This window comes from Jaculus jaculus, chromosome 17 (genome assembly GCF_020740685.1).
Source record: "Jaculus jaculus isolate mJacJac1 chromosome 17, mJacJac1.mat.Y.cur, whole genome shotgun sequence".
Taxonomy (NCBI): Eukaryota; Metazoa; Chordata; class Mammalia; order Rodentia; family Dipodidae; genus Jaculus; species Jaculus jaculus.
The window spans coordinates 69,559,042-69,703,220 of record NC_059118.1 but is presented as its reverse complement, the minus strand read 5'-3'; the positions used below and the strand labels follow the sequence as shown (position 1 = coordinate 69,703,220).

At 40.1% G+C, this 144,179-nt stretch overlaps 2 protein-coding genes across 6 annotated transcripts in view; both read left to right on the top strand.

Moving 5' to 3' along the window:
• Positions 1 to 29,541: 29,541 nt before the first annotated feature.
• Positions 29,542 to 98,952, top strand: Dusp22 (dual specificity phosphatase 22). Of its 4 annotated transcripts, none has more exons than XM_045136700.1 (8): positions 29,766 to 29,862; positions 43,044 to 43,077; positions 47,556 to 47,638; positions 81,239 to 81,288; positions 92,650 to 92,724; positions 94,519 to 94,690; positions 95,494 to 95,566; positions 98,425 to 98,952. In XM_045136700.1, exons 1-8 carry the CDS (start codon positions 29,773 to 29,775, stop codon positions 98,469 to 98,471), a joined length of 624 nt encoding a protein of 207 aa, XP_044992635.1. In that variant the 5' UTR covers positions 29,766 to 29,772; the 3' UTR covers positions 98,472 to 98,952. The 4 variants fall into 4 exon arrangements, with proteins under 4 accessions (XP_004666235.1, XP_044992635.1, XP_044992636.1 ...); XM_045136701.1 differs by lacking the exon at positions 98,425 to 98,952 and adding an exon at positions 95,655 to 97,063; XM_004666178.3 differs by lacking the exons at positions 29,766 to 29,862; positions 98,425 to 98,952 and adding an exon at positions 29,542 to 29,616 and having other exon boundaries at positions 95,494 to 97,063.
• Positions 98,953 to 141,271: 42,319 nt separating this feature from the next.
• Positions 141,272 to 144,179, top strand: part of Irf4 (interferon regulatory factor 4) — a 15,259-nt gene continuing 12,351 nt past the window's right edge. For both annotated transcript variants that reach the window (XM_004666177.2, XM_004666176.2), the window contains exons 1-3: positions 141,272 to 141,487; positions 142,691 to 142,877; positions 143,682 to 143,770. In XM_004666177.2, the coding sequence (XP_004666234.1) occupies positions 141,272 to 141,487; positions 142,691 to 142,877; positions 143,682 to 143,770 (492 nt within the window). The remainder of the gene's footprint in view (positions 141,488 to 142,690; positions 142,878 to 143,681; positions 143,771 to 144,179) is intronic.

Genomic DNA, 144,179 nt, shown 5'->3' with positions numbered 1-144,179 from the left:
GAAAAATGGAGTCCCATTATAATATGCTATGAGGTCACTCCAATGTTAAACATTTAACTGTTGACCTATAGTTCTGAATATTTCTTTCTACGCATATTTTGATGTCCTGTTCACCATGGAGGAAATATTTTCAAGTCATATATTTGAAAAGAAGTTGAATATGAAATATATAAAGAGCTCTCAAAGCCCAACAATGAGAATAAATAAAGAATTAAAATGGTGACTTTTTACAGCTATTTCAATGAAGATTATAAGTATAGCAAATAATCATGGAAAATATAGCTATGATTTGTTATTAGAGAATAAATACTTCATACCTATTAGATATTATAAAATTATAAAGATTGACCATGCAAATTATTGATGGGATATGAAACATCTAGAAATCTCACATATTAATTTTTTTTATTTATTTGAGAGCGACAGACACAGAGAGAAAGACAGATAGAGGGAGAGAGAGAGAATGGGCGCGCCAGGGCTTCCAGCCTCTGCAAATGAACTCCAGACGCGTGCGCCCCCTTGTGCATCTGGCTAACGTGGGACCTGGGGAACCGAGCCTCGAACCAGGGTCCTTAGGCTTCACAGGCAAGCGCTTAACCACTAAGCCATCTCTCCAGCCTGAAATCTCACATATTGATCCAGCCATAAACTCTGGATTGGTTTGGGTTTCCCCCAAAATTTAACTATTGGAAATTTACTGTAGCTACCTTCTCATTGGTGGAACAAAGAACCTAACCAAAAGCAGCTTATGGGAGGAAAGAATTTATTTTTGTGTTACAGTCTCTAGAGAAAGCTCCATGATGGCAATGAAAGGATAAAACAAGCAGAGGCTGGACATCTCCTCTGCTACAGAAAGTGACAAACAACAGCAGTATAGTAAGCCGACTAACACTGGTGAACTAGGAGCTAATTAGGCTCAAGGTCCATCCCCAGAAACACACTTCTTCCAGCAAGGCTCCACCTCCCAAATTTCTACCAGCTCAGGAATCAAGCATTTAGAACACATGGGTTTATGGGGACATCTATTCAAACCACCACATTCCACTCTGGCTGTCATAAACTGATATCCACCTGTGATGTAAAATACAATATATTCAGTCCAACTTTAAAAGTTCCCTTAGTTTTTATCAATCCCAGCACTGGTTCATCATCCCCAAGTCCTAGGTCTCTTAACTGTGAGCTGTGAAACCAGAAAGCATGGCACAGAGTAAACATTCAACTGCGAAAAGATCGCATTGAGCAAAGCAAGGAAAGATTGAACCAATGAAGGTCTAAAAAAAACTCCAAGCCCAATATCTGTAACAAGTGATGGAGTCTCTGGAGTTCCATTTCTTCCCCTCTAGCTGGGCTGATCATAGCCCCAGGAAATAATCTATCCTTAGGTAGCAGTTCTCCTTTAACAGCCATCCCATAGTCCTGGTAGCTCCAAAATATCCCCGGTTCTACACTGCAAACCAGAGGTTTTTCCATGCCATGGTTCCATCAGGTCTCCATGCAGGGAATCCTACAAGCATGTTTCATATTTCCCTGTGACCATTTCCAAAAAAAAAAAAAAAAAAAAAAAAACTATGTTGAAAATCTAACAACCATTTCTTTTTTGCATTTGTTATACTCCCATAGTACCAGACTTGTTAAAGCAGGGAAGATAATGCTGACTCTGAAGAGCAGGATACTCTTTTAGCATTCACACCCCCTACTTTCAAAACAATCATCATTCTTCCTGCTGTCCCAATGCAGAGCAGCTGGCCCAATCTCAATGGTATAATCTTCCAAACAATTGCAGCTGAAAGACACTTTCTCCAGCCTGAGATTTTCATTTTTTTCTGTACCATATCTTTCTGCTCACACCAGTCCATTTCCAGGCAGCACAACCCTGCACAAAGTTCTCATGACAGGCAGAATGCAGCAAGCCTCTCATATAAACTGCATCTGAGTCTGGACCATGTATTTCTGCCCCTCATAAACCAAAGCTCATAATGACAGGAATATAACAAAGGAACTTAGGCAATTTGAAAGAGATTCCAATGGCTAAAGAAGAGATAATACAATTTTAAAAAGTAATGTAATGCTAGATTATAATCTAAACTGTAAAATCAATATCTATGAGCTCACACTAATATAGAACTGAATAAACAAATGAGAGGAGGAAGGAATGAAGGGAAGGAGGGAGTGACAGAGGAAGGAAGAAAATGACACAGTTTTCATATTAAAGGATAATAAATAATTCACATAGATCACAGATGTCCTCCAGGATAGATGCTTATTCTTCCCTTTCTCCTGTTGAGTATGGGCTTTGTTCCATTATCTGCTTTCAAAGACTATAATATGGAGAGTGGAAGAGTAATATTTCCATATTACTTAGGATACACTACTTTTGTCAGGTGGCCAAGTTCCACATCATCAGTGATGAGTCATATTGGAAGCAAGTTCTCTGAGCATGGTATAATGAGAATGATACTTTACATCTGTGATCTGCCTCCCCAAACTCTGTAAACCCAGTATAACCACAACTAAATATGAGACAAGCCAAAATTAAAGAGCATTCTACAAAATACCTGACCAGTATGGCTCAAAATTGTCAAAGTTGTCAAAAACAAAAATAGTCTGAAAAACTCTCACAGATCAAAAAAGGAAGCTAAATGTGATGATGGTATTGTTCATGTGTTTCTGGGACAAATAAAGGGAAAACACAATGAAATTTTAAATAAAGTATAAAGTTCAATAACCATTAATAGATCAATGTTATATTTTAAGTTTTGACACAGTACTATTGTGTTATTTTTCTCATTGATATAACCAAATACCTGATAATAAGCAACAATTTGAGGTTACACTTCATCACAGATGGTGATAGCTACAGTTTTCCAAAATGGTGGCAAGAAAATGAGGCTGCTTGCTCACATCTGAACAAATCAGGAGGCAGATATCAGAAAGGAAACAGGGTGGGGCTACCAGCCTCAAGGCATAGCCCCAGTAACTCACTTCTTCCAGCACCCAGGTTTCCTTTTTTTTTTTTTAATTTTTTATTTATTTATTTGAGAGCAACAGACACAGAAAGACAGATAGAGGGAGAGAGAGAATGGGCGCACCAGGGCTTCCAGCCTCTGCAAACGAACTCCAGACGTGTGTGCCCCCTTGTGCATCTGGCTAACGTGGGACCTGGGGAACCGAGCCTCGAACTGGGGTCCGTAGGCTTCACAGGCAAGTGCTTAACCGCTAAGCTATCTCTCCAGCCCCCAGGTTTCCTTTTTTAAATGTTTCACAAACTCTCAAAATCTAGTGCAAACATGGGGGACATTTTACATTCAAATCATAACAATCATGTAAGTGGTTAGCAATGGAAAAAATGGCATGACTGCATACTGAAACTCTATCTTTGCATGCTTTCTATAATTCTAACCCTATTCTAAAATAAAACATTAGCTGCATAAGAAGCTGGACAATGTGGCTCATGTTTATAATTCTGGTACCAGAGAGACTGAGGCAGAAATATTGTTGTGTTCAAGGCCAACCTAGGTTACAGTGACATTCTATCTCAAAAAAAAAAAAGAGAGAGAGAGAAAGTTCATTAGAAACAATATTCATTTATATTGGTATCTGTGCATCTCAAGTGATTTATCATGGGAAAAGAAGAAAAGAAAAAGCCCTCCTCATAAATAAGCCTCAGCTATTAGTGTTACTGGTCTTGATCCTCAAGTTGTATAGCTGAAACCTGAGGTCATGGTGTTCCCAATTTGACAAAATTCCACAGAGGGAATTATGAAAGAACCAACAAGGCCCTAATGAACCTTTCTGGTAAATATAGAAATGAAAATACATTGATGATTTCTTCCACTTGGCAAGTAGAACCTGGAAATGTACTGGAAGGTTTTATCTAAGGACAGAATGAGTGTACTAGCTTTACCATCAGTGTCAAAAGCTCATGGCAAAATCCTTGGAGTTTCCTGTCATCTTGGAGTCTCCCTGAGAGGTCATTAATTCCTGTACTCTCTATCTTGGTTCAGTATTCTGCATTCAAAGGGCCCAAACTATCCCATCATTTGATGTTTTGAGCCTTGGGTAAGGTAACACATCATAGTGAGAAGCATATGACAGGGGATTCCATTACTCCAGTTATTATTACTAAGCATTTATTTTCCTAACCAGACTATAAATTCTATATCAGTCATGATCCTGTCTGCACTCTACTCCTCATTTCATCTTAGCTTATTGCCTTGCACTCAAACAATATTTTCTTTCAGTTTTCAATTATTTTCTATCTTAATAAATTGTCATAAATCAATGGCTTAAAATAACACAAATACAGTACCTTATAGTTCCATTTGTTCAGAAGTCAGTCATGAATCTCACTGGGCTAAAATAAAGGTATTAGCTAGATTCATTTCTGTATAAATATTATAGGAAAAAATCCATTTTATTCTCACTTGATTTATTGGAAGAATTCAGTTCCTTGTGGTTATAAGGTACAATCCCACAATTTTTTTGCTTGCTGTAAGAATTAGGGTGTGATGATTAATCTCTGTTTATCAACTGACAGGACTTAGAATCATCATGGTAACAAATCTCTGGCCATGCCTATGAAGCATTTTCTAGATTGGGTTAGTTGAGCTGGGAGGATCTATCCTGTGAACAGCATTATCCCATAGGCTGAAAGCTAGATGAGCATGAAGTATTCATCATTTTTTTCAGCTTCCTCACTGTTGAACTGAATGTGACCATCTCCTGCCACCATGCCTTCCCTACTATGATAGAATGTAAACTGGAACTTTAAATTGAAATAAGCCTTTCTTCCCCAAAAATGGTTTTTGTCAGGTATTTTGTCTCAGCAATGAGAAGTTAACTGGAGCTTCTATTGCAATTTATGACTCATCTTCGTAGGTTCATGTGGTAGCCTCTTATGGCCTCTATGAGGCACTCCTACCCTTCCTCACATTACTTATCTTCATTGGCTTTCTGGAATGGTGATGAAATATTCTATGACCTCCTATGTCTTGTATTTTGCTGTTAAAGTCTCAGAGCTCTTTACCTATCTTCCTCTTTCCCCTCCCAAACAGCCATGTTCTAACTAGGTCTGGACTTCTGAAGCTACCTCCTATTATGATAACTGAGATTTCAAAAAGAGAGATGTCTTTCCCCATTTCCCTGTATGCTCAGACTAAGTCTGTGGTCTTAGAATCACTACCTACTACTATGCTAACTGACTAAGCCCCTAAACTGAGGGGAACAACTTCCAAACTGAGGGGAACAACTTCCAAATATCACATGTTGACTCAAAGTGTCACTTCCCCAAATAAAGCCCAGCAAGGTCAGCCTGGCGACTACAGGCTCCAGGCAATCCTCCGCTGTCACACTCCACATAGTCCAATACAGACTCTTCTTCCTTTCCTTTCTTCCCCTTCAAAGGCTTAACCTTTAACTCTTTCTTTCTCTTTCTATTAGGCCATTTGGAGTCCACTTCCTCTTTACTCCTGACTTGTTCAGTGTCCCCTTTTGCTTTTCTCTTTGCCTCCTTCTCTCTTGCTCCATGTAGCCCATCACTCTGTCACTGGCATTAAGTAAAACCTTGGGGCCAAGAAACTGTCTCAAAGTTCTCATTTATGAACCCCAAACATGAATTCTTCTAAAACCAGTATCACATGGGTAACACTGCCAAATTCTGTCAGATTGGGATGATGGAAGTCAGCTATAGCAGCCTTTGCATCCTGACCATGGGGAGTAGAGACCAATTTCAGCATTCTTCCTTGCATTCTTCCTATCTTGAATCTTCAGTGGGTTAGGTCTTGTCCTCAGGCAATCTTTCCTATTGTCCCAGGGCAAAGCAGTAGATTTTCCTTGAATGATGTTAATCCCTTTAACAATTACAACCAAAGGGCCTATTGCAGTCTGTGCACCTGGGTCTTTAAATCTGCATACATTTCTTCCCAAGTCAAACTTTGTACCTTTTTTTTTTTTTTTGACATAGGGTATAGCTCTAGCCCAGGCTGATCTGGAATTCATTACATCTCAGGCTGACATCAAACTCACAGTGATCCTCTTACCTCTGCCTCCCAAGTGCTGGGATTAAAGAGCATTCCTGGCACAAACTTTATATTTAAAAAAAAAAAAATCAATAGATTTCAGTACATTCGCAGAGCTGTGCCATTATCACAATCAGTTTTGGAAACTTTTCATTACTTAAAAAGAAACCTTGTACCAATTAGCAGTCATTTTCCATTCTTATTCCAGATCACACCCAACACTGAGTGCTGGGGATGATTGATCTTGGGTTTGCTGGCTTTGCAAGAAAATGTTTTTAACTGTTGAGCTATCTCTTCAGTTCCATAATCTGGCTATTTCATTGAGAATGCTATGTTCAAAATTCATCAGGTTGTAATATGAACTACAATTGCATTTCATTTTAAGGCTAATAATATTCCATTGTATAAAGAATACCACATTGTGTTTTCTCATTCATCTTGTTGCAGAAATTTCATCAAGAAAGCTAAGTGCTACTCAGAGAGGATTGGAGAACTCAAGAATTTATTATTATGCAGGTGGACCAGAGAAGCTTGTGCTTCAAAAATATCTCTAGCACCCTGAGTCTGGGCCACCCCATTTTTATACTCAATAAACAGAGGACAACAAGGTCAAAAAGAGTGGAGAGGAAGATGTACAACCTTGGGTAATAGTAACTATATGCAATTTCATTGGAAAGAAGTCCCAGTTATATTTAGTATGTATTGACACAATCATAGACTGATACAAGTCAGGTTATATCTTCAGGGGAGAAGAAAAGTACAAACAGGATCAGTCAGGTTTCTAACTTGACAATGTACACTTGATTTTTTAATCTTTTTGTCATTTTCCATCATATTCCTCCCTTCTGATATCTGTTTAATAGATATTAGAAAGAGCTATTAATATTTCACTCTTTTCATAGAAGTTGACCCTCTGGTACCCCTGGAGGGATATTTTGAATTTATAGAGTTGAGGAATCAAAGTTGATTATCATATTGAGAACATAAGAACCAAACCGAAGGACCATGAAGAGTATCAGGAAGGTCCAGCTAATGGGATAAGAGGTTTCTTCTGACTATTTCTGGCTTGTAGAGCTTAATAGGGCACAAGCTATTATAAGGAGATAATTCTTCCTACCAGGCACCGAAACACATGAGAAACCTGGTTAAAGATTTTTTTTTTTTTTCAGTTTCAGTGGGACCAGGAGACATACTGACCATTTTCCCAGATATCTTACTTTGAATTTCTCAGTCTTCTGCCATGCATTGGTCAGTCAGCTTCCAGCACTGTGATTAGAGTAGGGATGTAGATTCCTTAAGGTTCTGCCGTGAATAGACTAGGCAGCTTCTGGGGTGACTAGAGTAGAGTCATATCCTCCTCAGTAAAGGTAAGTGTTCTCTGGAGCTTGATATTGAGGGAGCCTCTGGGTCTCTGGTAATCTGTGAACCATCACAATCAGTTGAGGATGCTGTACTTTTGACTCTGGGGTGATGACTCTATATCTCTGACTGATGGGGATGGGCCCAGTTTTCTAAGGGTATGTGGATCTCGTATTACAAATTTTAAGGGCACACTATCAATGGAAGAAGAAACTGGCTTACTTCTATAAAATGAAATAACAAGACACCATCAAATAGTCAACAAGCACACACAGTCAGAGCTCAAAATTGTTTTCTCCACACCTCAGGGCTGGACTTGTGATTTGCTCTGAGTGGTATACCTCTTCTCTAGTAAGGGTCTATCCATTGGAGACTTAAGAATTAATTTTATTGGCCCATACATTTAAATTATAGTATTTTTGACCCCCATAGACTTATGACCATCTCATAATATAAGCTATATTCAGTCTAACTTTAAATGTCCTCGTGATTTTTACCAACTGTAAGACAGCTTGCAGCCTCAAGTCTCATCCAAGGTTTAGGATTGTTTGATAATTGTGAATTCTGTAAAATTGAAGGACATTACATATTTCCAACATATGATGACACAGAGTAAACATTTCCATTGTAATAAGGCATAGCATGGAGAGACTGGACCAATACAAATTGATAACTATCAGGTAAACAGTGATGACAATCTCTGGATTAGGATTCTGGATGTTTGCCACAGCCCAGGGAAACATCTTGCCCTGAGTCATCAGTTCTCCATGATAGCTATAATGTAGCAAGGAGATAAACTTGGACTTTGAAAAGCAGGTTACTTTTTAGATTTTTTTTCTTTATGTTATCTCCTTTTAAATTAATTTGTTTCTATTCACTGAGCCTTTTCTGGGTAGATTTTACCTTTAGGCATCTTTTTCATTATGTTAATGTAGAGTGATTGGCCCTTATTTAAATTATTACATCTTGGCCTGGTCAGAAACAAATTATTGGGCTGGAGAGATGGCATTTGCCTCCAAAGCCAAAGGATCTAGGTTCCATTCTCCAGGACCCATGTAAGCCAGATTCACAAAGTGGCACATTCATCTGGAGTTTGTTTGCAGTAGCTGAAGGCCCTGGAATGCCCATTCTCTCTCTTTCTCTCTCTTTCTTCTTCTCTCTCTCTCTAAAATAAATAAATATAAATATAAATAAATTATTTGGGCTCTTTCTCTCTTTGTTTTTTTTTTTTTACCAGATCTTTTATTTTAATGAACAGTGGATGATTGATCAAGGACAGATAAAGGCAAAAGAAGGCATATGTTAACATATGAGCCTAGAATTATAAGCCAACATCAGACAGGGAGCTTATCAGTAGGAATCTCTCTTTATATTGTAATATTATGTGGTTATATTCTTTTTTATTGTTAAGGTAGGGTCTCACTCTAGCCAAGGCTGACCTGAAATAGACCTGTGTAGTCTCAGGATGGTGTAGAACTCACGGCAATCCTCCCAAGTGCTGGGATTGAAGGGGTGTGCCACCACACCCAGCTATGTCTATATTCTCTACTGGGTGTTTTAAGACAATGTATTGTATTTTTAGATGTCAGTCATGGCTCTGTAGGAGATACTCTTAGGGACCTGTGAAGAGCTCAATGACTCTCAACATTGTGTCATCTGCTAGGATAAGTCAAAGGTGTATTCACCATGTGGTTTTCTTTGGAAGCATTTGTTGTGACTTTCCTTTTGCAGATACAGAGATACAGTGACTTGGGGTCCATCTACAAGTCTCTATGTCCTCCCAGATCAAGAAAACAGTTAACTTACCAGAAGCTAGAAGCTAGAATTGTCCCATCGTCTGCATGACCTTTTGTCCTGGGACAGGAACCAAAATATTAGACATCCTTTTATTTCCAATTGATTTTGGCTTTTATATATGGTTATTAATCACTCAGAGAGACTATGGACACCTGACTAGACTATACACATCTGGTTAGAGAAGGGCAGAACATATCTGGTTAGCAAATCAGATCTGGTTAGAGAATGACACAAAAGCTTAAAATCATTCAGATTAATATTTAAATTTAGTTGTCAGGTGACAGAGTAAGCCATATGTGGAAGACAGAAAGCAGTCATATTTTTAAGTATCTGTCATTTATAAGTACATGCAGAACATGTTGGCACTAGAAACAATATTAACAAGCATTGAACTTGATATACCAGAAATCAATTACTCAAGTAAAAACTTGACTGAGACTGTTTGACTACATACAGCTTAAAAATAAAGCAAAACCTGGTCATGGTTGAACTAAGCAATTTAATTTTACACACATTAGCGACATTTTGACAGACATAAAGTAATTTTATGAGCAAACACCTATAATCATTGAGCCATTTTTGTAACAACATTAAACAAGATCTATGACTGTTAGAATATATGAGGCAAGTTTAGATAAACTATAGCCATATTGTTTGTACACAGTAAGTTTTCTTAGAATATGGGAAATTTCCATAGCTTCTCTGAGAACAAAAGTTACAATGAATAGGCAATTTTTACAAGATGATAACCTCAATGATGACCATGCCAGAGAACCAGAATGAACAAGATAGGAACCACCTTATAGTAACAGTGTCTTTAGACATAATAATCTTATAGTAGAAAATTAGATACTAATGGCTAAACCTTGATCTCAAGACTCAGTTTTCTAGTAGTTCAAAGATTGACAGATAGAGGAACATACCTAACTTGGATGACTACTCTAAAGTCATGTATTTTTTAAATAATTTTTTTTGTTTTATTTACTTATTACAGAGAGAGAGAGAGAGAGAGAGAGAGAGAGAGAGAGAGAGAGAGAGAGAGAGAGAGAATGGGTATGCCAGGACCTCCAGCTACTGCAAATGAACTCCAGATGCATGTGCCATCTTGTGCATCTTGCTTACATGGGTATTAGGGAATCAAACCTGGGTCCTTAGGCTTTGCAAGCAAGTGCCTTAAGTACTAAGCCATTTCTCCAACCCTAAAGTTAGTTTTTTTTTTTTTTTACATGTGTCACTAGTTTAAAGTGTCACAGATTAAAATCAGTGAGCTGAAGTCTTAACCTTGACATCTTGAGGCATGGCAACATAATTTATAACTTGTATAACATGACATAACTGATTAACAAATATGTTTTTAGACAGAAACATCAAGGTGTTATCTTTTTAAAATTATCTTAATTAACAACCTTTTCAGTATCTGCTATCCCTTTATTAAAAATGATTAATTATAAATGTCTCTGAATCTTATTAAAACTATTTTTAATTATAGTTGACTTTCTTTTATTCTTGCCCAAGGCGTCTCTAATAAAATTAAAGATTTTATAACACCTTTCCATCCACTTCCATTGTAAAGAAGCCAGATTGAGTTACATACATTTTCCAACTTATTTTGGGTCTTAAGAGGGGACTATACAGAGATACCAGTTAGTCTCAAAGGTCAATAAAGACTCACCCATCTTTATTAATATTAAAGTGAATCACTTTCTTTTAACCACAGAACTGGTCCTAGATATGTGTACTTCTAAGTTAAAAGTGGAGTATATTATTAAAGAATATTGAACTGGTTAAAATTATATTATTGGAGGGTATTGTTATTAGGAAACATTAAGCTCCCATAACTAAAAATTTAAGTCTTATTAAACATAATCTTACTCTTAAGATAGTGCTATACTTCCATTGATGTTTACAAAGATGTTTACAAACAGAACTTTAAACTTATGTTTTTCATTAAATGGATCCCTGATTGTATGTCCTTTTGTCTATAACAATAGAATTCCTTTTTAAAATATTGCATTTTTTATCAACTGAAGCCTCTAATAATCTCTACTTAAAGGTATATCTAAATGTTAAACTTGTATGTTTTCACAATGGACAAATTGGTTGTTTGTTTTGATATAACAAATGAATTTATCTCTTTATTTACCTTTTATTCTTTGCCTTACAATCTCTGTAATCACTCTGTAACAATCTCTTTTCATCAACCATTTATCATTCACCATTTAAAGTTTTCTTGTAGTTTATCCTTTAACCATTTTATTTCATTATAACTATCAACAAAATCTTTCACTTAAAAAACATTTTTACTGTATAAATAACTTACATGTTGGCCTCATTCCATTATGTCATAATTTTATCACCATCCCACTGAGGGTCCTCCTCAGTGGGATTATGAATGTATTAGCTAGTCTCTGTGGGGGAACAATGTCTCAGAATACTCCTTACCACCTTACCATAAGACTTTTAACATAACTATTTTATAAACTTTATAAACTTTATAAAATAATAAACCAGGCAATTTATAATGTTTGCCCAGCATACATATATAGATTTTATAATTTGCTCCTTTTGGAAACTCTTTCCTTTTAAAGTTCTCTGATACACATTTTTAAAGTATGCAAGCATGTTAGCACAACATTAGAAAATTTTTACAAACTTAGTATTGAGTACTTTTGGGTCTAAGTACTTTTAAGTTGTTCCCTGTTAACAGTTTCACAGGACTAGGGAGACAAAAAAAAACTGAAACAGCTATAGCAAATTCTTACATATTTTTTATAAGAAGTTCCCCTTGGGTCTGCAAGGAAACTTGTAGTAGATTGGGACCCTCCCCAGCATCCAATTTTTCCATTGCTGTGGACACAGCAGCAACAAGGGGCCCAGGGGCACAGTAGCCTGGGCACAAACTGCACAAAAACCAGTCTCCCCTCCTGCCCCTTGCCCAAGAGAGCTCTCCCTCTGTGGCTCATAAGCTCACATATGTCCATATCTAATAATAAAAAATAAAATAGAATAAAGCCAAGTGCCACTCAGAGAGGTTTGGAGAACTCAAGAATTTATTCTTATGCAGGCTGGAAGGAGGGAAGTTTGTGCTTCAAAAATATCTCCAGTATTCTGAGTCTGGGTCACTCTACTTTTATAGTAAGTTTTAGAGAACTACCTACCTACAGACATACATGGAACAAAAGACAATACGGTCATAAAAAGTGGGGAGGGGCTGGACAAATTGCTTAGTGGTTAAAAGGCACTTGCCTGAAAAGCTAAAAGACCCAGGTTCAATTCCCCAGGACCCACATCATAAGCCATATGCCCAAAGGTGCAGCATGTGTCTGGAGTTCCTTTGCAGTGGCTAGAGGCTCTGGCACACCTATTCTTTTTTCTCTCTCTCTCTCTTAAATAAATAAATAGATAAATAGATAATTTTTTTAAAGTAGAGAGGGAGCTGTGAGAACTTTTGTAATGTATTAACTATACACAAGTCCTAGAGTTATAGTTATTTCTACTATGGTTTGCTATAGTAGCAGACTGATACAAGTCAGGATACATCTCCTGTTAACTCCTTTATCACACTCAAAGCTGGTCTCAGCAGCGTGGGAGTGAGAAGGAGCAGCAACATCTTTCTTATCATTCTTAACTCACAGCATCCAGTGGGGAAGAAAAGTGTACACAGGATCAGAGTCAAATTTCTAACTTGAAAATGTGCACTTAATTTTTTAATCTTTTTATTAATTTTTCATCAGTCTAGCAATAGGCATTTGGATTTTCTCCTCTGTTGTTAATTTTGAATAATTCTGCTATGAATATAAATATACAAATATTTGTTTGATACCCTTCATTTGATTGTTTTGTGAAAATGCTGGATCATATAATTTCATGTTTACTTACTCTCTTTTACCTTTTTATGGAGAATTTTCATACATGAACAAACTGTAATTTGATCAAAATCATCTCTCCCATTATTTTCTTTTGTGCCCCTCTTCTGCTCCCATTCCACCGACACCCCCTCCCCTTTGCAACTAGTGCCTCTTCTACTTTGATTTTTTTTTCTTTTTTTTTTTTTTGGTTTTTCGAGGTAGGGTCTCACTCTGGTCCAGGCTGACATGGAATTAACTCTGTAGTCTCAGGGTGGCCTTGAATTTACGGCGATCCTCCTACCTTTGCCTCCCGAGTGCTAGGATTAAAGGCATGCGCCACCACGCCTGGCCCTTTGATGTTTATTTATATCTCTTTTACCCCTTCTCCATCATCCATGTCAAAATGTTTCTGGGTTCAACATTGTGCAGGCCTTATGAAGATAAACACAGCTGACAGATCATGAATACAATGACCACTTCATGTCTGGAGGATTCTGTCTCAAACTACTCTTCCCTCTTATGTTCTTTCTGCCTCCTTCTTCCACAATGTCCTTGAGCCTTGAGGAGTTTGATAGGGAAGTCTTATTTAGTGCTGATCACTCTAGAGCCACTGATGCCCAGCACTTTGATAAGTTTTAAGTCTCCTAATATATAGTGCCATCTGCAAAAAGAAACTTCTCTAGATAATGGCAAAAACAACACTAATATATGGGCATAAACATAATGTAAATTTTGAGGAGACAAGTTAATGAGTATAGCATATCTATTTAGTCAAACAACAGTAACAACTTTCTACCTAGGGTCTATGATGTTTTGAGCCATAAGATTTTGGCTAAGTTTTCAGTACCAGGTGTAAGTAGTTGTGAAGGGGCCTGAAAAGATGGCTCAATGATAAAGTACACTTCCTGCCCAAGCATGAATGCCTGAGGGGGCAGGAGATTACCCAAATTGAATTCCTTTAGCAACCACATGAACAGCTGGGCATGGTCACACATATCTGTAACTCTCCAGTGGGGGAACAGAGACTAGATAATTGCTGGGGCCTGTGAAAAATGGCAAGCTCCATCATCAGTAAAACAGTACCTCAATTAGGAAACATTAGATCTCCAACATTTTACTTCGTAATTTTTTGAATATCCTGTGACCCTCAAGATTCTGCCTGAGTTTTCAATTTCTGGAAAACAATTATAGCTTTGATAGGGATGGTAGGCAATCTGTGGATCACTTTGTGTAGACTGATATTTATGTTGGTTGACCTATTGTTGAAATAACTGGCAAAAAAATTACTGGCTTTTTACAATGAATTAGAACTGCTCTTCAATTTTCTAGTAGAGTTTAAGAGAAGGGGTGGTGTTTCTGCTTTAAATATTTGACAGAATGTATCAATGAAACCATCTGGTCCTAGGATTTACTTTGGTGGGAGGGAAGTTTTTTTTTTTTTTTTTTTTTCTTTTTTCTCCAGGTAGGGTCTCACTCTGGCCCAGGCTGACCTGGGATGATGGGAGGTTTTTGATTACTCATTCAATCTTATAATAAATTATAAGTGTACTATAAGCTTTCTGTTTCTCCATGATTGATTCTTGGAAGGCTTTGTCCATTCATCTAGGTTATCTAATTTGCTGGTGTCCTGTTAGTCATAGTAATCTATTAATTTTCTGCAGAATTGGCAATAATGACCCTACTTTCAGTTTTGGTTTTAATCATCTGAGTTTTTTCTATTTTATTCTTAGTCAATCTAGCTAAAGTTTTATGATTTTGTTGATCTTTCTGAAGAACCAACTTTTGGCTTCACTGATTTTCTCTATTGTTTTTCTATTCTCTGTTTTCTTTATCTCTATGATCATCTTTATTATTTCCTTCCTTCTACTGGCTTTGGGGTTAGTTTTCTCTTTTTTATCTAGTTCCCTAAAGTGTAAATTTAGGTTGTTGATTTGAGATCCTTTCTCTTTTTCAATGTAAGCATTTGCAGCTATAAAATCCCCTTTGACCAGTATTTTCACTACATCTTATAAATTTTGATATGCTGGGTTTAAATTTCTATTGTATGTTTTTCTCACTCATTTTTTAGTGTATGGTTTAATTTTTATATATTTGTCCATTAGTGAAGTATCTAGCAGTTTTATTACAACTATAAATTTCTCTCACAAAAGTCTATTTTTGGCTTCACATATTCTTTTATTAGGTGTGTAAGTGTTCAAGATCATTACATCTTACTGTACAGAAACTTTGTTAATATGTAATTTCCTTTCAGTCTCATAAGCATTTAAAGTCTATTGTGTGATATTAATATATGTTATCAAATAATCTTTTGGTTATTATTGAGATGAAATATATTTTTTCACTCTTTATTTCTAAACATGCCTTGTCTTTGAATATAAAGTGAATCTCCTGTAGAATGCATCTGATTGGATCTGTTTGAAAAGTCTGCTTCTCTTTCTGTCTTTGTATTTTGAGAGTTTAATCCATTTACGTTAATGGAATTTGTTAATAAGTAGGGGTTCGTAGTTTGGGGAAGTTCTTATCTCTCATTTTCTGCATTATTGTCTTCTTTTGTGCTTAATTTTTTGGTCATAAGATTTTAATTTTAAAAAAAATTTTGTGTTTATGCTACAGCTATTTTCTTTGTGGTTATCATGAAAATTTTATTTAATTGCTGAAACTTAATAGCAGTTGAATTTGAATTTATACTTGCTTAAGCACACTAGCAAACAAAATCTTTGCTCTTGTGCAACTCCGTCTTTACTTTTGTTAATGATGTCACATGGTGCACAGCCTCAAAACAGTAATGCAGAATTACTTTCTATGTATTTGATTCTCCAACAGAAAATCAAAAAATGTATCTATACTCACTCTTGTTGGAGGATCTGTTTTATTTTACAGATGGCAGAGAATACTAAGGGGATCTAAGATCTTCCAATACAATACAAAAAGATAGTCAACTGCCCACCAAAGACATTCCATATCTAATGTATTAGCCAGGGCCTAGGAGACACTGCTGAGGAAGCAACTACACAAGTACTTACCTCTCTGATGGCTAGTCCCATAAACAGCTCCAGGGAGATGGCAACAGATAATGTGGCTAATCAAAACCCATCAAAGCAGAAACTCAGGAGTCACAGAGAACTGAACACTAAATCAGACTGTTAACAGGCCCACCTTAGCTCTGGGAACATTGCAGAGGAGGGTGGGGGAAAGATTGTAAGAGACACAGAGTGAATAGGAATACCCTGAGGCACAGTTACCCCACAGAGAAAGTGGCCTTCATGACCAGTGAATACAAGCAACCCTTAGGAGGGACCTCAGGGAAAGGGGAATGGGAGTGAGAGATATAAATTTTAAACTTTTATTTAAAAAATAGCAAAATTATGTTATACTAGTTTTAAAAAATATTTTTGTCTATTTGCATGTGTGTGTGTGTTTGGAGCTTGAACATATGTGTGTGTGCAAGCTTGTGCCACTTTGTGCATCCAGCTTTACATGGGTGGCTGGGGGAATGGAACCCTGGCTTTGCGAGCAAGCACCTTTAACCATTGATGCATCTTCCCAGCCCCCTATACTTGCTTTTATTATTATCCACGTGAGTGAATTATACTGGAGATTTTAATTTCTTCACATAGCTTTGAGTTCTTTTCTAGCATTCTTTCTTTTCAGTTTAAAGGACTTCATTTATCATTGCCTGCAGTAGCAAATTTCTCAGCTTGCTTATCAGAAATGTCTTAATATCTCTTTAAGTTTTGAAGAAGAATTTTTCTAAATGTAGACGTTTCAGCCAAAAGTTTACTTCTGGGCTGGAGAGATGGCTCAGTAGTTAAGGCACTTGACTACAAAGCCTAATGACTGGGTTCCATTCCCCAGTACCCATGTAAAGCTGGATGCACAAAGTGGCACATGAATCTGGAGTTCATTTTCAGTGGCTAGAGGCCCTGCCATGCTCATTTTCTCTTTTTTTCTCCCCTTCCCACCTAGTAAATGAAAATATTTTTTGAAAGACGTTTACTTCTTGCCAGACATGGTGGCACATGCCTTTAATCCCAGCACTCGGGTGGCAGAGGTAGGAGGATCGCCAAGAGCTCAAGGCCACACTGAAACTACATAGTAAATTCCTGGTCAGCCTGGGCTAGAGTGAGACCCTGCCTCGAAAAACTTAAGAAAAAACAAAAACAAAAAGTTTACTTTTTAGAAGTTTGACTATCATGCCTTCTGCTCTCTGAGATTTTTTTTTGTGGGTAGGAAAAGCTAAATTTTTTACTGATAAATCCTTGTATCATTGCTGTTTGCTCTCAATACTCTGGTATAGATCTATTTGATAAGCTTAGATGCTTTCAAGGTATTAGGGCCACAGACATAAGCCTCTGAATTCATCCCAATTAGATTTTGTTTTGAGATTCTTGGATTTATAGAATCATATCTAAAGTATAATTTGGGACATTTTTAGTCATTATTTCTTTAAATAACTCTCTTCCCTTTTCTCTTCCTCTTCTTTTGGCAGTCCTGTAATAATGATGCTGGTATGTACACTGGTGCTTCACATTCTCCCTGGTTCTGTTCATTTTTCATATGTGTGTGTGTGTGTGTATATATATATATATATATATATTGGTTTTTGAGGTAGGGTCTCACTCTAGCCCAGGCTGACCTGGAATTCACTATGTAGTTTCAGGGTGGCCTCAAACTCACTACCTCTGCTTCCCAAGTGCTGGGATTAAAGGCGTGCACCATCATACCCGGCCAATATTTTTTTCTTTTAGTTTCTGACTCAGTAACTACAACTGTTATATCTTCAAGTCCACTGATTCCTCTGCTTGCCAAAATTTATTTTTGAGCCCCTTTAATGAATCTCTTTAGTTTCCATTTCATTTGTATTTTTTAACTTTGCAATTTACTTTTCTTTCTTTTTTATGCTATAAGCATCTTTACTGTTATTTGCAATTTGTTCACATTTTCCTGAATTTGCTCATGTTCTTCTTTATCTTTAAGACAGTTGCTTTAACATCTTTGTCTTAGTCTTCTTCAGGATTGGTTTCTATCAGTCTATTTTTTTCCCCTTAGTTTACTTAATTATTTTGCTTTATGAGCAGGCCCCATATTCTTTTTTTTCTTTGTTTGTCTAGGATTTGTTGCTGTTATTGTTGAAAACATAGACATTTGATTCTTATACTATTGCAACTCTGGTAATCAGATTCTCTCTTGCCCCAAGTTTGCTAAGTTTTAAAAATTTTTTTTGTTGTTTATTTTTATTTATTTATTTGAGAGTGACAGACAGAGAGAGAAAGGGGCAGAGAGAGCTCCTAGGAGAGTGGGTGCTCCAGGGCTGCTTAGCCACTGCAGAAAAACTCCAGATGCATGTGCCCCCTTGTGCATCTGGCTAATGTGGGTCCTGAGGAATGAGCCTCGAACAGGGGTTCTTAGGCTTCACAGGCAAGCTCTTAACTGCTAAGCCATCTCTCCAACCAGTTTGCTAAGTTTTAAAATTGTCATAGGGCCTTCAGGGATTAGCTTTAGCACTGTGAGTAATGTATTTAGGGGTCTTTTCTGAGCTTGTATCCTTCCTGAATGTGTATAGTGATGTTTCTCAATTCTTCCACATAACCAGTTTCCTTTGAATTTCATAAGCCTTAAATGATAGCCAAACCTTTTCCATGACATTTGAAATCTGAAAATGACCCAAGAGTTTTAAAATCATTACATCAGACTGTTTCTTGAAATGTAGTTGCTTTCCATGTGAAGAATTGGATTCTTGGAGATTCCTACACTGCTATTTTCCTAGGAAGTCCTCTCTTTAAATATTTTTAAAAAATCATACTCAAGAATAACTGGAATGTTTTGCTGGGATCAGCATGTGAATTACAGCACTCAGATACTCTTTAGCTACCCTTCTCTCCACTTCTGGAGTTCCTATAATTTGCCACTAGTGCTGGGAGCAGCATATGAGATCCAGCACTTGGATCCCCTATCATAATTCCACTCCCTCTATTACATTCATACTGAGGCTGGTACCAGTACATAAATTCCAGCACTAGGATTACTTCTAGAAATACCCCTTCCTCCTCTGCAGGGGCACCCATGATTAACCATCTGGACTTAGACTGGTGAGTGAATTCTAGCACTTGGATTGCCTTTAGCAACCCATTTTGTTAACACAGGTATGCCAGAAAGATGCGAACAATGCTCTATCTCCAGATAAATTTCAATCCAAAATTGGAAAAAGTGAAACCAAGCCACTATTTTAGCCTCATGGTAGAGGACCCCCATGATAGCTACTTAGAGAAAACTCTAAACAAAGAGCTCAAGAGTTTGATTATAAGTATACACAAAAAAACTCAAGTAAAAAACAGATAAACACATGAATGAAACTCTCAATAGATACAAAGAGGACTCAAATGCCTAAATAAATTCTAAGAGAGCACAAACAGATCATTAGATGAAATGAGGAAGTCAAATCAAGATATGAAAATGGACTTCCATACAGAGGTATAAATCCTGAAGAAAAACTAAACTGAAATAAAGCTTGACTAAAACATACAATAAGTCAAACAAAAACTCTATGGAAAAATATACCCATATAATTGATCAAGTAAAAGATAGCATCACACTCTAAAGACAAAATAGAGGAACTGGATCAACTAAGTAAAACAAATGGGAAGCTCAAAAAAATTAATGGAACATGAGATATATGTGAGACAAGTGGCACAAGTGCTTTGAGTTCATTTGCAGTGGATAGAGAGGTATGTGGGACACCATGTAAAGACAAAATGTTTGAAAAATGTGCATAGAAGAGAGAAGACCTTCAGGACAATAGCATAGAAAATATTTTTAATAAAATTATAGAAGAAAGTTTCCCAAATCTAGGGAAAAAGATGCCCATTCAGGTACAAGAGGCATACAGAATACCAAGTAGACAGTATAGGAAAAGAAATTTCCCATGTCATATTATATTTATTATATTATATTATTATATTATATTATATTATATTATATTATACTAATGTCAAACACTAAATATATAGGACATAGTAAAACTGTTCTTATTAGCAGATGGTATGATTTTATATATGAGATCCTAAAGACTTCAACAAAAACTCCTAGAACTGATAAACACTTTTAGTAAAGTGGCTGGGTATGTAAAGAGCACATAAAAATAGTAGCTTTCTAATATATCAATGGAAACATACTGAGAAAGAAATAATGTGAAAAAAATCCCATTCCCAATATCCACACACCCAAAAATATCTCTAACCCAGAAATGAAAGACCTCTACAATGTAAACTTTAAATTATGGAAGAAAGAAATTGAGGAAGATACCAAAAGATGGAATGATTCCCTCATGGTCATGGGTTGGAGGAAATAATATCATTAAAATTGCCATACTACCAAAAATAATCCCAATAAAATTTTCAATGCAATTTTTCACAGAAATCATAAAATGTATCTTAAAGCCCAAATGGAAGCACAAAAGACCTTGGATAGTCATAATTATGAATGACTCAGAAAAATGAATATTATAGGAGGTATCACTACACCCGATTTCATGTTATACTACAAAGCCATAGTAATGAAAATAGCATGATACTGAGTAAAAGTAGACATGCATATCAGTGGAACAGAGTAGAAAATCCAGGTATAACTCCATGTAAATACAGTACTTCACTTGAAAAAACATGCCAAAAACTAACACAAGAGAAAAAGTAAGATTTTCAACAAATGGTGCTAGGAAAACTGAACATCTACACTCTCACTATGCATAAAATCCAACTCCAAATGTATCAAGACCTCAACATAAGACCTAAAACCCCAAAACAACTGGAGGAAAAATTAGGGAGAACACTTCAAGATATAGGCACATATAAGTACTTTCTGGATTGGACCCTGGTTACCCAGGAAGTAAGGCAAATAGTGAGAAAATGGGACCTCATGAAACTAAAAATCTATTTTACAACTAAGGAAGCCATGAACCAAATCAAGATGCAATCTCCATAATAGGGAAAAACTGTATACCAGCTCCATATCTGACAGATGATTAATATCTGGAATATACAAGAAACTAAAATAAACTCTAGGCAATAGAAAAACAATGAACCCAATCAAAAATGATCTACGAGACTGAACAGAGAGTTCTCATAAGAGAAAATACAAATATTCAATAAACATTTTAAAATTTTTATTATTTAAAATCATCATTACCCATAAGGAAGATACAAATCAAAACTATTTTGAGATTCTATCTTACCCTAGGCAGAATAGCTATCATGAACAAAAATCAAATGACAATTGCTGGTGAGAGGAAAAAGGAACCCTCATTCATTGTTTGTTGGAGTTTAAACTGGTATAGCCATTGTACAATTAGTGTGGAGATTTCTTAAAAAGCTAAAAATACATCTCTACCTTATGAGCTAGCTATACCACTCCTGGGCATATAGCATAAGAACTCTATACTTTAGTGTAAAAATGTTTATCCATGTTTATTGCTGCTCTATTCACAATAGCTAGGAAAGGAAATCAGCCTAGATTCCCATCAACTGATACATGCATAATGGTAAATATACACAATGGAGATTTATTCAGCAATAAATAAAATTAAGTTGTGAAATTCACAGGAAAATAGTTGTATCTTGAAAATATTACCCTAAGTGTGGCAGCTCAGGTTCAAAAAGACAAATACCACGTGTTCAATTTCATATGCAGACCCTAGTTTTAAATTTTTAGATTTATATTTAACTGGAGTAAGGGTAAGTAGTAAAGACCAGGAATATAGAAAGAAGCCAGGGGTGCTGGAGAGATGGCTTAGTGGTTAAGGCACTTGCCAGGGAAACCAAAGGATCCAGGTTCAATTCTCTAGTACCCATGTAAAACCAGATGCACAAGGTGGCATATACATCTGGAGTTCATTTGCAGTGGCTAGAGGCTCTGGCATGCCCATTGTCTTTCTCTGTCCCTTGCTTTCTCTCTCTTTCAAATAAATAAATAAATAAATAAATAAATAAATAAATAAATAAATAAATAAATAAATAAATAAATTTAGAAAGAAGCCATGAGGAGGTTTGGGGTAGAGAGATTTTGGGTAGAAAGGTTTAAGAGGAAGGAATAATAGATATGTAATCAGAGGAATTGAATTCTGGAGGGTGGAAAAGCTAAAATGGGATTAGTGGAAAGAAATGGAGAAGAGGAGAGGGTAGGGGAGTGTTAAATAAGTTAAAGATGTTATGAAAAACTCCATAGGGTAACCCATTTATTTGCTAGTTAATTAAACATACCACTATATTATGGGTCTTGACAAAACCACATGAGCCAAATTTAGAGCATGGAGGCTCCATGTTGTGCCAGATGTTGACCCACTTAACTGCTGCAGATCAGGAAGGAAGGAGAACTTCAAAGATGGGCTGGTATTGAGATGAGAACCTGGGTTACCAAACATTTTCTAATTCTGATCATTTTGTGTGGCTCTAAAAACTATCACTTCATACTTCAGTAGTCAAGTACTTTAGACTAGATAGAATGTGGTTATCTTTAAGGCCTTTTAGTTCTATCAATAGATTTCTGTTAATGTATGTAAAATTTGGTTTGATGGTTTGGCTCATTACCTATCATGTATCTCTTAAAGATAGGTTTTCCTCCAGAAATATAGAAGAAAACGATTCCTTTCACATGGCTGACCAATCCCCAAGCCTGTAATTATACAATTATGCTGCTTATACTGTCTAAACCTGAGTTCTCACTAAATTACAAAGGCTTTTCTTAAAAACGATACCTCTGGGGGCTGGAGATATGGCTTACCAGTTAAGGTGCTTGCATACAAAGCCTAAGAACCCATGTTTAACTCCCCAGGCCTTGCATAAGCCAGATGTACAAAGTGATGCAAGAAGGAAAGCTGCACATGCACACAAGCGGGGCACACACGTCTGGAGGAAAGCTGCACATGCACACGAGCGGGGCACACACGTCTGGAGTTCAATTTCAGTGGCTGGAGGCCCTGGTACACCAATTCTCTCCCTCCCTCTCCCTTTCTCCTTCTCCCTCTCTCTCTTTCTCTCTCATAAAGAAGTAAAAAAAAATAGGTACCTGTGAGAATCCTACAAAGGAAGAGAAGAATGGGGTAAGAATGAGAATCTACTAAATCACATTAACTTCTAATTTAGATCACTTCCTATGCAACCATCATTCTTTTATTTTTATTTTAATTAATTAAATTTTAGTTTTTGGTTTTTCAAGGTAGATTCCCACTCTAGCTCAGGCTGACCTGGAATTCACCTCAGGCTGGCTTCCCAACTCATAGTGATCCTCTTGCCTCTACCTCCTGAGTGCCCAGCTAATTTTATTTTTGGCAATTTCATACGTGTATTGAACTTATTTTGGTCATATTTACCCTCCACTGCCATCTCTTTTTCTCTCCTCACTAAACCTCTTCTTCTTCCTACCTGATCCCCTTCCTATTTTCATGTCTATTGAAATATATTTATTTACTTAGTTAATAGATATAAAGAAAGAGTGAGTATGGGTGTGCCAAAGCTTCTTGCTGCTACAATTGAACTCCATGGCTTTACATGAGTACTGGGGAATTGGGATTGGGCTAAAATGCTTTGCAAGCAAGCACCTTTAACTGCTGAGCCATATTCATAGGCCTCATGTCTGTTTTGGGGAAACACTAGGTTAAATTAGGTTTGCTTATAGGAGCATGGTTGTCAGAGTGAGGGGGAAGGAGGAGTATTGTTTACTAGATTATGGGCAACTTACAAGTGACTATATTGGCAATACTACTGAATATATAAAATAATACTCCTCCCTTCCCCTGTGTATGCATTAAATATGTGTAAGTCTGTCTTTCTCACGGACTTATAAATAAATGCGTAAGGTATGGAGGCAGTTTTGTTACTATTTCTAAATCTCTACCTTCTGACACAGTGTCCAGTGTATAGAAGATTCTCCATAAATGTTGCTTGGATAAAAACAAGTCTCTTAATGCTTGAGATGGGCACTTTACACAGGATATCTGATACCATATCATCTGGAAAGCAGCAAGCATGCAGTGAACAACAGATAGGTTTCAGAGGAGGCAGAGGCTTCACTGATGCATTTATGCACTGATCCTACATATTGTGACAATCTAGAAGTCTTTAGGAGACTGCTTTCTCCTGCCCAAAATACTCTTTTAAGCACTATGATTTCAATTTTGTATTATAAGCTATTTGATTCTTATAGTTATTTTGTGATGGTTTATATAGAAAATACTTATATAGAACCTGACTCAACTAGAAATACTGACATTGATTTTCCTAAGCATGCCAATATTTCCCTTCTATAAAGCATCCATTGACCATCAGAAAGGAGCAGAAAGGGGCTTTGGCCAGGTATTCAAAGCTGGAACTGCTTGCATTATGTAGAAAGGAGAAGCAGCCATTTTTTCTACACATTTCTCACCTGAGATATGCTTGGAAATGAATAAAGAGGTGCTTAAATAGTTAAAATTTTCCCCCTTAAAAGTAATGTATATTTCTGGGCTGGAGAGATGGCTTGGCAGTTAAATTGCTTGCCTGTAAAGCCAAAGGACTCAGGTTCAGTTCCCTAGGACTCACATAAGCCAGATGCACAAGATGGAGCATGCATCTGGAGTTTGTTTGCAGTAGCTGGAGGCCCTGGTGAGCCCATTTTCTCTCTTTCCCTCTCTCTCTCAAATAAAATAAAAAGTTTTTTTTTAAGTAATATATGTTTCACCAAAATATACAATAGATATAAGGAACCAGCTGTCCTATATTGCTGGGGGCAAAAGGAGTTCCTGGGACACTGGACTTTCAGTTTTAAAATCAGGAAAGTCCTTGGCAAGCTAGAACAAACCAGTCATCCAACATGACAGACACTGTATGCAGATGAAAAAAACAAATTATTCACTCTTTCAGTTGATGCGTAAACATCATAGAAATAAAAAAAATGCTTCAAGAGTTTTAAAAATTAGAAAGTAACTATATATATATATATATATATATATATATATATATATATATATATATATATATTTCCTTTAGGGACTAAGGGACTAGATATCTAACTTCTGTAAAACTATTGTATTTAATAACTAACTAGATGACAACTATTCTGTTTAACAGATTAGCTCTGCAGACAATTTGTCTTTATCCCACTCATTCTACTTAGCCCCCTTCCTTAGGCTGACTTCAAACATTCAAAAAGCAGGAGAGGGAACTGTCACCTCAAAGTTACAAGGTTTTGTTTACGTAGAGACTGACTGATGTCTCATGTCACTTTTGAGAGAAACTGTGCCTTCACTTGAGAAAAAAAAAAATCATCACAGACCTGTTAATGACATGAGGAAAAAGAAATACTGCCTTGTATTTTTAGATGGAGTAGAGGAGGAGTGCAGGCTATTATTAAGCCAAATGTAAATGCTTAAAATTGAGCCACTGCTCTGGTCTGGTTAGTAGCACAAGACACATATTAAACCAACAGGGTGGGTTTGCCTTAAGTATTTTAGACTTATGAAAGATACAAGAGAAATCTTTGTATTATTCAGATATACCTCAAAGGACACTTACTTGGTCTTCTATACAGTGGTTATTCTTGTGCTGGTGGTTGTTTGGAGAAAGGATTTAAAAAGTACAGTAAAGAGCTGGGCGTGGTGGCACACACCTTTAATCCCAGAACTCGGGAGGCAGAGGTAGGAGGATTGTCATAAATTCGAGGCCACCCTGAGACTCCATAGTGAATTCCACGTCAGCCTGGGCTAGAGTGAGACCCTACCTTGGGAAAAAAAATACAGTAAAATGTGAAGGTGGATGGTTTCTTAAAGAAAACACAAGACACTGGTGCTGGGTCATGGCTCTGGGTGAGACTCTTATTTGGGTCCTGTTCTGTATGCATGTGATGCTTCAAGGGAAAAAAAATTGCAAGCAACATGTGGTCAATAAAAGAATCCTCAGTCCATTGTCAACTTGATGAGTTCTCAGTGTGTTGTGATTTTTTCATAACTTATGAGGTTTTAATGATTTATCAAAATAATCATAACTGTTAAATATAAACCCAATGCAGAATGTTTAATAATGACAGTGTGTGACCTGCAAAATGGATTTCCCCTGTCATAGTGAGTGAAGTTTCTCTTGGGACATTCCATTCTCTCAGGAAAACCCCTGTTCACTGTAGTACCCTATCCAGATAGTTTTTAGTGTCTTCAGTTCCAAATCAAGTTTGGTTTCATATAAAAAGTAAATGACAAAAAGACCAACAAAACCAACCCCAAGCCCTACAGCAGACAGGTGCCAGGATGGCTAAGGTGGTTTGTCTGGCCCAGTGCTACTTTGAGCTGGGGCTTCCCTTGCCATGTGCACTTCTGGGCCAGCCCCAGGGCCTCTTAGGCATTAGAAGAAACAAAAGTGGGTCTCAGTGAGGTGGCTGATTATGCAGATGCAATAAGTGTTGAAATGCAGGGTACTCTGAACACTTGGGGGCTATCCCACTATCTCTTAGATTGCAGCCTACATGGTTTACTGAATAGGGTCTGATGAAGATCTGGAGACTCTATCTTGAGTACTGAAAAGAGGCAGAGAGGGCAAGGCTACTACATATGCCTTATGCTCAGATGAGTTGAATGGGAGATAAAGGCCCATGTTGAATCTTTTACCAGTATGCATACAAGATGAAAGTGCATATGCCAGGTAAAATTTCTTAATCATAGCTCAGAGAACAACATGATGTCAAGGGACAGAGCCACTCATTTATGCCCATTAAGGCTTTATTCATCTGTGATATTGGCAGTGCTGAAAGAGGAAACAATGGTAGGAAGAAAGGTGTAAATAGAATCATTACATGAGTGGAAATCATCTAGGCTTCTGTCGAAAAATTTTTATGAATGAGACAAAATATAAATGAACAAACCAATTCTATTTTGGATATGAAACATGCTAACTTTGTTTAGGAGTCTCAACTTTTTCTATAATCAGGAGTTATAAAAAGCAAAAATCATAAAGTTACAAGATTTGGATAACTCATAATTATCATGTTCTGACGGACAGAGGTAGGATTGTATTCTCAGATTAGGGTAGAAGGGGATGCTAAGGAACCCACTACAAAAATAAATAAAACCACTGGACTCTTTCAACTCCTGATGTTAACCATCTACTCTTTCACTCCTGTCTTCAAAAATGAAATTTGAGGATTCGAGATGATCTCTGGGCTTTTGCCCTTTTAGATCCATGCTAAATGCAGGTAAGAATGCTGATTCTGACTGTTGAGAGACAGGTTATGAGGAATTTTGAAGCTAATGGTCTGAGCTAGAGAAATGTGTTTATAAGGAGTGAATGAGTACAAGAAGAAATATTTCAAATGGATGGAAGAAGAAAAACAGGGATTTGATTAGTCATTTATGAATAAGTACCAACTTAAATGTTTGTACTTTGAGAAGTTCAACTGTCTATAGGAAACAACATCCCAAAGAAAATTTAGGGAAATACGTAATTTGTTGATTTCTGGATTGGAAAAATAATAAATTCACACCCCAATGTTCCCATTTTAAAGAGGAATATGCTGGCTGAGAAAGTTGATCATCTTGCCCAAAATCTCTCTGAGAATCAGATAAAGATTGGCTTTGGGATTCCCCTGGTAGTTCACTAACCATACTGTGTGTGCTAAGCAGATCAGGAGTACAAGTAATGACATAATTAAGTGTGGTACAGAGGGGAGGGGGCTGGGTGTCCAGGTCACTGGGAGGTAGGAGAGAAAAGAGGATGTGAAGGTAAGAGAAGACATAGACCCATAGCAAGGGACAGGAAAGGTAGAAAGGGTATTGCCTGGCCTGCCATGCTGACAGGAAACAATTCAAGTGTACATTGAAAAGGGCTTTACTTTACCTGTTAACTTTTATTGCTCAGTATTACATGGTATTATTCCCTAAATGTTAATACTCATTTAGATTATTTACTTATTTATTTAGAGAATGTGAGCACTCCATGGCCTCTTGACACTGCAGATGAACTTCAGCCACATGTGCCAGTTTGTGGGTCTGACTTTACATGGTACTGGGGAATCCAACCCAGACTAGCAGACTTTTTAAAGTTGCCTTTAACCACTGAGCTGTCTCAGCCCTGTAACAAATTTTTTGTATGTGCTCAGTAAATATTCCAAAGGATAACTGACTAAATGTTTTATTGGAGTAGAAATAGTTACATAATGAATAGTAAAGATACTATATATTTACTTATTTGAGAGTGACAGAGAGAGAGGAAGAGAGAGAGAGAAAATGGGCATGCCAGGGCCTTAGGTTTCACAGGCAAACGCTTAACTACTAAACCAACTCTCCAGCCCAAGATAATACGTTTTTAAGACAGGGTCTTATGTTTTAGGCCCAAGGATTTGAACATGCGATCCTAACTGCATCAGTCTCCTAAATGCTGGGATTAGAGAGGTACACCACCAATATTTATAAAATCTTCTGCTTGGTATTTTTCATGTGGTTTTCTGTCTTAAGAGGCAATTTTTGCTAAATATTTGAAGGCAATGTCACAATAGGCTGATTGTTTTTATGACTGATTTGAGCTTACAGAGGTTGGCAGGATATTGCATAGATCCTCCCATGTCCTAGGTCTCAGTCCAAAAGTCGTCCCCTCAAGCAGCCGTGTAGCCCGGTGAGGGCCTCCATTTATTTAAAAAAAAATTTATATCCTGCCAACCTCAGCCCTCACCAGTGGTTTCTTAGCCCGTAAGAATTCATTAATTTATTTCACAAACGTTTGCTAACCTCCCATTTTGGGTTGTTTCCCTAGGCTACACGGCTGCTTGAGGGGATGGTGACTTTTGGACTGAGACCTAGGACATGAGAGGATCTATGCAAAGACTGGGGTTGAGACGTCTGGGTAGAACATACAGTTCAGCACCGTCCCAAGGTTAAAATGAAGCCTGACAGCACAAGCCTTTCAAGCTTTAATTCCAAGGGCAAGGAGGGGCAGAGCAAGCCTAGGAAGTTTCGGAAAACAATTATCTCCACAGTCCTGGGTGCCCTACTAGAACCAGTCCGGAGTGCACTCGGTCATGGGCGGCCTCCATCTGCTCTGCCCAGCAAGGGGCCAGCCCGAGAAGCGAGTCACCGCGCTCCACGAGCCGGCTCCCTCGCGGCCGGGGTGGGTGGGGCAGGGCCGCGGGAATCCCCGCCGAGGTGTCCCGCGCAGACGGCCCCGGTAGGGGCGGCCCGGGAGCCGGGGCTCTGATTAGCGCCTGATTCACCCAGGGAGTCAGGCCGGTCAGACTGCCCGGAACAGGGCCTCGGGGGCCCAGGGGGAAAGCCAGCAGGCACCCACCGCCCGCCCCGGCACGGCCGCCACCCGGCGCCAGCGTCCGCCCTTGCGCGTGCGCGCCGGGCCCCGTGACCGCTGCGCGGCGGGGGCGTCCTTCCCGGCAGGCCGGGCGGCGGCGGGGCGTGATGCCCGCTCCGGGGCGCGCAGGGCCGCGAGCTCGGCCCCGGCCCTCGCTGCCAGCGCGACCGCCCCGGCGCCGCCGCCCGCCGCCCGCCGCCCGCCGCCGCCGCCGCCGCCGCCGCCGCCGCCGCGCGTCTTCTCCTCTCGCGAGCGCGGCGCGGCGCGGCCATGGGGAATGGCATGAGCCAGGTAACGTCCTCGCGCCCCTGCCTGCCCGGCCTTTCCGAGGCCCTCTCGGGTCGAGGGCGGCGGCCTAGCTCCACCCTAGCCTGGGGCTTCTGGGAAAGCAGTCCCTTTTTCCGGCGGGCCCTCGCCGGCTGCCCTTTGAGAGCGGACGCGGGCCGAATGTGGCGTACCTCCCCTCGCCCGAGAGTGTGGGCTCGTGACGCGCCACCGCCCACACCACCGCTGGACTGGGGTGCATGGCTGCCTTGTGTAATTTCCTCTTTTCTCCCCAGATTTGTGTGCGCACACCTCTACACTGTTCTGGTGGAGAAGTTAGCAGAAACCTCAGGAATGAGCTGGCTTTCAGCTGATTGAGTCTAGGTTATGAGACTTCAGTAGGGCAGTTGGCTGGCCGTTATGCTCTCTTTGCCTGCTGGAAAATCTGTGTTGTGGCCCACACTGTCTGTGCTCCTGTGTACTCACACCCCTTTCTCTGTCGGGGGTGGGCTGGTGGTGTAGCCGAGGTGTATTTGTGTCCACCTCAAGGTTAAGGACCTCATTGATTTAAAAGGAACGCTTACAAGGAATTTTAAGGCCTGAACAAAAACAAGGAACTGTACACCTGAAAATGATCCTGGGTTAGGTTAGTCTCTGGCCTTCATTGTGTTCCATGGGTCTACGTGGCCACATACATTCAGGTTATATGTTTATTGAGTATAACTGTGGTTTTCATTTCTCTCCCAGCAGTGGGGAGAGCAATGGATTGGTTCTTTCCACAGGAATGTAGAAGCTGGGATTCTATATAGGGAAGAAAAAGTGGAGTGGATGGAATCCTGCTTGCTACTTTACTCTCCTGACTTTTTCATCATGCTGTTGTGTACTAGAGAACTGTTAAGTGTTTTGCACCTATATCTTTTTGTAGTTGTTGTTTTGTTTTGTTTTGCATGGTAGGGTCTCACTGTAGCCCAGGCTGACATGGAACTCACTCTGTCGTTCCAGGCTGGCCTCAAACTTGTAGTGAAACGCCCACCTGTCTCCCAAGTGCTGGGATTAAAGACATGCACCACCACGCCTGGACAACCTACATCATTTTGTTCACTTCTTTTTAAAAAAAAAAAAAAAAATTTATCTACTTATTTGAGAGAAAAGAGGCAGACAGAGAGAGAATGGGCATTCCAGGGCCTCTAGATGCTGCAAATGAACTCCAGACACACGTGTCCCCTGTGCATCTGGCTTAGATGGGTCCTGAAGAATCAAACCTGGGTCCTTGGCTTCACAGGCAAACGCCCTAACCATTAAGCAATCTCTCCAGCCCTATTCACTTATTTTCTTTTCTTTCAGTTTTCTCTTTTTTGAGGGGGGGGGGCGGGGCGTGAATCAGACTTCTTTCTTGGATAAAACATTATGTTCCCATTAGCACTAGAAATCATCAGTACCAAGAGCTTTCTGCTTTTTAAATTAAAGCAGTGAAGATATTCATCCCAATTTGGGAGCTCAATTTACCTTACCATTAACTGTGGTCATACCTCAGCTTTCCTTTAGTAATTCTATATTTTGTCCCCATTTGAGTTGTTCACTGTCCACCATTTTCTTCATCTAATTTATACTATTTTTTTAATAATTCAAAGAATATACTTAGAAAACACAAGAGATTGGGTAAAGTATCAAAATTAATTTCACACTTTTCAGCAATAACAGGCATATCCATACTCTGCTTTTTACCTTTTAAAGTTATACATTTTTGACTATTACCATAACTATCTTGTAAATGGACACATAATCTCCAAGGTTGACATGAAAAATGGTATGTACAGAGATACATAGATCCTTCATTGGTTCAACACATTACTGACTGTATTTATTTACTGTGTGTCAAATATAGTGTTATTGGGGATAGAGAGGGAAGAAGCAAGTGCAAATGACAGACAGGTCCTTCATGGACTCCCTCAGTCTAGGCAAGTGCTTGTCCAAGAGAGAGAAACAAGGTGGAGGATAGAAGGTTCCAAAGATAATTTCCAGACAGTAGAAAAAGTATCCTAAACGGGGCCTTTGATCCAGGCAAAATATCCCACAAGAGGCCACAGTAAGCAGGTTTCATCTGTGATCAGAAGGTATTTCCCAGGGTAAGGCAGTGGCAAAGTAAATTTCTGGGAGCTGGCAGCTCAGAGCCTAACTAGAGCTTTTCAGTCTATTGCTGTCTAACTTGGAATGAGGCTTCCCATCCCCTCACCCCAAGCTATGCAAAGAAAAAAGAAAATAATCGATTAGTAGAATCACTGGAAGGTGCTAACCATAGAACTGCATTTCTTTTCTTTCTTTTTTTTTAAAGGAAAGGAAAGAAATGCATTTCTAAGAATATAATTAAAATTTATAATGTCTGGCCTGAAGAGATGGCTCAGCAGTTAAGGCTCTTGCCTTGTAAAACCTAAGGACCCAGGTTTGATTCCCCAGTACCCACGTAAGCCAGATACACAAGGTGGTACCTTTCTCTTTCCCTCTCTCTCTTTCTCTCACTCTCTCATAAATATTTTTTAATATGTAATACCCTTGGAATTAAAAACTAAATGTGGAGGATATTTACCTGAGGTGCCTGGAACAGAACTTTTCATACAAATTGGTTATCCTTGGCAAAATAAAATTTATGAACTAAATGATGGAGATTCCATTCTTGATTTGAGGATAACAGTTATTATTTGTATTTCATACCCCTAAAACCAGTCTTTGTTTTAGTCTTCTGTGAGTTATTCAGAGAATGTGAGGGAAGTAGGCTGTGTATTTGTCCAATTAAAGATGAGAGGAAGTAGCAATAGGCAACAAGCAATTTGGTTTGTTCTTTTGTGAACCTCAACTGATGTGCCGGTACTTTATATAATTTAAGCCTCACCTTGAAGCTGTATAGTCAGGCTGTTTTGCTCTTTGTTTAGATTGGGAAATGGAGACTTGGAAAGACTGGGTAGAATGACTAAGTCCTGATGCAAGAAGTGGTAGAACCAGGTTTGAATACAAGCTACTATGGATTTGAGGATACTAGAAGTCTTTCCTTTGAGCCAGGCTGACAGTTCATCCCAAATGAATTTTAAAGTCCCTGAAAACATTCCCCATAGTTTCAGATTAATTATAAAACAGGCAAAGTAATTTTCTCCCTTATTTATGATAAACAGGAGATAAAAGGGAGGCAATTAAAATTGCCTTTTCATTATTTTTTACACACATCCCAATTAGTTGTCCTGAGCTGGTTAGAATTACTGTAGCCAATGAGTCTCTGTGTGGAGTGCCTTATCACCTGATTGATTTAACTGCCCCTTGCTAACTTTAATTCCATGCATGCCTTTCCACATGAGGCAAACAACCTAAGGAATCTGCCAAGGTCACCCAGCTAGTGAGCTGCAGAGCTAGTTGGTCTGGCTCACAAGCATTGGTCAGAGGGCCTATGGTACCACTAAGGGTTCAATCTAGTAAATATTTCTGGTAAGATCAGGGCTATTGCATTTAAGTGTTCCCCCTCCCCCCCCCCATGGAGCCATTGAAAGCTCCTGATTGACTCAGTTTTCTCAAGAGTTTGAACCCCTACATGTTTGGAGGAGGACCTAATACAGAGAGACTCCTATCCTCACTATCATTTTGCTAGTCTTAGATATGACAATGCCTTGTTAAAAACAAAGTAAAAATTCTCTAGCATTCATGTCAGAGAAAGCTGCCCTAAACACTTTTCCTGTATATACCTTTAGCATGACCAATCTGAGATAATGACGTAAGTGGGCAGAAGCTGTGCCATTCTAGGGCAGCAAATGAGGACTCTTCTAGCTCTGATTTCCAGGATTGGTTCAGTTCATGAGCCTCTAGAACTGCACAGTCTTGTCACCTCTTCTCTCTTCCTGTGTCTTCTATAGGCAGCTTGCTTGCTGGGAATGGATATTGGTTGTCCTGGTATTTCATGGGAACTGTGTTCACAGTAATCAGAAGCTAACACTTCAGTTGGTGTGTTCATTTCCCATGAGAAACCCACTGTGGCTAAGAGGGCAAGGCTGTCAAAAAGCCTGTTTTCAGTAGGGTGTGGTTGCACACACCTTTAATCCCAGCACTGAGGAGGCAAAGGTAGGAAGATTGCCCTCAGTTTGATGCCAGTCTGAGACTACATAGTGAATTCCAGGTCAGCCTGGGCTAGAGCAAGACCTTACCTCAAAAAAATAAATGAATAAATAAAAAGAAAAAGTAAAAAGCTGGTTTTCTCTTCCTGGATTTATAAATGCTTAAAGCTAAAAGATCTTCATGATAAGCTTAATCCAGTCTCTGTTTGCTCTAAAATGAGTAGAACAGTTTGTTGCAGTCAATTTCATGCTGCTGGACAAACATCCAGTCAGAAGCAGGTTTTTTTTTTTTGTTTATTTTTTATTTATTTATTTGAGAGCAATAGAAAGAGGTGGGGGGGGGAGAGGGAGGGGGAGGGAGGGAGAGAGGGGGAGAGGGAGGGAGAGAATGGATGTGCTAGGGCCTCCAGCCACTGCAAACAAAACTCCAGATGTGTGTGCCTCTTTGTGCATCTGGCTAATGCGGGTCCTGGGGAATTGAGCTTCGAACCAGGGACCTTAGGCTTCACAGGCAAGCTCTTAACTGCTAAGCCATCTCTCTAGCCCCAGAAGCAGTTTATGGGAAGGAAAGGGTTTATTTTAGACTTACAAATTCTAGGGGAAGACTATTAATGCCAGAAGCTAGTTCACTTCCATAGATTAAAAATCAGAGAGACAACATCAAACAGCCAGCTGGTACCAACACCAGCAAACAAGAACCACCAGAACTCCCACTGCTGTCCATAAACCTTAGGGCTAGACTCAAGATCTGCCCCCAAACATGCCTTGAAGCTGGACTCCAAGATCTAGCCCCAGTTCCGTACTAGAACTGTGCCTGTTGGAAACTCAGTATTCATGCCAATGTCTATGGGGTCATATTTTTAAACCACTACAAGTACCTTACTAATTACTACTCAGGTTCCTGGGAAAAGCAAATGGTAATTTTAGGTATTTTTACAAATTTCAAAGTAGTGTATAGGCTGTTTTTAGTATTTGGAGATTTATCCATCACTGGTTATAGTACTGCATTAATGACATCTGGTAAAGGTAAAGGCATATAATTAGAAAGAATGATAGCTCAAAGGAGATAAGCACCTCCCAGCATGGAGAAGGGTTTCTCAACACTTGCCTAGTTGACATTTTGTGTTGGATAATCATTTGGTGTAGAGGCCCCTGTACATCACAGGTAGCTGAGCAACATCCCAAGCCTCTACCTAGTGATGCCAGTTGCATTCTCCCCACACACTGAGGCAACCAGAACTCTCCAGAATTTGACACATGTTTCCTAGGTACAAACTTGTCCCAAGTTGAGAACCTCTGGTCTAGTGTTCTTGTCTCCTCATGTAACCTGAAACTAGGTAGTTATCAAAGTGTTGTAAGACTAGGGCTGGAGAGATGGCTTAGCGGTTAAGCGCTTACCTGTGAAGCCTAAGGACCCGGGTTTGAGGCTCGGTTCCCCAGGTCCCACGTTAGCCAGATGCACAAGGGGGCGCACGCGTCTGGAGTTCGTTTGCAGAGGCTGGAAGCCCTGGCGCGCCCATTCTCTCTCTCTCCCTCTATCTGTCTTTCTCTCTGTGTCTGTCGCTCTCAAATAAATAAATAAATAAAATTAAAAAAAATATTTTAAAAAAAGTGTTGTAAGACTAACCCAAATATGGCAAAAAACTAGAATAGTCTTGCATCTTTGTGCTATTGAATGCTGCTGTTTCCATAAGGTACTAGGTGCCTTTCCTGCTTTTGTTATTCATTTGTCCATTCACCATTCATTAAATTGTATTACTTAAAACCTGCTGTTGTTAAGGCATGGTGCTAGATCCTTGTGGGAAATCAATACTAAAACACAAAGACTTCTCTAGAGGTATAAGTTCCAGGAAGGTCATTGAGGAACCCATTGCAGGAGGTGAACATTTTAAGGGCTGGTGGATGGACAATGGTACCATATTAGTGGTGTCTGTCTTTCCTTTATATCACCCTCTGAATCTTTTCTTTCCTCCTTAAAATTTGTTTCTCTGTAACACTGGACATTAACTTTAGGGTCTCACCCATGCTACTACATACTAGATAAGCACTCTCCCACTAAGCAACATGTCAAACTCTTTTTAATTTATTATTATAAATTTTATTATTATTACTACTACTATTATTATTATTATTTTGTTTTTCATGGTAGGGTCTCACTTTAACCCAGCTGACCTGGAATTCACTATGTAGTATCTGGCTGGCTTCAAATTAAGGGCAGTCCTATCTCTGCTTCCATAGTGCTGGAATTAAGGCATGCTCCATCATGCCCAACATTTTTCAAATGATTTTGATATAAAATCTTGCTAATGTTTTTAAGGTTAGCCTTAAACATGTTATCTTCCTGTCTCAGCCTTTACTTAGCTGAGATGATAGGCATTCACCACCATTACAGCTCATTTCTTCTTTTGAGTGTTACATTATTATGTCATACTTGATAGATTAGGACAATATTGTAAGGATATATAAAGGCATGCTCAGATTCATTCTTTAAATACAAACTGGGTAAGTCTATAGTCAAGTGACATTGAGAAGTGTGTGAATTTCACCCTTCATTGAATGTACCAAAGTTTTTGCCATCATCCCTAGATTTGAGACTCGGAAAGTCTTCTCTGACTTAGGAAGAGTTAAGATGTTGGCACGTCACATGTATGAGGTGCTTAATCAAATCTGTTTTGGTGTATTCTTACATCCTATCATATCCAAAAGTACTGAGAGAAATATTTAAAAATAAATTCCAATTATTTCCTGCCTCAGATACAGTATTCATTTGGATATAAGTGGTTTTTATGGCTGAGTTTTTTTTTTTTTTTGTTTTGTTTTGTTTTTGCACTTCTGTGTAGCTGGTATTAATACCGGGTAATGTGGCATGAAGACAATTGATCAAGAAGAGCCATAAAACAGGGTTGTTCTCATGTTATTAGAGTGCTTCTGCCTTTAAGGTTTTGTCCTTGTTATCTGTGCCCAGTCTAGTAACAGAAGACAGGCATGTTTGTAACCACCAGTTGCTAAAGAGCCAATTCCTCCATGGTTTGTATTGTTGCCTCATTATTTATTCATTGATTCCATCTTCATGTGCAAAATTCTGCATCCTGCCATGATTTTAATATGGTTTATTCCACCAAAACTCATGCTGGGTCTTAGTCCTCAGTATATTGGTGTAGAGGGGTGGTGGGACCTGTAGGAGGCATGTGGGACATGGAGGCAAAGCCCTCATGGATAGATTGATGTTTTTCTCCCAAGAATGAGTTAGCCATTGTAGTTTAGTCCCTTTCTCTCTTCCACGTGTGTCTTTTGCCAAAAGGCCCCATCAGAAGCTGGGGCTAATGCACCCATGGTTCTAGAACACTGAGCTAAAAACAACCTTTGTCCTTTACAAACCACCCAGTTTCTGGGTGCTCTAGTATAATAACAGATCGGAAGTGATGACTAACATTCTTCAAGAGTAATCAGAAAGTAAATAAAACAATTTCAGGTGGAATTTACAAGGTAAAAGGAGAAAGGGTAGCAGCAGGGAGTTTGTAGACAGGAAAGAACTCTCCAGGAATTGTCAGCTCATAGAATATCTGAATGCCAATGGATAACTACTAGGTGAATGAGGGGGGTAATGTAGACCCCAACAGAGAAAAGAATAATCAATGACTCCAAAGGCTAAAGATGACCAAGACTAATTCTATGCTTATATTCTTTCATATGTAGTAGAACATTCTGCATGCATTTGCAGTTTTCCTGACCTCTGTGTTTTCTACCACTGTCATGGCCTCTGTTCTTGCTCTTTGTTTTCATATTCAGAATCTCTAAGCCTTGACTGTTTACCTGTGTTGTCCCAGATAAATACTATGATCTCCAATCTTCTTTACACACTACTTTTCTGCCAGACAACTCATCTCATTTGATCTGTTTCATTTTCTCTTCCTCTATACCTAGATTATCAACCAGTAAAGATGAGCTTTTTTGTTTCATGTTTAAATTATGAAACTATGAGAAGTTTATCCAAGTGCTTTTATTCTGTTAGAAACTTTCTTAAACTTGTTTTGTAATTCTATACAGAAGAGAACAAGAATCTAACTACAAACATGGAGACAAGCACTTTGCTTTCTATTTTGGCTACCCTTGAAATGCTAGCTCACTGCCTGTCCTGAAAAATATAGTTAAAAATTGACATAAGTCTAGCCTTTTCTCATAATTCCCAGGTGTTTTGTAAGTGCATGTAAAATACCCCTCTAATAGTCTCTTAATCCATATTTTCTCTTTCCTGATATGCTGATCCAGCCCCTTTGTGGTCCCCTGTTCTGTTCCCACACTGTCCCACTACCACTAATGTTGCTGGTGGTTTTCTACATGTGAGCCTACCCAGGGCAGAGAGGGGCAACATTTGATCTCTGTAGTTGAGTTTACATTACACTTTGGCAACCATGTTTCATTTTTTAAATTTGTGATGTAATATATATATATATGTGATGTGACATACGTAGTGTGGTGTAGCACTCATATATTCACCTGAGGCAGGGATGGGGGTGGCACGTACCTGCAATGTCCAGAGTAGAATTTCATGTGTTCATTGCTTTTCTGATTAGTCTCATTTTGAACTAGTCTGTTTTACTGATTCTGGAGCTTATGGGGCTCTGATGGTTCTCTGGTCTCTGCTTACTTGCTGGACTGGAGTTACAAGTATACATGGCTGTTTACATGGAGAGTCAAGCCTTTTATGGTCTTGGGCCCTCAGGGTTTCACAGGAAGTATACTTAACTGAGAGCCATATTTCTGGCCCTATTAGTTTTCAAACACTATTTTATTTACTTAAAGGAGAGAAAGGATGGGGGGAATGGGTGCACCAAGGCCTCCAGCCACTGCAAATGAACTCCACATTCATGCCCCACCTTGTGCATCTGTCTTACATGGATACTGGGAATCAAACCTGTGTCGTTAAGCTTTCCAGTTTCCCATTATGTCTTTTTTATGCCCCTTCTTTCTTGCTTTGCTTCTTCCAACTCTGTTGATAATCTTTGTTACTCTTTGAAGAAACATTTACCTGAGTATCTACTCATGGGAGAACCAATCAAGTTTTGAAAAACTCCATATAATCAGTCCCTGTTATCCATGGGTTTCACATCTATAGATTTAACTAATTGATAAAAAAAGCTTAAATAAACATTTTAGAAAGTTCTAAAAACCACTGACATTTTTATGACCTAATTACTTCACATAGATTTTAGAGTGTGGAATGTAAATTCTGTTCCCTGGCAGTGAGACCTATTGGGATTGAGCTCCCTTTGTCTTAAAGCCTCAGCCTCATTCCAAGCTTTTCCTACATCTGAAGAGGTAATCATGGTATACCAGCTAATATGGCCATAGTGAGACAAAGGCTGAATCCATTAATGTAATGATACATACCACACCTTGCTATAGCCACCTATTTCTCAAATTCTCAGCCTTTTCTCAATGATCATTTGTTAAAACATCATTCACTTTGTGTCTTATTCCTGCATATATTAAACCTATAGTTGCTTCTGAACATTTACCGACCTTTTTCTTTGTTATATCACAACTGTTTGCCCAATATTTATGTTACATCAAGTATCACAAGTCATCTAAAGATGAATAAAAGTATATACAAATACTGCATCATTTTCACAAGGACTAGGGATTGTATCATCCTTTATTTGTCCTTAAACCATTCCTTCAAGGATAATAAATGGCCACTGTATTTCCAAGTGTAGTGTAAATAGTAGATAGAAGTCACCAGACTATGATAATTGGCTACAATCAGGCCACAAATGCATCTTGCTCATTTGTTTTGGAATTCAAATTTGAAAAATTAGAATTATTTATAAATTGGGTTATTTCATCTAACACCTGTATGCTGGCATTTGGCTATGCCATTATTATACAATGGTCACCTCCTTTAATATGGGTAAGACCAATTGGGAGATTGAAGCTGAAGATGTAGGGAGCTCATTCCCAACAGGTCTCCCTGACAGGGCACAGGGTTTACATTCCATGCTGAAAGCTGTGTGTAGTAAACAGATCATAAGGCTGATGCAAGAATTCAGAGAGGTGCTAGGGAATTGAGAAAAGGTGTGTACCAAAGCTTGAAGAGGAACAAACAAATTTGAGGATGATTCAGGCATAGACTTGTGCCAAACAAGGCACAAGTAAAGTCCACAGGAGGGTGGACTCTCTACCCAGGCTGCGTCAGTGTGCCAGAGTGCCATCTGAACTCTTCTTGCCAGGCAGGTAGCAGAAGTAAGACAGGAACTGATCTCACTTTTATTTATTTATTTATTTTTTTGGTTTTTCGAGGTAGGGTCTCACTCTGGTCCAGGCTGACCTGGAATTAACTCTGTAGTCTCAGGGTGGCCTTGACGGCGATTCTCCTACCTCTGCCTCCCGAGTGCTAGGATTAAAGGCGTGCGCCACCACGCCCGGCTTCACTTCTTTTCTACATACTTATAAGTCTTCTTTTCTCTGTTGAAAGTCCACACCAGGAATATTAGTTATAATTAATGAAATCCAAATGCAGCTACTTTAGATAGAGCAGGGCACATGGACAAAAAGGCTGGAGGGTAAGACTCAGGGACTACTACCTTACCTAGAGCAGATCCTGTGGCTTTACTGTGATATGATGGAACCTTCAGGAAGTAGGACCAAGTGGAAGGAAGTTGGGTCACTGAAGGCATACCCTTGAAGGGGATAATGGTACTCCAATATCATCCTCTTTCCCTTCTGTTTTCCTGCCTGCCATGAAGTAAACACATCTCATCTGCCGTAATGCACATAATACACCACAGGACCAAAGTGATGGCACTGAAAATGGAAGCCAAAATATGTCTTGCTTCCCTTTAAGTTGTTTATTTCAGATACTTTGTCCCAGCAATAGGAAGCTATTATGCTTTGGAAGCCAAGATGAATGTTTAGCTGAAATATTTTGCCTTTATCTTATTAGGAAATTGGTTGTCACAGAACATTTTGATCTGGAAATGACACAGTAAGAATATGATTTCAGAAAAATAAATTTGGTGTGTCAGAATAAGTCAATGGCTACTGCTATAACCCCTGTGTGATCTGGGGTTCTGGGCTGGGCCTGGGGAGGGAACATTCTCAACCACTGGGTACTGTCAGGAAATTGGGACATAAAAGGGAGCAATCATGTTTGGGGCTCAGGTTTTCCATGTGAGGTGGCTGAAAGAGGGTATGGTACCATGAGAGGCAGGATGATCATGGGTTGTGTTAGAAAGTTCATTGAGCTTTGGAGACAGGAATGGAGCTGAGTTCCTGAGTGTAGATTCTGGAGTCATAGAGTCATGGCTCTAGATGAGCAAAATATTTTATGTTCCTGGTTAGAGCAGTTTCAAACAAAAATTCAAAAATCCATGCTTCAAAATTCTATTCCAGCATCACATTGTAGGGTGGTACGGTAATAAAACCATGTTTTAACCATGACTTCACCTTTCCTTTTTGAAATTTCCAAGGGATATTAAACACTTCAGACATTATTTCACACATATCTTAAATATATTAGTGGTCTTCTATTTAATGGCATTTACCTTAGAGATCTCACTACAAGACCAACTTCTTCCTGCCTATTACCTTCTGATCCTTCCCAGTAGAAGGTCTCCTCTTAGATTGCTAACTCTGAGCATCACTGCTCCCTGGAACTCCTTTTTGATTGCAAGTGGTTACATCACTTTTACCTCTATAAGTTCCTTGATGGCAGAATCTTTTCAGTGCTCACACATGACAGAATCTCAGTGAACACTTGGCAACTTGACTGTTGTGATACCTTCTGTGATATTGGCTAAACAAATGATCATATTGTATGGCATCCATTATAACAACCATATGGAGATAGAGGCATTTATACTCAATGTTGAAAAGGAAAAATTCTGTGACCCATGTTAAAAATGATGAAGAAAACTTTGTTACAATAGCAGAGATTCAACTCAACTCTGTATAAAACTGGGCAGAGTGAGGGATTAGGTGGACAATCAATAATAGGAACTTCATTGATGTGATGCCACAGTTCAGGGGAGTCTCTATTAACTAGTTTAATAGAATCCTTTGATCACAGTGGCCCTGTGTGCTAAGATTACAAGGCTAGTGGAGAAAAGAACTCATGGAGCCTAAAGTTTGGTAACAAGAAGTCCTTATCATCAACCAAAAAAGAATGATGTGATGATGTTACTGATAAAGGCAAGAGTTTAGAGAATAAGAGACATAGAAAACAGTCAAGCAGTGAAGAGCTGCTGGAACTATCAGCTTGGTCCATGTACAAGATTAGTGTATATTGTTCTTTTATTTTAAAACAAGAATGATATATACCTATTACATTCTGCTTCACAAAAATAGAGACTATGAGTGGAATATCAGAGGATATTCTGGAGTATATGGGTATGTGCAGAATGAGCAAGCACTTGGAAATCTTAACAGTGAGGTCATTAAGCATACTTTTAGCTTCTAGGGCTTGGCATATTCATATTTGGATTTCACTGTGTCCATGCAAAGGACTGGCAAGATAACAATTTGCTTAATATTTTGGAAATTGTGTTTGCAAAAAAATTTCAGTTTGCATATAAGTTCTCTTAAGGTCTAGCACAGGGGGTTGTGGTAGGAATGAGGATTTGGCAAAAATATCTATTTTTAACAGGTTCTGAGGTTCTGGTTGGTATCTGATTTGAGAACCACTGCCTTATTGTAAGTAGATATTGTGGACATAACAACTTTATGCTGGATGGTCATCTGGACCCAGTGTGGTACTTAGGGAGCCACATAAGCAGCAGGATGGGCTTGTTGCCCAAGGAACTTTCCAGTCTAACAAGGAACAAGTTTATCCATGCCCTTCCACAGCATCACTGAATGGGATCACAGAATACGATATGTACTGATGTGGGAGTCTCTTTCAGACTTGTGACTCAGGACAGGCCTTCCTAGTGCTGAGTTAGTGGCCATCTGACAGTGAGCACAGTGGGTGCAAAAGCTTTAAGTCAGCAGAAGGTGCGTTTGCCAGGGCAGTGAGGAAAATGCAGAGGGGGAAGGGTAGGCTGTAGGTAGGAGAGGAGATTGACTCTCAGAATGTCCCCAGTGTACCATAACAAACATGTCCTAAGCTCAGGGAGTTGAGGAGTGCCATGGTTCAGTTGTCCATAGACTCTTTGAGCAGCTATCCCATTGGCTGAGATCAGGCTGAAGCCTAGTGACCAGGTCCCCTGTGCTCTGTGTTTGGGTAAGTGTTGGAAAGTATGTGTGGCAGGCAAGGGGACTAGGTTTGCCTAGGACTGCACACTATCTTTCCAGGTGGAGACCTTCCCTTTGTATCAACAATGCTGTTTGAAGGTCTGTTAAACTTAGTCTGTGTCTCTCTTCTAGATCCTGCCTGGTCTGTACATTGGCAACTTCAAAGGTGAGTTCTCTCTCTTTTTAAAAATTGCAGTAAAAAATACATAACATAAAATGTACCAGTTTAACCATCTGTAGGTATGTTGGTCAGTCATTCTAAGGGTTTTCATAGCAATCCTTTTCCTCTTCTCACATCAAATATCTGAGCCCATTTGATACTGTCTGTCCCCCGTCCCCCGCTGCCGTCGCTATGAGTCCTACATTGTCCTTTTGTAACTTGCTTATTTCACTGAGCATAGTTTCCTGAGTTCATCAATATTGTAGCAAGTGTCAATATTTCCTCTTTTTAAAGGCCAAATTATATTTTATCATGTTGATAGACCATATTTTCTTTTTCATTTTTGTGTTCATGAATACTAGTCTACCAAGGTACCTTCACTTTTTAAAGGAACAACTTGAGGCTTCTAACATGCAATTGGACAGGTCAGGTATAATCTGTTGTAGAAATGAATACCATTTATACTATTGCTCTGACCCTTTGATCAGTGCTGACTGAGTAGTGTGTGGCTATGCATGCTCCAACTTGTCCTTGTACCCCTGTTTTAACTCTCTCTACTTGCTAGGGTATTACCAAAATATTATGGGTAATAGGCACATGTAGAAGGCTGACAGTCATTTGCCATTTCTGTTTCTGTTTATTGCTAATGAGCTTTCAGAAACCGTTTCAATCACTTGTGAAACAATAAAGTGCCACTTTCCATTCTGACAGTTTATTCTCACTTGTGTTTACTACTTGCATTCATCTCTGCTGATTGTTCAGTACGTCTTGTTTTTAAGGCAGCAAATGACTTCACTAACCCAGGAACAAATCAGATGATAGTCACAAGACTTGTGTGTTTCCAGGAAGGGGCTTCATCCCATTGCCCATGGTGTTTTCAGTTTGTATAAGTGAGACTGCTGATTCCTTAGCATTTAAAAGAGATACACTTAATAGGATAGGCTGACCTAGAAAGGTTGTAACAAATCCCTGTCTTGTGCTGTATTGGAAGGAATTAAACCTTTTCTTGTGTGCATCTAACTCCCCTCCTCCCTCCAACAAGTTAGAAGGTGAGTAGTTGAAACCACTCTTTTCTATTTTCTGGCTTTTCCTGAAATTTGTGAGTTAAGGTTCAGATTGATAGTATAAGAAGTCTGTATGATTTTTCTGCCTATTGTTTACTTCCCTTCTGCTCTGCAGGCTCCTAGTGCTAATGCTGGCCTCAAGAAGAATTGTGCTCAGATAACCCACAGCTGTAGATGCTGGTAGAACATGCTACTGATGGTACTAGAGTTCCTAAATGAATAGACTTTGTGGTTCTTGTTCTTAAAACTCTTAGATGATTTGTAGGATGTAAGGTGAGTACTGCTAAATGTTTTAGAGTTATTTAGTGAGTTGTGACCTGATTGCATGGGTGTCTTTTGGTTTAACAACAGTGTTTAGGATAAGTTCTTGAAGGTAGAATTGTTAGGTGAATATCCTTGCAAGTTTTTAAAATAAATATCAACAGAATTCAACTAGAGTGCTAGCTTTACTCATAGAAAGCTATCTTCTTTTAGAAGGGCATATGTGCACAATGTTGAAAAAATATTTGAGACTTTTTTTTTTCAAGGTAGGATCTCACAATAGCCCAGGCTGACGTGTAATTTACTATGTAGTCTCAGGGTGGCCTCAAGCTCACAGTGATTCTCCTACCTCTGCCTCCTGAGTGCTGGGATTAAAAGCATACACCACCACATCTGCATATTTGAGATTATTTTTACTGAGTTGGGGACAGTGACATCAGTTTCATGTGCCATGGTAGGGACCCAGCCAGACTATGGCCATGCTCCTTACGTGGCTTCTCGTGAACAAACTCAGCTCTGTGGTTTTGGGTTTGTAGGGTAGCAGGGGGTTGGGTAATGTATATAGAAAAGATATTTGAGGCCTCAGAGCTTTAGTTCTGTGTCTGTTTATGAGGTAAATGTTCTAGGTTTCTAGGTTCTGGTTATTCAGTTGAGGTTGAGTGGACTAATAGTTACACATGAGTCTGAGATCTGTGGACAGTATAACCTATAAAATCTAGTGGTACATATTGGTGTAAGGTGGGGGAAAGCTAAGTTCTAGTGTCTTTGTAACAAGTATGGATTTGAAAACACTCAATGATGACATAGATTGATGCTTGTACCACAGCTCTGGGACTTAAACTGATTGTGATAATAATTATGATGATGTATTCATCTGTTTTCTGGTGCTGTAATAAAATTCCCAAGGCTCAGTACTTCATAAAGAAATTTATTTAGATCATAGTTCTGGAGACCAGTTATATACACCAGTATCCTGGCAAGGTCCCTTTGGCTGAATGACAATGTGATGGAGAAATGGGAAGGAAACAGTCTGTATGCATAAGAGCCAAGTATGTGGTATGGCCTTGCTTTATCGCAGCCCTGCTGTCAGGAGAACTAACCCAGTATCTCAAACACTCACCTGTTACTAAGCACTTCTTCTTAAAGGTTCTACCATCTCAGCATCTCAGCATCACCACACTGGTACCAAGCTTCTAGCACAAGCCACATTCAAGCCCTAACCCAATGACATTGACCATGGGCTTAGGCACTACTCTGAACATTTTCCAACATTTACTTTTTTTTTTTTCCTCACAGCAGCCATTGTCATACCATTCTACAGGTTTCCATTTGGCAGGTCAGAAAGTAATCGCAGAAAAATGTGTCTGCAACATCAGTGATCCAGAGTTAGTGTGATCAGGTAGGGCACAGGTTGGCTCTGCCCCATTTCAGCCCCAGCTAAAATGTATCCACTTAAATGTAACCCAACAATGACTTCCTAACTCTGGAAGTTGAACCAACTTGTAATAACTTCAGACATTCTTTTTTTTTTTTTTTTTTTTTTCGAGATAGGGTCTCACTCTAGCTCAGGCTGACCTGGAATTCTCTCTGTATTCCCAGGGTGGCCTTGAACTCACTGTGATCCTCCCACTTCTGCCTCCCGAGCGCTGGTCTTAAAGGCATGCGCCACCGGCAACTTCAGACATTCTTATATTCACTTCTTAGTAAGAAATAGAACGTGAAACAAGACTGGAGTCTTGTCCATCTATCAGAGGAGACTCAATTTTGGAGGCAAGCTTGTTTGGGGAATGACTCAGAATATGACTTGTAGTTCAGAGCACAGCATAAAGGGCAACTTTCACTGGAAGCTTACTGAGAACACATTCCTCTACCCTTACTTCTATCATCCCCCTTCCTGACTGGTACCATCACTTTGGAGGCCCTGAAACCCTGTGGCAGGTTCTATGAAAGACACAACCAACGTAGTTCTTTCCTACCAAGGTTCTATTTTTCTAGAGACTATATTTTCTAGACTGTGTTTTGTAGAGTCTGTTCTGCTTCTCTTTCTTCAAACTAACTTGTTTCTATGGGCATTCCTCTACTCTTATACTTTCTGTTCTGTCCTCAGGACTTGTTAGGAATGTAAATTTCTTTGATTGTAGACATGGAACAAAACTGAAACCTAGGAAAAGGCTTTCCTGACAGTCCTCCCAGAGAGTTTGAAGCATGATAAACCCTTAGAATCACTTGTAATCCTATGTCTTAATAAGTGTGTATACTGGTCCTTTCTACCATGTATGTATCTGGCTACACATGTTTGTATATGTTTAGAGTGTACTTATATTAGGTGTCTGCCCTGTTTCCCTTGCATAACATTATGCCTTGAACATTTTCCTGTGTTATCAAATATTCTCAGGAACAAGATATTGAATCCTTGCTATATGGCCTTTTTTTTTTTTTTTAATCTAGTATCCCTTTGAATAGCTTGATGAGGCCATGGGCTCAAAAGAATAGACCTCCTTCTTGCTGTTTGATAGATTAGCAAAGTTTTCTAACTCAAGTCGTCCTTAGTCATCTTTCTTACACGTAGGAACATTGGAAGGAAATATAATTTTGGTCTCTTTTTAGTTATATATGCATATAATTTAATATCCAACTGATAACTGATGCACAGTCCATTTTTTATTTGCTCTGAAGTGACTATAGATATTATAAACCACAATCTTGTCTCAAACTATACTGACTCTAGGGGTAGGAAATATCCCCTGTTTTATATATATAAAGTAGGTCTTTAGCTTTTAGTTTCATTTTAAATTATTAATCATTAAAAAGTAACTGGGTTTTAACATATTTTAAATATGCTTATTACATGTGTTTAATGGAAAAAGATACATTAATGCTACACTATAACTTCCTGCATCTCCCTTTTAATAAAGTTATAATTGTAGTGTTTGTTAATTTGTTTTCCATTCAAATTCTATATTAATACTTTAGTTCAAAAATTATACCAGTCAGAAATAAGTTAAAGCAAAATACACAAAAACAATAGCTCTAGAAGCTCAAATATGTACAATTCTGGATAATGGTCAGTTTGAAATTATAAGAAATAAAAGTTACATTGTTTTGTGTTCTGCCTAGACAGAGAATATTAAAATGTCTATCCCTTGTCTTTGATGGCAGATGCCAGAGATGCAGAACAACTGAGCAAGAACAAAGTGACGCATATTCTATCTGTACATGATAGTGCCAGGCCCATGTTAGAGGTAAGAAGAAACCATGTGTGTGGATTCGCTTGTACTTGTAGGAGTCATATAATGTTAATGAAGGCAACCATGTTCTGACACCAGTATGTTCTTATTATCACAGGCAATATTTTGTGCTCAAACCAAATTTATTTTATCCCTGCATGTGGCCTTGTGGAGCACATGTTCTTTTTCTCATTGTGCTCCAGCTGCATCTCTAGCTTGGTTTTCTTGGCTCAATGCCAAAGATTAAACTGATGCTGCATCTTCTTCTGGATGGTAAGGATACTTAATACGTAATTTATAGTCCAGCCTGGTGGCTCACACCTATAATCCTGGCACTCAGGAACAGAGACAGAAGGATTGTTAAGAGTCCAAGGCCAGCACAGGCTATTGAGTGAGACCCTGTATCAAAAGAAAAACAATAAATGAAAAAAGATTTAAAAATCTAATTTTCAGGGTGAGGGTTTGGTGTGGCTTCAGTGGGAGAACACTAGCCTAATATACATGATAAAATCTCTAGCACCACAGGAAAAATAAGTAAAACCTATTTCCACCTTCAAAATTAATTCTATTTTAGTAGAATCATAAAGAATTCAGGTTGTTCATTTTCTAATGTTGTTTACCATATAAGCTGAGATACCATCTCTGATTTCTCAGGACTGGTCTGGAGGGGCACTGTCAATAGAGAGCTATTGTGTTTTGGAGTAAACAGGGTGTGTCTACTTGCACACTAATTCCAAAAACACTGATGGACGGTTTTAGCTCTTGTTCAGGAGTAAAATCTATTTCTATTTATTAACTCTGACATAGCCCAACTTAGCACTTTTTAGAAAATAATGCATGTGTGGTTGTGTTGCATGGTTTTGTGTTTTAGGGTGGAGTATTGTAAAGGGAGGGGTGCCCTGTTCTGAAAGAAGGAATCCTGGTTTAAGCTGTTCTTATTGAAATTCATACACAAAAATAATTAATATATTTTATTTTATTTATGTATTTTAATTAGCCTTTAGCACTTCCAGATTTTAGTTTGCTTAAAACAAATCAGAATGGTGAATAATAGCTAATTCTATTAAACATCACCATACAGGATAATTGCAGACCTCAACACATTCCTCTCAGGGGCTTACACCTTGTCCTGCTGTTTAGCTCACAGCTTTTTACTAACATGCTGGGATTTGTGTTTGTGCTGGTTTGATTCAGGTGTCCCCCTTAAACTTAGGTGCTCTGAATGTTGTAACCCCAGCTGATGGCAATTTAGGAATTAAAGCATCCTGGAGGCAGTGTATTATTGGGGGTGATCTTATGGGTGTTATAGCCAACTCCCTCTTGTCAGTTTTTTGGCATACTTTCCTATTGCTGTTGTCCATCTGGTGTTGTCCAGGAGGTGATGTCCATTGTGCCATAGTTTTCCCCTGCCATCATGGAGCTTCCCTTTGAGTCTGTGAGACAAAATAAATCCTTTTTTTCCTCCACAAGCTGCTCTTGGTTGGGTGTTTTCTGCCAGCATTGTGAACTTGAGTGTAACAGTGTTGGAGCATATGCTCATTAAAAAAAAAAAAAAAGACATTTATTTTTCCAACAGTTCCTTTGAAAAAAAATAGCTACCCCATGTTTTAATCTATTAACCACTGTTTATATCCAAACCATAATCAAGTAAAAACTAAGTTAAACTGAAGACTGATTGTGATTGACTTCTTCATGGTCTAACCTACTTAGCAGCAAATATCCTGTTGTGATGCCCACACAAGTGCAACAGTGGCACACAGCCATGGTGGGGAACCAACTGTTCTTGATTTGGCTAACTGATCCCCTCAGTGGTATGATCCCCATAGCTGGAGCTGGGAAACAAGTCAGAACCATATCCAAACATTCACAAGATAAGGCTTGAGGTTTGTTTTATTTTTTAAAAATAATTTTATTTATTTATTTGCAAGTAGAGAGACAGAGAGAATTGGTCACACCAGGGCCTCCTGACTCTGCATTTGTTCCTTGAGTTCCTACGGTATGTTAGGCCTGGGGAGAGGTGCTGGAGGTAACAATAATGAATTCACTCTACTATCTGCCCTGGCATAATCCTTAGCAGTATAGATAAAATATGTATTATAACCATTTTATAAATATTCATGATCTTTACAATCCAATGAAAGAAGAACTATAGCTCAAAGAAGATGACATATGAAAGAGAAACAGAGTCAAGCAGAAGCCCGAAGAGTGAGGTCCACTTTCCATCCATGAATATGTATTTGTTTGCACTGAGTGTGCACTGGGACTTCAACAATGGCTAGGAATTCAGAAAACCAATTTATAGTATTATGGACAGAAGAAAGATGGCAAAGAGATCCAGGATGTGTTATTATGGTGGTCCAGATACTGTCCTGTGATCACGTTAATCATCCAGGAATTCTGAACTCAGAAAGACGGGTTGCATTACCCATGTTCCTTTGGAATATTACTGATCTGGGTGACAGAGGCATGACTGGAACCCAAGGTCTTCTCACTATAAAGGCAAAGGTCTTCCTATTAGCTATAGCCCTTTGAGACTGTGTGGTGTTATCAGAACATTGAAGCACTTGATGTTAATGCATTAACTGTAAAAAAACATACATTAATTTCAAATGGAAAAAAATCCAAGACGTATATTTGTTAGGTGAACGTGATAACCACTATACTACAGAAACCAACCAGACCTATATTTGTGTGCCTCCGTGCCTACAGCATGACTGTGGAACTGTGGAATTGCTTATGTTTGCTTAGAAGTGTCATCTAGTATGAGTGGGTATCTTCAGAGCCTACAGATTGATTCAACTTGGGAATATGTGTGTATGAAAACATTGATTTTAAAATCAGAAACCCAATATTGTTTATAGGGTTTAGGAAGTAATATTGAGCAATGAAAGGTTTCTCCCTTCCTCTGAAAAAAGAAACAGAACTCTGTCTTTCTAATGTAAAAATTTCAGAGTTTGTTTCATTTTTCGATCTGTGTGTTTGACAAGAGCACCTGCAGGAAACAAAACTATTCTTCACTAGTAACAGAAATGCTTTAAAAGTGCTGTCCTTCCTTCACACAGCTTCTTCACATGAAAGATTTTAAGTTTGCATTGATACAGATCTATAGGATTCAATAAAGAAAAAGTAATTTACACAAGTGTGTACAAAACATACTGTTCTGTATTTGACAGGTAGATTGTATGAGCTGCAATTCAGCTTGGGTATTTTCTATTTTAAGCTTGGGTTTTATATCTATGTATTAAGTAAGAAATCACATGTTTTCACAGGTAGACATTTTCTTTTATTTATTTATTTATTAATTTTTAAAATGTTGTTATTAGTTAGTTTTGTATTCTGCAAATACAGTCAGTTTGGTACCATTATTAGGCCATCCGTGACCTATCCCCTCCCCATTGGCCCCTCCTTGTTGAGGTATATTAGTCGTGCATTGTGGAGTTAGCCCACAGTTATGGGTAAAATAAATGTCTCTGCATATCATGACCCAACATGTGGCTCTGACATTCTTTCCGCCCCCTCTTCCGCAAAATTTCCCTGAGCCATGTTGGGTTCACATTTGGTCTGCTTCAGTGATGAGGTGTTGGGGGCCTCTGAGGCTCTGGCTCTCTGATTTGGTAGGAGTTGATTTTTCTCTGTGTTGGTCTCCTTCCCCCTTGTGTTTGTACCCAGTTCATCAGGAAAACAGCATCCTTGCTTGTTTCACCAGTTTTTCTTAGTTTCAGCCGGGGCCCTTTTGAGGTATGATGGGGTGGCTTTCTCCTTAGGTTGTACATCTATCCGAAAATAAAAGCAGATTCTCCACTGGAGAGTAAGTTAGCACCAGGACAAATGAGATAACCCTTACATTTTTATGGAGAATTTAATAGGTGTAGGCCTTCTTGTAGCCCATGATTGATGGCAGCTTGATATTGGAGAGTGGGCTAATGTTTAGATATGGTTCTGACTTGTTTCCCAGCTCCAGCTATGGGGATCATACCACTGAGGGGATCAGTTAGCCAAATCAAGAATAGTTGGTTCCCCACCATGGCTGTGTGCCACTGTTGCACTTGTGTGGGCATCACAACAGGATGTTTGCTGCTAAGTAGGTTAGACCATGAGTTGCTTGGACAGATATTGGTCATTTCCCCCAGTCGCCCATGTAGCACCTTCTGGCACTAGAGACGCTGATTGTCTGGGGACTGACTCTCTTCTAGCTTCCAGCCATGCCATTCCATTTTACGTGTCAACTGCATATGGTGTCTTCAGCCGTAGGGTCTTACCACTAACCTTTGGTGGGTCATCAAGTACTCATGACAGAAATCTGTCTGTCTTTTAGGAAACCTTGTCGGTCTCTCTGATCAAAAGCTCATTGTGGATGATAGCCCCATGCTGGTACTGGGAGTTACAGATCAGTGCCCACTAAGAAAATGAGGAAAAAGATAACTAATATACAAGAGTTAGAGAGAAGAGAGAGAGAGAGAGAGAGAGAGAGGGAGAGGGAGAGGGAGGGAAGATGTAGAAGATTAAGGTTAGCCTTGATCCTACCCTCTCCAGTGTCTTCTGGTTCAGGTGTTCCCTGTAAGGGCCTGGTGAAGGTTCAGCCATTTGGTCTGATAGGCAGACATTTTCTTTCTTTAATTAATTAATTATTTTTGTGACAAGGTCTCCCTATGTATCTTAGACTGGCCTTAAACTCCCTATCCTCTTGCCTTAACTTTCGACGTGCTGATTACAGATTTACACCACCATGGCTAGCCAAATACTCATTTTTTTATATTTTTATAAATTATTTTATTTATTTATTAGTGAGAGAAAAAGAGAAAATAGGTGCACCAGGGCCTCCAGCCACTGTAAATGAACTCCACGCGCATGTGCCACCTTGTGCATCTGCCTCATGTGGGTACTGGGGAATCAACTTGGGTCCCAAGGCAAGTGCCTTAACTACTAAGCAGTCTCTCCTGCCCCAAATATTCATTCTTAATGATTCTGTTTTTCTTTCCTTTAACATTGAAGAAGATATTTTTTGAGGTGTCCTTCCCCTGCACGTAATTTTTTATTGTGTTTTATTTGTTTTTGGCTATAGTTGGCCACCTCTGCTTATTTTGACATGTATTATTATCTATACACCCATACTATTCTCTTCATTTACCTGTTTAGTTATGAGAATATGCTTATTTATGAGAGATAAATTGTTGCGTATGCTTATACTGCTCTGTCCTTTCACCCTGGAACTGGGCTCAGTAGCCAAGTGGCCCAGAAATGGTAAATACTGCAGGAACCCTGGCTCCCCTCCCAGGTTTTCCTTTGATGACCTTCTGCATTTTTCTTAAACAAAAATTTTCTGAAATGCAAAGCAAGCCAGAACCTAGTATTAAATTATGTTTAAAGTTTAAGAAAGCATGTTTCTGTTCTCTCCAGTGTTGTTCAGTGTAGTAACATACATATATCACATACTGATGGAATCTAGCCTCCTTTTCCCAGCCCACTGTGCTGTAGTCATTTACCTGTACAAGCAATAAAATGTGATACTTATCTTTCTCTCTTTGTCTATTCCTTCAGAGCTCATCTCCAGCTCTCCTCACTCCAGACGAGATATTTTAGTGCCCACCAATATCATGCTTCTTCCTTTTTCTGTAATGTCTACATTGTGTTTTCTTGGTTGTGGCATAAATTTTGTGTCTATGACAGCTTCTATATAAAATACGTTCTTAACTTCCTTTTGATGTTTCAAGTCTTCTTGGCCAATGTTATGCTCCTGAGTGTGTAAGCAGGTGGCATATAGGATTTTTTTAGTCCCTGTAACATGCAGCTTGGTCCAGCACACAGGGAATCAGATGCTTGCCAATGAATAGTGTGCATTTTTAGCTCAATTCCAAAGTGAGAAATCATGCCTTGGTCACTTTTGGTTCCATGGTAGTGGGAAAGTAGAGCTGTGTCAAAACTGACTTCTTAATAAGAAATTTGTGAAGCCAGAGGATCTTGTTAATAGTACTCCAATCTCTCCCATGTAGGCTATTGATATATTTCATGTCTTGCCAGGAAGGATTGGCATGTGTGATCTCAAATTTTTATGGAGCTGCTCAAGTCTTTTGTCTAGTGAAGAATGATCACTAAGTTAATGATCACTAACTCAGAATTCCTTCAGAAGTATCCATGACTTTCTGACTGAGCTCTAAAGAATTATGTGGTTGGCATTAGAAGACTGCATCTAAGATACAGATAGTGGGTAATCCATTGACAGAGGTGTTGCCTCAGATTTCATGGAGCTTAAAGTTAAGTCACAAGAAGCTGAGACAATATTCAAAGTAGATATTTATGTTTGGGCTTATAAGGACAGAGCCCATCACCTATGGTCCTCCTCTGACGGCCACTCAGGTATCACCTCCTGATCTGCCTGTGTGCCTCATGACCACATCACTCCTATATGCTTAGGACCCAGAGCACTCCATACCCAGGTCATAGAAACTATAGACACAGGGAGAGTAGACTCCCAAAGCCACATGTCTTACAAACATGTATATAAAACACCTTGCTAACATGTGCAGGTATTCAGGTACACCAAAATTCATGAAAGTTCTATTGGTAATGGTAAAACATGTGATCCTGCCCACCTGTTCGGCAGAAGAGTGGTATCAGTTATGATCTATCCATACTCAGCAATATTTGGCAGCAATTCAAAAAGAAGGAGATAGGGCTATAGAGATGGCTTACAGGTTAAGGCATTTGCTTATGAAGCCTAAGAACTCATGTTCAACTCTCCAGGTTACTCTGCCATGTAAGCCAAATGCACAAAGTGACACAAGGGCACACACATGCACAAGGGGTAATCCATACTCAGCAATATTTGGCAGCAATTCAAAAAGAAGGAGATAGGGCTATAGAGATGGCTTACAGGTTAAGGCATTTGCTTATGAAGCCTAAGAACTCATGTTCAACTCTCCAGGTTACTCTGCCATGTAAGCCAAATGCACAAAGTGACACAAGGGCACACACATGCACAAGGGGTAATCCATACTCAGCAATATTTGGCAGCAATTCAAAAAGAAGGAGATAGGGCTATAGAGATGGCTTACAGGTTAAGGCATTTGCTTATGAAGCCTAAGAACTCATGTTCAACTCTCCAGGTTACTCTGCCATGTAAGCCAAATCACAAAGTGACACAAGGGCACACACATGCACAAGGGGTACATGCTTCTGGAATTTGACTGCTGAAGGCCCTGGCCTGCCAATTCTCTCTCATACTCTTTTCTCTCTAGCTCTATCTCCACTGTCAGTCTTTCGCATAAAAATATTCAAAAAGAAGGGGAGATATTTATGTGTTCAAAGAGGAGAGCTCATGAAAGGAAATATTATAGAATATTATAGAATAATATTGATAATATCTCATTTATATAAAATTCAAAATTAGTGCTGTATATTAATAAATAAGTAGTGTATTATACTATTTTACATATAAGCATATTAATACACTAAAAGGGTCTGTAAGGACCATACCAATCAATCTCCAAGAAATGGAGAGGCATAGTAGATGAAGAAAGGTGATTTCCGTTTTTTCTCTTTTTTTTTAAGTTGTTTGAATTGACTTTTATAGTAAGAGTATTTCTTTGAGTGAAGGGAGGGATAATGAAATTGAAGGAGTGAGGAGGGGAGACTATAGGGCCATATTATTGGCATCTGGTAATGGCAGGTAAAATGCACATGGGTATTCAGATTTGCTTGAAAGAGATTCTGGAGCTAGAGGGATTCCTGAGTGGTTACAACACTTGCTAACGAAGCCAAAGGACCCAGTTCCAATTCCCCAGGACCCACGTAATCCAGATGCACAAGGTGGTGTGTGTGTCTGGGGTTCATACGCAGTGGCTAGAGTCCCTGGCACACGCATTCTCTTTCTATCTGCCTCTCTCTCTCTCTCAAATAAATAAATAAATAAATAAATAAATAAATAAATGTATATTTTAAAAGAAGAAACATATTCTTCACTGATGTCACAGTGTGCTTTGGATTCATGTGTAATGTGTGGCATCAAACACGCTGCATCCTTCGTGGTCTATAGTCAGTTGGTATAAAGCAAGTGTATCAACCATATTATTAAAGTTGTCTTAATCTTTACAGGAATAAGCTAGCCCCAAACACATTAATGACCTAGGTTTTCTTTTCAACATCAATATATTTTACTTATATTCAATCAACTAGACATAAAAATGATTTTATGTCTTCTTTTAGGATTCATAGGTTCTCCTATTTGAAACACTAGGAAGGTTTCCTATTTGGATGGGCCGTTGTCACTGCCAGCCTGGATGATTTTAGTTTTTACTATTACCTCACAAACAAAACTGTCCAGCTGCTAGTGAAGTCTAGAGCCTTTGAAAGAAAGTCACTGTTGGGCCTGGAATAGTTTTCAGATTTATTGTTTGTTTCCCACAAACTTTAGTTCTCACTTCTTTAGCTAATCTCTTTGCTATCATCCAAGAATCAGTGGTACCTGCTCTGCCCAGGGTTTGTAGTAATTTGTTTGAAGTCAACACCAGATTTAAATAGATGTGATTCAAATAGAAATGATTACTATAGGGACTGAAAACTGTCTAGTAATTATTCTTTTTCAAATCTAGTTGTCTGAGTTCCTTGTGTGAGGGTAGCTAACTGCCCAAGAGGTCAACCCCATTTGCCTGCTACTCTTCTGCCCGCAGGTCACTTGTGAGTGGAGTGCTGGGATGATTCTAGCATGGTACAGAAGATGGATTTACACCTCCAGCAACAATCCGACTCTAGGAAGAAAATGTTGTTTTTAAAATCTTGAATGAGAGAGCTCTATGTTTATCTTCTGGTGGCCTGGCTTTCTGGAGGCAATTTATCTCCCCTTTTCAGACCTCTCTTTAGTGCTCCTACTCACTGACTTGTGTCTCCACATAATCAAGGCTTCTATAGGACATGCTTCTTGTTTTTTCTGAGTGTTTCCTGCTAAGCTTTCTTTTTTGTCCCTTTTCTTCTGATTCCATATATTCAGTACATGTACACTGAATATTGAGTTCTTAGGGGGAAGATTTCCCTAGTTCATGTGCCTCTGGTATCTCAGTAGGAAAAATGTAAGTAGTGAGATCTTGCAAGATCTCCAAGCCAGGGACTTAGAAGAAACTTAAAACCTGTGTTTTCTTATATCCCAACTAAAATTTGGTATACATGAGCCCAGTTTCAGTGATATTGCATATAAATATGGGAATGTATAACTTGGTGGAAGGTCTCTGTGAAGGTCAGGTAGCCTAGCTTCCCACAACTAGAGGTGGGGGAAAATTACAGGAAGAAGTGTGTTAAGGCAGCCTCCTGAACTAGTATGAAGGAAGGGAGGAAGGAAGGAAGGAAATGAAGGAAGGAAAGGAAAGGAAGAAAGGAGTTTCTTCAGTAGAAGCAGCCCTCCAGGTGTACCAGAAAAGGGAAAATGAGCCATAGGACTCTAACAGATGCTTGGACCAAGGAGGTCCATCTAATAGGAGTAGAGGGTAAGTATAGTGGGGCAGGAGTCATAACTTCTTTTTGTTCTCCTTTTGGGTAAATTGAGAGAAGCTTCTCTGGGTCAGTAAATGCTGAGCACCTAACTTGAGATAGGAATTGAGGATGAAATACAAAGACAAATAATAATACAAAGAGAAATGTCTCCATATTAAGAAGATATAGGCACAATACTCCTTACAGTAGTACAGAGTTACAAGTGTGTACCAGATGCAAGGATTCCCACAGCACCAAACAGCAAATGACATCCTATGCTATTTCACCAAAGGAGTGACAGTTTATGTGGTCCTTAAGAATAATTGAAGATTGTCAAGTAGCGATGGTGGGGACAGTTGGGAGTTGTGATATGTTTCACATGGAGTGTTTCAGGGGTGTGTAAACACATAGAGCATGCAAAAGCCAGGTGTGGCCTAGGCCTTATGAAGAGCTCAGCCAAGCATGTTTTAAAAGTGGCCAGGCTAGAAAAGCAGGTTCAGAGAAGATCAATTTTCAGGTTGACAGATCTCATCACATATTTCCACACCTACACACACAGATTGATTGTTGCTGGGTTCATGCACACACATTTTTTGTTGCAACACAGGAATATACACATGTTTCACATTTTTTCTAAGTCTCTAGCTTGGAGGTCCTGGAAGATCTTGCCACTCGCACATTACCTACTGAGGCACACAAACTTGGCAAATATGCTTCAAGAACTCAGTATTTAGTATACATGTCCTGAGTACCTAATCAAATGGAGACAAAAGAAGAAGGACACAAGAGAGCTTAGCAGAAAATACTCAGAAAAACCAGAAAGCATATTCTGTACAACTTTGGTTATGTGGAGACACAAGTCAGTGAGTAGGAGCACTAAAGAGAGGTCTGAAGAAGGGAGATAAGTTACCTCCAGAAAGTCAGGCCTCCAGAAGGTAAATGTAAATAAGTTGCCTCTAGAAAGCTAGGTCACCAGAAGGCTTGAGGTATATGATGTTTATGAAACAATTATCATGCAAGATTTATGCACAAAGTCAGTTGACACAATAAAATTACTTTCCCAGTAGCATTGACTCAGAATGGAGGGAGAGAGATGTCCCAGAGATCCTTGGGAATCTCTTACAAAATCCTGCTTAAAAAATAAGGGTTTAAACTAGGATAGTGTGGAGTTAGATTTGTTTTCTAGAAGTAGAAACATCATATCAGATCAGAAAATCTTCTACAAAATGACATAGAAATGTTGAAAATCAATCGGGAAAGATGCTTTAGCAAACATAAGCCAAAAGAGAGGGAGTAATAATAGTCTTATTAGATGTACACACAAAAGAATTAAAAGCAAAAGAAAATAATTACAGTAAAGATGCCAACTACATAAATGAAAATGAGGGAACAATTCATCAGAAAATTTTAACAGCCATTGTTAACTTATAGACACTTCATAAAACAGCTTCAAAATATTGAGAGCCATTTCTCAGGTGGAGTGAAAAAGAATTGCCTAGCGCTTAGAGGTGGGAAATGGGGCAAGGAAGATCTCAAGTGGTTGAAATTAAGTCTTGATGGGCACCTGGGCCACTGATGGATGTGAGAGAATCCCAAAATTCTGGATGAGATGTTCCTGCCATATTCCTAAGTGGGTAGGAAAATAGGTCCATCTAAAACTCAACAGAGGGGTTTAGACATAAATGTGAAGATTTAAGCATCTTCTTTACAGAATCTGTAGCCATTATTTCATACAGATTCAACCCCATCGTTAAGTTTGGATAAAACCTTATAGGAAAATGCCAAGATAGGATAGCCAGAAGATCATTTGCTGTCATGGTCCCATCTTTCTTTTACATGATGTTGTTATAGGGTTTGAAGCCTGTAAGCAGATTCACTACATTTATATTGAGAGATAGAAGTATCTTTGTTGTCCCTATTAAACCTGAATACATTCTAAATCTTCTCCACTCTAATGAATGTAATCTTTGGGTGTTCCAAGCAGAGGTACCACAAAGCCCCCAAACCCTTGCCAAGATGTAGTATTTTTATTGTGCTTCACCCCTATCAGAGTCTGAAATTCTTTGACCATTAGCCCCAGAGCCCTAGGAGATCCTTGTGCATGTGGCTGTTTTAGGCACTAAAAGAGTTAAGAAACACAAGTAGGATTGGATTTAATAGGATATATGGTGTTTATTAACAAGTTTTAAAGGGGAACAGTGGTTCAGTTTGGTGGGGACAATCAGATGAGATCAAATGCATTCAGGGTAGTATGACTGCAGACAGGTGGAAATAAACAGAGTGCATCTACAAAAGTAAAAGTATGTCTCTGGCTCCATTTGGGATAGCACAATGTGTACCAAGGTGAACAAGGATAATGTCTGCTCCAAAGGGACACCATCTCTTACAGGCTCTTTAGTCAGAGATCTTAAGAGTCTGCAGTCAGAGTTTGAATGGCAAGTTGAAAGCAATCAATGGTGAAGAGCTGACATGGGACTCAAGGTCTCAATTATTAGATTTATTCATAAGAAAAAATGCTGATTTAAAGAGCTTAGTTTGCTAAAGGTTGGTTTAAGTAAATCTGCTGTTTCAGGTACCCTTGCTAACTCATGGACCGGTACATGACCAGTGTGTCTGCCCACACCTGCAAGGGAAGTGATACAGTCTTATTTAAAATTCTGATAGTGATACAATACAATCTCTTCTTTACATCATTGTAGGTCTGATCAACAAGCTGTGTCTAGACTGACTATGAAAGGTGCTCCCTCTCCCTCTTCTTGTAGCCTGAATTCATAGGATGCTCATGGAGAAAGGTGTCTACCCCTAGGTGCAAATTGAGACATTGCTTCTCTCCTTTTCATTGTCACCATAACCAGGCAGATGTTAACTTCAACACTGACCACAGTGCAAGGTTTTATCACCAGCTATCTCTTGACCTCCTGTCTGATGGAAAAGCAAATAGAATGCAGGATGTAAGTTCCAGTGAGCCAAATTGTAGGTGGTGTGGAGTACTGGGCCAGGGGAAGGAAGGAAGTTTCCCCAATATCTGACTTATTTTTCTATTTTTCCATTGTGTGTGTGGGGGGGGGGAGAGACAAGTGATCTACCACTGAACATTTACAGCCCCTCTTTGCACTTTTGATTCTGAGACAGGGTCTCACTAAGTTCCCAGGCAGATCTTGATCATGTGATTTCCTGCCTCAGCATCCCAAGTAGCTGGTATTATAGGCGTATACCACCAGATCCAGCTTGGAACCTCTTTCTCTTGACCCAGATTTCTTCCGGCTAACTGGAGATGATCCGCAGAGCCCTTAAATCCCTTGACAAGACCCACAGTCACTGTCAGAACAAGGGGAAAATAGATGGGAAGTAGTTGGCTTCCTTGTGATTTGATAGTTCTGGAGCCAGGCATTTCAGTTGAACAGAACTGAACCTAGACCTTGAGACTCCTACTTTTGGGAACATTTCCTATACAATAAGGTCAGAGGTTTCTCTAGTTCAGCTACCCTGGTCAGGAAGCAGAACCTAACAATGAATGGTGAGGCAGATACAACACAGATCTCCTTATATGACTTTTCTGAGAGACCAGTTCCCCAACCACAGAAGAAGGCAGTTACTTCTTACTGAAGATAGTAGACTTCACCTCCATTATGGAATAGCTTTTGCCCTCGAGAAAAATGTCTCATAGGTAACTGAGTATGATAGCATTTCTAGAAGCTATGTTTTTATATTTTGTTTTCCTTGTCTTTTAAACTTAGGTTTTCCTGCCTTTATTGATGCAAGCTGCTCCTGCAGCTCCTACATGAATGGCTCTTACTGGTCATTCTAAAGTACTGATGACCCCAGTGAAGGTCCTTTCATCTCCTTGATGGCTACAGTGCCCTGTGTCCTGATGCTTCCCCATGTGAGCTCTTTCCGAGGTGGTCTGGGCTTCTTTCTCATTCTCAGTGCAAGAGGATGCAGCTGTCAAAATAAAAATAGCCTGTTGGATTGCTTGTAGTGGCAGGTGTGGGGGTGTTGGAAGGCACTGCCCCTTCAAAGGGAGACCCTGAAACATACTAGTTCCTGTATAGAGCGAGGAGGGTACACTCTCAGCCGCACTACTGTGTGCAAGTCTCAGGCAGCACTATAGTAGCACTCTCATCAGGTCACATTGCAGAAGGGTGCTCACGTGAAGGAGAAATGGCAGGGTGCCATCCTATCTCACTTCTCCCCACCCACCCATCTCCTAGCTTCTTTCTGCCCTGAGCTTTCCTGGCCCAAACTCTGATCTTTACTACATCTGACCCCTCTATATGTAGCAAGCCTGAGCTCCACCTTTGGAGACTGCCTAACTGAGGCCAGCATCCAGCTTTAATCATCATTAGCCTTACTTCTGCACATTTATAAGGTGGAACCCACATAATAATGCATAGTTGGCCTAAGGGATTATGGATGCTGTTTAGAAAACTCTCCCTTAGTACTATAGATCATGTCTAAGCCTGAAGAAAAGAGTCAGTGAACATACATTAGTAGATTAAGGTGCTTGCCATTGACTCATCATGCTGCCACAGGTGGGGCAACCCAAGAATTTAGTAGTGTAAGAATTTGCAGAAGACACATCAATAATGTTTTGAACTGTGTCATGTGCCTCCTAGAGAACATGGCCTTAAAGGATGTCGCGACCACCTCCACCAGCAAGAATGACGCGGCCCGAGAGCTCTTCTTTAAGCAGTTTATTCAGGAACCTTGAACAATCTTCTGACCCCGGGGAGAGCCTACCCACAAGCTAAGTAGTCCTGCGCTAGCCAATCCTAGTGAGCCATGTGGCCCATGCAGATAGGTCCATGATTAAGGAAGCAGAATTAGTTAAGCAGCCTTAGCCAAATAAGGACTTGTTTATCCCAGAGAGCGCTCGCTATGGGGCTAGCGGAAGGTGGAAGCCAACGCCATCTTTAGGGCGTGGCACATCGCAGCTCTCCACAGTTCCCCCTTTTTGTTTTAAATGAAACAGGTGAGAGTAGAGGTCTGAGCTCTGTAGTGAAATCCAGTACAGATTTTTCCAGAGGCAGGAGTAAGGATGGATATTATGGGGAAAGGACGGTACTAACCCGCTTTCTCTCAGACATGCTGTCCTCTAGGCTGCTAACTGCAGGTGGCATACCTACAGTGCAGTGCTTTGCCTCGCAACCTGAACGTGCTGAGTGTTCTAGCTCTTCATGACAGCAAGCCATGCATAAGGGGACTGTCCTGCCTCAATGGCTGTAAAGGCCTGAATAATCATAGCTGCATTCCTTTGCTGTGTGACCCTCATCTTGCATAGACACCACAGGCCCACCAAGAAGGCCAGCACCAGGAGACCAGCTAGCAGAAGGATCTTCATGTTGGACTTTTCTGGTCAGTCTCTCGGGCACCCACACTGGATCCTGATGATCCTGTGGAAAAACACAAACAGACCCTCTCATCCACATCAATACGGGATCAGGGCCATGCCACGTTTCCATGAGCACATCTTTCCATTTAACATATTAGGGTACTTTTCTTAACTTTTAAATTCTTTGACAAAAGCAGCTCCTGAAGAGCCAAAAAAATTGGGTGCGAATGAGAAGCGCCCATAGTTACTTTTACCTTTAACTCTGCTCACTGGTCTGCAATGACTTTACTTTTGGTTCGCTATCACCACAAACTCTACTTCGCTCTCTTTTTATCTACAGAGTAGAGCACAAGTTGTCGCTTCCCCGCGATCTTTATTTTCCCACCTTACCTTAGGGAACTTACCAGCGCTTCCCTGACTGCAAAAAGTTCTGAGCCTCCTTTGAGAGAGAGGTTCCCCGTTGGGCCACCACTTGTTGCAACCACCTCGACCAGCAAGAATGATGCGACCTGAGAGCTCTTCTTTAAGCAGTTTATTCAGGAACCTTGAACAATCTTCTGACCCCGGGGAGAGCCGACCCACAAGCTAAGTAGTCCTGCGCTAGCCAACCCTAGTGAGCCATGTGGCCCATGCAGATAGGTCCACAATTAAGGAAGCAGAATTAGTTAAGCAGCCTCAGCCAAATAAGGACTTGTTTATCCCAGAGAGCGCTCGCTATCGGGCTAGTGGAAGGCGGAAGCCGACGCCATCTTTAGGGCGCGGCACATCGCAGCTCTCCACAAAAGGATAGTCATGTCCCCTCAATAATGGGAGGCTGGATTGATTGATACACTTACAGTGTGGTTCGTGTATATTGCTATATTTTCTAGTAGTTGAGCAGATAGTTAGGACTGCCAACAAGGGAGACCCACTAGCCAAAAATTTGCCATCTGCCAATTTTTGATCACCTGTTATGTAATGGCATTGCATTTAGAGTCACACATTATGTCTTATTTCCTCATTTTATAAAGTCAAAAGGAACCACTCTACCTCTTCTCTCTAGTAGAGTAAGGAAGAGAAGTATATAGTTATTGTTTAGGAAAGCTGCAGTTCCTCGCAGGCAGTATGTACTTTGTCAAAATGGAAAAGAAAGTATGCCAGGCAAAATATGTCATCGGAATGGTTTTGTGAAAGGGGGCTGCCTAAACCAGGGCTCAGCATACTTTATCTGACACAAAGTTAAGAATTTGTGCTTTGGGAGTCTGTTGTAGCTCTTCCATTCTTTTCTATATGCATGGAACCACAGACAGATTAGGAATGGGCTTGACTATGCCAGGCAAATATGGGCTTCAGTTTGTCCACCCTTCTTCATTGCCAGGTGCCTAGGAGGAGCTTCTTTGATGGAGTGGGAATGCTCCCAGAAGCTGGCTGGGTCTGAAGTTTGGACATGTTATGTAGTTTAATGTAGTCTTAAGAATATGTGAGTCCATCCTGCTAAGACCACTGGCAGTAGGCAGTGAAGTTAGAGGTCCATATCTTCAAAGGGGAAGGCGCTGGTCTGCTTGAGCTTTCTGGAACCAGCTGCAGGTGTCTTGACCAGTACAGGAGCTGATCAAGACACCTATGGGTAGCCATAGGTTTAAAATTCTGAAATTACATCTGCTGTTGCAGACATTCTTTTCTTCATTATACCCATTTGCTACTGATTGTCAAGGAGAGAGTTCTGATATACTGTAGAAAGCTGACCACTGAAGGATTTTCAAGCAACCACAACGTTGAATGCTGGGCTAGGGTGCTTGCATGCTAGGATCATGGCATGCTTAGAACAGGGAGTTAGAGTCTGTAGGCTGAATCAGTGAGGGAGTGATTCAGAGAAGCTACTGGGCCATATTGAAAGAGGTTCCACTGAGGAAAGACCATTGGGAGGAGCCTACAGGGAGGGCATTCATGCCAGGGGAAGCCACAGAACTTAGGTCAGCAGGGAAGACTTAACAGGCAGCCCAGGGTCCCTGAAGCTGGCCAAGCTGAAGGCATAGAGAATGAAGAGGCTGAGGCAGGAAGGGATTGTGACAGGCTAAAGGACTTTGAAATTAGACCTTCCTTTTTCAGAATGAGGAGGAGCCACTGAATATTTTTGACCACAAATAGATAAAAATTCATTTTTTTATATATGTGATGGTTTCCTTAATAATATATTGTAAATATATATGTATATATATTATAATATATATATTTACAATAGTATTGTAAATATATAAAGTATTGACTCTGATTTCTGCTGGTTTATAAGCAATGCTTTGGTTCAGTCACTTTTTGATGTGTTCAGGTGACACTAACTTGTCTGTGAAGAGAATACTAAAGAACACCTGAATTTGGAACAGATGCTGAAACTGGCCCACAGTTTTCTAGAGTCACAGCTGTGTACATTGGTGGCTCCTCACTGAACCAGCAGAAGTAGGGAGGTGGAGCTGCCTGGATCTCCCTTGCCGCTTTCCCATAACACACCCCATGAAGGCTGAAGGAAGCCCCATGTCGTGATAAGGTCCATCTAAGCCTTTTGGTGAAATACCTTGAGCAAAAATACACATCTGAGTCCTCATCTGTTGCTCTGACAAGTCAAATGGATGTCATTTTTTGACTAACCTGAAAGCTGCAGCAGGTGTAGAGGTTTCTGATTTGCATTTTAGCTCAAAAAATCAGACCCATGGCTAAATCTTGTCTCTCTACTCTGACCTTCCCACTCCCTCCCCACCCCACAAAAGACCACAGCTTTCTTGGAAAGCTTGTGGCGAATTGCCTAAATTTAGCAGGTAGAAGAATCAGTGGCAAATGGGCATTTTAAAAAGATTTGTGTCCAGGGTAGATTCTATGGCCATGTTTATCTTCATTGGTGATTTCTTATTGTAGTAAATTCCTCAACTTTTTTTTTTAAACAAAGAAAGATTTTTTTTTTATTTATTTGAGAGTGACAGACAGAGAAAGAGGGAGGGAGGGAGGGTTCACCAGGGCCTCCACCCACTGCAAACAAACTCCAAATGCATGCACTGCCTTGTATATCTGGCTTACGTGGGTACTGGGGAATTGAGCCTCAAATCAGGGTCCTTTGGCTTCACAGGCAAGTGCTTAACTGCCAAGCCATCTCTATACCCCCTCAAATGTGTTTTTTTTTTTTCCTTTCTTTTTTTTGTTTTTTTGTTTTTTTGTTTTTTTGTTTTTCGAGGTAGGGTCTCACTCTCTCTGAGGCTGACCTGGTTTTAACTACGTAGTCTCTGGGTGGCCTTGAACTCACAGTATCCTCCTACCTCTGCCTCCCGAGTGCTGGGATTAAAGGTGTGCACCATCACGCCCAGCTTTTTTTTTTTTTTTTTTTTTTTTTTTTTTTTTTACTATGATACCATCAATTTAAAAAAGAGAGAGAGAAATGGCCAAGAATTAATTCTAAAGTATCTCCAGAGACCATATCTATTTTTTATTGTCTGTGCTAACTTGCAGTTCTTAGACATGCATACATTTGTCTACATGTTATCTTTCCAAGGATGTGATTTTGACTTCTACTATTTCCTTTAATACAACATAATTTCCACAGATATTATGAGATGCATGTAAATTCTATTTATTTATTTATTTATTTGAGAGTGAAAGAAGCAGATAGAAAGAAATTTGGTGTGCTAGGGCCTCTAGCCATTGCAAGTGAACTCCAGACTTATGTGCCACCTTGTACATCTGGCTTTACGTGGGTACTGGGAAATTGAACCTGGGTCCTTTGGCTTTGTAGGCAAGTGCCTTACCACTAAGCCATCTCTGCAGCCTACATATAAATTCTTAAATTGAATAAGGACATTAATCAAAATGCATGGGCCAGGTATTGGATTTGTCTTGCACACAAATAAAGTGTCTTCTCTGGAATGGAGACAAAATGCAAAGAGGGACCTATATCAAGAAGGCTGGAGTGGCACGACCTGGAATGTAGCATTTCAAGGCAATTTCAAGTAAGCAGTTGTCATCTTCTCTTCAGTCTGTGACTTTCAAGAATCCAGATTAAGTTTTTTAGTTTATATACCTTTAGGTTTACATACCTTAAGGTTTATATAAAGCAAAGAAGTATTCAGATCCACAGAGCCAGAAAGGACAATGGTAGTTTTCATGGACACTGGGTAGAGAAGAATGGGGAGTTAGTATTTAATGGGAACAGAGTTCTAGTTTGGGAAGAAGAGAATGTTCTGGAGCTGGATAGCCATGTGGATATACTTAACAGATAGAACTGTAGTTCCCAGTAGAGTTAATGGGTTATACTACTTTGTGTGTCATAGGTGTTGACTGATGAATGGAAATTAAAGCTTGTACATTGGGAACTTCAAAGACCAGCTCAGAAAGCCATCCTGATATCTGAAGAGGCTTGTTTATCAATGAGAAGATATCATTTTTGTAGGAGTAATGCCTCAAGAATACCCAACCTGCTCTGGTACTAGACTGGCAAAAATGAGAAATCGAAGGTTTTAATCATGACCTCTGTATTGCCATCTATGATAGTTAATCTCTACTTGTTAACTTGAAGGCTTTACAATCACCATGGAAACAAATCTCTTGGCATGTCTGTTAAGGATTAGGTTAATTGAGATGGGAGAACCCACTCTAACTTTAGATCCTAGAATATATGAATAAGAGAGAACTAGCTCAATTTGAGCTTTCATCATGCTCTACTTCCTCACTGTGGGCTAGCTGCCTCAAATTCCTGTTGCCATGCCTTCTCTATCATGATGTAACTTCGAACTATAAGCTGAAATAAGCCATTCCTTTCTTGCTTCTTGTCAGGTATGTGGCCATAGAAATGAGAAAGTAACTATTACAGTAGCTAAAATAACTTTTCCATTGCATGGATATTTGGCCCCTTCCAATCCTCTTGTTCTTTGAGTATGCTTCCACAAGGATACAGCTATGTTCTTTAATAGGTGCACGATAGTTGATGTATATATGGGGTAAAGGACAATATTTTACCATATGCATATACTGTGTAATGATCTGTCTGATCAGGATAACAGAAATTAATCCAGTTCCCAAAAAAATAATCCTACTAGCTATTTTTAAATATACAGTTATTTTATGCTAACTCCAATACCATCTTATCCAAATGTGCTCCAGTACCATTGCCCTTCCTCTCTACATCCTTCCCTCCACACAGCCTCCCCAGGCTCTTATTATACATTATGATAGTTGTATAAAAATATTTTTAGTTTCTGTATGTACAATTGTGTGGTGCTTGTCTCTCTGACTCTGGTTTACTTCACTCAACATAATGTATCCAAGTCTACCCCTGTTACTGTAAATTGTGGGACAGGGTTCTGTTCCATGACTGCTTTTCTGGGAGAAAGAGAATGGCTTCTCAATAGCTGGATCTTTCTTTTGAAAAGTAGAATGTCAACTGAATTATTTAGATGGCTCTTAAAATGTTTCAGGGGAAGGAAAAAGTGAGTTTTAGAAACTTCCTTGAAAGCAAGTTAGAGTTTGAATTCTTATAGTCTTATAATCAGAACTTGGCTCTGCTTTCCAAGCATGTGCCTGCATATCATTTTAGGTATAATCTTTAGTTTCAGGCCCAAAGAGCTGGACTTCTGGTGGTTATACTTGTTGAAACAGAAAACTGAAAAACAGTAAAACTTTTGAGAATATTGGCCCAAAAAGTTTTGACTTTCTTAGACCAAATCTCTGGAATACTTTCTTAACTTTCTTCTGAGCCCAGTGGTGTTCTTGATGTAATTTCAAAACCTAACTACAGAAACGTCACCAGGAGTATTTTCTTAGCAGAGCCCTCTTAATTCTTTTACTTCACATCCTGTATTTTGCTATTTTTTTGTACTATATGGTTTTATATTAACAAGTGTGATACTTGGTATGGTGAATATCATGTGTGTGGGGGGCACCTACGTATAGATACAGATTTTTCCTCAAATCTTCTCATTCTTCCTCTGGTGCCCTATCCCACCAGGACTTCTGTAGTTTTCTGGATATTAGGCCTCTCAAAATGCCATGTAGTCAAAGAAATAAGCTCTTCTTTCTTTGTCCCCTACATGAATGTGCCAGCCTTAAATGCTCAAGCAGAGCTCTTTCCATTAACTTTCCTTTTGTATTTCAGTGCAGCATATAACAAAGCTTATAGATTGAAAATCTGTAACTTGACATTTAATAGCTTCAAATATTAATTGGTTTCCCACCAGGTTACTATCTTGAAACACCATTAAAAGTGCTTATTTTTTTTCATTTTGTAAAAATTTTAATTCTAATGAAAAGTAAACTAGCTTTATGGTCTTGAAAATAATAGAGGTACTATGAGAAAGCAAGTACTATGTCCCAAAGGCTATACTCTTGTAAGCATTGCTTCTGTTCTTATTTTGTATTTTTCAGATTGTTGTAGAATTTTTATAAATTCTTTTGTCTAAGCTCCCTTCTCTCTGTATCTGTCTCTATAAACATTACCACCTGAGAGCGGTCCCTTGTGTAGGTCACATGGAGGAGATGCATACTCTACAAGGCATGAAAACTGGACTGTATGTATTAGTATTAGGGTAATTTTAGGTCAGCCCAGCTTTCTGGTAGCCCTGGGGTTTATATGCTGCTTTCTGAATTAGTAACTAACTGTTAGAAGCTGTGTACCTGTGCAGACATCTGATGCCTTTTTTTTTTTTTTTTAGGAAGCTCAAGTTATGCCTTCTATGGCCTCTAAGAAATCTGTGCTTTGTTAACAATTATTCAAGTTACATAGACACTCTTGGGGGACAAGCAGCTGAGACTTTTTGGCACTTTTGACTCCTTCTGTGGCTGAGTTTGCATATTTCTTAGAGATCATGGTAAAGTGTTGTGTCCTATTCTAGTGTTGCTGGAGCATGTACTTTGCATGGCCTAAAGCCCAGCTCTCTTCCTTCCATAGTCACTAGCCTAAGAGATGGGTTCTTAACTATTTTTTTACATTTGTGGTATTCTCATGGTTTGATCTCTTTGGGAGCTGATTCCACCTGTTCTTAGCATTCAGAAGACTTTTAGGGAATGCTTACTCTGGGCTAGGCTTCATTCCTGGAAGGTTAATTATCGTTGTACTTGTTTTTCAGTCTTTGACACTATATCATGATATTGACCTTTTCTCTGAACTGTTTTAGCAGCAGTAGTTTCCCAAACTTGCAGTTGGAAGCTACATGTTTAGCTTTAAAAGTAAGAAAGTATAACTACCACTTGCCCATTTCAGATATGAGTGTGAGGGGCCCAGCATAGCCTCCTTGTCCTTGTAGTTCCTCATCCTTGTAGAGGGAGGGTGCAAAATTTCCTTATTTGGCAGATTCTTCTATTGACTTAACAGTCCCTTCTACATTGTAAGGCTAAGGTCTTTTCTTTTTGTGTATCAGATGCCACAGAAATGTGGCCTCATCTTGGAATGGTCTAAAGAAAGTACAATGCTTGCCATTCACCCTGCTGTGGGAATTCATGGTGGATGCTTTTAACAGCCAAAGAATTGTTTGGTATAACCTCTATTTATTCTTTTCATTTTTTCACATTTTTGTCTCTTCACAATACATACTGGCCTGCCTTCAGATTGAATGAAAATGAAGTGGTCATCAACCTGTGGAAGAAGCAGATACTTCTGTCCTGTCATAGAGGTCCACTTCACACTTGCCTGGTTGGAGTTGCTAAGGCTCAGATGGCAGTAGCACTCTTGAGAACACTCTGTCCCTCTGGCAGTATGGCCTGAAAGATGGAAGAAGTATGTGAAGGGAGGAATTTACAGGCTCTGGGCCTGATCAACTGCAAATTTTCACCTACAAACCCAAGAAAAGAGTGAGTTACTACAATGGCAGCTGTAGGAAGCCTTTCAGTGGAGGGAAGGACAGAGGTGTCCTTTCTTGGTAGTAACATTTCATTTCCCAATGTATTGTTCCTAGCATAATGTCTCTCCAGGTTTGGATCTCCAGATAACTGCTCAGTGTCCCCAGCATAGCCCCTGGATCCAGGGAAATGTGAAAATAGAGGCAGAAACTAGCTAGTGGGACTGACAAGTGAAAGTCAGACAAGACACACTGCTTGTCTTTCCTTTTTTGCAAGCAGATCTTTGAGTTCAGTTGGCATGGAAAAGACCATTTTTTCTCTATGGTGAAATGCTCCTATTTGGATAAACAAAGGTGAAACCCATCCTATGCAAGAGACCAAACTGGCAGTCTAATAGCTGACTACATTTGTGTTGATTGGATTTTTTCAAATTATGATAAATAACTTGATTTTTTAAGTTAGAAAATGTATATAGAAATTATAGAAGAACAAATGTCCCCCATATCTTAAAATGAGACAAATGGGAAGGAGGGTTATATTAATCAACAGGTCCTACTCTGAGCCAGTTTTAGTAGGAAAGGACAGATTAAGAGATAGTTGAAAGTTGGTGGTGCTCAGAAGAACCAGAGAAGCAGACTGTACACCAGAGTTCCAGGAACAGTCAGTCTGCAGGTATAAAGATACAATAATCTGATGCCATCTGCACCAGCAAAGCACAAGCTACCTGCCACCCACTTATCCTTATCACTATTTCCATTCTGTCTACTGTAAGCATATCAGAGCAGTGAGGCCCAGTCCTGGACTGGCTGCTGAGCAATAAGGGTTGGTGGGAATAGGGTTCTGTGATAGGTGCTAAAAAAGTAGGACTTGTAATATGAGAAGCTATATAAGCATGGATTGAGATGATACTTCCAGGCCTATTTTGGCAAACGTGGCACTGAAATTCCAAGTGACAGGAGCTAGCAGGAAATGCCAATTGAAAAATTATAAAGATTTCATGTCATTTAAAAGACAAGTTATATTGTAACATTATTTTCCAAGGAGTTTGTGTGTTTCTATCTCACTATTGTATATAGCTGTCCTCTTATTTTATTTTTATGTTTTCTGATGTTCTTATTATTATTATCCAAGATATAACTGTAAGATTTTGTGAAATTTGGCCATTATTGGAGGATAATTAAAAACAAATGATTCATTATAAACTACTTTCTTTTGTAAATGTTCCTGAGATTTATATATTTTATATTTTTCTTGAAAGCTGAAGATGTTTTGAACTATAATGTCAATCCTTCTGATAGAGAACTAAACCCAATTTAAAAAATTTTAAATATAATTGTCATCATCATACAAAGAATTAAGTTTCATTATGTTATATTTCAACATTTTTTTAAAATAATATTTTATTTATTTACTTAGAGAAAGAGGGAGGGAGCAAGAGAGAGGAAGGGAGAATGGACATTACAGGGCCTATTGCCTTGAATTCCAGATGCATGTTCATCTGGCTATATGTGAGTACTGGGGAATTGAACTGGGGCCATCAGGCTTTGCTGAAAGCACCACTGAGACATCTCTCTAGCCCTTCAATAAATTTTGTCTTTTGTAGTCCTTTATCTCTCTTCTAAACTTTTCCATGTTTCCTCCTCCACCATAGCTTTCATCCTACATTTTTTTCTTTGTTCTCTCAGCCTATCTAATCATCTCTTCTTCCCTTCTCATGGCATCCTATTATGATCCATAGTCTATACTCATTCCCATGTTTCATTTACTTATATGAAAACATTAAAAATTAGGATCTACATGTGAGAGAGAAAATACAATATTTGTCTTTGTGGACCTTGATTGCCTCACTTTGTATAATCTTTTCCAATTCAATGCATTTCCTTGCAAATGTCATAAATTTATTTTTCTTTACAACTGAATAAAATTCCATTGTGTATATGTGTCACATTTTCATTATACAGTCACTAGTTGGGGGACATCCAGGTTGATTCCATTTCCTAGATATTGTGACTAGAGCAGCAATGAACATGTGGTTGTGCAAGTATCTGTGGTAGGATCTTGAGTCCTTTGGGTATATTCCCAGGAGTGGTATAGATGGGGCACATGGTAGTTCAGTTTTTAGCTTTTTGAGGCATCTTTAATTTCCATAGTGGCCTAACCAGTTTACACTCTCACCAACAGTGGAATAAGAATAAGAGTTTCCCAATTCTTGCAACCTCCCCAGTATTTGTTGTCATTAGTTTTCTTGATGATAGCCATTCTGACTGGGGTGAAATGAAATCTCAGAGTGGTTTTAATTTGCATTTCTATGATGGCTAAAGGTGCTGAACATTTCTAAAAAATATCTGTTGCAATTTGCATTTCCCTTTTTTTGACAACTGTCTGTTCATTTCATTATCCTATTGGCAATTATGTGGCTTGGGGGTTTAGTTTTTGCAGTTCTTTAGTCTATCAATCTCTATCATAAGAGTTGCTGGCAAAGATTTTTGTCCCATTGCTATGCCATTAGTTTCCTTTGCTATGCAAAAACTTTAATTTCATGAAATTCCATTTGTTGATTCTTTGATCTTTTTCCTGTGCTATTAGAATCCAGTTCATAAAGTTCTTACTGTTTTCCTCTGGTATTTTTCCTGTTTCGGGCTTTATATAAAGTCTTTGATTCACTTTGAATTGATTGTTGTACAGAGTGAGATATATGGCTTTAATTTTATTCTTCTACAGGTGGATATCCAGTTATGCTAGCAATGTCTGTTGAATAGGCTGTATTTTTTCCAGTGTATGTTTTTGATACCCTTTTAAAAAATCAGGTAACCATATCAGTGTAGGTTTATTTCTGGGTCCTCTATTATATTCCATTGGTCACTGTGTCTGTTTTGTGCCAACACCATGCTACTGTGTCACCATTACTTTGTAGTGTAATTTTAGTTCAAGAATTATGATACCTCCAGCACTGCTCTAGGCTTGCTTTGGCTACATGTGGTCTTAGAGTTTGCATATGAATTTTTAGATTTTTTTTCTAGTTCTGCAAAGATTACCATTGGAAGTTTGATGGTAATTGCATTGAATCTGTAAACTCGTTTTGGTAATATGGCCATTTCCACAATATTGATTCTACCAATCCAGGAATATGGAAAGTTTCTTCAACATCTGGTAACTTCTTCATTTCTTTCTTTTTCTTTTAGTGTCTTACGGATTTCTCTGTGGAGGTCTTTCTTATCTTTTCTTAAAATATTTTTAATATATTTTATTAATTTATTTGAGAGAGGAAGAATGGTTACACTACAGCCTCTAACCACTGCAAACAAACTCCAGATGCATGCACCCCCTGGGTCCTGAAGAATTGAATTGGGATCCTTTGGCTTTGCAGGCAGATGCCTTAACCACTAAGTCATCTCTCCAGCCCAGGTCTTTCTTATCTTTAGTAAAGTCTATTCCTTGATACTTAATTATTATTTTTAGAGCTATTATGAATGGGATATTTTTTTGAATTTCTTTCTGACAAAGTTTATTGTTGGAATATATGAAAGCTGACAATTTTTGTGGACTGATTTTATATCCTGCAACTTAACTAAGATGTTTATTAAACCTATGAGTTTTCTCCTAAAGCCGTAGGATCAGTTAAATATAGAATTATGTTGTGTCAAATAGGGGTAGTTTCATTTCTTACTTTCCTGTTTTTATCTCTTTTATGGTCTTCTTTTATTGCTCTGGCTAAGAATTTCAGACTATATCAAATAATAGGAGAGATTGTAGTGGGTACCCTTGTCTCATCCAAATTTTAAAGGAAATGTTTTTAGTTTTTTTACCATTCAGTATAATGTTGGTTGTAGGTTTGTCATATATAGCTTTTCTTATTTTGAGGTATGTTCCATCTATTCCTAATTTCTCCAGAACTTTCATCATGAGGACATGTTGAACTTTGTCAAATGTCTTCTCTTTGCCTATAGAGAGTATCATATGACTTCTGACTTTAAGTTTATTGATGTGGTGAATAATTTTATAGATTTGTCTATGTTGAACCAACATTGCATATCTGGGATGAAACCAACATGACAATGGTATATAATTTTAATGTATTCTCGAATTCTCTTTACAAGTATTTTATTGAGCATTTTCGCATTTATGTTCATTAGAGAAATTGATAATGTAGTTTTCTTTTTGCTGCATCTTTATCTGATTTTGGTATAAAGGTAATACTTGCCTCATGGAATGAGTGGTACTGTTCCTTCCTTTTTTTGTGGAGTAGTTAGAGAAACATTGGTATTAGATCTTCCATAAAAGGCTGATAGAATATGGCAGTAAATCTGTCTGCTCCTGTACTTTTCTTTGTGGGGAGACTTTTAATTACTGCTTTAATTTCATTGTTCATTATGGGTCTGTTTAAATTATATCTTCTGGCTTGAGTTTTGATAGGTCATATGTATTTAGAAATGTATCCATTTCATGTAGGTTTTCCAGCTTTTTGGAATATAAGTCCTTATAGTATTCCCTAGTGATCTTCTGTATTTCTCAGGTTCCATTTTGATAACTGCTTTTTGGTCTCTTAATTTTATTGGGGGTATCTTTTCTCTCTTTAGGTTAGTTTGAACTAGGGGTTTGTCAGTCTTAATTTTTAAAAAGAACCTACTCTTTATTTGGTTGGTTTTGTGTCATTCGTTTAGTGTCTGTTTCATTAACTGCTGCCTTAATTTTTATTATTTCTTACCATGTAGTGTTTTTTATTTGCTTCTTGTTTTCCCAGCACCTTAATTGCATTATTGCATTTTTTTGAGATCTCTATGAATTTTTTAAAAAAATATTTTATTTCTTTATTTATTTGAGAGACAGAGAGAGAGGAAGAGGCAGAGAGAAAGAGAATGGGCTCACCAGGGCCGCTAGCCACTGCAAACGAACTCCAGATGTGTGCTCCCCCTTGTGCATCTGGCTTATGTGGGTCCTGGGGAATCAAACAGGGTCCTTAGGCTTTGTAGGCAAATGCCTTAACTGCTAAACCATTTCCCTAGCTCTCTATGAATTTTTAATATGAGCACTGATGAATAAAAACTTTTCTGTTAAGATTTCCTTGATTGTAACTCAGAGGATCTGGTAGGTTGTGCTATCATTTTCATTAATTTCCAGAAAAATTTTAATTTCTTCCTTGATTTCCTTAATGATCCAATATTCATTCAAAAGTGTATTTATTGATGGGCTAGAGAGATGGCTCAGTGGCTAAGGCACTTGCCTGCAAAGCCTAAAGACCTGCCTTCAGTTCCACACTACTCACATAAAGCCAGATGCGGATCCTAAAGTGGTGCATGCATCTGGAGTTCCTTTGTAGTGGCTAGAGGTCCTGGCATGCCCATACTCTCCCCTGCCCTGTGTGTGTGTGTGTGTGTGTGTGTGTGTGTGTGTGTGTGTGTGTGTAGCTGTATCTCTCTGTTTGAAAATAAATAAATAAAATTTTAAAGTGCATTGTTCAGTTTCCAAGTATTTATATAGCTACTAAAGTTTCTCTTGCTGTAGATTTCTTATTTTATTCCATTTTGGTTTGATAGAACACAGAATTATCTTGATTTTTTTTTGTAATTGTTAAGTTTTGATTCCAATCTATTGACAAGAAGAATATCTCTTCCCTGTCTCTTAGATGGAATGTTCTATAAATATCTATTAAATCCAGTTGGTCTGTGGTATAATTTAGCTTTGTAATATCTTTACTGGTTTTTAGTTTGGAGGACCTATCTAGTTAAATGCATGAATGGGGTATAAAAATCTCCACTGTTATTATGTCAGGACCTTGGTGATCTTTTATGCCTTTTTAGTGTTCATTTTATGTAATTAGAAAGCCCAATATTTGTTGCATAAATGTTTATAATTATTATATCTTTTTAAAATATTTATGAGAGGCAGAAAGAGGTAGGTAGAAGAGAGATTGAGGGAGAGCAGAAGGAAGGAGAGAATGGGCATGTCAGTACTTCTTTCAACTGCATATGAACTCTAGATGCATATGCCCCTTTGTGCATCTGGCTTTACATGGGAACTGGGAATCAAACCTGGGTTATCAGGCTTTGCAAGAGCACCTTTAACAGCTGAACCATCTCTCCAGTCCTATAATCATTATTTCTTATTGATGAAATGTTCCCTTTATTAATATATAGTGTCTCTCTTTTCTGTTTGATTAGCTTTGATTTGAATTCTACATTGTCAGACATAAGAATAGCTCCATTCACTTGCTGTAGTTTCCTTTTTGCTTTGTAGATTGATTTCCATTCTTTGATGCTTAGTTTGAGGACATTTTTGCTAACTAGGTGGGTTTCTTAGAGACAACAGATAGTTGGAAGTTGGATCTTGGTTTTTTTGTTTGTTTGTTTGGTTTGTTTTTTTTTTTTTATTTTTTTATTTATTTATTTGAGAGCGACAGACACAGAGAGAAAGACAGATAGAGGGAGAGAGAGAGAATGGGCGCGCCAGGGCTTCCAGCCTCTGCAAACGAACTCCAGACGCGTGCGCCCCCTTGTGCATCTGGCTAACGTGGGACCTGGGGAACCGAGCCTCGAACCGGGGTCCTTAGGCTTCACAGGCAAGTGCTTAACCGCTAAGCCATCTCTCCAGCCCTGGTTTGGTTTATTGAGGAAAGGTCTTACTCTAGTCCAGGCTGACCTGGAATTCACTCTGTAGTCTCAGGGTGGCCTTGGACTCATGGTGATCCTCCTACCTCTGCCTCCCAAGTGCTGGGTTTAAGGCATGCACCACCACGCCTGGCCTGGATCTTGTTTTTTAATCTAGTCAGTCATCTGTGTCTTTTTATTGATGAGTTGAGTCCATTTACATTTAAAGTTATTATTGAGAGTATCTTTCCTATGAGTTGTAAACTGTTATTCTTGTTGGCTATATTATTATTTCTTTATTTTTACTTTCCCTGATGGTTTTCAGAATTTTCTGACTTGATGTGTTGAACATGGTTGATTCATTTCCAGGTCTTCTTTGTTCTACTTTCCCTTTCATGGTGATTATTCTTACATGTGTTCTAATGGATGAGATTGTTTTTCTCCTCCCCATCCTATATAATATCACCTTAAGAAGTTTCTATAGTGCTAATCTGGTTTCTCTTTCAATTTTGAAAGCTAATTTTGCTGTACATAGAACTCTTGTTTAGAAAATGGTTACTTTCAGGGTTTGAAATAGATCATCTATACTTTTCTGATAGATTTCAAGTTATTTTGATGTTCTTGCCTTTGTATATAAGTTCTCCCCCTACAGCTTTTAGTATTGTTTCTTTTTTTCTGTTTTTGACATGTTGACTATGATATGTTATAAGGAGTTTCTTCTCTGGTCACTAATGGTTGGGGTTCTAAATGCCTCTTGTGTTTGCTTGTCAACTTCTCTCTAGGTTTAGTATTTCCCCTATATCTCTAAATCCATTTAGATGTTACCTCAGCTGCTTCTTATATTCTAAGTTTTGGTTTCTTTAATGCATTCCAGACTTTATGGAAATATTATTCATATTTCTTGATGTTTTTCTTTACATATGTCTGTATGTAATATTATCTCAACTTTGTACTCCATCTCTGAAATCAATCTTCTGCATGTGTTTTCTGTTGGTGATGTTCTCTGACTTATTTATTTATTTATTTATTTATTTGAGAGCGACAGACACAGAGAGAAAGACAGGTAGAGGGAGAGAGAGAGAATGGGCGCGCCAGGGCTTCCAGCCTCTGCAAACCAACTCCAGACGCGTGCGCCCCCTTGTGCATCTGGCTAACGTGGGACCTGGGGAACCGAGCCTTGAACCGGGGTTCTTAGGCTTCATAGGCAAGTGCTTAAGCCATCTCTCCAGCCCTCTGACTTTTATTTGAATAATTATTTGTTACATTTCCAGAAATCATGTTTGGTTTTTTTTAGTGTTCTGATTTCCTATCTGAATGTGTCCTCCATGGTTTGGACTTTCTTCTCCAGTTTACTAACAATATTGTTCACTTTGGGGATTGTCTTGTCAAGGTCTTAGTTCATTTTTCTGCTTGAGTCCTCTATATGGTCATTGATTCTTTTTAGAAGGAAGGTTCTGAATTCTTTTTAATTTTTTTCCAGGTAGGAAAGCTAACCCAGAACTCCTTCTGTAGTTCCAGGCTGGCCTGAAACTCACAGCAGTCTCCTGCCTCTGCCTTCAGAGTGCTGGGATTAAAGGTGTGTGTCACTATGCCTGGCTGAATTCTTTCTCTAGCATTTTTCCTGTCTTAGTGGTTTCCATTGTAGGGAGTAGGAAGGCTGGGAGTAGGTCATGGTGAGTTGTTTCCTCAAATTATTTGTGTTTCTTTGTTGTGTTTTTGCATATCTGTTCCAAGTTTAACTTCTCAATATTTTCTCAATTTTTGTTGGTGGTTCATTTCATTTTCTGAAGGGCCTACTACATCCCACTTCACTAGTGATTTAGTTCCTTTCAGCTATAAAGGATATGCTGCCATAATGCCATCCAATTATTTTTCAGCAACTCTGGTTATGCCTAGCTGTAAAAGATCCCCACCCCCTTTTTTAAATTATACTGTGACCCTAGGTTAAGTTTCCTGTAGAGGATTGATTAGTTAATTGTCAAGCCATGGAGTTGGTACAGGGATTCCTGATCCCAGGGTAGAGTGAAAGGTATGCAGATAAAGGGTATGTTGACTCAGAGAACAGGGAGTGATGGCTTGGGTATAGGGCCCCCTTTACCCAGAGAGCAGTGAGAGGCAAATGCAGGGCCTCCTAGACGAGGGTGCAGTAAGAGGTAGATAAGCATAGAACATGCTGTGCATGGGGAATAGTGAGGAATGGCACAGGTGCAGGGCCTTCTTTACCATGGGAACAGTGAGAGATGACATAGTCACAGGGCATCCTGAACCTGGGATGCAATGATCATTGGGCAAATACAGGGCCTCCTTTTACAAGGACCATCAGTGGTAGTGTGGTCAAAGAGCCTCCTAGTCTGGGGCATGGTGAATGGTAGTGCAGGCACAAGGCCTTCTTTACCAGGGGTGTATGATGTGGTAGACAGGTGCAGGGCTTTCTAGTTCAGGGGTACAGTGAATAATGGGCAGGCTCATGGCCTCCTTTACTAAGGGCTCATGGCAAGAAGTGGCATGGATGAAGGTCCTGGTGGACCTGGGTCATATAAGAGGTGGCAGAAGTATAGCTTCTTAGTTTCAGGGATTGGCAAATGGTGGTACAGGCATAGACCTTCCAGGGTCATATGAAGAGGTGGACAGATACAGGGCTGGCCTGCTGGACCTGGAGCATAGCAAGTGGGTGTAGAGCCTCCTAGTCATGGGGTACAGTGAGTGGTGGCACAGGATCTATTAGGAGACCAGGGAGAGATAATGTGGATACAGGACCTTATGAACCCAGGGCACAGGGAACAGTGGGCAGGGTCAGTGCCTTTTTTATTTGGAACTTGGTGAACAAAGGGCCAATGAATGTGGACACAGGTGCAGTATCCCTTTCCCCAAAGCACTGGAGAGGTGGACAGGCCCACGGCCTCCTAGCCACCAGGTGCAGTGATGGCAGTGCAGGCACAGGCCTTCTGTCCTGAGGTGTGATGAGCACTGGGTGGGTTGAGTTCCTCCTTCACTTGCTACCAGGTGCAGTGATGGCATTGTGAGCACAGGCCTTCTGTCCTGAGGTGTGATGAGCAGTGGGTGGGTTGAATTCCTCCTTCACTTGCTACCAGGTGCAGTGATGGCAGTGCAGGCACAGAGCCTGCTGTCCTGAGGTGTGATGAGCACTGGGTGGGTTGAGTTCCTCCTTCACTTGCTACCAGGTGCAGTGATGGCAGTGCAGGCACAGAGCCTGCTGTCCTGAGGTGTGATGAGCACTGGGTGGGTTGAGTTCCTCCTTCACTTGCTACCAGATGCAGGGATGGCAGTGCAGGCACAGAGCCTGCTGTCCTGAGGTGTGATGGACAGTGGGTAGGTTGAGTTTTTCCTTTACTTGAGATGTGTGGATAGAGTTAGTATGGATATAGGACCTGTTGAGCCCAATATGCAGGGGTGATGACTAGGGTATAGAGTGTCCTAATTCATGGAGCGCAGAAATCATGTAGGACTAAACTAGGCTTTTTGTATCATAAACTTATCTAAAGTTAATATATATATATTTATGGAAGACTAGGTGAACTTCCCCTCCCTTAATTTAAGCCATGTTTTTTTAAAAATGAAAAGCATAGTTGTTTCTAGGTTGCAAAGACCTGTTGGTAGAATTGTCACTCTTGTGACCCTAATAATTATAATAGAAAGGTGTTCCATGGGAGACTGGAAGGTGGCTCAGTGGGTAAAGTTCTTGCTGTATAAGCGTTAAGACTTGAATTTAGATCCCTAGGACCCACATAAAATGTTAGGTGTATTGGCACATGCTTGTAAGCCCAGTGCTTAAGTAGGTGGAGACTGTTGGATACCTAACATTTGTAAGCTAGGTAAGCTAGCCAAATCAGTGATCTCTAGGTTCACTTAGAGACTCTATCTCAAAGAATAATAATAATAAGGTAGAGAGTGACTGAAGAAGATACCCAGCATCAATCTCTGATCTCCATATCCATAGGCACACATGTATACTTATATACCACACACACATTAAGTCTGTTTAAAAAAGAAAGAAAGTATCACATAACATTGCAGTTGGTTTTGAGTCATTCTTTGAGTTGACTAAAAATGCTTCCTTATTGAGCATCCAGGATTCTAAAGGAAATATATAGAAAATCTGGACTATGTGAATAAGCAACTGAGATGACTGTTGTGAAATGTTACACTGAAGTGCTCAGCTCTCACTTGTTTAATGTAGTTACTGATTTCTTTCTAAATTTATGAGCTGTTTTCAAACTAGAGCATTATATTTACCCTCATGGACATGGAAAAGGGGTAGGACCATAATTATAGAGCCCTCTCCCCCCCTGCCCCGAGTTCCTTGGCAACAAGATGCATGAAAAACTTCTCCTTTTTATTTTTTTTGACCTGAGTAAATAGTTCCTTTAAATACTGTTCTGCACTAAGTATCATCTTTTTAGTTGCATTCATGTATGTTTTATCATTCTACAGGGAGTTAAATATCTGTGCATTCCAGCAGCAGATTCACCATCTCAAAACCTGTAAGTATTGTTTTTGTATTATTTGGAAATAATAATAAAAAAATACAACGAGTTCAGGCCAGACTTCAGATAATGCTTCTAAAGAGAAGAATTGCTATATAATAGCAGGGATTTTGCACTCAGTGGTACAAAGGTCCCCAGGTAGATTTCAGACTGTGACAAAAAGCCATGGAATCTCTCATTTTAGTACAAATTGGATCCATCACAAATTTTCCACATGAAGAATTCCAGATAAAGTGTTTCAGCCTAGTCCTGAAGGTCATGAAAAATATTGTAAGAATCCCCAGCATCCTCATAAACTGCATGTTGTTATCAGAATAAGAAGTACAAAAGAGTGTCCATACTGGGAAAAGGATATAGTAAACATGCTTGGATTAGAAAAAGCACATATGCTTCAGTGAATGAAAAACTGAAAGTGATTAAACACTTGATAAGAATCAAGGCCCTGAAGCTGCCGCAAGACTTCCCAAAGGAAAGAAAAAGAACATGTCTAGCACGTGCCTCAAGAGCACGGGGGAGTAAGCAGCACCTGAAGCCCAAGAAGCAGGAACAACAGCAGCTTCAGACTGAAACCTGCAACTTGTTTATATCTAATAGAAAGCATTTTCATTAAATTTTATTTTAAACCCAGTTTAAAAAATATACACTGGGGATGGAGAAATGGCTTAGTGGTTAAGGAGTTTGCCTGCAAATCCAAAGGATCCAAGTTCAGTTCTCCAGTACCCAAATAAGCCAGATGTACAAGGTGGCACATGCATCTGGAATTCATTTTCAGTGGCTGAGGCCCTGGCGCACCCATTCTCCCCCCCCTCCCCCCTCCCTCCCTCTCTCTTTCTCTCAAATAAATAAATAAAATATATTTTTAAAAAATACACTGTACATTTTAGTAGTGCCTGGGCTTATTGAAAAATAAATACAGGACTCTAAAACCAAATAATTAAAGACTTGTGATAGCATGTGGCCATACCAGAACAAGTTGTGACTGGAGGGACCTTGTCATTTTCCAGCCCCACTGTGCAACACGATGAGAGGGATGTTCACATAAAAGGTTTTATTTTAAAAAGAGAACATTAAAAACCAAACCTTCAGCACATCCACTTTTCCTCTAGAAGCAAACCCTTAAAGAAGTTTGAGTTTGGTCTGTTGCTCAGCTGCCCAATAGAAATAGAACATGAAGTACAAATGGAAGCCACACATGTAATTTAAAATTTTTAGGAGCCACATTTTAAACAGAAAAACAAAATGGCAATATTGATTCTAATATTTCACTTAGCCAAATATATTTGAAATATGAGTATTATAATATATACTCAGTATAAAATTCACAAGATATTGACATCCATCCTCTTATACTGTCTCAATAATTTTGTGTACATTTTTGCACTGACAGTTCATCTCAGTTTAGACCACATGAAGCTGCCACATGAAGAGCAATAGCATGGCTTTGGGGTGGGATGGGGCTTTAGAGACCCACAAAAGTTATAGTTGTAATGCTTACTCTTGATCCCAGAGGGATCATGGAATGCATAGGTGATAGTTTTCCTGAGGCCTTGATTTGACTCTTGCAGGTTGAGGTGCTAGGAGGAGCTTAGCCACTCGTACCAAGCCTGGTCTTTTATTTTCCACCTATTTAGGGCTAGATATTAGGTATGAGCATAAGAACAAAATGCCTGAAACCATGTGTTACTTCATCTTATCAGGAAATTTCTGGTAGTGTTTGTGAATTTGGAAGTCTAAAGCTTATCTCAGGGTTCATCCTTCATGGTTCTGAAATGCTGGTACATATAAATCCTACATATGTGTAGCAGGTACTTTCTCAGAGCTGGGACAAAACACACAACCATAAGCAGCTTATGGAAAGAAAGGGTTAATTTTTGGCTTTAGGTTTAGAGGAGAAGTTTCATTCTGAAGAGGTAAAGATGGCAAGAGCAGACAGCTGGGTGTCACATTTTCTCATCAGGAGAGATGGAGAGAAAGTGTGCTGAGTATAGCAAGTAGGGCCCACTTACAACACCCCAAAGCCCTCCCCCAAGTGACAAACCTCCTCCAACATGACTCCACCTTCCAAAGACTCTGCCAGCTGGGAATTAATCACAAACACATGAAGCTATGGGGGACATTTTATGTTCAAACCACCATAATATAAATGGGATGGACTTGTGTTTCCTATCCCAAGTGACTGGATTCTAGAAGTGTTTAGAGGCTTGCAACATTAATCAACTAAATATTTACTATTACTGGAGAGCAGAGAAGTCATAAGTTACGCTGTAACTTTGTGAGAGCTACTTGTTGGAAAAAGATAGGCCTAGAATCCAATGGCTTGGCATGAGAGCAATAAGGTAAACAGATAGGAAGGTGATGTAGTTAGACCAGATAAGGACATAAGTAGCTGAGAAGTTGACACAGAAATGTTCCATCCAGATCAAAGGCTTTTTCAACTTTGACTCTTGTTGCTTCACAGAGAGGTGAGTTGCTGAGATTGAGGAAGGAAGAGGAAAGATTTTACTAGGAAAACAAAAGTAGTACCCTAGCTTGGAAGGAGGGGCAGAACTATTAGAGAACTTCCTTGGTTACTAGTCGTGTCAAGAAACAGAAGTGGTTGGAAGGGCATGGTCTTTACGGAAGGAAGTGAGCCACTGCCTTTCTCCGAAAACCACAGCAATCTTCTGGCTATGTTTTGGTGGCTATTTTTGGAATGGTTGTTTTGCTCTAATCTTGAACCAAGATTCCATCATGCTGCTGAACTTAGCAATACTTGATTGGCAAGAATCAAGATGGAACCCATTTCAGGTATGTGATGTCAGTATACATGTATGGCTATTTGTCCTTGAGCTATCCCAGGACTTCAGTTTTTCTAAGAGCTAAGTGCTGTCTTTGATGTACATGACAATGATCTGATGTAAGCCCTGAATAGTTCTGTATCGTAGATAAGTGAGTACGAGAACTAGGTGTCAGAAAATCTCCTATTTAATTCCACCTATGTTGGGCAAACCATTTTAACTCATTTATAGCTTAATTGTCTCATTTGGAATTGCTGATTTTGGTCTGGAGAGATAGCTCAGCAGTTAAATGCACTTGCTTACAAAGCCTGTTGGCCTGGGTTCAATTTCCCAGTACCCACATAATGCCAGATGCAAAGTGGCACATGTACCTGCAGTTCATTTGCAATGACACTAGGCTCTGGCACGCCCATTCTCATTCACTCTCTTTCTCCCCCCTTGCAAATAAATCAATAAAAATATATGAAAATGCCTACCTTCAGGATTTGTGGAGGCAATATGAACATATGAACATGAATATGTTTATATGAACTTTATACACTTTTTAAAAAAATGAGTTTATTTATACTAAAGTGTATTAACATGTCTTAAGAGTTATAAAGGAGGCAGTTGAAATAACAAGCTTTAGAGACCAGAAATGCCCACCCCAGTGACATACTTCCTCCAGCAAAGCACTACTACCTAAAGGCTCCACAACCTTCCCTAAGCATACCACCAACTGGGGATTAAGTATTCATACAAAAGAGTATTTGGGGGACATTTTACATTCAAACCATCACAGTTGGAAAAAGAAGTCATGGCCGCAATTCATCAAAAGGTATAAAAGATGGGCACTATGCAACTGGGACTCATGTCAATTGGCACTTTTGTAGCTCATTGAAGTAATACTTATTTATTCATTTATTTAGAGACATGGTCTCACGTTATACCCCAGGCTGGCTTTGAACTTACCATGTATCCCATGCTGATCTTGAACTCATGATTCTTCTACTTCTTAAGCCTTTTGCAGGCTAGAATTATAGGTGTATGTCACCATGCATGCATAGCTGAAACTTTTATTTTTACTTTTTTTTTTTTTTTTTGAGGTGCAATCTTGCTCTAGCCTAGGCTGACCTAGAATTCACTCAGTAGTCTCAGAATTTACTCAGACTCACAGCAATCCTCCTACTTAGGCCTCCGAAGTACTGGGATTAAAAGCATGTGCCACCACGGTCAGCTGAAACTTTTATTTTTAATCCACTGATACAACAAGATTGTGCACAAGGACAGCTTTTGCCCACAGCTTTAATAATTTCTGGCTGTATGGAAGTTACATGGAGATTGTTGAATTGTTTGGAACTTTGATTACACTTTGTTGTTTTTTTTTAAGAGACAGACCAGCAAAAAACTCAAGTTCCACAATTTCCACTGGGAAGCATACTGTACTTTTCAAGCTGAGTGTCCTCATCCATTTTCTGCCACTGTAACAGAATATCTGAGATTTGGTAATTAATATGGAAAATAAATATATTTTGTCTCAGTTCTGGAGGCTTTAAGTCCAAGATTAGGTAGTCACTTATGGTGAGAGATTCATTCTGCTTCATAACATAGGGGGAAAATGAAGAGCAAGTGAGGGTATGTGTGGAAGAGGTTAAAAAAAAAAAAGCCACAATGAGGAATTAAGGTTACAACAAATAAATTGATTGGGGAGGAGCACAGTGAAGCAATAGCAGAGAGCTTGAAATATGATGTAATCAAATGATAAACCTAAAGTTGGCAGCCCAGAATGTTTGGCTCTTTATGACCTAACTCATTTAGAGTTCCTGTGTTTATTACTCACTAAATAGTAGGAGCTTACAATGAACCTTCACTTTCTATATCATCAGCTACTATGGGTGGTCAGGACATGGGTGGTCAGGACAAAAATATTTTTAATGCTTTAGATTACAGAAGCAAGAGAAATCATGTTGTGGTGGCTTGAATAGGATATCCCCAATAAACTCATGTGTTCTGAATACTAGGACCCCTGGGGAGATAGAGTCTTGCTGCAGAAGGTATGTTGTTGTATGCGGGCTTAGGGATGATATAGCCCGCTCCACCTTGCCAGAATTCAGCTCAGTCTCCTGATGCTATGTTCTGCCTGCTGTGGCAGAGGTGATGTCCAGCCTCTGCTCATGCTCTGCTTTCTTCTGTCATCATGAAGCTTCCCCTCAAGACTGGAAGTCAACAAAACAAACAACAACAAAAAAAAAACCACACTTCCTTCCATCCGTTCCTTTTGGTCTGGTTCCTTGTTCTAGCAATGAGAAGGTAAACTACAGCACATGTTAATCATATGTGAAGCTTGATCTCAGTAACCCAGTTAGCAACAAGAGCTCTTCAATCTGGCCACATTGAGTTCCTGCTGCCTGATTTTCTGTCTTCAATGACAAAATAAATTCTGGAATTCTCTACTGCTTACTGTTTTAAACTCAGGTATTAACTTCAAAAATTATTTCCAACTTTAAAGTGCTGTATGTCCTAAGTCTTGCATTGGGAACATAGCTCAGTGGTAGAGTGATTGCCCTACTGTGGTAAGACAAATACTAAATATCACTTTCCCTGCATATCCCTCAACCATCAGGAATTCTGGCTGATTATGCTTAGTAGGAGGTGTGTGACCTTTGAGACTTTACTCAGTTGTTAGTCAGTTGCTGTCCAGAAAGGTCAGTTTTCTGTTTTGGCCTTAATCCTCAAGAATTTCCCATATGATCTTCCAGAAACTTAAGATATAGAAACCTGGTTTGAGATAACATTAACACAAAATTTTAATTTAGTTCCCCCAACCACCTAGTCTGGCCAAATCAGGAAATAGAAAAATTCAGTTTCTCAGTGTCCTAAAAACCTCATAGACCCAGGGTGGTGTGTTTTTTCCCTGATTCTGTTCTAACTAGAGGTATTCTAGAGTGGGTTTAAATGCATGCATTCTTAAGTGGCTAATGCTGGTGCTTGATAAATTAAAGTATTTGAAACATGTCTTTGCTTTTAACTCTCTCTCTGAGTTTTCTTAAGTAAGCCATTTTAACCTTATTCTCTATAAACTGCCTATGTAATTGGAGTTTTATAATATTTGATTAATATGAAATGTAAAAGTGGGTTTTGTGAGCACTTAAGTGTATTTGACTAAAAATGATGATATTTTCTAACTTCAGAGACTGATAACCGAGAATGAGATAGTTGAATGCTCAGCCATAAATGAAATGTCTATGTTACCTCATCAGAGCACATCACAGAAGGGAAGAAAAGAATGTAAGAGCTAGGACTGGAGAGATGGCTTTGTGGTTAAGGCACTTGTTTGCACAGTCTAAGGACACAGGTTCTATTCCCTAGTACCCACATAAGCCAGATGCACATGGTGGTACATATGTCTGGAGTGTGTTTGCTGTGTCTAGAAGCCCTGGTATGCCCATTTATATTATTCTCTTTCTCTCTCATAAATAAATAAATTTTGAAAAAGATTGTAAAAGCCAGAGGAAGTGAGGGAGTATTATGGAAGACTGACTTAGCAGCATGACATGGCTGTTGCACTCTTGAATTTATAGCAACTGTGATTACTTGCACAATCTTGTGTAAGATTAGATGTATGAACATCTTGTCATAGAGCATAGGAGTCGTGAGTCCCTATCCGTTCCTGAGGATCTATAGGTAGTTAATTTGTCAATGGTAGAGGCATTTTCTTCAGTTGTGTAGCTACAGGTGAAGTACTCAGGTTGTTGTAAACAACCTGTCATCCATGATCCTGTAAAAATCCCTGATGAACTTCATTGTGTCATAAAAAAAAAAAAAGACATGAAAGTAGAAGGGAGTGGGAGTAATGGGTTGCTGAATATCATGAAAACATACATGTGTTTGAGTTATAATGAAACCCATTCTGTTTAATTAATATATGTTAATAAAAATATTAAGCAGAATTAATATCCTAATTATTTTTTAAATGAATAGTTAGATGTATGTTGAGTTGTATTTGTTCATGCTTGTTTTACTATATACTGATATTTTATAGCTAGATGTCACTAAATAAATCATTCTTCTTTTCGTCTTTGTAAAGTCCAAGGCAGCCCTGTCTTAACCTCTGGAACCCATCGTATTGCATCATCACAATGGTCTTAGTGGCGCTCAGTAGTTTCAGAGTTCAGCAGTTCTTTGTATTTCTTAAGGATTTGTAAATATCATTACATTTGTAAATATCAGCAAACTTTCTGATCTTAGTATACCTCCTTATATTTTTTCCTATGTTTTCTTAAGCTTATCTCATACTCTATACTTCCAACTCCCTTTTTCTCTCACTTACCTTAAAAAAATGCTTTCATTATTAAAGAGCAGTTTTGCAAAATCGAAAGTAAGTGTCCTGTTGACCTTTGCTTCCAGATGGCTCTTGAGGACTTTGCAGCCCTAATGAAATTCTGCTTGTCAAGGAATAAATGAAAATTGTCTGGAAGAGGTGTAAAGAGTATTTCCTGCACAAAGTGTTCCCTCACACAACTCAAAGAGTCCTCCAGTTTTAGATAACAGTGCTCTTATTATATTTATGATGTTGAATTATTTTGTAAAATGTGTTATGCTAAGGAGTTACTTTGATTTTCTTGTTTGTTTTCTAAGTTTGATCTAAAATGACTTTATCTAGAAAAATAAAAGGTATGGTACATGCATCCCACCATTTTTTAATGGTGACAGTGCATCACTGGTGCAGATATGAGCTCTCTGTGTTTAATGCTGGGGTTGGACCTTCAGAGTTGTAGTTGGAGGTGAGGTGCTAGGAGGTCCAGACCAAGTCTTTCCCAGGAAGAAGAAGCTCCCACCATAGACCACTAGACCTATTTACTCTAAAAAATAAAACACATATCTAAGGTACTGAATTTTTCTGGGTTTTTATTTTCTTTAAACTTGGATTCATTTGGAGAAAATAGGAGCATTCTGCATTCCTCTGATCTTTGCTGTCAACACAATCTCATCTGAAACCATTGGCATTGGAGTGAGACCAGCCGGTGACCAAGTATCAGTGTTCCCACTCATGCAAGCAGAGTCCTTCTGAGTCAAAGGCCCAGATCTGAGGAATCACAGCCTGAAGCTGATATAAGAAGTACTCAGTACTCATACATGGCATATGATTTTGTAGCCCCATCCACCATCATTTCTTAGACTTTCACAAGGTCAGCAAGGCCCATCTGGCCACTGATGCAGAGTGAAGGGTTGGGGATGCTAATCAATGAGGAAGAAGGGAACAATTGGCAGATGTCATACTGCTTACTGAATCCACAGCAAGGACATCTTAATGGAACCTTCTGGACCTCACATTGAGATGTCTTCCCAGGATAGTTGGTAGAAGCTGGCACTATTGGGTAAGTTCACACATGCACCCATGGGCCTATTTCCTCTGGATGAGCTTAACCCACTTTCTGCAGACAGAATTTGTAATGTCTTTGTAAGGAAGTAAAGATTAACTGCCAATCAAATGAAGAGCATGAAGAGGGAACTGGTATTCATTGAATTGTGGTGGGATGGTGCTGTGGATTTTTGCTTCTGCTTCAAATTGTAATTGAACAATAGAACCCGAGCCATGGGTATTTCCCAGTATGGAGGTGGTTTAATGACCAGAGCTTGGGCTTATGTCATTAGCTTCCCTGGAAATACCCCTCTCCGACACCCAACACACACATATACTCTCTGAAACACCCAGTTTCAAACCAGAGTAGTAGTGAGCTCTCCCACCTCCTGGCTTTCCTTTGAAAAGTCATTTCTAGGAATATCTGTCTGGGTTGGCCTTGTGCCTGATTGTGTGCATGAGTCAAGTTTCACAGTGGGTTTCTGCATGTTCTACCTGTGGGTATCATCATGGGATGGGATAGCATATGGCCCTGTCACAGATGCCGGCCATGGGACTCTGCAGCCCTTACTCCCAGCACATTAGTTGGCAAGAACAGAATCCTGGACTTATGTTATATCACATGCACCCTCAAAAAAGGGAAGAGCTAGTTTAAGGTAGGCATGTGGACCCCTCCCCAGACCTTGCTAGGCTTCTTTATATACCATTCTGGGTTCAGAGTGGGTGTGGATCTTGCCCGGCCCAGGTGTGACAAGGCTGACTATTGAACTCACATTCAACCCCACAATAGTTAGGAAGCCTGATTTTGTCATGCATGTGGTTTACAAGATCAAAACTAGATACAAAAAGTTGCTCCTAATGAGGCCTCAATGGAGGAATTCAGTTGTCCTCTTTGTAAGACCTTGATGAGCCTGTAGAAGTGACCATGTCCATAAGACGTGGGTGTCTGTGTGCACTCAGAGGTTTTGTTGCCTTTTTTGTCACTGGGTTTTGCAATGTATTCTAAGGTACTCTGCAGTTTGTTCATCTGCCAAGATGGCTGTCACCTACTTCTTTTTGATCTTATGGCTCCTTGTTCTACATGTGCTTATAGACTTAGCACATACAGCAACAAGAAAGAGACCAACCAGGGCTGGAGGGATGGCTTAGCGGTTAAGGCATTTGTCTACAAAGCCAAAGCACCTAGGTTCGATTCCCCACTGCAAATGAACTCCAGACATGTGCGCCCCCTTGTGCATCTGGCTAAAGTGGTTCCTGGAGAATCAAGCCTTAAACCCGGGTCCTTAGGCTTCACAGGCAAGCGCTTAACCGCTAAGCCATCTCTCCAGCCCTGGCTCACAGTTTTTTAAACGACTCAGTTAGTTGCTGATATGAGAAAGAATGCATTTGACTATAAGCAGAATTTCTCACTGACAGTATCTTAGGGAGAGATGTTGCTAGAAAGCATAAGAGTGATGTTTCAAGGCCTGGGTAACCAGATCCTAGCACCCTGCAGGAAACCAGCTTCCCATCCTGATGCTCTTTACCTTGGGATGTCCCTGGCTGTAAGCAGATAATGCAGCCCTGAACATGATGCTTGCAATTGTCCAAAAAGAGGCTAGAGGCAAACACAGATTGCGTCCCCCTCATAGGGAAAGAACGTGTTTTCCAGAAATCTTCTCTGTGGTGGTTTGAATAGAATAGATGGCCCCCAATATATTCAGTTCTTTATTGTTTGTAGTTTGCATCTGCTGGCTACCTGGCTGGAGGCAATGTCACTGGGTGATCTTAAGGTGTGGTGGTGGGTTTCAGATTTCAATCTAAAGATATGCAAAGTGTGCCTAGCTGGAGTTCCTAAAGTGTGCTATGGCTTTTGACCTTTTAGGCTTGCACTTCGCTCTCTCTGTTTGGACCTGTGAAGGCAGGCCAGCTTCTTCTGCCATTATGGAACTACCCCTGGATCTGTAAGCTTCAATAAATCCCTTCCTCCATAACTGTGCCTGATCTGGAAGTTTATGTCAGTGAACCTGAAGCTGTCTACTACATTCTCCCATACCCTTCTCTTCATTTCTGTGTACTCAGAGTTGGAATAAGACAGAATTATCTAGTACCAGGCATTGGAACAGGGCCATACTTTGCCACAATTTCAATGCTTCTAGGTCAGAAGGCTTCATGGGTGACTGCAGGTCATTTGTTTTGCTTGAGTGTTCTACCAGCACCAATCCTGCCCTCCTGCTATAGCCTCCAGATACACACACCGTACCTGAAGGCCATGCTCCCAGATCATCAGGTTCCCTCTGTACTGTGCCTTAGCCATGCACTCAGCTTCACTGCCTGCTAGTCTTATGGGCTTCCACACTGTTGATTCTAAGCTTCAGATTTTAATACTATAGCAAGAACACCTTGTTGCCTCCTATGTGACAAGCCAGTGTTTAGGAGCAGAACTGCTGTTGTCTGAGCTACTTGTGTGCTTACATCTGGGCATTTCCCCTACAGTGTCACCAGAAACTGGTCTTGCATGCTTGCTAGAGACTTCACATAGCAAAATAGTGTCCTTGGATTCATTTACTTGGACTTTCTACTTGTGGTTGTTGGTGGGCATGGGCATGTGTGGTGTGTACCCACTTACTATGTTGGAAATGTCTCCTACCTCTTGCAGAGTTTGCACAGCATACAGGTTGGTATGTGTTGCCTCATCTTAGTATTCCTGCTTTCTGTGTTGTCCCTCCTAGGCCACACAGAGTGACAGGGCAGGGGTTGGAGATAAAATTTCTATTTTTCTCACAGCTTTTAAATGACAAGAGCTACCAAAGTTCTGGAAGATTATTGCAGCCAATGATTCTAGGCTTTTTCAGACTCTCAGAAGTAAACTAGCTTTTAAGACTTGGGAAGCACATACAGTGTGGATACTTCTTGGATCACTGTAGCTGTGTAAAGTTCACAGCTAGTATCAGGGGCCCTGGTGATGCTATGAATCTGAATTAACAGGGGGTGCTAAGCAGAATTGACCAACCCCTGCCTCTCTAGTCACTGTTAACTCTATTTTAAAGAAGGCTTTAAAAAAATTATGAGAAATTCTGATGATTGGAGGCCTTTTCAGGCCTCTGTATGCCAGTGAAAGTAGAGGCAACTCTGGCTCCAGATAGTGTTTGCCTAGCTCTGAAAGGGGCAGACTCGAAGACCTCTCAAGAAATGTCATATTTTCCTTTTCATTGCATGTTGAGTATTGAATGTCACTTTTCCCTCTCTCTCTTTATCTAGAACAAGACATTTCAAAGAAAGCATTAAATTCATTCATGAGTGCCGACTCCAAGGCGAGGGCTGCCTTGTTCATTGGTAGGTATGATTTTCATGAAAAATGTTCTTGGCATATTTTTATTTAAATTTTTTTCAATGTGTATGTATATGTGTGTTATATTTGTGTACATGTGAGTTCAGGTATGTGCATGCCATGGCGCGCATGTAGATATCACAAAATAACTTTCTGGTTTCAATCCTCACTTTCCACTACATTTGAGACAGGGTCTCTTGTTCTCATTGTTCACTGTGCTGTGTTCAGTAGGCTAGATGACCTGAGCTTTCAGAAAATTCTCCTGTCTCTACCTCCCATATCGCTATTAGAGTGCTAGAATTACAGAAGCTCATCTCAGCTTCTGGATTTTACATGGGGTCTGGGGTTCTTCCTTCAGGTATTCAGCATATATGGCAAGCTCTTTATCCACTGAGCCATCTCCCCATCCCTAGCTTGATTTTTTTTATCAGTGTTTTTATGTATGTGATTTAATTGTTTCATCTTCTAGCAGTGCTCTCTAAACGCTGAACCTCAAATGCATACTGCACTCCTCCCCTGCTCTGTGTTAGCCCTCATTTACTTTTGCCGAAAGAGAACTCTCTAGTTGGCTTTTGTTTTTGTTTTTCGCTTTACTGGCTGATAGGATTTTTAGAGGTTGCTATTGAGGTTAGTGAACACCAGACATCACCTTTTACTAGCCTGCCTCTCACATTTCATCAGAACAGTTTCCTGTGGGTCAGATAGTTCTGTTAGGCTTATAACAGAGCTTTCAGTGCCTTTCCAAAGCTCCTTTTCCTTCTTCAGACTTCTGGTTGCAATGGTGGGAGTTCAGCATTGCATTTCTGCATCACCAATATAACTGTCTTTCCTTATAGATTGGGCCCATTCTCTGTTTGGCTTAGTACTTGGCTTTGAAATGATCAAAGTAGACTAAATACCTCATTGCCAATGATCTACCTGCAGCCTGCTATACTTTGTGTGGATATAGAGTCAGTGCTCCATGTCCATGGGTTCCAAATCCATGAATTTAATCAACTGCCAACTAAGAATATTCAGAACACTCTGAGTAATCATAGCCTTCCTATGACTGCCTAAATTTGCATATACATTTAATGTGCCTTCCCAGCTTGGTGAGGATAACCACCAACCAATAGTTACAGCCTGCAAGCACCCAGACTGTGGCCTTGAAGCATGTAGTGCTACTTTAGTCTCTTACTCCGGCACAGAACTGTGCTTGAGTATATTGATAAGAGTACAAAAATAAGATTTGTGAAGGGCCTCTGAATCCTATAGGCTTTTTTTTTTCAGTGCTTTTTTTCAGTCCTGGGGCATCCAAGACCTTGAGAATGATAGACAAATACTCTGCCACTGAACCTCACCTCATTTCCAACCCTTTCATTAGCTTTAAATATCATAGATTTAGCCTTCATATATGATAACCTAAGAAAACTAGACTTTTGAAAACTGTAAAGCCTTCCAAAGTAATGCAGGTTGTGGATGAAATACTTGCATAAGTCTTGGAAGCCACAAGTCCCCTCTGTGTGTTGCAATTTGTCTATTATCTGGAGAAATGGGAACTGTCCAAGTCACGAATTCAGGAGCAAAGCCATAGCCTGTAGAAAATTCATGAAAATTAAGGCTGAAATGCCTGTAAGGTGCCTGTGATTCTAATAAATGCAGTAAAGGTGCATTCTTGTTAGGTTTCTAAGTGATTTGGTAAATCCTGCTTGCTTTCCAAGAGTAACCCAAAGAAGGAAGACTCTCAAATAAAGTCCTCCAGATTTGCTGCAAATGGGCAGCAGATCTGCAGTACACATGTGGCTTTCTTGGCTCTGCAGTCTAGCTGGTGTCTCCAGGAGCGTCACTCTGGTGATTGCATACATCATGACCATCACTGACTTTGGCTGGGAAGATGCCCTGCACACTGTGCGTGCAGGAAGGTCCTGTGCTAACCCCAACTTGGGCTTCCAGAGGCAACTTCAAGAGTTTGAGAAGCATGAAGTGTACCAGGTAAGCTGTTCTTGGGAGGTTTTTCATATGTAGACAACTGCCCTGGGCCATGACCTTATACTTAGAATCATGGCGATTGTATTTGAAAGTTCTACAGAAGACATCAGGTCCACCCCTTCTTCGACCTCCACCACTCACTGAAGAAGGTGTTCCCAATACCCTGTGCCTTAGCTCCCAGCAAAGAATCTTACCCTTCAGTGTTTTCATTATGCCTAATACTCCATATCAGCTTGTCTCTGTCTTTTTGGATGAAGTTATCGTTTTCCTGATTTGTTTTATTTCTTTTTTGCTTTGAATTAGTTTCAGCCTTCAAATTACTAAAGATATAGCCAATCAAGTGAGGGTAATAGGGAATACTTTCCAACACTAGTCATGTATACTCAAAATTTAGGCTCTTGATTGACATAAAACAGGTTCACCTCTTTTCAAGATTATTCTGAATTGTAAACATTCTCTTTCCCAGTTTCCCCACTGGGTTTCTCTCTTCAGTCCTGGTTGTTACAGAGAGACAGCACAAGAACACATATTTCTTGCATCTGTTGAGGACACCTCAGCAATAGACAGCAACTGTTCCAAGTCTGCCAAGTAGATGCATAGTTCATCTTAGTCATGCCATGAGGCCAAATCTTTGAAGGAAGGAATAATTATTTCTCTTACTTGACTCTGGCTACCAACCACAGAACTGTGATTGTCCAGTACTCTTTTATTTATTTTATATATGGTCACTTCATCATTGACTAACATGTAAAAATTACTAAGAATACATTTGTGTGACATTTGGGATTTATTTCTGACTTCTCTAGTATCGGCAGTGGCTAAAGGAAGAATATGGAGAGAACCCTTTGCAAGATGCAGAAGCAGCCAAAAACATTCTGGGTAAATATAAAGAGCAAGGGCATATGGAGCCCCAGCCTGGCACCAGGCGGTGGAGCAGCTTTTCAACTCTGCCTCCTCTGACCTACAGTAACTACCTGACAGAGACTTAACAGAGAGATCTGGCACTTTCCTTCCTGCCTCCTGCCATGGGTCTTCTGGGTCACCTGTGGGCTTCTTGAGATGGTATGCTGGTGTGCTGGCTCCTGCATCAGAGGACTGCAAAAGGAGGCCACGTGATGGACCACTCAGGGCTCCTTTCCCTTCAACCTTACCCAGCCCTGTGCCAGGCCTTTTCACTCTGCCCAACTTTGCTCTAATCTTTACCTCACCTGAGCTTGCTGTATCTGGGATGCTACTGGGCTGCTGTATACTATTGTGTTTGTACAAGTATGTGTGTACATACAAATGGTACATGAGCAAATGAGTGTGCATGTGTGGGAAGGTGTGTGCTCAGGAGTCTACAAGTCTGTGCACATGTGAATTTGCCTCTGAATGCCCAAGGGTCTACCAGTGTGTTGATTGTGAGAAAGTGGGCACATTAATGTCTTTGTGTGTGAACTCTTTCATGTTGGAAGGTACAAAACCGTGCTGCCAGGATTGGTATAGCTACCTTTCTATTCAACTCCACAGGGAAGGCATTTGAACTTGACCTATGAAAAGTTGTTCATGAGTAGTAGTTGGTACTTGTGAGTAGACAGTCAGGAGAACTCCAGAGCATGAGGCATGAGCAGCTAAAAGTAGTAGCCTATCTCAGAACCTGGGATGTTACAGAGGGAAGAAGGGATCGGGTCCTTTCTGAAGGTAGGTGGCTCCAGCCACTCTGGAAGGGGTGTGTGTGTGTGTGTGTGTGTGTGTGTGTGTGTAGCAGAGAAAAAGGCTTCTGAATATTGTATAAGTGTGTCAGCCCTATGCTTCCTCCTTCCAAAAATCAAGGACCCCCTTCCCAGTCCATTATGTTCCTGAGTTTTACGTGTTATCTGTTCTTTGTGACAACAACTCCATTTGAGTTCCATGGTAAACTTCAACCAAAGTTACCCTGTACTGGAGGCTGTCATGTCTCCTGTCCCCTTCATTTACTCCCATCTCTTGCTGGTCTCAATTTGCAGGGGTCCTTTCTCAGGTTTGCATGCACATGCAGGAATTTTAAAGAATATTTTATTAAGCACTGTAACCATTTTTATTTTAAAATCCCTGGACATTAATTAGGTTCCTTATTAATTTATATTGGAACTCAGCTACTTCCTTAATTTTTGAGGGATAAGAATGATTCTTTGTTATTCAAGTCAATTCTGCCTTGTAATTGAATATGTTGGGTCATCATTGTTTTGAAGCCAAAGGGAAAGGTAGTAATATCATCTAGCTATTTAAAATTTCCAGTTTAGGGGCTGGAGAGATGGCTTAGTGGTTAAGCACTTGCCTGTGAAGCCTAAGGACCCCGGATCAAGGCTTGATTCCCCAGGACCCATGTTAGCCAGATGTACAAGTGGGTGCACACGTCTGGAGTTCGTTTGCAATGGCTGGAGGCCCTGGCGCACCCATCCTCTCCCTCTCCCTCTCCCTCTCCCTCTCCCTCCCCCTCCCCCTCTCCCTCTCCCTCTCCCTCTCCCCCTCTCCCTCCCTCTCCCTCTCCCTCTTCCCTTCCCTCTCCCCCTCCCCCTCCCCCTCCCTCTCTCTCTCTCTTTCTCTCTCTGCCTCTCTCTCTGTCTGTCACTCTCAAATAAAAATAAACAAAAAGTATATATAAAATTTCCAGTTTAGGTTTCCATAATGCTTTCTGGTGTGTCACGAGAGCATCCTCAGCTCACAGTTTGGAGCCACAGGCATCCTGAGATTCTACACTATTCAGTGTCCAGACCCTTTTACCAATTCTTATTTCTTAAGCATGCAAAGCCACATGAATTAAAACATACATTCAATCTGTCCCTAAAAAGATGTTGCAATGTGGTTTCTCTGAATCCCACTACATAAAGAGCCCCTGAATAAAAACAATTTTTCCATTCAGGTAGAGGGTGACAAAGTGAGCTGTTGGGGACCTAGGAATATGAAGTTGCCAACTCTGTGTATGTGCATGTGCAACCAGAAAGGAAAGGTAGCCATAGAATCATTGTCTTCAACTAAAAGAGTTGTCCTATGCAATACCTTTTCCCTTAACCAAACAACAACAACAACAAAAATGTAATCATACTAGCAGAAAAACTAGTTAGAAGTGCTGAGGGTGCACTTATTGGTAGAGTCCTTGCTTAGCACAGGCAAAGCCCTGACTTTGCAAAACTAACTCCAGCACTTCAAACAGAAAAGAAAGGGGCTGGAGAGATTGCTCAGTGGTTAAGGTACTTGCCTGCAAAGCCTAAGTACCCATTTCCCCAGGCCAGATATACAGGTGTCTGGAGTTTATTTGAAGTGGTTGGATCCCTTGGTATGCCCATGCTCTCACTTTGTATCTGCTTCTCTCTCTCTCTCTCTCTCTCAAATAAATAGATAAAAATATTTTTAAGGGCTGGAGAGATGGCTTAGCAGTTAAGACATTTGCCTTCAAAGCTAAAGGACCCAGGTTCGATTCCCTAGGACCCACGTAAGCCAGATGCAGAAGGGGCACATGCATCTGGAGTTCATTTGCAGTAGCTAGAGGCTCTAGTGTGCCCATTCTTTTTCTGTCTGTCTTCTCTCTATCACTCTCTCTGCTTGCAAATAAATAAATAGTTTAAAAAATATTTTTAAAAAGAAAAAAGTAAAACAACAAAAGTAGGATATTATAGTAAATGTTTAAATATGTATACACATTTATGAACAACTACATATACTTCTGTAAGTTTTGAAATATTTAAATTTGTGTTGCCAGCAATGTTCTTTCTCCACAGCCACCCCGGGAATTATGAAGTACTGGGCGTTTCTCAGAAGACTGTAATGTACCTGAAGTTACTGAAATATTGCAAAGTTCAGAGTAGTGCTGCCAAAAAGAAAAGTGATCTAGAGCCTATTTTTAAGTAATCAGTAATGATTTATAAGTTTGTTTTTCATTTTATATGGAACCCATATATAATCATGTTGGAATATGTTGATAACTGAGGAGATTGTTAGCAAGAGAAAATATTTTTAACTTGACTGTTGTGGCTGTGTTTACCAATCTGACTAATGCTCACAGAATAATCTTAGCCCAGTTGTACTGTTTTGTTTTGCTTCATAGTTGTAATTGCTTTCACAAACAGCTTCCCAGGAAAGAATCTAGTACCTGGGAAATGTGCAGTGTGAGCTCTGTCCTTATGTTCTTACATTCCCAAGCTTGGGGGGGGCATATCTCTTGGTGTGTGTTTCATCCATTATTTGTGTTTACCATGGTGTAATTTACCAAAAGATACAGTTTTGTTAATAAAGGCCTACATAACCAAGTTCATCATCATGTGCAGTGTCTTCTTCCTTAGGTGACATGTAAAAGTCACATGTGTTTGTCTGTGAAGTATCATAAAGCACTATTGAAACTGCCTTGGTCTTGGCTCCAAGGCTATGCTTCCCTTCATAAGGTAGTACAGCACATACTACAAAGGACACAAATAAAAAATGTTTATGGGTGGGGTATCTAGTGGCTCCATACCTAGTACAAAGGAAAAGGGGGAGAGAGGAGGAAAGGGAGGGGAGGGAAAAGAAGGAAAGGAAAAGGAAGGGAGGAGGAAAAAAGAAATGAAGGAAAGAAGGAAGAGAAAGAAAAGAAAGAGAAAAACTGTCCTTCAGCAAAGGTTGAAAAAATTTCAGACACTGAAGTTATACTTTACCTGCAAAATAAAGACCAAATATTTGTCATCTCTGGAATTGCAATATATAACACCGTAATACATTTCCCAGGTATTCCATGAAAATTTGCCCTGTGTTACTTAATATAATTATTCAAATTCTTTATTCAACTCTTAATGCAAAGAAACTCAAAACTGACTTGAACAGCAATTTAAGGCCAGTAACTAAATATGTCTTATCTAAATGTGGTAGAATAGACGTTTTGCTTAAAGGAAAGGCAGATGAGTTTAGGAGTTGCTACATGTGGGCTTTGACTAGAGGAGGCAGGCTTGACACAGGTTCTGCTTCTATTACCTAGAAGCTTCTGGCATCCAGGAGAAAGAAGTATGTGCTGACAGTAGTCCCACTGGGAGTGAGGGGACATTTAAGACCATAAAATAACCTTAAATATGAAAATGTGGATACTTTCTTAGTGGGTACTATGAACAGGAAGTATCCAAGATGTTTCATGTACCAAACAAGGAGCTCTGGGTATGTCTCCCAAGCCCACCTGTGGAAATATAGAGACACTGAGGAGGCAGAGGTCAGATTCCAACACTGTCCCATAGAAAGTTCATATGTACATGGGAATGAGAAAGCACAGTGGGTTCTATGGCCACAAACCGGTGTCAGCACTACTGGGACCTGAACCTGCTGTATCTGGACCCAGAATCGGTGATCAGGGAAGGTAGGAGAAACTACTGTCTATGAAGAGGAGTTTAGCCAAACAGCTGTGCCCTGCCAGAAGAAAGCCACACCCAAGACAGCAATGTCAACACACTGTTAAAACCTAAAACTCCTATTTACCTACCCTCACCCTTGTAACTTTCTAGGTAGCCGTCACTCCTGGCCTTTATGTGGAAGCTCTCTTGCCCTAAGATGGCATTGACCCTACCTAGTCTAGACACCAGAGTCAATGCATCTGTGTTTTAACTGTCACCTGTCACTCGAGATCAGGTATGGGATATTCTACTTGAAGAAAATGCCAACATAAAAAAAAGTTTTGGATTTTGGAACATTTTAGATTTCTAATTTTCGAGTACAATTATTTGCCCTATAGTTGCAGCCAGATAGTGCAAAGATACTGGTACACATGGACTGGTTTACTTCCTACCCCAGCCCTTTTTTTCTAACCAAAGAAGTGTTACTTTGTTTGGTACCCTTAGGCCTAATCACAAACTGGGAGTTTCATAAAGGGGAAGTAAGAGAGATGCTATTTCTTGGGCACCATGGAAGCTAATGGAACAGTACTGAATGGTCAGGTGTATGACTTGTGTGCAAGTACAAGGCTCCCTTGTATGGATGCAAATTCAGCTCTTGCCCAAAATAAATGGTGAGATTGTTTTTTCTGAGTCAGGTATGAGTGATTATGGCCCAGGAACAGGGGTTCAGGTTACCCTTAATGGCATGTTCCATTGTGGAGGTAGTTATATGGTTATTAAATATAGTTAAAGAATGAGTCACAAATCAGTGCATTTACAAATACATTAATGGAAACATCAAGTAGGCAAGTAACAGTGAAATGGGGAGAGCTCTGCTATAGGTACTATATGCTATCTGATATTCTCAGTTTTGTGTTGATAGAAGCTAGTGGTCTGCTAAGTTAATATATTCCAAAGATTTTGGCTAATTGTCAAAAAGATGGTAGTTTAGGTAAGAAATGATGGTAAATTGCTATTAAAAGGGACTAAAAATAGCCAAAATAGTTTTGACTTTGGATTTTCAACATTCCTATTTTGCACAGTATGAAGTTCCTATAAGTTGATCAATCTATACAATCTTCAACACATGTGTATCTTTTTCAAAGAATCTCATTTCACACATGGCTGCCTAGTAAGAGTGGATTTTTTAAAAAGTTTTCATTTTTGTTTATTTGAGAGAGAGAGAGAGAATGGGCACACCAGGGCCTCTATCCACTGCAAACGAACTCCAGATGCACGTGCTACCTTGTTCCTCTGATTTACATGGGATTTGGAGAATTGAACGTGGGTCCTTAGACTTGGAAGGCAACAACTTAACCATTAAGCCATCTCTCCAGCCCAAGAATTTATTTAAGTTGGAGCCCAGTCAGGATACAGCTGTGACCACCATCTAGGTGAGAGAAAGTGTCACTCTGATTCCATCCATAATCATGGTTATAAGAACCACCAAGTAGGCAAATAGATTTGAGGGGAGTGATAATGAGAAAGGACAAACAAGGATTCAGGCTGAGTGGATATGGGGGAGTGAAGGCTTAGTGGCCTGTCTGCTCTCTAGGATCTTGCTACCACTAGTTCTGAGAGTGAGTCAGGTAGCTTTGTTAGGCAGTTAAGGTGACTGGACCTCTGAAAGTAAGAAGCAGGTATGTCCTTGGACTTTACTAGGTATCAGGGAGAGAAGCTGACTTCTCCTTATCTCTTGCATAAAGGAGTTCCCTACATTTGTTTTCCCATAAATAATCTGAGCCCCTCCTGGTAGGGAGGTCCCTTTTCCTAGAAAAACTAATCCTGACATTGTGGTTGGTCAAGTTCAGCTTCCAGAATTTGGCATCATGGCTCGCCTCTTCCTGAGACAGTCTCTAGCCCAGACTAATCAGCTGTCTCTCTGGCTCACCTAGGCCAATGGGTAGAGCCCACTATAGTAAGGTTATAAATATATTTATGTGGGGTGGGCAAGCTCTCTGGGCTGCCTGATGACTCCTGAACCCACAAGTTCTGGTGCGTTTCCCCTGGGCTGAGAAGAGGGGGAAACCCCCTAGCCCCTACTCCCACATGGGCTTTATACCCCTCCTGGCCTTCACATGGCAGCAGCTCTCTGTACTTTCTTTTCATTCCTCTCTAACTCTTTTTACATTCTTCTGGGCCCACCACAGGAGCTCTCAGACCACATGGGTGTATTCATTTTCATTACCTTGGTTCTGTGTCTCCGTCAGTAAATATAATTATTTAATGATTATCCTTTCAGTCTTATGTCATGCAATTCTTTGGTTAGAAGAAGACACAAATCTAGGGTCTGGGGTTCAATCCCTAACAGCCTGTTTCAGTTCTTTGGTATCATGTCTCCAGTACTGCACAGTGATATACACCTCTGCCATGTTAAGGTTAGATTTATAGAAAATGTTAAAGTGACTGGCTGGGTCAGATCTCCAAAGACAGTCATCCTTGTGTGCAGGCAGCTCTTCAAAGTAAGTACTTAAGCTTTTCTATGCACCCAGAATACACTCTAAGGGACCAGACTCATGAAATTACTATAGTAGTCAAATCTCCAATTTCCTAATTACTGGGGAGAAAATACTACTTTACAAAGACCAATTTTTAATTTCCTGGCCAAGATATCTGTTTATTATTATCAGAACTTTGGGAAGATTGTATTAGTCTTTGGGATTTGTGCAGTAAATATAAATGGTAAGAATGTGAACATGAGAGCATGCTCTGACCTGGGTGTTTCCTCTGGCAAGAATGCCATAGTCAATAGGATATGCAAGAACCATACATTTACCCCAGACCCTTTGCTCCATGAAATCACCTTTGTTGAGTCCCAGGCAGACCACCCCTGTTCACATATATTCTACCCAAGGTGATTCTATGACTTAAGTCATATTTTTCAGAACACCTTTCTTAAACTTGGGTGAGCAGTTACAATTTTTACTGAAGAAGGGATCCTTCTAGTGACTTTGTATAATTTGTTGAGAGCTGGTTCTTTCTCTTTTCTGTCTCAACAGGAACCTCATTTGAACTTCTGGGGAAGTTTCCTATCAGTAATTTATGGACATAACTATAAATTCTGATGACTCAGGTGTCTGTGTGTACATATGCATGGATACAAGGTGTTTTATTGTATTTTTAAGTTTTCAAAGAACTCCTTAGCCTCTAGGGGAGTCATATGTGCCATATCTAGGAACATGTCAAACTCAGGTATCTGGATGTTCAGGTAACTCAGATGGCAAGTACCTGGCAGCATCCCAAGAAACATCAGTCAACAACCTGCAGCTAGAGCTAGTCACCAAATGCCACCTTACATGCCAGCCTCTGGTCACAGAAACAAGAAACACATGGTGAGTCACACCCTTGCCATCCCACATCAGCTGGCTCCACCCATCTTGACCCTAAGTTATTAATAATTTTATTAAGAATGTGCTTTCAACACACTCATATTTATAAATGTACTTACCAAGAAATCACCAAGGCTGCAAAAGGTAGTTCCCCTTCCCTTTCAAACTTCTTATTGCCAGAGAAAGGGAGAAACAGAAGGAATAAACACTGCCTTTTACTTGGACATTTCATTCACTTCTTTCATCCAGTGGCATCTCCTTTTCCGCAGATGTACCAGAAGAAAACCTAGGACATGGAAAAGATCACACAAAGGTAGTGTTGCAGTCAGGTTTGCATTGCTGCCAGAAAATACCTGACAAAGAGCAGCTTGTGAAAAAAAAAAAAAAGGTTTATTTTCGCTTACAGACTCGAAGGGAAGCTCCACAATGGCAGGGGAAAACAATGCATGAGCAGAGGGTGGACATTACCCCCTGACCAACATCAGATGTACAATAGTGACAGGAGAGTGTGCCAAACACTGGCAACAAGAAACCAGCTACAATACCCCTAAGCCCACCCCCAACAATACACTGCCCCCAGGAGGCATTAATTCCCAAATCTCCATCAGCTGGTAACCTAGCATTCAGAACACCTAAGTTTATGAGGGACACCTGAATCAAGCCACCACAGTTAGTATCTCATTTGTAGAGGGCCAGACATAATGTTTTCTTTTCTCCCTATCCTATCAAGAACAACTTGATGCCAAATAATGGGACATAATTAATTCAAGAACATCTTTGCAAGTGGGATAGTTAGTGTCCAGACTTACAACTCAAGAAGCTCAAGGAGTTAGAGTGAACATCTGGCAAAGCTCTAAGGTTTGAACCCACATCTTTCTGTTATGGGAAGGAGTTGTCAGTATGTATGTGAACATCTGCAAACTGGGGTTTATTTTGGCTCCAGATCTCTATGCAAACTGTTGATCATGAGAATTAGTAACTCAAAGTTAACTTTCCTGAAGTCTCTAGTTCAGTTTTTAAAGTCTGATCACCAAAAGAGCTATTTTAGCAGGTGCCTGAAAGTACAGGCAGTTCAATATTCTAATTGTGGGAGGAGGTGGCTGTTGACTTGAAGACAGTGTTAGTAGAAGAGTTTTAGATGAATTGTACTTGGCCATGTCTGTGTACAAAGGTCTAATTTAGAAAACTAGGTGGAAGGGCTTTCTTGAGGGACAGTTCCTCCTGGTTTAACAGCTCCTTCAAGGAAGAGGCCCTTTTGGGACAGTGCTGGGAAACAGTGCTGTCCTCCCCATCTTCCCATCTTAGCACAAGGAGCAAGAAGTGTCCATGGGCCACCGCTGGCCACACAGCAAGCATGGTAGTGACATACAACATATGTGCATATAACATGTCAGAAGCAGAGAGTCTTGGCAACCTCTTCCCTTATAATTTACTTGCCATGATCTTGCCCTGCCCTCACCCTCAGCTTTCAGCCCAAGAAGTAACAATGGTGGTATAAACTTGAACCAGATATTGCTTAGTAAGGAGGTTTATTCCAATTTTCTCCAGAGCACTAACGAGCAGCCATTTTAGGAAATGAAAATCAGAAGGCCCAACATGTGTATCAGAGAAATGCTGCTTTCTGCTTTGCAAAGGGTGAGCCCTTCACGACCCCAAGGCCTAACAGGTATAGAACTTTCTCAGAACTGGAGTATAGAGAGAAGCTTGTCATGTGCTAGGGCTCAACAGTTTGGATTCTTCTTGGTTTTGTGTTAAGTCATCTTGAGGTGGTGGCAGAGGGAAGGTGAGATGATGTGAAGAAAGAGGAAATTTGATTAGCTGTTGGCAGTGGATGCATGCAAAATCAGCTATATGGGAGGACACTTTAGGGTGGGCTAAAATACCTTCACACTTAGTCACTGTCCTACCCCAGAACGACATTTTCATGCTTTCCCATCATCTTCTGCTCCCCAGGAGTAAAAGGTATGAATCCAGTAGTGCAGATTGGATGGAATGGCTTCTTAGTAGATGGTGACCAGGCAATCCTGGGAGTCACATGCCAAGCAGGCCCTGTGTTAAGGTTAGGTTCTCTGAACTACCTGGGGGAAGTCCCAGCGGAAGCCACCCATCCATGTGTAGAAACTCCCTCTTAGGGATGAAAAGGGCCTCTCTGATGACACAATGACATGACACAGCCAGCTTTCTGGGTGGCATTTTATGTGCATAAGAAGACTCTTATTTCCAAACACTTCTCATCTAAATGACAGGACAGTCACCTAATGATGGTCAGCCATCTTTGAACATTTAAAGTACCATAAGAGCTCACTGGCACTGAAGTTTGTTCCATTAAATTATATCCTCATACCAGTCGTGTGAAGCAGGCTTTATCATTATCTTTGGTTAACAAATGAAATTAAACCCAGTGTCCCATCCAGAAAATGGTGAAGTCCAGGTATGGAATGCAAGCATGCCACTCCCTGGCTAGATATGTCCAACAGTCCTCTGACCTGGACTTTGAAATGCCAACACTGCCAGGAGGGAGAAGCTGGCTCATTTAACAATCTTCAGCTGCAAAGGATGCCCCCTGCAGGAGGATAGAAATACCTTTGTGTGCAGGGATGTTGGCCTAGCATGAGGCCATCAGCTAACGGCTTTCTGTGACTGGAGCTCTATCATTATATAAGAGGAGGTGAAGATTTGCCTAAGCTTAGAGTCTTCTGAAAGCAAACAGACTGCTCAGAGAACTGAAATAAAGGGACTTTCATCATAACATAAAAGGAAGCAATAGTGGATACTATTTCAGACAAAACCTGGCAGGAATGTCTTTCACACCTGTGGCAGAGGTGCAGGGTTGGGGAATGGTGTCTCCAGAGTACTGGTCTGTGGAGGGGTATCCATGAGGTAGACTTTAAGAAACGCAGAGGTAGAATTCCCGTTTCGAGTCCAGTACCTTGTCCTTGGGGGCGTGGCCACAGGGCGGGGTTGCCAGTCGCTGTACCTGCAGGCAGCTCTGCAGCCATGGGCGGGGCCAGTGCCTTGGTTCTAGAGGAAGTGCTTGAGCTTCTAAGGAACATCTGAGAGCCAGCCAATAACTAAAAACAGCCTGTGCTGGCTGGAAGTTTGGTCTCCTGCACATTTGCCCCAGAAGCTGCTCTTTGGGACTTTGCCTGTGACCCACCACTTTCATGTTTAGAAAACATTCTAGAAGCAATCATGCCTTACATGACCCCAGTTGTGCTTTTCTTGATGGCCTGTCTGGGGAAGCAACCCCTTTCAAAGGAAGATATCTGAGCATTTCCTGTGAACTGCATTTTCATGAAAGGTCCCCCTCCACAAAGTGGAGAGAGGTCAGTCTATATTGCCTCAGTCATGCCATCAAGCTACACTGAGATGTAATGTGCCATGAAAGGAAGGATAATTACACAAGGGCAACCTTTTGCTCACAAACTTTATAATCAAGTTGGAGAAAGAATAATCCACAAGCACGCAATGAAAACATGGAGGGCCGCAGAGTGTGAGTATGGGAGGCTCAAGGCAGGCGCCATCTCGGGATTAGGAATTTGAATGGAGAACCAAAGGCATCTGGGGTGTGTACTACATGAAAGCAAAGGGAGAGCTTGGCGTTCCTGTTCACTACTGATGGATCTGTCTTAGAAAGAGGTCTGTTATTCATAGTTCAGAGGGAACAAGATTCTAGCTGCCTGCCTGTGTAGCCCCAAAGGCCCTAGGGTTTGGCTTGGTCCTGGGTGGGGTGGACTAGAGATAGAAAATGAAAAGCCTAGGACAGAGACCACTTCCCAGACTTGATGCCTCAGGGACCTTCCCAACTGAGAGGACAATTCAGACAATCATGTTACTTTGTCATAAATGACAGATTATGCTGGCTTGAATTCTCCAGAAGTAGAGTGAGAGATACAAAGAACTTATTGAAGAGGGGTCACATCTGTGACAGGAAGGGAAGAAAGGCAATTGAGTAGGAGACCCTCTGACTATAATGCAATCTTACCTCCTTTCATGGGCTCTGTGAGTGACCCCCGCAAAGACTGCTCTTCCATGGAAACCGAAGCAGAAATACCCAAGCCACACCTTACACAGGTGTGGCCAGGAACCATTGGGATAGCAGGGGAAGCAAGTTCTAAAGAATTCAGAGCTCTGGGACACCCATGTTGCTTTGGAGGCTAGATGATCTGGCAGCTCTCTTCTTTAATCTCCTTCTCTGAGGGCAGGTGATTGAAGTCCTACAGAATGGAAAAGCTAAAAGAAATTAAGGATCATACTCATGCCTCCTTACAGTATCCACAGTCTCATCAGAGTGTCCAAACCCTCTGTCCCAGTGCAGGAAACAAAGGGAGGTTACTTGTATTACTATAATTTATAAAAGCAATGTACAATATACAACATATAGCCACCAATCCTAAACCACTTCAGTGATAAAATAGTTCTTTCCTCAAAAATAGCAACAAATTTATTGGTTTAAGGCTAGTTACTGCCTTTGATGCAGAGGTTGAGATATAATTATATTAACTTAAATTTTATACATTTAAATGATGTATCCTTTCATTCACATGGTATGCCAACCAAAGGACCAAAAGAAAAGGAAAAACCTTTTTGTTTGTTTGGCTGATTGATTGACTGTGGTAGACATTTGAGTGGGTCTTGGGAAAACTCTGAGTGGTTTCTAACCTTTTTCTTCTTTAAAAATCATGCCATACTGGGCATGTCAGGTCACTGGTGTGAATTAACATATACCCTTACAGAAAACATAGAGTACCTATAAGATAAACCCATGGTGACTGTCTGCTACCTTCCTGGCCATGTTGAACATGAGTGACCATGCATATACACTATTTTCCATAGAAAGATAAACATCAGAAGTAATTAAGCAGCCTGTTGGGTTGCATTAGGTGCTAACAGACATTGCAGCTGTCTGACTAGCAAAAAACATTATGGGCTTGGTGTAACAGTCATTTGAACAGACAAAACATGGGGAATCTGACCTCTGTTTATAGAAGATTATTCCTCACACAGAACATCACTGAAACTGGTCCTATCTTCTGTTCTCACCTTCTCCTTCTCAGTACATTGCCAACCTCCTAATTTTTTCATGCTATCTGAAAACAGTTTTGCTGGGATACACGTTACAAACCATAAAAGTCACTCATCTAAAATGTAAATTCAGTGATTTCTTTTAACTCTGCCATTTCTATAGCCATTATCACAGTCCAATTTCAGAACATTTTTATTGCCTCATGAGATTATCCTTGCCCACTTGTAGCTAATTCCCATTCCTACTGCCAACAGTGGCAAGTGCTAACTCCTTTCTGCCTCTGTAGATTTGCCTTTCAAAGACTTTACATGGAAATAGAATCACACAACAAATAATCTTTCCTGTCTGGATTCCTTTCTCAAGAATTAGGTTTTTGAGATTTGCCATGCTATGGCTGGTAGCAGTATGTCATTCCTTTTCATTAACTAGTGTAACTAGAATGGAGCACTACTGGGTAAGCCAGTGCTTTTCTCTACTGGGGCTAATTGTGCCCCACAGGTGACATGTGACAATGTCTTGGAGATATGTTTGGTTGTCCCACCTGAGCTGGGGGCTGCTATTAATATCTGGTTATAGAGGCCCAGTTGCTACTAACACTGAGAACTCACTGGCCAAATGTCAGTAAGAATGAAGCCAGGAATCCTATTAGGCTTCCCTGAATCTCTACTTATCATTAAGGATCTTTCTGAAAAAATCAGGCAGGACACAGTATAAAACTTCCTATTAATACAGTGTAAAACTTTCTACTTACAGGCCAAATTGTGTCTAGGTTTTGTCGAATTCTGATGTATATTTAAAATATAAATCCTTGTGAAAATTATGCCTCCTTTTTCACCATTTGGGTACATTCTAGAATAACAATATATTATTAGAAATAATATGCAGTATCCACCAGAGGAGAAAATAAAATACAAGTTTATTTGCTTTCTGGTTAAAATCTTAAAAAATGTTTTTAAACATTTAGCATTAGAAAAATAACAAATGGCAATGGAACACACAGGAGAAAATTTTCAGTGCCAGGGATGGGATACCTTCCAGTGATTTGTTGGCCAGGGAGGTCCCTAATGCCCCCAAAACATTATAGGCCATTGCAGAGGCCCTTGGTTTCCCACCAGGAATAGATGGTAAGACTCTATTGCTGAAGACTTCACATACTTGGGCTGCAAGGCCACTGAGAAATCCTGCTGGAACTGAGCTGATAACCCTCCCCCACGTAGACCAGCTGACAGAAAGCTAGAAGAAGCCATTCTACATGTAGTTCAATGGGAGAAAGAGACCAGTGAAGATACTCAACAGTAGACACTGAAAGCCTTATAATTGGCCAGCCAGGCCAAATGAGCCAACGGGTACAAACGTGGCACGTCTGTTATGGTGGAAACCATTTGCCCTCCATTTGGACTGGAGGCCTGCTCCATGGGGGGAAACATATGCCTGATACAGAAAACTTAAAACAGGAGTAGTCATGAGCCCTAGGGGTGTAACATCTGATGATGTCTGGAAAAATGTATATACTATGCTTATCAAACTGCCCAGTAAGCACTTCTCTTAATATTTATACCCTTATATTAACACTACTCTCATGTTGGGTAGAGAATCTTCTCTTTTCAGATGGCAGTGACTTTGAGATGACTCAGAAGGTATCATAGTGCTAGAAATAAGTGACTGGAGTAATGAGTAACATCTCGATCATACCTTCCAAGGCTCAGGGTCTAATGCAGAAGAGGTGGCGGAAAGAATGTAAGAGCCAAAGGAAGGGTAGGACTCCTTACAACATGCTCCCTCCAGACATAAAATGACCTGGATATCCATGACCTCATAGTGCCTGACACTACCTACACAAGACCATCATAAGAGGCGGAAAAGACCATGACATCAAAATAAAAGAGAGACTGATTGAGATGGGGAGGGGATATGATGGAGAATGGAATTTCAAAGGGGAAAGTGGGGAGGGGAGGGTATTACCATGGGATACTTTTTATAATCATGGAAAATGTTAATAAAAATTGAGAGGAAAAAAGAAAAATAACAAATGGTATTGACTGGTGCAGCTAAGATCCCAAGGAGACATAAGAACAGTTGGAAACCTTACAATAGAAAATTTTAGTAAAATGTATTCAACTTAAGCAGCAAATATCACCATGACTTTTATGGTGTAAGTGGACCAATTTTCAATATTCTGGTTGGTTATACTTTTTTCAGATCAGCTCCAGAATTAGGAATTCACTATGTTGCTCACTCTTTGCTTATTTATTTATATTAGAGAGAGATAATGGGCATGCTAGGGCCTCAAGCCACTGCAAACAATCTCTAGATGCATATGCCACCATGTGTATCTGGCTTACATGGGACCTAGAGAATCAAACCTGTGTCATTAGGCTTTGCAGGCAAGTTCCTTAACCACTAAGCCATCTCTACAGCTCTGGGTTTGTTTTTTTGTTTGTTTGGTTTTTTTTGTGTGTATTTTTGAGGTAGGGTCTCTTTATAGTTCAGGCTGACCTGAAATTCACTATGTAGTCTCAGGGTGGCCTTGAACACACAGCAATCCACTGCAATCCTCCTACCTCTGCTTCCTGAGTGCTGATATTAAAGTCATGCACTACCATGCCTGGCTACTATGTTGTTCTTAATGTGAAGAAATAGTTCACACAGGGGTAGAATTTTAAAAGAAACAGATCTAAAAATACAAAACTGAAGACATTTTTATCAACCAGCATTTGGCACAACATAAAACCTTTCTGGGAGTAAGAAAAAAATCAATCAGATTAAAATATTTGTTTTATCTGAGACCCAGAACTTGCTTGCTGTGGGACTCATTCCTAGAGTGACTGAAGTGCCAAAAGATGGAATTGTGTCTCTCAGTTATTAAGTTTTGTGTGAAGATGAATTAGTAAAATTGTGCTCTGTTTGGAGCTTAATAATGTAAGAGAAGACTAATATGATGTGAGTAAGTAAACTGTACTTGGCAGAGGGAATCTTTGGCAATTTGACAAATAAACAACATACTTTCAGCTGCCATGAGAAACTTCTCACTCTGAACCCTCTTTTGTTCCAATGACAGTTCTGCCTCAGCTCCATGAGGCTCACCAGTGACAAGAGGTGGCACAGGCAGTTTGGGGTTTGGAGTTTGGAGTTTGGAGGTGTTGCAGGAAGGAAAGAGGGTACTGACTGGGATCATCTCTGCTGTATTTTGGTGTCCTGTTTACACTAATGATAAGACACATCTGAAACATATGGTGGAAACTGGGGGTACAGTTCAGTGGTGAGTGATGGACAGTATGTGTAAGGTCCTGGGTTCCATCTCTAGCACCACAGAGGAAAATAAAATGAAATAAATATATGGTGGAAGTAAAATGAGGGCAGTACACACACCCACACAAACTTTGTGCACATACGTGCATTCAAGCACACAAGTAAAACACCTGCATATACACACATTCTTCGGATTATTGAAGTACCCTGTATATACTATTCATCTTGGCTACATGGACACTACATCTCTGTTCTATTGAAAGCTCACTTAAGTATTTACACAGCTCAGAGAGATTAGTCTGCTTACAGCCTTAGGTCTAGAAAGATACAGAATTTGGAATGAAACCATCTTTTTAAATCCAAATACCAAAGAGAAATGAAGTATAATACAAAGCCTTGCCTTTAAAAAGATGTGACTCTACCAAAAAGGCAAAAGCATTCCAACAGTGGTTCCAGGGAATATTGCTGTCACTTGAACTTGATGTATACTGTGATGAACTAATCTCAGTTTTTTTCTTTCTGTCCTTTTTCAAATAAAATCAGCACTTTTTCTAAAACTAAAAAAAATAGGTGCTTATTCCTGAAGTTTTATCTGTCTGTTTCTCTCTCCCTCTCCCTCCCTCTCTCTCTCTCTCTCTCTCTCTCTCTCTCTCTCTCTCTCTCTTTCTTTCTCTGTGTATGTGTGTAATATAAGGAAGAGAGTAAGAATTACCCCTCATCCTTTCTGGAGAGATCAGCAGTCTCAGCATTTTGTCAACCTTCTTCAGAAGTATGCTGGACAGTTGCTTGGACAGATGGATGCAGATATACGCAAATGACACTATTGTTAGACACTGTTCCAGGTCAACATGTTTAATTCTATGTCATCATTATAATAGCCATGTGGATTCACAGTAAGTGTCTGCTGTTGATCGCTGTTTCAGATTGAGTTGTGAGTCTCTTTTCCCAGGATCACTAATTCAGCAAGTATTGGCTGAATCTGCTGTGTGCCCTGTTGTCTTCTCAATCTCTTGGATGCACTGGCAGATCCCTTAAGGAACCAAGCACAAGGTGGTGGTGGTTGGGGAGGGAAAGGCTGGTATTGCACTGTATTCCCCCTCTTGTTTTTTTCTTTTTGTTTTTTGATGTAGGGACTCACTCTGGCCCAGGCTGACCTGGAATTTACTATGTAGTCTCAGGGTGGCCTCAAATTCATGGTGATCTTCCTACCTCTGCCTCCCGAGTGCTAAGATTAAAGGCGTGAGCCACCACACCCAGCTTGTAGGCTTGTATTCCTCTTCTTATTGCATGTGCCCTTCTTTGGATATCTATTTTTCTCCTGTGGAAAATTTTCCTTAGGTTAGCACTGTGAGCCAAAGGAGCTGAAATTTGACTCCTTCAGCAACACAAGATGGGGTGAAACTGAAACTGTCATTTGTACAGTTGGATTGTGCTTTTCTTCCTGCCTCCCCTCCTTCCTCCCTCTCATTCTTGCTCTCACTCCCCTCTGTTTCTCCCCAGTATATATGCAAGCAAATGCCCTCCTCATCCTAGTTTTGATTTTCAGTGGGCATTCCAGAGGACCATGTATTTTCAGTTGGTACTCTTTCCTTCAAGAATATGTCTATTCCTCTACAAGGTGGACATGCCCTCTCCCTAAAATTTTTTGTTAACAGTGAAGACAATTTATCTCTAAGCAGGAACTTCTCACTTCCATATGATGACATTACCTTTAGAACTTGACCCCAAAGCCATGTTTCTGTCCCTTAACCTTACTTCAAGTCCCTAGTGGAAATGGTTGTAGTGCATGGATGCAAACATTTCTCCAGTCTTCCTTTTGGGGTGCCCTTCTCATTCTTAGTTCTTCTTTGGAAACATTTTATTTTATAAGCAAGAGGATTTAGATTACTATTATTTTTTTAAAATGATATGCTAGAATTCAGAGAATGTTTATCCTTGTCTTTTAGTTCTATACCAACCTACCTTAGAACCTGAGTAATGTCAGTCCTAGGTAGAGAAATCCACCCAGCTGTAACCCTTGGCAGCTGCCCTGTTTTTACAAACTCTCATATCAAAGAGCATAGCACATTTTATTCTATTATATTACTACTTTGTATTTTAAATTGATAAGCTTATATGTTTATGATGTTCTGAAGTATGCATACAGTAGAATAAGTTGAAAAGGTCTATCACACATTATGTTGGCTATAGTTAATGTACTATACGCTTTAAAGTTACTTAGTTCATGTTAAGCTATCTCATCAAAAAATATAGTATGTAAGGTAATGCAAATGGTAATTATCTGGAGTTACCATTGCACAGAGCATTTGGACAACAGTTTTTTAACCCTCATTCTTGTCCATGGAAGGTGTATTTCATTCCTCTGGAAAGATAAGAATACTGGATTCATATTTGCCCCATCAAAGAGAGAAAGGACTATGGAAAAATGTGCCACCTGCCACCTCCTGCTGCTGTCTGCTAAGTGCTGGCCAAGTATTTAAGTCCTCACATCCTTCAGCTTGTCTCAACATGGCATTTCCACTCTCTGACCACTGGGAAACCGGCTTAGGGTCATGCAATTAGAAATTGCAGAGCCAGGATTCCACAGGAGCTCTGTAGCAAAGTTGCCCATGGGGTCCTGCAACACAGCCCACACACCTGTGGTTCACCCACTAGTGGGAGGGCACAGGGAAGCTTCAGAAGAGCTGATGGATTCTGCATACTCAGCTCTTGGAGGTCAATGGATTGCATGGTAGAGATTAAGCTGTAGACCATCTGGATCCTCAAGATTTACTGTTTTGTTTTGTTTTTTAATGGGGAGAATAGTAGAACACATGTGATAAGAAAATAGAGGGGGGTACAGGAGGAGAAAGGTTTAAGTAGAGTGGGTTTGGAGAGATGGAATGGAAGAGAGAGGAGGGCTAACCAAAAGTAAGGATATATGAAAAAGCCACTGAAACCTACTGGAGCTAATTAAAACATTCCTTAAAACTTACTTATTATTTACTTACAAATAGAGAGGGAGGGAGAAAGAGGAAATGGGTGTTCCAGGGTCTCTTGCAACTGCAAATGAATTCCAGATGCCTGTGCCACAGTATGTCTAGCTTTATGTGGAAACTGGGGAATCAAACCTAGGACATCAGGCTTTGCAAACAAGTGCTTTTAACTGCTGAACCATTTCCTCATCTCTCTAAAATATTTGATTTCTGAGGTAGGGTCTTGCTGTAAGCCCAGGCTGACCTGGAATACACTCTGTAGTCTCAGAGTGTCCTCAAAATCATGGCAATCCTTCTACCTCTGCCTCCTGAGTGCTGGGATTAAAGGCATGTGCTACCACACCTGGCTATCCTAAAATATTTTTTAAGAGTTTGAACAAAGGTATAGTATATAAGTAGAGAAAGGTGCTCCTAGAAACCATAGCTAATTAAACAAAAATTGCAGTATCAGGAGTAAAATACCTCTCTGAGTTGTTAGGGAAACCACAGAGACCTTAAAACAATACATCATATTGCCATTGCTTTTGGTAGCCCACCAAAACTAGATGGTAAATCTCTACTGCTGAATATAACACCTGCTTCAGCTTTAAGACAAGAGAAAAACTGAGCTGGAAGCATCCTCCCTTCTGGCCAGTTTTTACAGTGTTGGATAGTGCTATTCATGCTGCCTTGGGAGAAAAGTCACCAATAATCTACCCAGCTATGGATCCTGTGTATCCTATCTTGCCAAGCAAGATGTGCCCATTGGTGCAATAGTGGCATAACTATTATGGGGACAACCAACCACTTTTGGATTAGATTTGAGACCTGCTCCATAGGAGAGAATTCATGCCTGGTATTGTAAGCCTAATTAAAAGCCCCATCTGGAAAGTTATAAGCCCTGAAGGGAAGGGGGAATCTACTACTGTTGTTATACTTAATGGACAAGATGTGAAGCTGTCTTCTAAATATATGTTTAGACCCATGGATGAGTACTGCTCTCAGCCTGGACCTGAAGTTTCTTCTTACTGTTAACAATAATTAAATTGGAGATGCATAGCTGGTAAAAATGTTGAGAATAAGTCACTGTTGTGCTCAGCCCTAAATGGGACCACTATATTATCCTCCTCCAAAGCTCAAGCAATATGAGACTTAAAGAATGTAAGAACCAGAGGATGGAGAGGAATGCTGTGGAACACTGTCTTCTGAGCACAGAATGTGCACTACACTTAAGAACTTACAGTACCTGTGGTTTTTTGCACAAGACTGAGCCAATCAATATTCCATTATGAATGAGAGAAGGGCTTATGAGACCTCTCACTCCTCCCAGAGAATTTTTTGGCATTTATTCTCAGGCACACAACCCTAATTTAACACAGTGGATCACAAACAAGAGACATAAAAGTAGAAAGGGAGGAAGGGGTTTAACAGGAGTGGGAGGGGACAAAAAGAAGGTCATGAGGAAAAATGAACCCAACATGGCTCAGGGAAATTTTGCGGAAGAGGGGGCGGAAAGAATGTCAGAGTCACATATTGGGTCATGATATGCAGAGACACTTATCGTACCAATAACTGTGGGCTAACTCTACAACACACTACCCATTTACATCAACAAGGAGGGTCCAATGGGAGGGGGTACGATCATAGATGAGCCTAAACAATGTACCAAACTGCCTGTATTTGCTGAAAAAAAAACTAATAAATTAAATTAAAAAAAAATAAAAATAAAAACAAAAAAAGAGAAGGTCATGAGGGATAAATAGGATCAAAATACATGTATGAAATTGTCAAAAACAAAATTTAAAAAGAAATACACCATCTATAAAGCACAAAGTTACAAACAACCTGGCTCCCACTACAAACATGGATAAGGTTTTGTCATGTTTACTGTTTCCTAATGCATATATATATATATATATATATATATATATATATATATGTGTGTGTGTGTGTGTGTGTGTGTGTGTGTGTGTGTGTATTGGTACATTTCAAATGTAACTCATATAACATTGTTGGGTTTTTTTGTTTGATCATTGTTTTATGTTGTGTTTTTGAAATAAGTCTCATTACATAGTCAAGGTTGACCTACAACCAATGATCTGGCTGCCTCAGCTTCTTCCCAAATACTGGAATTACAGGTGTGTGCCATCACACCCAGAAACTCCTATAGCCTTTTACAAGGAAGCAAAACTTACCTATCACAGATGCTCATATAAAAATTAGAAATAGGTAGAAGGAATGTAGGCCACAGTTACCATAGTAGTAGTCTCTGAGGAGGTAAGAGCAATCCCCTGAGCATGCCCAGTCAGGAAAGAGACTGTGCTCCACTAGGAACATGAAATATTACTCTGGTTCTTGTGAGATTTACCTGAAAACCCCAAAGTTTGTGGACAATTATCTGGAAAGTTGTGCTGGCATTTGTTATAGCCCTTCAAGTCTTTGGGGTAAGTTATGTGGCCCATGGAAATTGGATGTGTTGGGGCAAGATATGACAGAACTTGAAACCCTTTCTGGTGGTCTCCAGGGCTCCTGCCTCCCTCCTAGAACCTCTGCTGTCTCTTTGGAAAATTTTGCCCCCAGAGGTCTTTTGCTTCCACTTGGACAGGCCCTCAGTCTGTCATGCTGTTTTGTGAGAAGCCTGCTAGATCTCTTCTCCAGTGCTGAGCTCCTCACCTTTGAACTCTCCTCACATCTCACATCCCCAGACACATTCCTTGTGGCCCTAACAGACCTTCATCTCTGCAGAAGCAATGAAAGCCTTCTTGCATATCACTTATCACACTATTAAGTGTGTATACCGATGTGTTTATCTGTTTGGGGGTGGTTCTTTGAAGTTGGATATGGTGTTTTACTCATATTAAACCCAAGCCTCCAACAGGTGCCTGGTATAAGAGCTATTGGATAAATCCTTCATTCAGTGAGTATAGGGCTTGAGTGACTAAACTCATGTTCTCTGAAAATATCTCAGTGGTTGCATGGAGAAATCAATTCCCATTGCCATTCTCTGAGACATGGTCAATATCAATAGTTAATACCAAACATACTATGAGATTCAATGTTGATGGCAGTAGAAAGAAATCCTTTTTCTTAAATGGCCATTTTGAGCATTTCAAATGTAGAGGCTGACATCCCTCAAGCTTGAAGCTTTCTGCATGTGTTCAGTCTTAGGAGATAGTTGATAAGAATCCACACTTAGAAGCAGATCTGGTTTTGCTAGCTTCTACTTTTTCCTATACTTTATTAGTACCTTCTTTCATTTAATTTTATCGCTTATTGTTCATTTGCAAGTTGGGAAAAGGGATGTCTCATTTAATGCTTAGTGTTTAACTATCACTTCTCAGCAATTTGATGAATTTTGAGACTCTTCAACAGTTACCTGGATGTGCCAGTATGTTGTTTTGGATACGCTTCTGGTGCTCAGCTCACTCAGATGCAAACTCTGAGGGCCTGGCAACACCTTACCCTACTGAACCCTTAAGCAGTGCTTGGCATGGGGGGGTACTTGGTGCTTCCATGTGACCAAGCCAGGCATTCTGGCCCAGACCACCTTTCTGTGAAGTACAGGTCAATGGCTGGCAGGTAACAAAGGCTCACAGAGCCCCAACCTCCTGGTTTACTCCAGGTATAAGCATGAATCTTCTCCAAATCAAAGTCTCCTAAGGGCCAGAAGACCTCTAGACAAACTACCCAGACCTTAACATGCTTCACTGGGTCTAAACACCTTCCCTGCCAATTAAAAGCAGGGTCATGATATAGCAGTGATCCAGTCTTTGGGGATGCAGAAGGCTCACTGAAAAAGAACTTTTATTACAGCTTCCCAAGCAGAAATTGATGCATGGGAAAGAATAAGTGGTAGACCATGGGCGTTAGCAGAAATAATAGTGGCAGCATCAACAGTGGAAGCAGTAGGAGCAGTGGCGACTGGCAGTAGAAACAATAGTGGCGGTGGGAGAAGTGGTGGTGGTGGCAGCAGGTGCGACAGTGGCAGTGAGAGGAGTAACAGCCATGGTAGCAGAGCTGGTGACACCAAACCAGCTGTATGTAGCCTTTTTCTATGTGGTACCCAACACACTGGGTATTATCTCCCTTGATCCTAAGCCTTGCCCTGTTTAACCCATAAAAGCTTCAGTTCCCCTAAAACATTTGAGCTCCTTCACTTGTCCCAGCCTCTCCCAGCAGTGCCACCAAGCTCTCCTTCCTCAGTCACTTGCCCCACCAGTTCACCCTCAAGAGTTTTCAGTTCCTCAAAGGTGGTGCCCTCTCCCCTTAGCACTTTCCACCCACCTAACCCCGTGAACCTCTCTTCCTCCCTGTGGGCCTTCCCCAGGTTGGTCCCCTTCGGAGGAGCTTGTCAAATCCCTGTCTCCCTGTCTATGGAGCGAACAGAGAAAGTCAATCACTGAAGGATGGGACTGCTATGTGGGGCCAAAAAAAAAAAAAAAAAAAGCCTCCTTGTAGGAGCTCCCAGTGGCAAGAACCAGGACAAGCAAAAACAGTGTCTTAGTATCAGATCTGGCCTAGCAGCATAGACTAAAAATTAACCAAGCTGTGTTGCTATGAAGAAGCACATGGATTGGGGTAGGCTCAATGGTAGATCACTTGCCTAGCTGAGGTTCCATCCCCAATGCTAAAATAATCAAATGTGCAAAGCCTGTGAGGGGAGGAAATTCATCTTGCTGATAGCTCACTATGGTGTTTCTGTGGGACTTAACATAACAAAAGGCACATAATAGATGCTTAATACAGAAGAAATGAGCAACAGAGTTTATTACTATCATATTTACCAGATGAGGAATGAAGGTTGACGGGTTGAGGAAGCATAGATGGTAGTGGCAGAGCTGAAAGTAGAACAAACAGGTCTGTGTTTTCAAAGTGCATTTTTTTCATAACCTTCCAAAGGTTAGCCAGAACCTCAAAGGCCTTACCAGTTCTTATGGCTCAAAGTGACTCAGAAACCTGGCCTAACATTTGATGATTTTATAAAGTCCTGAAAACTATACTGTTCTCATGAAATATAAATGATTATTATTACTCTTTGTTGTATAACATTTTATGAATCTTTATAATTCTAGCCATAAGTCAATAATGGCAAATGGAGGGATTATTCTGGCCTCTTTAACATCATTCAGATTTATTTTAGAAAAGCTCAATGAGTTAGAATGTTTTGCCAATGATACACTTTTTTCAAGTACTTAGTTTTAGGTTGCATTTACTTATTTATTTATTTATTTATTTATTTTGTGTTTTTGAAGTAGGGTTTTATTCTAACCCAGGCTGACCTGGAATTCACTATGTAGTCTCAGGGTGGCTTCCAGTTCCCTAGGATCTTTCTATCTCTGCCTCCTGAATGCTGGAAGCAGAGTGATTTGGCCATAGCCAAAAGACTTTGACCTTTCTATGTAGTGAGTCCTCCTAGGATTCTCTTATATTCTATTGCCTGTTGAGTGATTACTTGTCTGGACCTCAATCATCTTTGCATAGATTTGGCAAGTGCCAGCGAGTTTTTCTGAATCTTTGTACACATGGTGTGCTAATGCTATGCTATGTAATAAAACCACTGTTAAGATGTCCTTCTATCCTGGCTGCATGTGCAGCATCAACTATGTTAGTGACTGTGCTTTCCTGGATCGTATTTGCTTAAGAACTATTTTTAGAAAAATGAGGACAGAGGTTTGATTCCTGGTTCCAGACTCATGGGCTGGCAGAAAGTGGAATTTCTTCAAAGCCACAAGATTGCCCTCTGGCTGCTCTCCAGAACTTTGTGCTGAGTGACAAAGAGCCACTAACAGAAACAAGAATGGTCAATCTCTGCTTGTTTTGCTGAGAACATCATGAGCTGCTAGGTTCTAGGTGCTAGGGGCTATTCTGGGTGGTATGGGTGTAGCTAGGTCCCTATGGTAAACTCCTGGCTTTCCTTGGGCCCACATCTCTACCTGAACATATTAATTGAATGAAGTGATACTTGTAGAAAAGATCCAATGTGGATTTCATGGAGAAGTGGTTGAGTACAAGACCCAACATTAACTGCCAGAGGAAAACATAGGGAAACACTATAAGCTAAAGGCATAGGCAAGTTGGTTTATTGTTTTTTTTTTTTTTTAAAGGGCTTCAGTAGCAGAGGAAATAATCCCAAGAACTGATTGCATGAAATTTAAAAACTTCTTACAGAATGAGGGAAAATATGTGCAAACTATCTATCAATTAAAGGTTAATATGTACAATATATAAGGAACTCAAAAAGTCAAACACAAAGAAAAGCAAAAAAGCAAATCATCTAATCAGTAAGTGAAAATATGAATTAAAGATGTAGTTCTCAAAGAAGTACAAATATCCAATAAATATATTATTTAAAGTCCAACAGTTTTGTTCATCAGAGAAATGCAAATCAAAACTACACTGAGCTGGGCGTGGTGGTGCACACCTTTAATCCCAGCACTCGGGAGACAGAGGTAGGAGGATTGCCATGAGTTCGAGGCCACCCTGAGACTACATAGTGAATTCCAGGTCAGCCTGGGCCAGAGTGAGACCCTACCTCAAAAAAAAAAAAAAAAAAAACTACACTGAGATTCTATCTCAGCCTATTCAGAATGCCTATCATCAAGAAGAGCAGTAACAACAAAGGCTGGTGGGATGTGGAGAAAGAAACCCTCACACATGGCTGGTAGAAGTGAAAATTAGTGCAGCCACAATGGAAATCATTATAGATGTTCATCAGAAAACTGAAAAATATAAAATAGATATCTATGTCATAGTTATTGCACTCCTGCTGTATACAAAGGATTATAAATTAGTATACCATGAAGATCCTTCACATTTCTGCTTATTGTTGCATCATTCAAATATTGAATATATGAAACTAACCTTGGTGTTCATTAAAAGATGAATGGATAAAGATGATATGTCATATATGAATAATGGATTATATTCAACTATAAAGTAAAAGAAAATCATGACATTTGCTAGAAGATGGCTAGAGCTGGAGATGATTGTGTTAAGTGAAATAAATAGACTCAGAAAGACAAATATTGCATGTTTTCTCTCATATGTATAATCTAGATAATATAAAGAAACATAGACATATATTAATGAAAATAGATGAGTGACCATAAAGAGAAAGTAGGTATTTACAAGGAGGAGGCAAGGGGGAACAAGAGAGAATAATAGGGGAATGAAAGACAAAAATACATTTTCTATTACACACAGAATTTAGATTTAAATGCACACACACACATATATCATATGAAAAAAAGACTATTTGTATGAAAAAGTGGGCCAGTAGGGGTGGGAATGAGGGAGGATGGTGCAAGAAGTGAATATCAGTAAGGAGCAATGATACTTATGAAAATGCCATATTAAAACTCATTATTTTCAATTTTGACTCAAAATATTTTTTCTTGTTTTCTCAAGGTAGGGTTTCACTCTAGCCCAGGCTGACCTGGAATTAACTATGTAGACTCAGGGTGGCCTCGAATTCATGGCGATCCTCCTACCTCTGCCTCCCGAGTGCTGGGATTAGAGGTGTGCACCACCATACCTGGCTCAAAATAAATTTTTAAAAAGGTTTTAGTTTAGTTAGCAAATATCTTTTAAAAGTATCCATAAATACTACATGTTTTCTGAGCACTTAGCTTTGAGTGGGTCTTGAGGGCAAGTGAATCAGGCAGGACCATTTAGAAAGAGGAAGCTGTAGTGAAGCCAAAGCTGGATGGCAACAGGCCTATCTCATGCTCTGCAGAGCATATCTGACTTTAAAAAATATGTTTTTATTTTCATTTATTTGGGACAGAGAGAGAGAGGGAGGGAGATAAATGGTACCCCATGGCCTCCAGCCACTACAAACTCCAGATACAAGTGCCACCTAGTGCATCTATCTTATGTGGGTCCTGGGGAATCAAACCTGGGTCCTTAGGCTTCACAGGCAAGTAAGTGCCTTAACCACCAAGCCATCTCTTGGGCCCACAATCTGACTTTTCAGAAGGTGGAGAGGCTGGAAGGTGAGAAACAGCAGTGAGGGTCTTAGGTGAGGTGAGAGGCAATTTAGATCATCTAGCACAAGGAAGTGAAGAGTCAGTGTGGTGATGATGGAAGGTCTTCAAGTATTAGCTCATCTCAGAGGGCTCAACTGAACCATATGGTGAGGTCTAGAGTTCTGAGAAGGAGGAAAGGAGATCGACCTGACCCTCCATATATCATGAGTGCTCTGACTGTGGGTGTAGAGCATCTCTAAAGACCCAGTAGAGGTGTCATGAGGGGTCGGCCATCTTTTCAGAGATGCTAAGAGGCCCTAAAGCTGAGAAAGGGGATGAAGTCACTGGATTACTTCCAGGAGCACATCACTAGTGTTTTGGTAAAAGCAGTTCCTCCAAGGTGAAGACTAGAGAACAAGAGCCAACTATCTGAAGATGCATTGTGGACAGGAACCATGCTCTAATACATCTGTATTTCCCCCAGCATGTAGCACAGAGTGTGAAGTGGTGACTATTTCCTCTCTGCAAGGTTCAGCCAAATCTGGATTTCAATCAATCTAGAATAAGGCATTCATATGAAAATAGAAGCAACTGAAATCAAAGATATATTTCATAAATCAATTCTACAATAAAAAGAAAGAGAAGCAGCAGCTGGCAAAAATGAATGAAAGGGAAAGTTGAAACACATTGCCATTAGCTTTGACATAAATGAACATGATTAGTCAGTCTTACTGTGTATTAATTTTCTGATGTTAAGAAACTATCTTTATGGGTTTAATTATGTTCTCTTCAGAGAACATGTGACTTTTAAAAAAATTATTTGTATTTATTCATTTGAGAGAGAGAAAGAGACAGAAAGGGTACACCAAAAATAATAAGCATATGTTTATTCCTAGAGTATTCAACTCAAGAAAAAAATGGAGATAAGAAACATTTATATAAATACTGTGTGGCCCACCATCATGGTGGTAATATGTTGGGGATTTCCCTAATTTTTGTACCTTTTTTCTCAGGGTAAAGATCATATCATGCATACAATTATGCATCTGCTATCTTCCCTTAACCTCAGATTATAAGCATTTTCCCCAAATTAATGAAAATTTTCATAAATATGTTTCCAACTATGCAGATGTACCAACATGAATTTAGTTGTTCCCTTGTGATTTGATTATTCAAATTATTTCTTAGTGTTTCAGTAACCAATGCTGAGTTAAGTATCTTTGAGAGAATATCCACCCTGGAAGTGATGTGCTAATTTCAGCCACATGGCTGTTATATTTTATATTCTCATTTATTCATTTAAATGAGTGTGAATTTGTGATGTGTGAGTACTGAGGACTCCAAAGCCTCCCTGTGAGATGGCTTTTTAATAAAGACCTGAAGAAAAGCCAAGAACAGGCAGTCTTCTAATAAAGATTACTAAGGAAGGTGAATGTGGTTTTCAATATGGGTCAAAATGCATTCATTTCCTAATAGAGGTATGTGGCTAACAGAAACTACCCTCACTCCCTATCTGGTTCTGTTGACATTGGTCATCTCTACCAACTTCCTTTAACCAATGTATTTTCTAAAATGGCACTACAATATCAACTTCACCTTTCTGCTGGATTACTTGAAAAATTTCAGAGGCAGAGATCAGACAGTAGATTGGCCCCTACACAGGTTGCCACTCAGTGTTGACCCCAAACCCAAAGTGATTAAGACTCTAATGTGGAATCCTCCCACACCCCAGAACCTTCATCAGGAATAGGTCCTAGGCTGAACATTGACTTCAGATTTCTCCTTCCAGAGTAGCTTAGTGACTCAAAACCAATTCAGGATAAAAATTCTTTCAAGGAAGCTGCCTAGGCAGTTTTATGGTATTGTGTACTGCACCTGTGCTCATCAACCCCTGATCAGTTTCCCTTTCTGCGCTCTATGGGGTAGGCAGGATCCCTGCAGCATTTCCTTCCTCTGCACAGGAGCCTGCTACAAGCTTTAAAAAGAAGTCACTTTGTCTGTTCCTGCCCAGAGTGGTTCCAAAGCTGTGCTGAATAGAGCTGTAGGGAGAGAAGTGATAAGTGTCCATGGTCAAAAGAAACTTAGTTCCTCCTAACTTCCTCTTGTCCCCAATCTGACCAGTTATGGTCAGGTAAATAAAGAAGCCTGCTGCTCACCACAGTATCCACTGTACTCAAGACACTTCACCATTCTCATTTTTGCTATGTGTGCAAATGGTTTTTAGGGAAGTGAACTTGTATGGTTCTGTATGTTCAAATTCTCTGATCAGCCTTCCAACTGTCCATCCTAAACTTCACCTTTGTCTTGTTTCTTATCTCTGTTTAGGGTACCGCATTTCCCAATGCTCAGTATCCTTGAGTTCCTGCCTCCCTTTACTGTTGTCTTACGAGCCCCAGGGCTGCATCCCACTATCAGACTGCCCCGTCCTCCCATAGCTGGTGCCTTCATTTAGCCTAGCACCCTTGCAAAATTGTCTTCCTAAAATTCCATTTGGGATGTGTCACTTAAAACTATAAACTTTTAATATGCATGTCATATCCCTTCTATTCCTGTTGTGCTGTGTTGTGTTGTGTGTCTTCAGATGGCCTGAAAGAACCTCTCCATACCCCTAAACTTCCTAACAGCTGTCTGATCAGAATATGAATGCTAAGGTCCCAACTTCTGAGTCAGATCCCAAGAAAGCCTAATACCTGTGATGTTGAGGATCCAATGCTCTGCTAAACAAGGAAAGGGCTTGGTTTGGATACTCTCCATTATCTGCCCTAATTTGATTCAAACCCCTTTCCAGCTCCTCAGTCCTTGTCCTCACCACAGACTGATTACCCTTCTACTAACATCCCCTGCCATAGTTCAAGACTTTAGACCATCCTGGTCTCAACATAGAATAGTCTTTTCCTTCTTACGATGTCTTGAAATTCTGTGACCTCAAGGTTCAAATCAAAGCTTTTCTTCCTAAGGCTTCATTAGTTCTTTAAACTGCTTCCTCCCATTTTCGCATTTTGTCATTCATTATTCTTTGTAGTTACCCAAAGGATAGCACCTTTTGAGTATGAATGGTGTGGCCTAAACTCTGAGAGTCAGCTACAGATAGGGATTTTTATCCAAAGCTAGATAAGACCTATGGAGTAGGCCTGGGGCTTCTAGTTCAGAAGTTACAAGCCTTGGACTTCCAGTCAAGACAGCTTCCACCTAACTGTGCTGCATCTCCCAGGGAAGGAAAAAGATAGAAAAAAAAATCTCAAAATTCATATGGAATGGCAGAAGGCCTCGGATATCCAAGCATATCCTTAGCAAGATGCCACCTCTGGAGTCATCCCATACCTGATTTAAAGCTATATTACAAAGTCATAGTAATAAAAATAGCATGGTATGGGCATAGAAACAGAATTGAGGATCCAGACTTTGAGTCAAGTAACTACAGCTACTTGATATTTGACAACGGCCCTAACAATGTGGGCTGGAAAAAAGACAGCATCTTCAACAAATGGCACTGGACAAACTAGATAACTATATGCAGGAAGTTGAAACTCGATCCATACATCTCAACATGCAAAAAAATCAAAGACAAATGGATAAAAGACCTCACTATAAGAATGGAAACTCAGCTATTATTGGAGGAAAAAAAATAAAAGGAACTTTTCATGATATATGATTGGGAAAAGACTTTCTGAACAAAACCCCAGTAGCTCAGTATCTTAAACAATCACTCAACCATTGGGATCTCATGAAGCTGAAAAGTTTCTTCACAGAGAAACAAGCAATTAGCAGAGCCAATAGATTACCCACAGAATGGGAGAAAAATCTTGCTGGCTATCCAACTAATAGAGGCCTAATTTCTAGAATCTACAAAGAACTCAAAAACCTAAACAATAAAATGTCAAACAACCTACTCACAAAATGGGGCAAAAAACTGGACAGGCAATTCTCAGAGGAAGAAATACAAATGACAAACACACACTTCAGAAAATGTTCATCATCCCTAATCATCAGGGAAATGCAAATTAAAACAACTATGAGATTCCACTTTACCCCAGTAAGGATAGCAAACATTAAAAAATCAAATGAAAACAAATGCTGGCAAGGATGTGGAGAAATAGGAACCCTCATCTATTGTTGGTGGGAATCTAAGATGGTACAACTGCTTTAGAAAGCAATATGGAGACTTCTAAAAAGGTTAACTATGGAGCTACCAACAGGCCAGGTTATTCCTTTACTGGGCATTAATCCTAAAAGCTCCATCCCTCAACTCAGAGAGCTTTGCTCAACCATGTTTATAGCTGCTCAAGTCATAATATCTAAGAACTGGAATCAACCCAGATGTTCTTCATTGGACACATTGATAACCAACATATGGTATATCTGCATGATGGAATTCTACATAGCAGTAAAGAAAAATGACACAGTTAAATTTGAAGAAAAGTGGTCGAACTTGGAACAGATCATCGTAAGTGAACTCACCCAATCACAGAAAGATAATTATTGCATAGTCTCACTCATCTGAGGCTCCTGACCTGAATATACCAGAGAGGCTGACATACCTAATAAACATCTCAAGGACCAGACAGTAGAGAGGGTAGGGATGGAGGGTAGGGTAAGGGTGGAGGTGGGGGACACAAAACTGTACCCAAATGGATATGGTACCATAAAATTCTACATCCTAAAATACAGACTAAATGGTTGAACCTTCATCATGTCCTTAGAGGGAACACCTGAATCGCAGGGCCCTGGAGAAGGTATAATGAAGACTAACCTTAATCTTCTACTATTTCTCTCTCTCTCTCTCTCTCTCTCTCTCTCTCTCTCTCTCTCTCTCTCTCTCCCTCTTCTCTCTCTTCTCTCTCTCTCTCCTTTATATTACCTAGCTTTTTCTTCCTTCTTTTCCTTGAAGCTGGCCTGTATCAGCTCCCAGTACCAGCATGTGGCTAACATCCATAATGAGCTGTTGATCAGAGAGACTAAAACGTTTTCCAAAAGTAGATAGATTTATGTCAGAGTACTTGATGACCTACCAAAAGTTAGTGGTAAGACCCTACTGCTGAAGATAATATGCTGTTGGTATGAAACATGGAGTAACCTGGCTAGAATGTGCAAGAGTCAGTCCCCAGACAGTTAGCTTGTCTAGTGCTAGAAGGTGTCACATGAACAACTAAGGAAAAATGACCAACATCTGTCCAAGCAACTCATGGTCTAAGCTACTCAGCAGCAAACAACTTGACATGATGTTCACCCAAGCACAATAGTGGCTCACAGCCATGGTGGGAAACCATCTGCTTTTGATTTGGCTAACTGATCTGCTCAGTAGAACAGAACCCATAGCTGGAGCTAGGAAACAAGTCATAACCATATCCAGAAATGATAAATGATCCTACTCTACATTATCAAGCTCCCACCAATCGTGGGCTATAAGAGGGCCTACACCTATTAAATTCTCTCTAAAATAACAATGGTTATCCCATTTATCTGGTGCTAACTTCACTCTCCACTGGGGAATTTGGGTCTCTTTTTCAGATGGATGCACATCTGGTATAGAGAATCAGCCCATCACACCTCAACAGGGCCCCAACTGAAACCAAGAGTAATTGGAGAAATGAGAAAGAGTACTGCTTTCTTGGTAAACCTGTACCAGCATAAGGGTAAAGGAGATAGACATAGAGAACACTCAACTCCTACCCAATCAGATATCAGATACCCAGAGACATAAAGGCTCCCAAGACCTCATCACCGAAGCAGACCTAAAATGATCCCAACATGGCTCAGGGAAATTTGCAGAAGAGGGGTTATAAAGATTGTTAGAGCCACACGTTGGGTCATTATGCACAGAGACATTGCCTCTTACCCATAACTGATGGCTAACCCCACAATACACGACCCATATTCCCCAATAAGGAGGGTCCCTGCAGAGGGGGGAGGATAGGGAGGAAGCTAACAATGGTATCAACATGACTGTATACAAACTGTGTGCATAACCAATAAAAAGTACAAAATTGAAATTTTATATTACAAAAGGCAGTAGAGTTTTTAAAAGTATGTTGCATTACTTTTAACTCAATACATTTTACCTCAAAAATATTAGTTGAGAACCCCTATCAACTTGCTTTCAAATGAACTTTCCTATGGATCTTAAAATGAAAAAAAAAAAAGAAGCTACAAGCCTTATATGGCCTGTCCACTATGGTGGGTCTACTGTCATGCCACACTGACCTGGGATCCTACCCCTCAAAAGTAGAAAGCTCTGAACTAGCCCTTCATTCAAATTCAAAATCCCAAGTACAAATTCCACACTCAACTTCCAAGGACATCCTTTCAATTCATGCTGGTGGCCTTGCAGGTGGAGAACATAAATCTAAACTCCTGTTCAAATAGCAGTGTGGTTGTCACGCTTGTGTAGCCCTGTCACACTCCAAACCAGAAAAAGAAATCAGTTGCATTCATGAATGAGATGCGTTTTTATTTTTATTTATTTCTAAAAATATTTATTTTTAGTTATTTATTTATTTGAGAGAGAGTGACATACAGAAATAGGCAGGTAGAGACAGCCAAAGAGAGAATGGGCACTCCAGCCACTACAAACAAACTCCAGATGCATGCGTTCCCTTGTGAATCTGGCTTATGTGGGTCCTGGGGAGTGGAACCTGAGTCCTTCGGCTTTTTAGGCAAGCGCCTTAACCACTAAGCCATCTCTCCAACCCATTTTTATTTATTTTTAATATATATATTTTTATTAACAACTTCTACACTTACAGACAACAAACCATGATATTTCCCTCCCCTCCCCCACTTTCCCCTTCATAACTCTGCTCTCCATCATATCCCCTCCCCCTGTCCATTAGTCACTTTTAATTTGATGTCATCATCTTTTTCTCCTATTATGAGGGACTTGTGTAGATATTGCTAGGCACTGTGAGGTCATGGATATTGAGGCCAATTTCTGTCCAGACAGTTGCATGTAAGGAGTGGCACCCTTCCTTTGGCTCTTACATTATTTCCTCCACTTCTGCAATTGACCCTGAGCCTTGGAGGGTATGAAATGTTTCAGTGCTGGACCTCCTCCATCCCTTCTTCTCAGCACTAACTTGCCTTTTGGGTAATCACAGTGGTCATCACCATCTAAAAAGAAAAGCATCTCTATCCAGAAGTGAGAGTAGCATTAATATATGAATATGCACATTAAGTGTAGTGCTTTCAGGGTAATTTGGTGAGGATAATATATGCATTTATCCAGACAAGAGCAGGATTTATACCCCTAAGGCTCATGACCTCCCCTGCCATAGGCTTTTGATAAGGTTTTTAGTACCAGGCATGTATTCCCTTCCACAGAGCAGGACTTCAGTCCAATTAGAGAGCAATTGGTTTTCCCCAGAGCAGACATGCCACTATTGCACACGTTTGGTCATTTGGCCTGTTTGGCCAAACTTGAGGCTTCCAGTGTTCACTGTTTTCACCACTGATGACTTTTGTCTCCCATATGGCTGCATATAGTGCAACAATGAAAAGAGAATATGTGGACTTGGGAGATAGGTCAGCAGTTAAAGGTGCTTGCCTGCAAGACTGCTGACCTAAATTAAAGAATCCCCAGCACCCATATAAAGCTGGATGCAAAGTGTGGTACATGCTTCTGTGATTCCAATGACTTTAAAGCAATGAAAGACAGATGGAAGAATCTGGAAGTGGGCAGAAAAATAGCCAGACTCTGTCTCAAAGAAGGTGAATGGAGAGGACAGACACCTTGAGGTTTTCCTCTTGAGGCTGCCTCTTACTTCCACATGTGCACCATGGCATACACATTCACATATGCACACATGCACGCACACATACACAAATAAAATAAGAAAGCGAGTATATTCAGATTAAAAAAAATATTTTATATTTATTTATTTATTTAAGAGGGAGAAGGAGAGAAAGAGGCAGAGAGAAGGCGAGAGAGAGAAAATGGGTGCACCAGGGCATCCAGCCACTGCAAGTGAACTCCAGATGCATGTGCCACCTTGTGCATCTGGCTTACATGGGTCCTGGGAAATTGAACCTGGGTCCTTTAGCTTTGTAGGCAAGCACTTTAACCATGAAGCAATCTCTCCAGCCCTGTTTAGACTTTTTTTAATGTATCTGGAAGGAAAATGAAAGTAAATTTATGACCCATCCAATATTGAAATTGAGCTAAACTTTACTACTCTCTTGCTAAAATTGGTTTATGTATGTTAGACACTGTAAATATATGTGGTATGCAGGAACACAACATAAATTGAGACTTCAACAGCCTATACTCTAAAATTCACTCCATGAAGCCTCCCCCAGCAGCTAGAAGGGCAACTCCAGAACTCAGAACCTAGAGTATCCCTGAGAGCCAGACCCTGATTATTGGCCTGTTAGCTCTTGTCTTCTGCCTCTACCTGGAATTTTCCTCCACTCCACCCTGCCTGGAAAAGGCCAGCTCTTTGATCAAATTTCTGCTCAAATGTGACTTCTCACATGACATTTTCTTTGCAATTCTCTCAGTACCTCATGCTTGTGTTCACTGAGGGAGATGTGGGGGGTCTTTATTCTGCCCTTATCTCACTGAGAGGAGAGGTATAACAATTTTACACAAGTTGCAGGTCACTACCTAGAAGGTAATGGCCTAACACATTATCTTTAAAAGAAACAAATGAACAGTGAATACATGTATCAAAATATTACACAGCACCCCATAAGTATGCAGCTTTTAAGTTTTTACTTATCATCTAAAATGATAACTTGAAAAAAGTTAACACTTTGGTATGGAAAGTAACCTTTAGTCTGTTTGAATTACAAGAGATAAAGCAATGCTTTGAAGCAGAAACCTCATTCTCTGTCTCTTGGCCTCAACAGGTCTAAGAACAGCTCAAGAGGACTGGTTTTATGTATTCATAAACTTCAGATATAAGAGGCATAAGCTTTTAATATGACAGTTTATTCATGCAAATTGTCCCACAGTGTGAGACAAAAAGAGAAATCGGAATAAGCAATCTCTAGAAGGTGAGACTGAGAAGAAAATATGAAAGAGGAAGGAACTGGGAAGAGGGCAAAAGAAGTAAAACAAGAAGATGAATCCCACAGAGAAGACAGGGTGGAAGAGTTGCCCTGCACTGTCCTGCATGGACACTGGAGGAGCTGCCCAAATGGCCTTTGGAAAAGAAGAGCTTACTTCTTTTGACCACAGTAGGCAGTTCAATCCTCAGGGGCCCCTTATCTCTCTCTCTACCTTTTGTAGGAGAAGCACAGGTTCTGCTAAGAGAAGATCTCTGTATGGACCTACCGCCAGAACATAGCATGAAACACTGAGCAAGTTCCCTGGAGATGCTGGAAACAGCCAGGCTGTGGAGCAAAAGAGGGTGGAGGATGTGGTATACAGCCAATCAAAACTCCATGACATGGAAGATGGCATCACAGTGGCATAAATACATGAAAGAAGAGATTCTATATTGACTGTGCAAGTCAAAAGCTGGGCAGGCTAAATCTTGCTCTTTCATAATAATTTTCTCATGACAACTACCCAGGACCCAGAAAACTATATCAAACCCTTCCTAAGGCAACAATTAAGATGATATTATTATCTTCTACTAGATCCCACCTCTTACAGGTTCCACCACCACCTAACTTCAGCACATTGAGTATCAATTTTCTAGCACATGAACCCTGGGGAGCATCATATCTCAAGCAATATTCAAACCATAGAACTGGTAAAAATGCAAAGAGTTTGGAAAAGATAGGAAAGAAGAACCTTGATGGACCAAAAATGGGGATTAAGGCTGGAATTTTCCCCACTTACCTTCCTCTTCTATATACCCACCAGAATAGGGTTGCCAGGTGTCTTACCTTGCTTTTTTGAACTAGGCAATTTATAAAGAATAGAGATTTACTTAGCTCACAATTGTGGGTGCTGGAAAGCTGAGAGGGTGCTGCTGGCATCATAGTGCATCAAGTAGTGAGACAAAGCCTCTACTGCCATCATTGGAGTCCTGCCCTGATGGTCTCCTCTAATCCTAATTACCTCCCAAAGCCCCCCACCCACCAAATACATCATCATCATCATCATCATCATCATCATCATCATCATTATTATTATTATTGTTATTATTATTTTAGTTTTTTGAAGTAGGGTCTTGATCCAGCCCAGGCTGACCTGGAATTCACTATGTAGTCTTAGGCTAGCCTCAAATTCACATTGATCTTCCTGCCTCTGCCCACTGAGTGCTGGGATTAAAGGTGTGCACCATCATGCTCAGCCTCAAATATATTTTTAAAAATGTTTAGCAAGGTGTGGTGATGCACACCTTTAATTACAGAACTTGGGAGGCAGAGGTAGGAGCATTGACATGAGTTCAAGGCCAACCTGAGACTACATAATGAATTCCAGGTCAGCCTGGGCTAAAGCGAGACCCTACCTTGAAAAACCAAAAAAAAAAAAAAAAAAATTATTGTAAACAGGGATTGTGAGAAGAGAGACAGACAAAGAGAATGGGTGTTTCAGGGCCTCCAACATCTACAAACGAACTCCAGATGCATATATGGCTTTATGTTGGTACTGGGGAATTGAATCAGGGTCATTAGGCTTTGCAGGTAAGCAACTTAACTGCTGAGCCATCTCTCAAGCCCATACCAAATACATTTTTTAACTGGGGAATTAAATTTCCAATCCATGAACTTTTGGGAGCCACAGTCAAATCATACCACCAATAGCATTTGAGTTTTACTAAACAACTAATAGTTTCTTTAGTATAAGTAGCATAAAATAGTGCTTATGCTGAATGATTATTCACTATTTATCTGAAATTTAACTTTAATTTAGAGTTTCACACCATTATGTGCTAACTGGAAACCCTCTTCCAGGCAGACAGGCACACAGGATGCCCAGAGAATCTGCTCCCAGGAATTGAAAGCAGAAGTGAATTGAGGCACATTGAAGCACAGACTTTGGAGGATATGGTTCTATATTGCTCAGATCCTTGCCTGGGAGTGAGACCCTTGTTTTCCCCAGGGTCTGTTAGGCTTGGAGAGGTGGTTCTCAGCAGATGGCCTTCTATAGATATTGTTCCAGATAAAGAAAGCCATCATGTTCAGTTCACACTTCCATCCAAGGGCAGAGTGCATATATTAACTGTCAGGGCATGGGTGTAAGCACCCTTTTCCTATCTTGGAGCAGTCTTATTCTAGCTCCAGAGTTCTGTGGCATGAACTCTGTAGCCACTTAGTTCAGTACTCTGTGTCTGCCTCCTCCTGCTTCCTTTACCTTGACATCAAAGTTATTTATCCCAAGCACTTCCTAACACAGGATGAAAAGCATCTTCAAAACCTCTCAGCACTAGCATAATGCTACAAGTGGAAAATTGTGCTCCATGCAACTATGTTTTATGCACAAAATTATTTAAAGTATTGTATAAAATTACCTTCAGGCTATATGTATCAGATGTATATGAAACAAATTGATTATATATATAGATTTGAGTCCCAATCCCAAAACATCTCTATATGTGTATTCCAAAATCTGAAAAAAAGATACCCTAAACCTGAGGTATTTCCAGTTCCAAACCTTTTGGGTAAGAGTCATTCAATCCATACAAGCAAATCCTCTCAGAGACCACTTTCCCTGAGAGAGGCTGAGAAGTATATGGCATCTTGATGTTACCGTTTCTCAATCTCTGTGCCTATAGCCTAAGCCCTGCTATCTGCCCTGCCCCTAATGTCCTCCCAGGACACCTGACCAGTTACTCTCTGCCTAATATACCCAACTGCATCCAGACAATTCCTGCTTTCCTATGGCTCTCACATCCAAACAGATGGTGTGAGTCATGGTGCTGTAACTAACCCTATACATAAAAAGTTATCCCTGAATACATTTTCTTTGTCAATAACTAGGGATTATTCCAGGTTGATACCCCCTTGAAAGCCTGGCTTCCTGAATACCTCTTATGAACAGAAGGAATATAAAGGCTGGAGAGTTTGCTCAGTGGTTAAGGCTTTTGCCTGCAAAACCTAATGGCCATGTAAAGCCAGATGCACAAAAGGGGAGCATGCATATGGAGTTTTTTTGTTTTTGTTTTGCAGTAGCAGCAGCTGGAGGCCATGGTGTGCCCATTCTCTCTTTCTCTTTCTCTCCCTCCTTGCAAATAAATAAGTAATAAGGAACACAAACCTCCAAATCTCAGGAGATCTTGTTATGACAGCACAGAGTCTTTTCCTGAAAGATATTAGGAATAATGTCACTTGTGTGGCAAGTATGTTTTGCAGTATTTAGTGAAAAGAACGGCAGATACAGTTTAGAATAATTCAGCATCAAGCACTGCCTCAACAATGCCATTTGTTTCAGTTTTCAGAAAACATCCACAGTGATTACACATCATTTACATTTTTGTTGCCTTTGGAAAGGGAGTTGGCATAGTCATGTGGTTCTTTGCTTAGAGCTATGTCATGGTTCACTCAGTGATCATAACAACTCAGAGGACAAAAAAAGAGTATTACAAGGAAATTTCTTAGAATGCTGGCAATAAAAGGAGACAAAAGGGGAACAGCTCATTGTTTATAAACATGACAGGGCAACACTGTCCTAAGGTCTTAGACTTGTGATTATTATATAATTGGTTAAAATGACTAGTCCCATTTTGTATAAACCTGAAAGTTAGTTATTCTCTGCCCAGAAAGGAAAAAAAAAGCATTTTACTCTAGGACCCCCAAAGAGCTATGTGCTATTTCTCAACAGCCCATGTTCTACAGAATTTTTGATGCTGTAGTTATGCCACCTTTATTCAAAGATACTCAGAGAATTTTGCAAATTCAATGAGGAAGGTATATGCAGGTCTATAAGAAAAACAATAGGGCTGGAAAGATGGTTCAGTAGTTAAAGGTCCTTGCTGGCAAAGCCTGACTGCCTGTGTTCAATTCTCCAGTACCCACAGACAGGCAGATGCACAAAGTGGTTCATACATCTGGAGTTTTGGGCAACAAGAGATCCTAGAATGCCTTCTCTCTCTCTCTCTCTCTCTCTCTCTCACACACACACACACACACACACACACACACACACACACACATTCTCTCTCTCTCTTTTTCTTATAAAAAATTAAAAAAAGAAAAATAATACTTTTATACAGCATTTAGTGCTATCATAACATTCAACTAAAATCTTTTAAACTAAGAGTTCAATGAAAGCATCTAGTTTTGTTTCAGAATTTCTACAACTTTTCGTATAAGAAACTTATAAGGTTCCTTGTTTATTCCTTAGAGAATTAAATATTCAAGAGAAACTGAGAAAAAGTACTAGCTTTTTTCAATTATCTCAAAGTGAATCTATCTCCTATAAAGAAGAATGAAGTGAAAAATAGCAATTAGGCCAATGTTGTATTTTTAATCAGCTTTCCAAGTGCTTGGAGAGATGTATCAGTTGGTAAGAACACTTCCTGCACAAGTATGAGGGCATGAGGGGGCCTAAGACAACCTGAGTTTGATACCCCACCACCCATGTTAACAGGTATGGTCATCTATGTCTGTAATTCCAGTCTTGTGAGGAGCAGAGACCAGATAATCATCAACACTCCCCAAAACTGTAAGTTCCAGAATCAGTAAAAGACTCCATCTCAAGGAAATATGTGGATAATATATGGGGTGGGGGGGCACACATCTGACTTTTTCCTCTGGCTTCTGCCCATGTATGCATGAGGTGTGCACATCTGTATACACACACACACACACACACACACACACACACACACACACACACACAAATCAGCTTTTCTTTCTCCAGATTCATCATAAACAGAAAGGCTACTGGGAAGCTATTAATGGTCATAAGTTGGAGCAGGAAACAGAAAAAACTGTATGGTTGATTAAGGGCTTGCTAGCCACCTGCTGCCCATCTCTGATTTACAGGCCAGGAATTTTGCCCTCATTGTATTAAATAAGCAATTATTCTCAAGATTGGAATAAAATGTGCCTATCTGCTGACAGCCACACTCACAGCCAACCAAGAAACTTTAACCAAAGAGAAAGCAAAAGGGGTGTATGCATGGGAAAGCTGTATTCTTGGGCAAGCCATAGGGACAGCTAGTGCCCACACCTCAGATCTCTTTCCTCATCTGAACAACTGGACTGACAACTGTTGCTCTGCCCATCAGGCATATAAGGTTGCAGGATCAAATGACAAAAGTATGTAACTCTTTCCCAAAAATTGTACAGGATATAAACATCCAAGCCCCAATTTGATGAACATTTATGATGTGTCCCCACTTTGTTGTCACAACACTACAAGAAGGTAGAGTCACCATTACTTTTGTTGAACATGGGAAAGTCAAATTGCCATCCAAGGCCTCATTGGTATGAACCAGGTCAGATTGACCCTCAGAACCAAATTCACACTCATAATCATACCACCTCCCTGACATTCAGCATCTCATGGTCAAGGACATATTCAACATGATCTTCATCAAAACAGCAAAGCATTTTTATGGGCTCTTTTGTTTTTTAACAAATTATTAAAAATTGTTACATTTTTTAATGTTGAAGATTGACAATTCTCTTTCTTTTCTTCCCTTCCTCCTCCTTCTCTTCCTCCTCCTCCTTCTTTTTTTAGTTGTTGTTTTTCGAGGTAGGGACTCTCTCTGGTCCAGGCTGACCTGGAATTAACTATGTAGTCTCAGGGTGGCCTTGAACTCATGGCGATCCTCCTACCTCCGCCTCTGAGTGCTGGGATTAAAGGTATGTGCCACCACGCCCGGCCACAATTCTTTTAAGTTGCAGTGTTTGAAACAAATTGTACTCCTGTTTTAAAGACTGAAATAATAAGATAATATAGTTATCCAAGACAATGTTCCAGTCTTTTGGGGGATTTACCTTTGCTTTGCCAGGCTGAGGCTTAAACCCAGCATCTGGCATATAAAAGACAAGTCCTCTACTAATGAAGTTATGCCCCTGACTGCATTACTGTTTTTGCATGTGTCTAATACAAGTTTTTGTAAATCATTTTTCTTACATAAAAATATATAATTTTAAAAGTTCAACTTTTTTAAAAGTTGAATTTAGGTGTATTCAGCTTTTTGCTTTTTGGTAAGTATGAATTAAAAATTCACCTCATTCAGCTGAGATTCCCTGCTCAACAGCTTTTTACCTAGCTAACTTAGTGAAACAATCTCTGTATGACTGTTGTGGTCATCCTTTGAGATAGACATTCAATTAACTAAATTTTATTTGTTTTTATTTTTCAGCAAGTTATGACATTTGAGGAATTAAATGTCTACTGTTTTACTGTCAAACATATTGAATTTTTTCAAGCCTCAGTGGGAAACAGGTAAGAAATTCCAACTTGAAAAACTGTCCTTTTTGTGTCATCTATGGCTAGGATATAGTTCTTGCTGAGCAACTGGAAGTACACATTTGGTCACTCCCTCCTTTCTTCAGTAATATGGGAATAAAATGACTCATGGATTCACAAGAATGATTTACTTGGACAAAGAAAAACAAAATCAAAATGTAGTTCATCATGTTAGGTTAAATTAGCCTGTGTCATAGGCAAGTGCTTCATATCTTCTCTCATATGTGGAGTTTATGCAGGGGAAGGATATGAAAGTACAGGGGAGATTGCTAAAGGACATGGAGGGAGGATAAGAAATTGCAATAGCAAGGGTGAATCTGATCAAAGTATTCTACATGCCTATATGGAAATGTCATAATTAAACCAATTTCTCTACACAATATATGTTAATAAAAATCTGTTTAGTGATTCAAATAATTTATTCTTTGCATTCACTTTATCATTAAAATATCACTTTTAGAAGATCAATATGACCAGGTAAACCAGAAGATGGCGTCAAAGATTAGCAATCATGGTTTAAAGTAAGGTGGCTGTACATGCAAAGTGTCAAAAGATTTCTTACAATGACTGTTGTTTAAACTTCTGAAAACAGAGGATGTGGATTGGTGAAGAAAATGTTGAAACAAATTGAACAGGTGCAGAAGCTCCATGCGCAAAGTGCAAAAAGCTCTACTTGCCTTTTCTCCAACAACAGTCTCTTGTCTGGGCACATCTTGAAGAAAAGTAATTCACTGAAGGCAATACAAGCCACCTGAAGCAGCCATTTTTGCTTTATTCAGCCTCATGTCAACAGTGCCCAGGGCAGTTCCTGGCGGATTTAAATTGCTCCAAGAATATTTCTGAACGAATGAATCTGTGAAAGGAGAAGAAAGGAGGAAATGGCTATGACTAGAATTTTCTTTGAATGAAACTGATGCTTTTTAGACAGACTCTGACAATGGAAAACTTACTTGTGTGAAACAAAAATATGGCATCCTGTTAATTTCTGAGAAAGTCCGTTGGTTTTAGGAAAAAGCATACCTGTAGGTACCACATGCTTGTTTTTGTGCTGGCTATTTCTTCTGATAGCAGTCTTGGACTCACCATATAAGATTAAAAGAAAAACTGAGAAATAAGTGAAATGAAAAACTGCAAAAGTTGCAAGTTGACCTGTGGTGGTGGTGCTCTAAAATCATACAGGAACTGGTGTTCTATCAGTTTACCAGAAGATGCTAAATAAACATACCCAGTACATCCAAGATATTCTGGTGAAAGTCGGTTGGTGAAAGCTCAGGAAGGTAATTTCAGAGGTCAAAGACACTTGTAAAATTAAGTATAATCCTAGATTCACTTAACTGTTATTTTTGGGGGGGTCACTTACATCGCACTGGGAAAAAATTTATTACCAGAATGAGGTTCAAACTATCATTTTAAAGTGAACTGACATCGCGGAAGTGTTTAAGTACTTAGATACTTCAGGATCTTTCATGTTGCCATAATTGAAACTTTGGGGGCTGGACGTTGTCTGAGTCATCTCAGTCGGTTTCGTAGATCCAAAGTGTGTGAGCAGTTCAAACATAAAGATAGTGTTTGGTCCACGGTTTATAGGGATCCAGATCTTCTCTATTATCTTTTTTAAATGAATGTGATATTTCCTAAATGCTATGAAGATGCAGGGTTCTCTCTGGGCAGTGACAAGGATGTTTCTCTTCCCTCAATCCAGCTCTCCGGTTATGTGCCATGGGAACGAAGTCTCCTGGACTTCAAATTTCCACAGCCACTAGCCCCCTATTTCCAGCTCTTGGCCACGTAGCTTCAGCTTAGCTATTGCTAATAACTAGCCCGGGCAGGTCCGGGACCAGAAGTGAGATCCCCCTGTTGCAAGTGGCCCTTCGTGGGAAATGATCCAAAGTGATTGTCCCAATGCACAGAGGGTCGCCAGGTGCCGGGGAGTTCCCAGCTCGCCAGAGTCCCCAGTCTATTAGCCTCCCTTGGCGCCAGTGTGGGTCGGGGCTGACTCTACCAGTCCAGGATCTAGGCTTGCAACGCCCTCGACAGGCGGAGCCACACCGCCCCCCACCCGCGCCCCGCTCCGCCCCCATCTCTATAAAGTTCCTCTTTCTCACCTCACTTTCTTAGTTTCACCACTTGAACTTGAGACCCTCCGCTGCTTGCAGCTCAGAGCGACAGTGAGGTAAGTCCTGGGGCTTGGAGTACTTAGGGCAGGAGGAGTAGAGGCCGGTGCAAGAGGACAGGCAGCAAACCAAAGGTCCTGAGTTACTTTTCAGCTCCTGCCCAAGAACGTCAGCTTCCGAGCCCAAAGGGAGCGTGAAGGGTCCGAGGGGCTCTGAAGCACATCCAGCTTCTCTGGGTGTGGTAAGAGTGCTGGCCTCTGTGGCTGCCTGGGCGCTCTACAGCATCCCCGTGGGCCGGGCGGGAGGAGCTAACGGGACTGTCCTGCTTTTGAAATCCCGCACCGCGCGGGAGGCTTGTCCGTAGAGTGGCCGCCTCTGGCCCTTGCTGGCTCCAGTCCGAGGTTTTTTTCTTGATCCTTTTTATTAAGGGACCCAAACTCACCTCGGGCTCCAGTGCTTGGCATCTCGGAGGATCAACAAGGACTAGGAGCTCCAAATTTGAGGCACTTGGAGCTCTGTCCTGCAGTGTCCTTAGTTTCTCGGTCTCAGGAGCTGGTGTCGCTCTCCAGTCCCCAGCCTCGACTCTCAGTCCCTCGCCCCTGGGTCCCACCGGCCTCTGGTGCAGGAATCTTCCGCTACTGCTCGCCCCAAATCCATACTCCCGGGCCTTATTGCTTCAGAGGTCACGTAGCCCTGTCTGGCTGGAGAGACTTGGGGTTACTTAAGGGGCAAAATGAGGGTGGGTGTAGGAGAAAAAGTTAATGTGAGGAAGAGTGAGCTGTTTTGCACCTGGGGAGCCTGTATGGAAGGTCTGCCCCGAGGCGAATCCACGTGCGAGGCCCTCCATGCCTGGGTCCACGCCAGAGCAGCGTGAGCGCAGGACGGGCAATGGAAAGAGAGGAGGAGTTACAGGGAAGCGTCCTGAGAGGGCAGGGAGGAGCGAGTGGGTAAACGGAGCAGCCAGGTTGGTACTGGGGATGGAAAATATAGAAAGTTGTGCCCGGAGCCTTTGAAGTGCGTGTGTTAAGATAATGGGGAGTAGAGATGGGAGGACGCACTCCGAGAGGCAAAGAACAGTGCCTGCCAAGAGACGGAATGCTCCCCAGGCTGTCTGTCGAGAAAGAGGCTGATCTTGGGGGCACTTTGGGGACTTGGCAATACCCACCGCGTGCCTATGGTTTCCGGGCTCGTGGTCACTGAGCGGCTTAGGACAGGGCGCCCTGAGAGCTGTGCCGCGGTGGCTTCAAGGCGGTTCTGCTCTTCTCTTAGCGCTGCGGGCACGGCATGAACCTAGACTGCAGTGGACGAGGCACAGAGTTCGGCATGAGCACCGTGAGCTGCGGTAATGGCAAACTTCGCCAGTGGCTGATCGATCAGATCGACAGTGGCAAGTACCCAGGGCTGGTGTGGGAGAACGAAGAGAAGAGCATCTTCCGCATCCCGTGGAAACACGCGGGCAAGCAGGACTACAACCGCGAGGAGGACGCCGCCCTCTTCAAGGTCTCCGGCAGGCTTGAAGCTCAGGGCGGGGCTGGAGCACGCGCAGAGAGTCCAAGCAGCTCTTTGCTGGGCCACTGCAGGGTCTCCACTTGCAGAGGTTTTATCGAGGAAGGATAAGAGATGGAGTGGACCCTGTTGAGCAGTGGCCAGAGAGTATTTAGGTGGCACTTGGCCAAAGGAGAAGGAGTAGAAAGAAAGAAGGTTTCGAATTCTAGGGTTGGGGTAGGGAGTGAGCAAACAAAGAACCCAGCCCAGCCATATACTAAAGTGAACTTAGTCTCTGCCCGTACTGGAGTACAGACAGCTCCAGCAGCAGGGCAGCCCTGGGGTCCATGAGATGGTCAAAGGATGAGGACTCTCCTTGCTCTGTGGATTCTGCCTATTTCCAGCCACCTAAGGCCTCCCTTTGGACCCTCCAGGTGGGTGCTTTTACCTGCTTCCAGTCTTTTCCTTTTTCATTATATCCTTCTCTTTGGCTACTTTTCTGAGTCAGCCTGTCTCTCTCTGTCTCTTTCCTCCTTCTCTTCCTCCCTCCATCCCTTCCTTTCTCCTTTTTCTTTACGCCTCCTCCCTGCATTTTTCCTCTTTGGTTCAGCTTCTCTGCTCTGTAGTTCTAGCTCTGAGATACTTCCAGCTCTGTTTCTCACTATCTCAGTGACTATGCCTGACTCTACTCTACTCAAGTGTATTTGTCTGCCTCTTTCTCTGTCACTTGTCTCTCCCCACTTCCCTCTTCTGTGTATGTCTTTCAGTACTGTTGTTCCCAGAGCACCTGGGCCATCCAACTGTGAGCCCCAGACTCTATCTGCCAGCAGGGCAGGGAAAGGGGACTTCTTGTGAGAATTTGCTGAGTTACCTCAGACTGACTGCCTACAAGTACTCTACCCCCCCTCCTCCCGCAGCATAGTCCTGTCTCTAGTCTTGACTACACTTGATTCAGGCACTGCATAACTAGAGCCCACTCAAAGGGGCTCTCCACCTCACCTCACCTTTTACAAATATGCAGAAAATGTTTCAAAATGTCCAAAAGTTTTAGTTAAGCAATACTAGGGTCCGAATAAGAAATAATTTTCCTGAGACTTTCTGTCTCACATTTTGAACAATAATAAATCTAAAGCACCATTATGCATCTTAGAAAAACAGTCCCTAGGTTCCTTTTTAAAAGACTTGTTTTAACTTTTCATTCTCCTCAATCTTTTCCAGGCTTGGGCACTATTTAAAGGAAAGTTCCGAGAAGGCATTGATAAGCCAGACCCTCCTACCTGGAAGACACGGTTACGATGTGCTCTGAATAAGAGTAATGACTTTGAAGAACTGGTTGAGAGGAGCCAGCTAGATATCTCTGACCCATACAAGGTGTACAGAATTGTTCCTGAGGGAGCCAAAAAAGGTAGAGGTATTTCTGGATATGGATCACAAGATAGCTTGATGCTAGTAAAGCCTGAACCCATCCTGAGGGCTACTTTCCACTTTTGCTGTTTAACCTGCTGCCTTTTTGCCCCATGATCAAACCCAGAAGCTTTCTTGTTTGTGTTCCTTGGGTTTATAAATGAAAATCTTATGGTATTAGTACCTGTGTGTGTATACATGTGAGGATTGAATATATTTCTGGTTAATTCTTTCAGTCGTGATGTGGACCAAATTTCCTAATTAAAGCTTCATTGACCTAGTATCCTCTATAATATAATATAATATAACATATATATATATATATATATATATACATATATATATATATATATATATCACTGTTTTCTAGGAGGGAAAGCATACCTCATATGTTATTACATTTGTAGCAATAACAATGCCAAATTCTAGACTGTAACATAGTTTGCTGTGATGCTTATGAAAATTCTGATATTGAGACTCCTGTTTCCAAGATTCTGACTAGTGTGGCTGAATTAAAACCCAGAAATCTGGGCAATATCTCACCAGCACAGCCACTTGGTAGGTGGCACAGCCCATTTTTGTACTGCTTTGTATTTATTTCTATGTCTCACACACAAGTGAGTCCTTGTTTAGTCTGTGTGATGGCATGCACAACTGCCCAAGGAAGTTATTAAAAAAGTACCTGATTTGTCAACGTTACCCTTGACCTTCTAAGAATTAAGGACTCATGTATTTTTCCAAGATTTGATATTTAAGTCAGTTCTTTTTTTCTTTATGTCATTTGTGTTTTATCCCAAATACACAGGAGCAAAGCAGCTCACCTTGGAAGACCCACAGATGACCATGGGCCAACCCTATGCCATGACAGCTCCTTACAGCTCACTCCCAGCCCAGGTATGGGGGGAGCCACTAAGATCCCAAAGAGCTGTATTGGGCCTCTGCACTGGTCTCATACAGAGTAAAAGCTAACAAAAACAGTGATACTAAATGTTTGTTATGACTAGTCCAAAAATTGAACAAGAACCCTGATCACTAGATGGACATTTCACTTTCCACATGGTATCTCAGTCTTTGTTAGTTAAATAGGGGGCTTTGGGTATGTCCTGCCTGTTGGAATATGCTTCTACTGATTCTCAAGTCTTTTGGGAATCAGACCTTTTTGTGGAAGTCAAACATTTTGGAAGTAGTACTTTATCATGTGAAACCACAGGGCAGCTGACTCCTCTAGGCTTCCTGATGTGAATTACAGCTCTGTTGTTATTCACTTTGGTGGGTGAAAAAAGGCAGATGTCTCTGTGGTCTT

Bases quoted from the DNA above. Each gene is read 5' to 3' on its own strand.
- Dusp22 (XM_045136699.1), top strand. From the start codon at position 29,773: ATGTGGCGTACCTCCCCTCGCCCGAGAGTGTGGGCTCGTGACGCGCCA. The intron at 47,639-81,238 runs GTAAGAAGAAAC...ATCATTCTACAG, and splicing joins GTGCCAGGCCCATGTTAGAG to GGAGTTAAATATCTGTGCAT. The intron at 92,725-94,518 runs GTAGGTATGATT...TTGGCTCTGCAG, and splicing joins GAGGGCTGCCTTGTTCATTG to TCTAGCTGGTGTCTCCAGGA.